Source organism: Chanodichthys erythropterus, chromosome 12, assembly GCF_024489055.1.
Source record: "Chanodichthys erythropterus isolate Z2021 chromosome 12, ASM2448905v1, whole genome shotgun sequence".
Lineage (NCBI taxonomy): Eukaryota > Metazoa > Chordata > Actinopteri > Cypriniformes > Xenocyprididae > Chanodichthys > Chanodichthys erythropterus.
In genome coordinates, this window is record NC_090232.1 from 8,104,174 (window position 1) to 8,248,352 (window position 144,179).

Here is a 144,179-nt window from a genome sequence, read left to right on the forward strand (position 1 = left end):
TTAAGAGAGATAAGAGTACAATACTTAGATGGAAAGGATCTCAAGCTGGCTAGTTGAAGACGTTACTGTAACTATACCCATTAATAAACACGGTACTTCCTTCAGAATTAATTCCAGCACAGTGATAAAACAGTACGGAAGAGGATTAGGGCCAAGCAATAATAAAAAAAAATAAACCATCCTGAGATTAAAGTTGTTAAATTTCGAGAAAAAACTTGTTAAATTTCGAGAAAAAAGTCGAAATAAAATGTTGAGAATAAACTCATTAAATTACAAGAAAAAACTCGTTAAATTTCGAGAAAAAAGTCAAAATAAAATGTTGAGAATAAACTTGTTAAATTATGAGAATTTTGAGAAAAAAGTCAAGATAAAATGTTGATTATAAAGTCATTAAATTACAAGAAAAAAGTCGTTAGATTATGAGAACAAATTCGTTAAATTTCGAGAAAAAAAACGTTAAATTTCGAGAAAAAAGTCTAAATAAAGTGTTGAGAATAAACTCATTAAATTACAAGAAAAAACTCGTTAAATTACGAGAAAAAAGTCTAAATAAAGTGTTGAGAATAAACTCATTAAATTACAAGAAAAAAGTTGTTAGATTATGAGAACAAATTCGTTAAATTATGAGAAAAAAAGTCGAAATAAAATGTTGAGAATAAACTCATTAAATTACAAGAAAAAACTCGTTAAATTTCGAGAAAAAAGTCAAGATAAAATGTTGAGATTAAACTTGTTAAATTATGAGAATTTTGAGAAAAAAGTCAAGATAAAATGTTGATTATAAAGTCATTAAATTACAAGAAAAAAGTCGTTAGATTATGAGAACAAATTCGTTAAATTTCGAGAAAAAAACGTTAAATTTCGAGAAAAAAGTCTAAATAAAGTGTTGAGAATAAACTCATTAAATTACAAGAAAAAACTCGTTAAATTACGAGAAAAAAGTCTAAATAAAGTGTTGAGAATAAACTCATTAAATTACAAGAAAAAAGTTGTTAGATTATGAGAACAAATTCGTTAAATTATGAGAAAAAAAGTCGAAATAAAATGTTGAGAATAAACTCATTAAATTACAAGAAAAAACTCGTTAAATTTCGAGAAAAAAGTCAAGATAAAATGTTGAGATTAAACTTGTTAAATTATGAGAATTTTGAGAAAAAAGTCAAGATAAAATGTTGATTATAAAGTCATTAAATTACAAGAAAAAAGTCGTTAGATTATGAGAACAAATTCGTTAAATTTCGAGAAAAAAACGTTAAATTTCGAGAAAAAAGTCTAAATAAAGTGTTGAGAATAAACTCATTAAATTACAAGAAAAAACTCGTTAAATTACGAGAAAAAAGTCTAAATAAAGTGTTGAGAATAAACTCATTAAATTACAAGAAAAAAGTTTTTAGATTATGAGAACAAATTCGTTAAATTATGAGAAAAAAAGTCGTTAAATTTCAAGAAAAAAGTCGAGATAAAATGTTGAGAATAAACTCATTAAATTATGAGAAAAAAGTTGTTAAATTACGAGAAAAAAGTTGTTAAATTATGAGAACAAATTCGTAATTTAACAAATTTGTTCTCGTAATTTAATGACTTTTTTTCTCGAAATTTAACGTGTTTTTTCTCAAAATTTAACAACTTCAATCTCGAGATGGTTTTATTTTTTTATTATTGCTTGGCCCTAATCCTCTTCCGTACAACAGCCATAATGAAACGACACTTCACAATAGATAATGCTGAATGTTATAATAACGTTATGGGAATGTAAAAATAACTTACCAAACAAACCAAAAACTAACGTTCTGTTTCGACAAGAAAACTTTCCTGGCTAACCAAAAACAAATCTTAAAAAATTAACTTGAATGCAGAGTAATGTTAGAATAACGTTCTACAGACCAAAAACTAATGTTCTGTTTTGTTTAAAAAACTTTTCTAGCTAACCAAAAAGCAAACCATAAAAAAATAATGTTCTGGAAACCAAAAACTAATGTTTTAGGAACCAAAAATTAGCTGGGAAAACGCCATCTCCACATTGCTTTTTACAACATTTCACCTCACTTCTCACCATCTCTGAAAATCTAAGCCAATGCTGATTATTGTTTTATTACGTTCTCTTTTTGCCAGCAGTCTCTCCTCTGTTCAGCGTCAGGAGATTCCCAGAGAGGCTGGAGATTCAGCTGCTCCATGTCAACCTTTTTTGTCTGTTGTGACGATTAACCGATGCCCCTCTACAAGCGTCAAAGCAGCCGGAGCAACTTTTCTCTATACAGATATGACGACATGCAGTTTTCCCACGAAAACCACCCTGCCTTTTCTAAAATATAATCCCTTACAATAGGTTTACCATAGTGATTTATTGTCTCATTATTTAAATTTTGTTAACTTTGAACAAAAAAAAGTTACATAGCGTACCTTTAATAAATCCTATAGTATATAATAGGCCTAATACTAAAATAAAACTGGTGGGCTACTCTTAAAACTAATGATGATACTGCAAGAAGATAACATCTTGCCAGTCCTTGGCTGTAAGAATCTTGTTCTTAAGAGATTTTTTCCTGCTTAAATAAAGGTTAAAAGACGTTTGCTGTGCATCCAGATGAAGCTTGGACTTCAATACATTATTTGCATATGACAGCTATTGACGTGACCCCACATACCTCGTCCAATCTCAGATCATCTCTGCTTTGTATGGCTCAAGTACAGATGATAATTTTCAATCTGTTTGTCTTCTTGAGAGTGGCGCACTTCATTAGTAAAATCAATTAACGTGCCCTCATAACTGCGTATTGATTTACATCTCGCCGTTCATTACTCTAGTTTTCCTTCGGTCTCTATGGAAACATCACGTAGTGTTTTGACATCCTGTCAGCGCGGATTCAACCGGTCTAGGCCTATGTTGTGTTTTGGATGCTGGTGTCCACAGAAAGCTTATTAACTAGTTTAACCGGCAGGTATCCACACTCGAACACAATCCCGATCTCAATCAATTCTGGATCCTGCCATTTCTCATAACAGATCAATCTATTTTTCACAGTCCAACAGTAGCACATTTGCCTCCAAATTAGACGTTTGTTTGTTCAAATCCCATATATGAAGAATAAAGCAGGCAAACGAAGCTCTCCCTTGTGATCTGTATTCTAGCAGAGAAAGACTAATTGCTTTTATAGACAAAAGCGCCCTGTAAATGAGCCCTAATTCTCCATCGTTTTAAGCCAGGCAGTAAAACTAGATTCAGCTCTCTCTGAATCTATTATTCCATCTTTCCTCGGAGAATTGACTGAAATAATGTGCAATCCAACATGCATTAAACATCTTTAGGGCTTGATTGAAGCTTTTTGTGTGTTCGGAGGTGGAGCAGACGAGAGTAACGCTTTTGCTCTTTTAGTAAACAGAATAAAACAAAACCGTGAAAATCAGAGAGATTCAAATATTGCATCTTTTTTTCCATTCATTAGAATACACATGAAAATACATTATCATAAATTTGAACCTTATGAGTTTGTTTGTCAAACTAGGCCGCATAAACTTAAATGTTAAAAAGGTGCAGGATGGCAGTACTAGAGAAGAGGTTGTGAATAAATGAGCGATTATGTGACGGTCCATGTACCTGATGGTATGGCCGTGTCCTTGCTGGTTTGACTCTCAAACATCTGGCTGTGTGTTTGTAATAATGACTTTAACATCACGGCACGGCGAACATCTCACCCCTGATACTCTCTGAATGACGCTTCAGCAGATGGTATGATGAACTGTTTTATATATTATATATATATATATATATGTTATTATTATTATTATTTAACTCCGTTTGTTTTCTCCTCTCAGTGTGTGAGTTAATGTTGGAGATCATGAGCACCTGTAATCATCAAGCACATATTATCATAACAAGTAATTGGGCTTTCCATTTTTCATGCTTTATTGGAAATCTTTATAACAAAGATTTCATGGAGAAATTTCATTGCATGTCAGTTTTCAATGTTATACACATTCTACTTTAAATCTAATAGAAAATAAACTGCTTTGATTTGTAGTCTGACTTAGTTTCATTAATTTAGTATCCAGTGTTGTGTATAATGCATTGCTAAGTAATTAATTCCTAAGTAATTAATAACAAGTAAAGAAAGAGATTAATTGTTCTGTAATACTGTATAGAGTACAGAACAAGTTATTTGAAACAATAGTGGATTTAACATCAAAATTGTACGTCTAATGTTAAAATGTATGTTTTTAATGTAATCTTCTCACTTTAAATACTTTCATCAGTTCAAGGATAATTTATGCAATTTTATATTATTTATTTGATAGAATTAAAAGAGCAGCTTGTCAAATTTGCCTCTATTTGAGTGTGAGCAAAAACACACTGTTTTTGTGTCCCTTTAAATGCAAATGAGCTGCTGCTCCCCGCCCCCTTTCCAGAAGAGGGCGAACTTTAACAGTTCAGGCTTCGGTTGCTCAACAACAACAAAGCTGGAGAATCTCAGGCAGCCAAAATGACGATTGTCAGAACAATGTTCAAACTGGAGTCGGACACTGATGGAGAGACTCAGGAAGAAGTTAACTTTTAGAATCAAACTGGACATTTCTGAATGGCTAGTGGATAAATTGATGTAGTTGCTGTGGAGTTGATTCAACCCATAGACTAGCATGTGCCGTCATGTTAATCTTTTGTGCAAATCCAGCGTTAAATTGTGAAGCAGTCCAACATGACCTCGCCCCCTTTTTGTGTGTTCTCGGGGGCAGGGTTTATGTAAATTTTGGATTTTGTAATGTGACCAACCCGGAAAGAAGCTCGTTGTAGTCCCTCCAGCCGTTTGTTGTAGTCCTTAAAAAGCAATTTCTATAAAAGAAAATATCTCCCTTTGTATTGAACTTTGAGCGTTGTAACTTTGCAGATGTTGTTTATGCTCAAACAGCAACATTACACACTAACTTCACTTAAATCATAATCAACCATCTCTTTAAGTAATCCAATACTTTTTAGAGAGAGTAGCTAAAGTAATCTAATTACACTGTTGAAGAGGAAACAGTAGCTAGTAATTCCTTACTTTTTTACTGTAACTTACACAACACTGTTAGTTTCATAGTATTTATTAATATTTATTAGTTTTTATATTTATTTTTCAATCTCATTTTAATTTGAGTAATTTGTTGGTTATATGAGTTTTTTTATTTATTTATTTATTTAACCTTCTGGTGCTCTTTGGTCATTTTTAACCGATTTTTTTTTTTTCCAGAATGGTACAAAACTTGGAAAGGCTTTGGCACTTGCTATGTGAAAACAAAAAAAAATCATGGACATGATTCGAAAAGGTGAAATGGTCCTGAAAACATCGGAAGAAATTGGAAATGGATAGAAAGTGAATTTCATCTAGTGGAAACCTTTGGTACTGCAGCCAAACAAAATCTTACTGAAAGCTCATTTTTTGAGATATCAACCTCAAATTTGGAACACAGCTTGTTTAGATTTATGGCTTTGATTTTCTCACAGTTTTAGAGTAAAGCATGTTTTAGGAAATATATATTTCACATAAAAATAATATTTTTGTGCATTTTTCATAAAAATAAACTTAAAATAACTTTCTTCATTTCAGCAATAATCTGCCAATCTGCTGTCTCCTTTAAGAAGAGACCAAACTGAAGTCTGTGATCCAAAGCATTCACGATTCATGACAGTTAAAGTTGGAAATTTCATTGCAGGTCTATGCTCAAAAAGTAAATAAATAGATCATAACTACTGCTTAAATATAATTTAGTATCATAAAATATTCCTAAGTAATTAATAAAAAGATATTAATTGTTCTGTAATTTAATTACAGTTACTTATGATGTAATTGCATTAAATACTGTATAGAGTACAGAACAAGTTATTTGAAACAATAGTGGATTTAACATCAAAACTAAATATTAAATATAAAACATTATTCATGATAAAATATACATCATAACATTATAAATTTCATTAAAAAGGGTCATTTTTGACCACCATGCACCAGAGGGTTAAATATGTCTAATTAATTTGTATTAGTTTTGTTAATTTTTTTTTTTAATATTATTTTTATAATTTATTTTATTTCAGTTAAGGTTTATTTTATTCAAATGAATGTAAATGTTTTTGTAATATTTTAGTTAACGAGCATAACACTGATTATTTGTTAAAAAAAACCTTATTTAAGAGTTGATTTCAGGCCTTATTTTATACCCTATCTCCCTCTACAGGAAGTAAACAGTCGTAGTTCATTTTAATTCCTTGCTAAATTAGTTGTGTGGCTGATGCACAGTAATGTCAGAACACAGAAGCGCCAGTGTCTCTGTGATCATGGGACATGTTCCTCGCTCCGGGGACAACAATGCATCTGTCTGTTCTTATTAAGCAGTAAGCTCCACATCTGCTCTTATTGCTTCAACTCGCCCCACGATTCTCATAGAAATGTCACATTCCCACACCGGATTGTCACTGGTCGTGTCCAACAAACCGCAAACTCAAACCAATTTCCTTCACCACACAGAGAGAGAGAGAGAGAGAATACACAAGCTGAAGGGTTAAATCTGCTGCTGCTCTCTTTCTTTTCAAAAACATCGTCTCATGCAATTCATAATGTTTTCATGGCTGTTTTGGAATGTATATGTGGATGTGTATTCAGTCATTCATTCATGAATTATGGTCTGTTGTGACTGGAGTCTGGAATGTTTTTGTGTGGTTTAGTCATAACCTGTTGACATGATTACCGTCAGAATGAATGATTTTTCTGAGCGTCTGTGCTGTCGGGCGTGAAGTGTTAATGTGTTGTCTCTCGCAGTGATGTACAGCGTCTCTAGTGTCTGGCAGACAGCCGAATCTGCTCTGTTTCCTCTTTCTATAGCCTGACTGACACTTCTGTGTTCCTGCTGTCCAGAACCGGCACCATCTCTACACTATGTCGCGTCAAAAAACACGTCTCTTCATCTGCAGTGTGACAGTATACATACACGGCTGTTCAAAAGTGTGGGTCGGTTTTTGAAAGAAGTCTCTGTTGTTGACTAAGGCAGGATTTATTTGATCAAAAATACAGTAAAAATGGTGAAATATTATTACATTTAAAATAGCTGTTTTCTATGTGAATATCTATCTAATTTAAAAAATATATATTTTATTGTCTGCATGCCTCATTATCAGCGTCAAGCTCCGTGAAGATCAACACTGATTGAAAGCAACTTAAACTGAGATTGTGTCACACCTGTGTTAAACACGCTTAAGGAAACCATCGAAGCATCATATATTTGGCTTATACATGTATAAATCACTGGATAGATGTGCAGATATACAATAAACGGCTCATTGAACTCCTGTAATGTTTTGCACAGTCAGCTGTTTTGTCATGTAATGTGCTCTATCCATCTATTTCAAGCTCGATGAGTTTTATTAAAATAAGCAAATCTAAATCTCATCCCCAATGTGCCTGTAAATGTCCTGCGGGCGTCCACAACAATAATGAGTCTGTGAGTTATTTAACAGAAATATTCATCTGGGTTTCTAAAGGGCTTGACCTCTTAAAGGTTGTAAAAATCATTTTCTCTTCACATTTCTTGGATCATTTAATCTTAAAGCACAAAACAACAACAACAAAAACATGTCAATTCATATTCACATGTGTCAAAAATGAAATATTATCTGTTTGACAGTGATCAACCTCTTCGCTTCTGACTAGGCCTCCCAAAAAAAAACAAAAACCTTTGGAGTTAGGAAATCATTTTGTAGGAGAAATGTTTTTATAAAATTAAATATACAATGTTTATATATATATATATATATATATATATATATATATATATATATATATATATATATATATATATATATATATATATATATATATATTTTTTTTTTTTTTTTTTTTTTAAGATAGGGCTGCACAAAAAATAAGTATATATTATTTAACAATAATATTTATTTAATTTATTTAAAGATTTTTTTATATACCACAGTAACACCAAACACTATTTTAAAGTATTTTGAATAATTTCTAGTCCAGTAACTCTTAATTTCAAAGGCTTTTTCTCAGTAATCCAGCAGGTTACAGTGCTGCTGATACACAGACCGAACACTAGATGGCGCTAGTTCACTACTATACCAGTTCACAACATAGAGATCTGATGATTGCAGCAATGATTATGTATTTACTATGTATTTATATGACTATGTATTTATTATGTCAATGTGATTTTGGTTACACTTTATTTTACAGCGTCATTGTTACATAAGTTACATGTAGTAACTGTAGTAATAACTATAAATTATGCATAATTACATGCAACTAACACAAAACCAAACCGAACCCTACTCCAACCCTATAGTAAGTACATTAACATTACTCAGTACTTGTATGTATAATTACAGTGTAACAAAGACACCTTAAAATAAAGTGTATCGTGATTTCTACTGTTTGAAATACAAATGGAAAGTATCTTTAAACCAAACCCCGCCTATCGCTCATGTCACATGATGTCATGCGCCATTTTCTAATTTTCATAATTCAGAAAGGCGGAAGTAGGTACAGGACTGCGATACACTATCAGAAAATGATAAACCTGTTTCTCTGTTGGCTGATCATCAGTCTGTATAAATGAAAGTGTTCGTTTTATTGTCGGTAAGAAAAGCTTTTTTCTTTAGTGGTTTATTTGGTGTTGAAGAAGGTGCAGTATTCAGAATTCAGAGAATTAATGAGATACATTCTGTGTAAACACTAATTTATCTAGCAACTATTTAGAACTGTTTAGTTTTCATCTAAACTGCGGTAATGTCTGATCATCTTCAGTTTTAAATAGAGATATGACAACTTCGCGTGAATAGGTTAAAAATCTAATTTCTTGAAAGTTTTGAGCGTCATCTTATTTAACAGCCATGTGACTTTTGCATGCTTTCATGTGATCAACGATATTTGTTTGACCTGAAAATTTGACCTTACATGCCCTTCAACTCCTCAGATGTTTCAGACATGAAATCATTTATTTGGTATGAGAACAAAATGTAAATGGCTGTAAGTCAAGCTTATACATATTTAGTCGGTAAAGTGATTTAAAATCATAAAAATGTTCATACTTTGTTGTTCAATTGTTGTTTTTTAGACTCATGCGCCAAGTTATAAAAACCAGTGCTTCCCACAGGTTTGAAATAGCCTATACTAAAAATCCTCCTATTACCCACGGCACAAAAATCGTCTACATGTGACAAACAAATAATGTGTGATTTCTAACAGTATTTTTATTTATTGAAATTAATTTTAATTACATAGCATATTACATTTAATTACATACTAGTATTATGCATTATTATGCATCGTAAATTATGCAAAATTACAGCATTTAAATGGTTCACCTTTTCGTATGTTCTCCTTGCTGTCATATAGTGTCTCTCTCAGTGAATGGGGCACAGATTTTACTAGTAAAAATTATAAAATGAATAATATATGTGTCAAATAATGTTCTTAGTCTTTTCTTCCTGTGGGGGAGACTACAATCATTTACTATGAACTAAATGGAAATCAAATTAAATACAATGTATTGTGTAACCAAAATACCAATAATGCCCAAAATAAAAAACTTAGCGTGTGACTTTTAATTATAAACAAGCTCGAAATACACAGGGACTCTTATTTTGAAATGTCTGATCTATTTCAGGCTGATCCTTCAGATTCTTACAATCGTCTAAAACATTTTATATAAAGGCCATGAAGTAGACTTTGTAATAATTCATCAACTTCAGTTCATTAGCAATCGCTTGCCATAAATCTGTGCTTTTCATTGATTGAGAATCACTTTGAAGCAGTCTGAAGCGCTGTCGCGTGAGCTTGTAGAACGCGCAACAGCGCCCCCTTGTGACTTTGCAAAATGCAGCGCCCATGGGAATGCTAGCGAAAGTAAACAGTTCTGACGCACACATAACGAGCAGCTACGAAACGACTTAGTTAATCGATCGCGGATGGTTTCATTATCCTGCGCGGATATAAAATTATAAGAGGATAAAAATAATAAAAGCAAAAATGTGTCTCCAAATATACTTGGGCGGCCGTTATTATACGTGGGCGGCCCGCCCAAGTGTGTGGGAAGCACTGAAAACAGATTTTGGATCATTTGTAAATGACATTAAACAAGAACATTAGCAAGTTATATAATATCATGAAATGTCAAAGTTCAGTTTATTTATCTTACTCCGAAGATGTCTGAAAAACCAACCAAAAGCTAATGCATTTAAATTTGGATTTATCATATGATCTCTGTTGTTTATCAGACTTTTAAGTGGCATATCATTTGAATCATAATGAAGTGTGTCATCTGTTTCACCCACAGGTCATTGTTAGTGTTTTTCCCGCGGTGCACATGACTCTAATCTTCGTGTATGGGACGCTGAAGAGTGACCAGCCCAACTACTTCAGGATGAGGGACGCAGCCAACGGTCAGGCCGAGTTTGTGGCTCACGCTCGCACAGTGAAGCGATACCCGCTCGTGATCGCCACTGAAGAAAACATCCCCTTCCTGCTCAACGTCCCTGGGTCAGGTCAGCGCATCAAGGGTGAGATCTATCGCGTGGACAAGAAGATGCTGGACTTCCTGGATGAGTTTGAAGAATGTCCAAAGTTGTACCAGCGCACAACTGTCCAGCTGGAGGTGCAGGACGGGCTTGGTGAAGCCGGAAACACGCTGAAGTCTGGAAGTATCGTCGAGGCCTCTGTGTACAGCAAGACTACAGATGATCCCGAGTGGCTCCAAAAACCAACATATGAAAGTTATGTAACTTACGGTGATCACGGGCTGCACTATGTGTGTCTTGAAGATATATGCTCCAAGTAACTGTAGTAACATTTACCAGGATTTCACCACACCTGCCAGTGTCACATGAATTTAATTGACCATTCACTCAAACTGGTTTTGGTCATCATGTTTTCACATTTCTCAGGGAATCTACCAGTCACACAACAGAGTTTCACATGGTGACGTTGCAATTTTGGTGCCAAATATTCTAGCAAATTAATGAGAAATAATTGCATACAGCTTTGGAGGGGAAAAATATCTTGAGGCATCTTAGCTGATAATATACCGTCAGAAGTTGATCTATGTAAAATGTTATCAGAAGATGTGTCAGATAATTTCTTTAGACATTGTCATTTAAATCATGTTCTTTACATTTACAGTTAAAACCGTTACTGGTTTTATTTAGTACTGGAAGCCCATTTTTAATTTATTGGCACTTGACTAGTGTTAATTTTGGACCCTGGGTGTTAATGTGGTATCAGATGGCATTATTCATTTGTTGCTGTGTTATATAAATATGATAGTGAGCCAGTACTGTGGTTTGTATGCTACTGCCACACACAAAACATTACCATGTTTATAGGGCACATCTATATATTCATGTATGTTTATACTGTATATACTGCCGTTCAAATGTTTGGGATTGGTAAAATTTTAAAATAAGTCTCTTAGATCACCAAGTCTGCGTTTATTTGATTAAAATGACCTAAAAAATTGTAATATAGTGAATTACAATTTAAAATATATGTGAATATTTTTTTTAAATGTAATTTATTCCTGTGATTTTCAGCATCATTTTGTCAATCTTCAGTGTCACATGATCCTTCAGAAATCATCCTATGCTGATTTGCTGCTCAAGAAACATTTCTGATTATTATCAGTTGAAGCTGCTTCGTATGTTTTTCATTTTTATTTTTCAGGATTCTTTAATGAATAGAAAGTTCAAAAGAACAGCATTTATTTGAAATACAATCTTTTGTAACATATCCTGTAGATGTTTTCTCTAATTGCACTTTACAATAAAATCAATAAATTAATTCAAGATGTTTTTGTTGCTTTATGAATTATGTAAATTACAACAAAAGACACACACACGTATATATGGATTTGTTTATTCTGAACATATTCACGCACTGTCAAACACATTTCTACCAACATACAAATCCATATTGTATCATTTTAATTTTATATATGCATTAAGAAATAAGTGTTAGAAAAAACAAAACAATATTTGTACTGAATAATTACATATTAAAAGTTATTAAGTGTTAATTGAAGTTAATTAAAATATGCTTTAATATTAGTAAGTTTTAATAGCCTATTAAGTTTACAGTTTTTTCCAATTGCTAACACACTAAAATGACATGCACAGCACAATTATTTAAACTGACACACAGAGAGCAAAACTTCTTCTCAAGTCTCCATAAGTCTAAACACCTTTTCTGTTTTACACACATTTTGCATTTTAAAATAGCACTTTTTAAATTCACTAAATACAGTTCTCTGCATAAGACACAACAATCTGACATAAAGTCACATGTTTGCCATTTCAAAACACTGCCATTCAAAATGACACTACATGAGCTAATTGGCCAATTACATGTGCCACCTGGCCAAACACCTCAGTGGTTAATTGTTAACACTTCAATCAGGATGTAAGCACTATGAAAAGACCACAGGTGAGAACCTTTTTTTTTTACAACAACAATGGAAGACATTGCAGAGAGAGGAAGAGGAAGAGGAAGAGGGAGGTTGAGAATAAGAGGGGAGGAAGAGTGAGAGGTAGGGGTAGAGCAGGTAGAGGAGTTCATGGCCAAAGAAGACAAACACTTTCAAATGAAATCAGAGCAACCTTAGTAGATCATGTCATCAACCATGGGTTGACAATGCGTGAGGCTGGACAGAGAGTGCAGCCAAACTTGAGCCGTTTTACTGTCGCCTCTGTCATCCGGACCTTTAGATTGGAGAACAGGTATGTAACCAAAATTTCATGTAGTACACATGTAGTATACCCCATGTCATAGTGTATCAGTTGGGTGACACCTGTTTACTTAGTGTATGACATCAGCCATTCATGAACTGTACAAGTTTCCTGTACAATGTACTCTACTGTGGGGGAAAATATTTAGGCTGCATTGTCCAAGCCCTATATATATTTTTATTTTATTTTTTCTAAAGGACTGAGAGACGACACCATGGTGGAGGAAGGGGCCAAATGTTCACCGGGGTACAGGAAGCTGCCATTGTAAACTTGGTTTTGGAAAATAATGAAATCAGATTACGAGAAATTCAAAGCCACATCATCCAAGACAACACCTTATTCAACAACATTCAACGAGTTAGTCTGTCCACATTGGCTCGCATTCTCAAGCGAAACCAAATCAGAATGAAACAACTTTATAAGGTGCCGTTTGAGAGAAACTCTCAAAGAAACAAAGAGTTCAGACGAGCATATGTGGATGTAAGTACTATATTGACTGCAGTACACTACACACAACATTGTTTCCCAGTGTACTGGATAACACCATATTGAGTGATTTTTGTTCTTTGTTTTCAGGGAGTAGTGGAAATGGATGCTCATGCAATCCCACATGAGTTCATCTTTATAGATGAGGCTGGGTTCAACCTAGCAAAGACCAGAAGAAGAGGGAGAAACCTCATTGGCCACAGAGCCATTATAGATGTTCCTGGCCAACGTGGTGGGAACATCACAATGTGCGCTGCCATCTCCAATATGCATGGTGTCCTCCACCGTCATGCCAAACTTGGACCATACAACACAGCCCATATTCTCACATTTCTGTAGAAGAATAGAAGAATTCTTTTCGGCATGGCGGTGGAAGGTATACGACCGGCAGCCCTTTGTGCGCATGCCTCTTGTGCAGGCCATGGAAGAGGCATGTGATGAGATTGATGTGGGTGCAATTCAGGGATGGATAAGGCACTCAAGGCGCTTCTTCCCTCGATGTCTGGCAAGGGAAGATATTGCCTGTGATGTTGACGAGGCGTTGTGGCCAGACCCGGCTGTGCGGCAAGATGCTGCCTAATTATTTTTCTTGCCTTTTTTTTTTTTTTTTTTTTTTTAACTGTAATATATTTTTTTTCAGAAATTTTCTTTTTCAGTTTACTTTTTTTGTAAGAATATTTTTGTTCAGTCCCATGTAAATATATCTGCTGTGCTTATGTTGTACTGACTTGTTTACTGTAGTGAAGGAAAAAAAATAAAAATGTTGCAACAGCATTTGTGTGTATCTGCAAATATTTCTGTGCATGTGAACAATCTGATACATATTTTAGTATTATGGCAAAGCATACTAAAGATGGGGGTGCTTTTCATTATGCCCAACAGTGTGTAGGTGGTTAGGCAAAAATCTGGTAATATGAATGAAGTGTGTGCCATTTCATGCAAAAGTTTGATTTTGATAATGTTATGTGTAGTTTCGGTTGCAGTGCTTCATTTTGCAGGATATATGAGGTATTTTGCAGTTTGGGTGTGTGGTTTTGTGAATTGTGTTAAGTGTTTTGATAAAACCAGACTAGTTTGAAAAATTGTGTGTTAGCAATTGGAAAAAACTGTAATAAATTAATATTGTAGGCCTACGTTCATATATTTTGAAAAAAATTTAATATTTAAATGTTTTAATTTGTAAAAGTGTACTTTGGTAATGCCTTGTTCCTTTTATCTAATGTTGTGAGATTTCTACTGTTTCTACAATTTTTATTTTTTTTTCCAGACACACGACATTAGCGCACATCATCAAGTTATATAATGCTTAACAGATCATTAGTTAAACATTCATTAGTTGCTAGAAATATCATGAAATGTCAAAGTTCAGTTTATTTATCTTACTCCTAAGACGTCTGAAAAACCAACCAATAATGCATAGATGGAATTATGTTCACTCGCTCTGTTGATTTTTTAAGACTTTTAAAATGGTCTACGTTAATATATTTTAAAAATGTTAATATTTAAGTGTTTTAATTTTTAAAAGTTTATTTAAATGTGTACTTTGGCAATGCCTTGTTTCTTTTATCTAATGTTGTGAGATTTCTACTGTTTGAAAAACCGAAAGTCTCTGTACACCAAACCCCGCCCACCTCTCGTGGCATGTCATGAAAACGTCATTTCCTTATTCCTAATTGGGAAGGCGGAGGAAGTTCGCTACTTTCAAACAAACCTGTTTTTCCCGATTTCTCCGACAGTTTGACCTTCATTAATGAAAGGATTCAGTTTATTGTCGGTAAGCAAGACATTTTTCTTCTCGTTTAGATGTTTATTAGATGGAGAAGAAGGTGCAGTGTTTACATGAGATTCTGTCAACAACTAATTTAATATCATATTTATGCCGCGTTCCAGGCAACCCGTAATCCGTGTTTTTCCATTAGCCAGGTTGTTAGTTTACTTTTATATATAAATAAAATAAAGTATGCTATACAGTACGGTTTGTGTATAGTGTTTATACTCTTGACCTGAATATTTGACCTTTGATACCTGCATATCACATCATATAGACTACACTACTGGTGCACTGATATAAAGAATAACTCCCTTTGGAGGGACTTTAACTTTGCACACCTTTTTCATGCTCAGACCGCAACATTACACACTAAAGACAGATGAACATAACATAATCGGTGTGCTTTCAAGATAATGAATGTGGATGGATTTATCATGAAGACAGGTTACACTGTTGTTTTTCAGACTTTTAAGAGTCAGTGAATTGATTTTGAATCATAATGAAGTGTGTCATGTGTTTCACCCACAGGTCATTGTTAGTGTCTTTCCCGCAGTGCACATGGATCAAGTCTTCGTGTACGGGACGCTAAAGAGAGGCCAGCCCAACTACTTCAGGATGATGGACGCTGACAACGGTCGGGCCGAGTTTGTGGCTCACGCTCGCACAGTGGAGCGATACCCGCTCGTGATCGCAACCAAATACAACATCCCCTTCCTGCTCAACGTCCCTGGGACGGGTCAGCGCATCCAGGGCGAGATCTACAGCGTGGACAAGAAGATGCTGGACTTCCTGGACTGGTTAGAAAATTGTCCAGAGAAGTACCAGCGCACAACTGTCCAGCTGGAGGTGCAGGACGGGCTCGGTGAAGGGGAAAACACGCCGAAGTCTGGAAGTATCGTCGAGGCCTTTATGTACAGCACAACCTCATATGAACCAGAGTGGCTCCAAAAAACAACATATGAGAGTTATGATGCTTACGGTGATCACGGGCTGCACTTTGTGTGTCGTGAAGACAGAAGCCCAGAGTAACTACTGTAGTAACATTTACCAGGGTTTCATTTGGAAAATGAATTAAAATCACTTAAATCTAGTTTGAGTGATTTTGTATTCACATTTCTCTGGGAATCTACCAGCCACAACTGAGCCCAGGTGGGGAAAAAAGTACACTTCCATAACGCACTTAAAGTGCTCTATTTTCTCGCACTTATTTTGTACTTAATATAATAAAAATTCTTCTTTATTAATTCTTAAGATAATCTTAAGAGCATCTATGTGTCGTGTACTCGACTGTGCTATTTTGAGACACCATGAAATATGAACTAAAATGTGCTTTTAATATACTATCTCTGTATTTAAAAAAATGTAATTAGTTACCACTTGTAGTAAACTAGTGTATGAAAGATGGGTTCAAGTGTACTACAAGTGGTAACTAATTACATTTTTAAATACAGAGATAGTATGTTAAAAGTCATTTAACCATGTATTGCTATGCCTTAGAAGGCCTTTTGCTTTCAACTACATTTTTATTTTAAAAATATTTTTTTTTAAAAATTATGATTTAATTATTAGATTTTCATTAAACTCACAAACCTTCAGTTTCAGTATATTGTTGGTAAGAAAGACATTTTTCTTCTCGTTTAGATGTTTATTGGATGGAGAAGGTGCAGTGTTTACATGAGATTCTGTCAACACTAATTTAATATCATCGAGCAACTAATAATGCATCATATAAAGATTGTTCTGTTTTCATCTAAATTGCTGTAATGTCTGATCATCTTCACTTTTACATTGTTTGACATCTTGGTTTGAATAGAATAAAAGCAGTTCCTTCACAAATCCCAGTTTCAGAAACTCTGACATAATGTAATGTTTAACGCAGTTCATGTATATTCAAAGAATGGACTATTTTTTCTTTCTCTTTGTATTTTTATATCAATATTAGGGCTGTCACGATATCAGATTTTTCATACCACGGTTATCATGGCAAAAAGAATTCACAATATTGATATAGCGCGATATCTAGAAGCCTTGAAAAAAACCTAATATCAGTCAAATTTATATTTTTTTTTTAAGCCAATGAATCACATCATTGCATACAACAACTACACTTAAGGGTAATCAGATACTAATAAACAACTGATAAACACAAGGCACAATTATTTTTAATTTTTGCATTCCCTGTCTTTAGCAAATTTTTGTGAAGGTAGACAAGCATTAAAGGTGCTAAAGAGGATGTTTTGTTTTGTACATTTTTGCAATATTACTTGAATCTGTCTTTACTAACGGATAAAAGATTATTTATTAGGTGCACTGAAAGTAATAATATTAATATACATCATCTGTGCACGAGGTAGGGCCTTAAAAACATCAGCCAATCGTTAACGCGATCATCGCGTAAACGATTGGCTCTCTGGCTTGTCAATCACTGCCGTGACGTTCCTTGTGAGAGACGAGTATGGCTGCGCGCTCCAGTAACTTTCCACACTCCACAGGCACCGCATGCAGTGTTTTTGTCAGGAGACAGGAGTAACAACTGCAGATTATGAGTTACGTGCGGTGAGTCCGACATAATGAATCCACTAACACGACACAGCGAATGCCGGTGGTAAACAAACACTCCTGTTCCAATACTCGTGCACTATTTTTGGGAGGCGTTCCCTCGAAAGGAGGGGGTTGTTCTTAGGCATGCGCTCATTTAAAAAACTCAGTAACAGTCTTTGGTTTCTCAGTTGACGAAAAGATCCTCTTTAGCACCTTTAAGTTTATCTGATTTCAAGCTGGAGTAAAAAACACTGCCTGAATGTATCCCGAAGAACTGAAGAGACTTTCTGATGCCCATTTTAAAGACCATGCTGTGTGATTTTATTTAGAGGCAGAAATTATATTATTTTATAGTATTCTATACAGTGATAAAGTTTATGCATAGCATTATAAATATTATCCTTATGAAAATAATGGCTTGAACAGACAAACCATATAAATGCACATTTCATTCGGATTACATAATCAGAGAGTAGGCCCAGTCTATTTCTTTTCGTTTTGAATCGTTTCATTTAAAAGTAGTCATTTCAAGCTTTCTATAGATATGTTTCTAATGTCTGTGTGGCCAGTATAAGTAGTTGTATTTTGATTTATTGGCACTTGAATATTCAAAGGATGATTCAAATGTAAAAATAAATGGGAACAATTATATCAGCAGTATCTGTACATATGCTGTAGATGAGTTTTCCGAAATGCACTTAACATTAATTATTGATTTTATTGTATTCATTTTTGTTTCTTTAGAAAATCAATGTAAATGACACAACATCTATATATATATGGATTTGTTTATTCTGAACATATTCACGCACTGTCAAACATACATTTCTGCCAACATATAATCCATATTGTTTTTTAATATATATATAATATGCATTAAGAAAGAATTAAAATGCTTAAAAAAAGATTTAAAGAATTTTGGCACTCAAGCATTTAGACAAAAGGCAGCTGCTTCCTTCAGAGAAAGACTTTTTTTCTTGCACCATGACAGAAGAATCACTAACTATAAGGGATTGTGTGGTGTTCCCTCACCGAACACAAAACTAGTGTAGAGTGGTTCACAGTTAGTATCAAAACTTGTATAAAAACATCTACAAAAGAAAGGTTGAAGTGCGGTACAAACGCTTGGAAGGCAGCATGTGCCGTAGAGTCTCAGGCCAGCAGAGATGATGCATTTAAACATTACAAATCCAGCTTGTGCATCGACGGCGGTCTACAGGTGTGAGCCGGGACGCCCGGGTCACTTCACCCAAAAATTAAAAAGTACCATTTTATTTTGCATCAAAACAAGCGTATTTTTAGAAGCAATAAGATTTTTCATGACACATTTTTCCTAAATATCTAATGTAATACATTAATGAAAAAGTTTTATTTGAATTAAAATCAGTATAAATTGACCATTAACCATTATGTAATCTAATATTTTAATAAAACATAAAATGGTCCTAAAAATAGGCTTTATTTTCTTCATGCTTACAAAAAACTTTTTTCCCTTTCAATTTTGGGGTGAAATATGACCCGTACATTTTTCACCAGTCTTTTTCTTTTTCACCAAAATGTAGACAGAAGGTGACAAAACTTCATAAACATCAGTTATAAAAGCTGTTACTACAGTTAAAAACTGTCCCGAGATTGAAAATTTAATTGACAATTTCTCAACTTTTTTCTCAACTTTTACAGGCATTAGTTCATGAAACACAAGCAGAGCAATTTCATGTGTAAATTGTTCATAAATAGTTCGCATTCAACTCAACGACACCCGCTTCACGTACACAATAGCACCCAATAACCCATTTATAAAAGCTCTCACACATAAACAGTCACGTACAAATCAGCAAACCATTCGCAAAAACATTCTGAAGAATAAATCATTGCATATAACCATTCAATTAAACCATTCCTGAAAGCATTCTTGCCAATTTTACGAACAATTTACACACATAAGTTGCATTTCATGAACATGGACTGTTGTTTACTTACTATGATATCGTGTCTTTGGGCACATTTAAAACAAACGGCAAAACTGGAAGTGTTTGACTTTTACCTGCTGATCTATCCATCGTGCGATGTTGTGATGATACTGTAGTAGTTCTCTGGACTCTGACCTTGATGTTCTCAAAAAACTTCACATGTGAACCCATTCAAAATCAGATTTTTTTTCTATAAAGTGAAATGACGTTATAGCACATGAAACAATTCCTGCTGAAACCCGCTGCCGTAAGAAATATGTTAACGTGTGTTAGGAGAACCTGATTGAGAACCTGACATAAACGGCCAGTGTGTGTGTGTGTGTGTGTGTGTGGGTGTGTTGGTGTATCGGCAGGCGGTCCGAAGGTCTCTTTGGTCAGTAGGCGTGCGGCTCTTTGCGGCTCAAGGAGCGGATGTGACTGGAAGAGCATGTGGCACTGCGGATCACCTCCATCCACCTATGAGAGAACACGTGTCAGGAAGAAGTTTTAGGATTAGAGTACAATAATGCACAATAATGGAGCACTAAATTCAATGAAGTTGACTTGAAATTTAATTCCCAGTGTTCAGAATGGACCACAAGTAATAGCAACAGTTTTTAAGGTCTCCTTTTCAGCTTAGTTATATTGGACTGTCAAGACATTTTTACACAAAACTGCATTAAAAATACACATTTATTTTATTTCTGAGAAAATAAGAGCATATAGTATATGTATTGTTTTCACTTATATTTTTATAGTAACAAATAAAATACAAAAATAAAAATATATTATTGAATTTTTTTATATAATTATATAGTAAAAAAAATAACTTTTTGTAGCATGTATTTGTGTGTGTGTGTGTATATAAATACATAAAATTACAGAAACATGATAAAAATACATTTTTAAAAAAATATTTTGATTAATGAGTCATAATGTTATATATTTTTTATTGTTTTACTTATCTATTTTATTTTACTTATCCATTTTATTTTTTGTAGCAATTTTCTGTAAATAATATATTTTTGTAACATGTTTTTGTAATAAAGTATTTATTACAGCAACATACAACCCCCCAAAAATGACATACCTCTCAAACGCGTACTCGCTCTCGGATCTGAAATAGTAGACGTGTGATTTGAAATGGAGTTTGAAGACGTAGTCTTTATGGATGTTCTCGGACTCTGAGGGAATGGTGATGGAGTATCCCAGCAGAGGAAGGCTGGCCAGAGGATATTCATCCTGCAAAGAGACTTTCCGATCAAACACGGCCAAAGATTTCTGCAGAAATACTGTCATTCTGGTCAGAGGATCAATTAAAAGTTATGTAGCATGTGAGCTCTTCTCACCTGGTGTGTTTTGTAGAAGAACAGACTGAAGTTGGTGAAGACCACCCATAACTTCTGCCAACCGTTGCTGTTCTTGAACTTTCTCAGCAGATTCCCAGACAGCTGATTCTGAAGAATAAAGACAAAAGACAATGAGAAAACAGAGTAGATGCTTCAGATTCAACCAGGGTCCAAAATCTACTCATTCAAGTCAAGTCACCTTTATTTCTATAGCACTTTATACAACACAGATTGTTGCAAAGCAGCTTTATAGTGTTAAATAGTAGTAAATATAGTGAAAATAATCATCCAAACAGAATTCAATTCTGCTGTAAAGCAGCTCATTGTTCAGCTCAAGTCAGTTCAGTGTTTATTCAGTTCTGTCAAATAACTGTAAAAATCATCAAATATGATCAAATAAGTTCAATTCATCAGAAAACAGTGATTAGGAATTTTAACAATTTATAATTTAAATCACAATATACAGTACGAGAGTTAAATTGTGATTTAAGAGCTAAAATTGTTCACCCAACAATGTTCACCCAACAACCCATTGGTCTCTGGTACCCATCGACTTCCATAAAAAAATAAAAATAAAAATAAAAATATGGAAGTCAATGTGGACCAGTAACTGTTTGGTTGGTGACATTCTTCAAAATATCTTCTTTTGTGTTCAGCACAAGAAAGAAATTAATCCAGGTTTGGAACATCTTGAGTAAATGACAACATTTTTGGATGAACTATCCCTTTAAATAATGTATAATTAGAATTTTAATGTAATGCATGATTTAAATATCTGATATTGTTTTAAATCATGCATAAGGTAAACAAAAATCCTCAATATTATATATATATATATATATACACACACACACACACACACATATTTTGGACTCTGGGCACAAGAAAGGTATCAGACTGACAGCACAAAATGTCACCATGTTCAAAGAAACTTTACTAATTGATAAACTGCAGATCTGAATAGAAAAAGTGTCCATTCATACAGGATTCAAACTCAATTTGATTTTAATTGTTGGTCAATGCAGGTGTCAGACAGACAACTCTGGCCGTGTAGTTGTGTCTTGTAGTTTATTCACTTGACACGAACGCTGTATTTTTAAGATGCTATGTCAAGTTAATTTTATTTTACCTTTATTTTATCATTCTCCATTCTAGTGTCTTTTAAATTTTCTCATTGCAAGAACACATCCTGTATGAATGTCCGCTTCAACCAGAGGTTTGAAACACTGATGTTTCGTCATGTTTGTGCTGTTAGTGAAACACCTGAAGAAGAATCAAACATTCAACACAAGAGAAAGACACTGAAGTGAAACGAACAAACACCATCACAACCCGAAGTACAGTCAGTGTTCAGAGGGACGACAACCGCATTCATACCAGTTATTATATGCGCACAGAAGTAGAATATTCAGTAACCGTCAATAGGTGGTGGTGATATAATCAGAAAACAATCATTCGCATGAACAAATCATTGATTGTGTGACACTGGGAATGTCAAATCCACTATTGTCAAAACTGACTCACTTGAAGCAACGTTATTTTAGTATTTTTAAATACTATTTTAGTATTTATTAACACTTAAAAATTGATTTAAATATATTTTCAGTTTTCTTTTTTTGTAGCTTTGTAATATGCTTTTCTTATATATATATATATATATATTTTTTTTTTTTAAAAATGATGAATAATATAAGAAATTATTAAAAAAAAAAAAAAAAAAAAATTATATATATATACACACCAGTGATGCGCGGGTTGATCCAAAATGAGCGGGTGCCTGCGGTCATCCGCGGTCACCCGCGGTTACGAGTCATCCAAAAATATTTTTGATGATATTCGGGTCGCGGTCGGTCGGGTCGTTTGAAATAAAAATGCCAATTAAACCTTTGAAATTTTCAGTTTTACTTAATAAAGGTATCAGTTTTACTTTCATGGGTATTTGTGAACATTTATTTATGGTTATTGTAGCCTCAGTCTTTGGCTTAGCCTACCTGTTTTTGTTTGTCTAAAATGCGTTAATAAATACTTTATTAACATATTCTATCCCTGCATTTTGTGCTTGTGAGAGCTTCAATTGGGCATTCGCGTGGCGAAATAGCCAAGCCTACTAATACAAGTGAGAAATCCTTATTTACCTTTTGAATGTTGAGCGTTATTAACTTTTGAATAAATGCTGACGCGGGACAAAATGCCCGATTTCCCAACACGTTGAACTGAGCAATGAAATTGTACAATTTTAATAGGCTACGTTACTTTTAAACGCATATAGCTCAGTAATGTCAGTTTTATGTATTTTCTAAGAGGGGGCGGGATTTTTGTTGGGAAAGTCGGGGGAGAGACGCACACTTCGATTAGACTGGATAAACACATGCAGCATCTTAATTGTTAAGAAAATGAAACGAAATAAATGAATAAATCAAGCCTTTATTACATAACACTAAAACATTCAGAAAAAGAACGGTTTGCGCTCCTAAGGGCTTTCACACTTTTCCAAAAGTGGGCCTTCTCTCAGTTGACCTGCTGATTAGGCTAATTCTTTAAGCAGGGTCGAAACATAAACATCGCATTCATCAATAATATGCATCTGACAGCTGAAATGGAAAATGATGGGCCGCCTCAAGAACTGCCTGCTCTCGCCGCTGCACCTCTGAGGGCACCACGTCAGGTCCTGAAATATTTCTCTCCTCCACAGGCCGGATATTATTGGCCAGGGAGGCTGATGGGGGTTCTTACGTCTATGGCCCAATGACGCTACAATGAGCATTTACTGCTTTTAAAAAAATGCGGGTCAGGAAGCGGGTCGGGTACAATATTTTCTTCTTTTTTTTTTGCGGTCCGAGTTGCGGGCGGGTTAGTTGAAAACGTCGGTCGGGTGCGGGTTGTTTATACATTGACCCGCGCATCACTGACACACACACATACATAATGAATTATATATAATAATATATATATATATATATATATATATATATATATATATATATATATATATATATATATATATATATATATATATATATATATATATATATATATAAAATTAATAATTTCTTATATTCATCATTTTTAAAAACTATAATTTTTTTATAATTTAAGAAATTATTTATTTTTGTTAAAAATGATGAATATAAGAAAATAATATGATATACATAAAAAAAAAAGTATATATATATAATTATTCATCATTTTTAAAAACTATAATTTTTTATAATTTAAGAAATAATATATAATATAAGAAATATAATTTCTTCTTATTTCAGTTTTCGTAATTCAAGTACTTTAGTATTTCATTGCCAAGGCAACATTTGTAATTTTCATTCAAGTTTTTGATTGAATATTCTGTATTTTAGTTAATAGTTAACACCAACAACACTGGTTTGATGGATGGCCTGTAATAACAGGACTTATAAGATCATTGAAAGAAATTTAAATGCGACTTTACTGGTTATCAGGTTAAATATGCCATGTAGTGTTTAACAACCAGCTTAACTTCACAAATAACCATCCAAAACAAGCTCCAGTCTCTTCTGGAACAGCTGTTTTTGTCGCACACTTTAACATCTTCTAGCAAATCAGCGCAAGTGAAATGGTACATTACACGGCTCTATGTTTTACCTCTCTATTCCTGCAGGTTTCACTAAAGGAGAGGCTTTGGACACGATACCAACACACCAGAGAGAGAGACACCGGCCCCTGGGCCCTGAGCGGGGCCGCAATGGGAGCCTCTGAGAGACTGACTGGACTAGGGTCCTCTACCACAGCGGAGGACAGAGACAGAAGAGAAGAGAAACACAGAGTCAGAGGAGACACGAGAGACACACTGGGTTTGAACAGGGACACGGAGAGAGTCTGAACGAGGAGGAAAGACACTGCAAAAAGACTTTAGAATTATTCCTTCTAGTAAAAATATATGTAAATCCTTAAAACAGGATGAGAGGCAGCACTCCATGAGATCATTTGTCATTAATTATGAATATACTGTGAGTGTTTTGTGATTTCCACTTACACTAAAAAAGGTTTATATATTAAAACAGATGAGTAAAGTTTGTGAGCAAACTTTGATGTTGGCTTGAGAAAGCTTAACCTGAAAGTTTGAAGTAATTGCAAAAATCTGAAATGTGAAATAGTTTAAAGAGAGAGTTTAAAAAGCTTGAAGTTTTTAAGTTTAAAGCAGTTTCAAAACCTTGAAGATTAAAGGATTTAACTTTGAAGTAGTTGAATCGATTTTAAAAGCTTTAAAAAAGTATGAAGGTTTTATATTGGAATAAGACAAAAAAATAGAAAAGATAAAATCTAAAAACAAGTCTTAGTATCTCATGCAGCGCTGCTTCTCAATTAAATTGATTTTGTATTGATACTTTTACTGGATAAACACACCAAAAAACTCGTTAGGAACAGGATTTCCTGCAGTGAATGAAAATTCTGTCATTTATTCATCCTCATGTGTTTGCACACTTGGTTATTTTTACATTCAAGTTTAGTAAATATGATGATGCTTTCAGCTAAGGGTGCTCCGATCGATCTGCGATTGTTATCGGCCGACAATAGCTTTATATAGTTTTATTGGTGGTCTCTATAAAGGCCAATCAGAAGAGCCCATCAGATAAACGCGCAGCTGAAACTGATTCACTACATTCACAGCTCTGGCAGTTCTACCAGGAGTCTAAAAAGGACAATACATTTGCAACCTCTTTGCGGAGAGCGGAGAAATTGCAACGACAGCAAGAAACTAGGGCTGTGCGATTTTAGTCCATTTCTTACACGGTGCTCTTTCGTTCCTCCATAAAAGCCCAAACTTAATGACCACATCAGCTAGCTCAGTGATTGTCATAAAACACAGTCTACTGTTGCTAAACTGCAGGACGTGCTTGATTATTTATTAATACTGCACTAAGCTGCGAAAGTGATACTGTTTCCCAAGCGGCTTTCTGGACGCGCGCTCCGAGACAGAGTGTTACACGGAGAAGCACAGTATACTTTGGATTCGCAGCTAAAAGGTCAAATACACACAAATATGTAAAAAATGTGGCGAGTATTCACTTAAACACCGTTGGAAATGTTTTAAGTGAACATATGCAGTTGAGAAACAAGTCGCACGTGTAACAGCGTATTAGATCTGTGCATTTGGTCTTAAAGTGACAGCAGCCTAATATTCCTGCTGCCGTCTCTGTCATTAATGTTAATCAAACAACCAAAGACAAAGAGAAAATCACTCACTGCTCTTTAGAAGATTTAGTAGAATTCATTTACATTTAATGTATACAGTGAAGACTGTGAAGTGTTGTTGTTTTTTATTATTTCCTCTTGGTTAAGACTGTTCTGTTTTTTATTATTTATTTCACAGAAATGCTTTCACCTCTATGATTGGGAATGGAATATGTTGCATGCCAATAAATAAAGAGCTGTCAATTCATGATACTTTCCATCTCAATTTTTGTATATTTAAAATTAATTGTTGTCAGGAGGAGTTGGCCTGTTATTTATTTCGGTGATTGGCCCCAAAAATCCTGATCGGAGCACCCTTACTTTCAGCTAACAATAAAACTCTCTGCTTCAATTGTGACGCTTAATTCCAGATATTTATTCATGAAAATGGGAACGGTGCACAAACTCCATGTGGGACCAATTACGAGTGACGCCTTGAAAACAGTTGAAGTTCCCAGAGGAGAAAGAGAGAGAGAGGAAAGTTAAACACAAACAAAGACACACAACGGAGGAAAGGCACACGACACAGAGACTGGAAGCTCAGGAACACGACGGCTGCGCTCCGGTACCTCTAACGCTACGCTAAAATCCACCATGGACACGCTGGTGCTGCGATGCCAGCACACGTGAACCGTGGTATTACCACGGTGAGGCGTCTGCCGCTCGAGAGACGTCCGAGAGGCGCTCAGGTCATCTTCTGATTCCTGGTCGGCGCTAGATTCCTCAGGGGATTCTGAGAAGTGTGGGAAGAACAGCTATTTAAACAGCCATTGCACAAAAAATATAGCAAAAGGTGTTTTTTTTGTACCATATGTACCATGGTAAAATAATTTTTTCCAGAAACTTCAAAGTACCATGTAAATATCAAGGTATTTGTACCATGGTACCAAAACTTCTAATACCAAGGTACCATGTCTGAAAAAAGACATTTTTTTGTTACGTTAATGTGTACCAAGTTTCTTTTGGAAGTACCATCGTACTATCAATTTTACAGTTTTTATTTACAGTTTTTATGTAAAATAATAATAATAATAATAATAATAATAATAATATTGTATGTAATAATTATTTAATAAAACAACTATTATTACATCTAATAAATAAATAATCAATAAACAATGATCAATAAATAAACTACATTAAATAAAAAATAATAAATAACTAAATAAACAAATAACATGTGTACCATGTTTCTTTTGGAAGTACCATGGTTCTATCAAAGTAGTTACTGCAAATTACCATTACACATTTTTATTAAACCATTATACATTTTTGTAAGTTTATTTATCATTTTATTTATAATAATAATAACAAATAAATAAACTACATAAAACAAATAAATATCTAATAAATAAATAAATACATTTTATTGACAATTACAACATTCAGTATAAAGCAGGTGGACGTTGTTCTTTGAAGTCAGAAAGGTTTTCATGATATGAGACAATGACAATGAACCAAAACTGTCAGTATACTGCAATCAGATCTGAGTTCATGCACCAGCTCACATGAGAGAACAGTGAGCACACGGTTACATCACAATGACATCAAAACCAACGTCTAGATGACAGGAACAATACAGAAAAAGAAAAGCAGTAGAGATTTAGTTCAATAAAGCAGAAATAAAAGAGCATATATGTGTGTGTGTGTGTGTGTGTGTGTAACAGATTGACATGGAGGACTGGAAACCTGTGAAACATGATCCATTGGAAACAGTGAGAACTGCTTCAACTGCTCTGTTAAAACAGTGTACAGTGACCACAGACTGTGTTTGAACACTGAAGCCACACACATTAACATATGCATCATCGCATTAGACAGAAAAACATCAAAGCAAGTGTCAGTTATTAATAGAATAAGCACACTATTCAACTGAAACATATTTTTACATGTCATGGACTTCCTTGTAAACATTAGTATCCAAGTGGCCTGTGTCAGATCAGTAAAATCAGTACTGCAGAAGTTAACATGCAGAAAGTGTCTGTGACTTACTGTTGTCAGTGAAACTACTGGACAGGATCTCAGCCGAGGGTCCGTTGCATTTGTCTGCCAGTTCAATGGCCATCTTGATGTCCTCCACCCACTTCTCCATCTCAGACGCTGAACTGTGGAAGCAATGAGGACGTTAGTGAAGCAGCTCCTGTCAATCACAGCGTTAAGACACTAGAGACTCAGTGATACTGACATTTTACCACAGTTAAGGGCTATTATTAGTCTTGGCACAGAACAGACTGTAATGCAATCTATTGAGTCATTTAATAAAATGTTAAAAACAGCAATTTGATCAAAATAAATATTTACACCACATTATTACATAATTATTATTATTATGATTATAAATATTGTTAAATGCATTTATTATTATTATTAAACATATAATAATTTAATATAATAAATAATAATATAAATAATTATTAGTGTTATTATTATAATTAATAATCAATTATTATCATCAATATAATGAAGTAATTAAAACATTATTATATTTATTATTAGTGTTATTACTTATTAAAAATATAATATATAATTCAATAATAATACAACCACCACCAACAACATTATTATTAAATACATAATAATATAATAATTATTAAATACATAAAATAAAAATAAATATAGCATAATAAATTAATATAATAAATCATATAACTATAATAAATAATATTATAACAAATTATTATTAGTGTTATTATTATCATTATTATCAAATGCTGTATATAATAATATATAATGAAATAATAAAAACATTATTATTATTATTATTATTAGTAGTAGTAGTAGTAGTAGTAGTAGTAGTAGTAGTATTTTTTTTGTTTTTATAATTATTATTAAACATATAATAATATATAATGAGATAATAAAACCACCAAAAACATTATTATAATTAATAATCAATTATTATCAATATAATTAAGTAATTAAAACATTATTATATTTATTATTAGTGTTATTACTTATTAAACATATAATATATAATTCAATAATAATACAACCACCACCAACAACATTATTATTAAATACATAATATTATAATAATTATTAAATACATAAAATAAAAATAAATATAGCATAATAAATTAATATAATAAATCATATAACTATAATAAATAATATTATAACAAATTATTATTAGTGTTATTATTATCATTATTATCAAATGCTGTATATAATAATATATAATGAAATAATAAAAACATTATTATTATTATTATTATTAGTAGTAGTAGTAGTAGTAGTAGTAGTATTTTTTTTGTTTTTATAATTATTATTAAACATATAATAATATATAATGAGATAATAAAACCACCAAAAACATTATTATAATTAATAATCAATTATTATCAATATAATTAAGTAATTAAAACATTATTATATTTATTATTAGTGTTATTACTTATTAAACATATAATATATAATTCAATAATAATACAACCACCACCAACAACATTATTATTAAATACATAATAATATAATAATTATTAAATACATAAAATAAAAATAAATATAGCATAATAAATTAATATAATAAATCATATAACTATAATAAATAATATTATAACAAATTATTATTAGTGTTATTATTATCATTATTATCAAATGCTGTATATAATAATATATAATGAAATAATAAAAACATTATTATTATTATTAGTAGTAGTAGTAGTAGTAGTAGTAGTAGTAGTATTTTTTTTGTTTTTATAATTATTATTAAACATATAATAATATATAATGAGATAATAAAACCACCAAAAACATTATTATAATTAATAATCAATTATTATCAATATAATTAAGTAATTAAAACATTATTATATTTATTATTAGTGTTATTACTTATTAAACATATAATATATAATTCAATAATAATACAACCACCACCAACAACATTATTATTAAATACATAATATTATAATAATTATTAAATACATAAAATAAAAATAAATATAGCATAATAAATTAATATAATAAATCATATAACTATAATAAATAATATTATAACAAATTATTATTAGTGTTATTATTATCATTATTATCAAATGCTGTATATAATAATATATAATGAAATAATAAAAACATTATTATTATTATTATTAGTAGTAGTAGTAGTAGTAGTAGTAGTAGTAGTAGAAGTAGCAGTAGTAGTATTTTTTTTGTTTTTATAATTATTATTAAACATATAATAATATATAATGAGATAATAAAACCCCCCAAAACATTATTATTATTATTATTATTATTAAGTAATTTATATTTATTGTAAATATAATATTTATAATAATAAGTTTGTTTTGTAGCTCAAATTGGGGCCTGTCCACTGATAATCCAATGCTGGATCTATTTGTTTAATTAAACTATATAAACTACTTAAACTAAATTTAATCAAATATCCTGTAGTATTTTTCTGTTGTATTAATTCATTTGTTTCAAACTCATTTCCGTAAATGTATATGAAACAGCTTTTATGTGATGCACTAGATCACAGAACACCACTTCATAACTCTTTATAATCGACTGACACCAAACTTGATTTACTTGGAACTGCATTTGACAATTTATAGAGTAATCAGTAACCCTTATCATGATGATGTTCCCATGAATGTCTCGAGCTCGAGCACAACAATCAGTTTACCTGGCGGCCACGACGACAGACTGCCGCTGTCCAAACAGAGTGAATGAATGCGGGACGCCCCACTCGTCCTCACTCTCACGGATCTACACAAACAGATCAAGATGAAAGATTAACCCACCGTTTAGTAACATGCTGTACGAATCTTAAGTCGAAAGAACATCTTGTCAGTGAGGTTATTTTGGCCCCTGATTGCCCTGTACCAGGGTCTGGAAGACAAGTGTTCATTATTCTTCAATTAAAACCTCATCAAGACAGCGACTCAACATCTGAATGCTGCGTGTTTCTGGATAATTACATTTACATGCAATACACAATTTACTGAGGCACGCTGGAGCTGCGGCCTGCAGAACAATGGATCTCTTGTTTGTGTGAATGTGCAATTAGTAACTAGAGATGGAGGCAGTGGGCACACGTCCAAAACAAACACTGAAATAGAAATGTTGTGGGAAACAGGGAATGTTGTGCTTTTCATTCATTATTGCTTCCAGTTGTACTGAAAGTTAAAGTCACAATATATTGAATTGAAAGAAACATGACTGTTTATGCCAGTCAAAAACTAATTAAATATTACCCACCGTCATGCCATAAAGAGGAAGTTGTCCGTGAACTTTGAACTGATTAGAGGCCGTCATCCCTCGACTCGAGTACATCAGAACATCATTGAACTGCAAAACAAGAAGAGAAAGGAAACATGAGTATTCGTTATTTGATCTCTTGTAAAACCATCAAGAAAGACTTCAACTGGTAGTCTAAGACACAAAGGCACTTGAATTTCATTAAATAGTGAAGAATATCATGAAGAAAATCATTGTATTATTATAGTAGAGGTCCAAAAAACATAATGTAAAACGTAATATTATGGTACTTTTTTTTTTACTGTAAATGAAATCAATACTTAGAAAACTGCTCCATATTATTAATAAAAAATAAATAAATCATAATTTAATATAATAAATAATATTATAACAACAAACTATTATTAGGGTTTATGTTATTATCATTATTAAATATATAATATATAATTAAATAATAATAAAAACATCAACAAAATAAAGAACAATAATTATATTTTTATTGTTGTCGTTTATTTGTATTATTATTTTTTTAATATAATATATAATTAAATAATAAAAACAAAAATAATAGTTATTCTTATTTTTTATTATTTAATTATTTATAATAATAATAATAATATAATTATTTTAGTGTTACTATAATTATAAAAATAAATATAAAAATAAAGATAATAATATCATAATTATCTTCATTATTAAACAAATAACATGATATAATTAAATAATAATAACAACAATAATAATATATTTTTATTATTGTTTTATTATTATTAGTAGTATTAAATATATAATAATAATAATAATAATAATATATATAATTAAATAATAAAAATAACAACAATAAAAATACCGTTGTTTTGTTATTATTATTTAATTACACATTTTATAATAATAATAATAATAATAATAATAATAATAATATAATTATTATTGTTAATGTTACTATTATTATAATTATATATTATTAATAAAATAAAAATAAATATAAAACAAAACAAAATTAAATAAAAACAAAAATAAATTAAAAATAATAAAACAAAAATAAAACACAAATGACAGAATTAAAGAAAAAACAATAAGTGATAAAATAAAACAAACAACATTTAAAAAAACTAATAAAAAATTAAAAATGTGAAAAAAAAGAAAACAAACAAAAATACAAATAATAGAAATTACACACAAATAAATGTAATATAATATAATGTATATAATAAAAATAATATAAATTTAAATGAATTACAATTAAAATAATATAACGAAAAATAAACAGTAATATATAAGTACCTTTGTACTATTTACTGTACAAATATAGTCAATATATAATCATATATTCACAATAAAATACCAGCATAGTACTTTTATTAAGGAATGCCACAAAGTCTGAATAGGTTATAAATCTAACCAACCATCTAGATGTCTAGTACTATGTGACTAGTATATGAGAGTGAGCGGCTCTTACCAGGAAGAACATTCTCTGCTGTAGACCTTTTCCAGAGAGTTTGCTGAGACAACCAAGCCTGATAAACTCCTGCCAAAACACACAAAACCAGGTCAATCAGAGAGACTGGAGCAACTCGCTCACATTCAGGAACATGTCTTAGGGAGGTAAATGATTTCAAGAACTAACCCGTCCAGGAATGGCGAGATTGTCGATGCCAATGAGGTCTTTCTTGAGCTCCAGAAGTTTCTGGAAGTTCTCCATCTTAATGAGAGTGCCGTGAAGCTGCACGACCATCTCAGAAATATCAGCAAGCGCAGCTGAAACAGACAAAAGTCACATTCAAGTGATTCAGAAGGAAGTCTCAGACACTTGTCATATGAAAGCAACCGTTCTCGTACCTCGCGAGTCTCTGAAGTCGTCGTGTGTCGGTGGATAGTGTTTGCAGAGGCGCTCCAGGATCTGTTTATAGTGCATGAGGCGGTGCAGCGGCCGCAGGAAGAAGATGTTGAGCGGCAGGTAACAGACCTTCTGAAGCTCAAAGTCTCTGCACAAACCTTCCAGCTTTCGGGAAGAGCGACACGTCCTCTCCAGCTCCAGCAATGCCTCCGAATGCTTCTGCAGATGAGCCGTCAGCAACTGAGGAGCCAGAGAGAAACAGTGAACCATCTGTCATGGTAATAACACTACGGTACTTCAAAGCAGGGATATTATTGTTAAATGAAACAAAAACTATTAAAAACATTTCTGTTCATTGAAATAAACCTGAAATGAAATCAAATATAAATATTAGTTGAAAAACAAACTAAACAAAAATAAACTGAATAAAATTATCAACTGGAAATAAATAAAAACTATAACTAACTAAAAGTGAAACAAAAATAAACCTAAACAGCAATATTAAATAAATAAATAAATAAAATAATAAAATGACATAATAATAATAATACACAAAATAATAATAAAGTGCATAATGAAATTACTAAAAATGTAACTAAAATTAACATGAATACAAATAAAAGCTAATTCAAAATATTGATAAAACTGTAATAAACTAAAATAAAAACTAAAATAACCCTACTGCATGATGATACTCCAAGAATACCATAGTATTTCCATGGTACTACCATGACGATAATACAATAGTATTCTTTGTAAATATCATGGTATCTGAACAGTAATCATACAATCCTATGGTAGAGTATATTGCAAAGTATTTGATAACATATTTGGTCATATTTCTTTTTTTTCTAGAATGATAGATAAATATACACATGTGCATGTAACAAGATTCCCAAAACGAATATCTGACTGATATGAAAGAAAATGCTGCCAGAGAAAGATCTAGATGTCCCGACCTTCAAACCCTGGATATTCTTCAGCATGACGTCCCCAACGCGCTGATAGTCTCCTTTGATGTGTGCGTTTGATCTGCCTTCCCTAAAAACAATGAACAAAATCAATCACATACCCATAATAGTATTATTTTAGTTTTTTTGTCATATATATATATATATATATATATATATATATATATATATATATATATATATATATATATATATATATATATATATATACATATATATATATATATTTTTTTTAAGTATTTCTATTTAGGTTAATTTATTTATTTATTTTTTTGTATTTTAGTTTTAGTTCTTATTTATTTACAGTTAATAATTTTAATGCTTCAACTTAAACTTACTTCAGTTTATTGCCAAGGTAACTAATATTTATATTTATTTATTTATATTTATTTTATATAGAATACTTGGAATATAGTCTTATTGACATATTTATTAGGATTTTTAGGATTTTGCCCTTTTTGGAGCTTGACAATCCGAGTCACGACTCACTTTTAATGAATAAGCATCTTTGCACAGTCTGATAAACATCTCCATTTGAGTTTGATAGAAGAAAGAAAGTCATACAGGTTTGAACAACATGAGGGTGAGTTTTGATTTTGGGTGAACTAGTCCTTTAGACTTGAAACGAATACTCATGTCCTCCAGTAGATGTCTCTGTTGCACATCGTTCCACACAGAACTCGACACTTACTGAACATCAATGGACTCAACATCATCCATCAACGCTGTTGAGCTGTTCCCCTTAACCCTCACTGAGAGCGATCACACCAGCCACCTTACACAAAAACCACGATTTATCATCCTGCCTTTGAATACAAGTCCAAAACTGCTCCCCACGGACCGGTATTAAACATTACAGCTGCGCTGGAAACAGCAGACAGGGAACACGAGAGAAAGGTTCACTCGGCAGAGCTCTATCAGTTACTGACATTATGCTGTCAGATCGGAGAACACATGCATTACAGGTTTGTTCTGTCCTGTGCCTTGATGCACAGAGAATTTTGCTCTAAATGACAATATTAATTTGGCTAATATAGAAAGAGATATTAATATAATATAGAAATAGGATATGATGAGCATTCTAATATTCTGATTTCATACTTAGTTATTATCAATGTTGGAAAAAGTTGTGCTGCTTAATATTGTTTTGGAACCTGTGATACTTTTTTCAGGGTTCATTGATGAATAAAAAGTTAAAAAGAACAGCATTTATTAAAAATAGAAATCTTTTCTAACAATAGAAATATTTACTATCACTTTTTGTCAATTAAACACATCTTTGCTGAATAAAAGTATTAATTTCTTTCAAAAAAAGAAAGAAAAAAATTACTGACCCCAAACGTTTGAACGGTAGTGTAGATTTCTATTTTAAATGTTTTTTATTTTTTTTACTTTTCATTCATCAAATAATCCTGAAAAAAGTATCAAGTTAAAAAAAAAATTAAGCAGCACAAGTTTTTGCAACACAGAAATAAATTATATTATAAAGTATATTAGAATATAAAACTATTATTTTAAATTGTAATAATAATTCACAATATCACTGTTTATTCTGTATGTTTTGATCATATAAATGCAGGCTTGATGAGCAGAAGACTTCTTTCAAAGACAAACAGTAATGTTTCCAAACTTTTGACTGGTACTGTATAGATATGTGGTTTCTAGACAGATATTTTCTATTATACTTTTAATTTTAGTTTTTAATACAATATCAATTAGATTATATCTAATGAAAAAAAAAAAATGTTTATATATATATATATATAAAATGCACAATAATAATTTGACTAATTATAATATATTTAAAAAGAAAAATATTGATGCAGCAGATAATGTGTTTAAAATAATGTCACAACACAACAGGCTTAACTTTCTGCATGCAAAATACTACTGCCCATTTCATTCTTTCAACTTAAAAATGAAATATAGTGTTCTTGACAGATGCATTGTGAAGACAGGTATTTCAGTCATGTGAGGTTAATTTCACAGTCTACATCAATCTACATTTGATGGAGCGTAATAGTTGTTTGACTGGCAGTTGAAAAGGCATCTAACAGTGTAGCAAAATACTCAGTGACACATTGAGGTGTGTGCCTGTTATGGTTGGAGCAGATTGTGCACATTCCTAACACAAATACAACACACTAACACACACACACACACACACACACACACACACACACACACACACACACACACACACACACACACACACACTTATCTGAAATACGCACCACTGAGCCAGTCGCTGCTCCACTTCTTTCAGGAAGGTCTCATGGAATTTGTACACCGGTTCAAAATTGGCAAAAATGAGATTTCTCAAGGAATCCGGCATAGCCTCATCCTTCCCAATGGACTTCTGAAAGGACTGAAATCATATAAAAAGGAAGAGAAACAAAAGAAAAGTGATTATATCAGCAATGCTTTCAGTTATAAAATCTTTTTTCACCTTCTCTTCTATATATAAATAAGCTCTACTTATGTTCATCAGGTCAAGTCACTAAATAGTAGAGCTTCACAATTCTGGATTAATTGACAATTGCAAATTTTGGTTCAAACAGAGATTATGACTCTCCCACGATTCTGAACAGAAAACTAAAATTTGCATACAATTTTCTAGTGGTTCTGAAAAATGATAATTGCTGCAGTCTATTTAAAATGTTTAATTACTCTTTTTTTTTTTTTTTTTTTTTTTTTACATGGTTTGAATAAATGATTCAACGACTCACTCATAAATAATTCACTTATTTCATTACTGTATGAATCACTCTTGAATGAATGATTCAATGACATACATTTTTGACAGTCACTTTTCGCCATTAACTGGTGTAACAATGTAATAGATACACTCGTTATTTGAAGCATCAAGTTACTTTCAAAAGGTGATTTGCTCTATTTTTCCGTAGACATCAGTGTTTATATCTGAACTATAAACTTTTATCCCAGTTCTTCTGTGATAATACGAATATTTGTAACAGAAATAATGATACAGTGTGGTTAAAAAGACAGTTTGTGAAGCTGTTTGATATCTATACTGTACATGATAACTGCTCTCTCTGGCTCAACAGCAGCACAAACGCAGATATGAATGTTCCAGTGTCATTTTTTCAAGGTTTAGTAAACACAGGCGAAACGTTGACATTTAGGACTGAGATTGCATTGGTGTTTGAATCAAGATCACAATATTTGAATGATAGAATCATTAAAATGACTACTAAATGACTACTAAACAGGCGCCGATATGTAAATATGGGCGGTCATATGTTAATGAGCTCACTGTGGCATCCTTTCACAACATAGGCCCTGTTACACCTGGTAAGATGTGTTTTGGTCGTTCTGTCTGATTTATTTGAGGGAGGGTCTATGAGCATGTAAATATATGGAAATAAGTTTTTTCAAATCTTTCAAATCTAATGGACAAAATAATCTTGCACAATTTACATATGAATGTTCCCGGAGACAATGGAAAAACATACGGAGAGCAGCTGTTTTTGTTTCTGCTCTGAGAGTCACAAGACCACGCCGTGCGTGTTAGAAATCAGGAATGGTGAGAGAACATTGTGTTTGGTATGTTTTTCATCCTCAAACTTGGGTCTTCAGCCAACAACATTTAAATCCAGTCTGGTTAGCGCGCTTCCCATTATGTTTACACATTAAGTCAGTAGATGGAGAGTAGGCAGTCTTATGTGGCTGAACACATTCGACCGCACGAGCATTTACATTACGCAAGCAATACAGTCGAATGCATTTTTAACTACCACTGAAAGTGGTTGAAAGTGGACAAGCTCAAAATGTGTTACACCCTATTTACACATGTATTTAGCATCGTCCACTTGTGATCCGACTGACCAAAATGCATCTTTTACCAGGTGTAAACAGGGCCATAACTTCACAACCACAATGTTCTAGATAAGCTGTGAGGGAACGTCTAGTTCATCAAACTCTTAGTCAAAATCAATTTTCCATGAAATGGCCCTTTACAGTGAATGGAGGAACACATCAAACCTTTGAAGCCTTTGTAGACATTTTCCATCATCATCACATCAAACATGAAAACACACACACTAGAAAACCATTTGACTACTTCACACAGATCCAAACATGAACAGATCAGCAGCTGTGGGCATTTCCCCAGACACAGTGTGATGACTATCTCAAACAGACTCTCTGATGTGATGACTGAAGAATCCCAGAATAAAGAGTCTTTGTCTTCTCATTCTCATGTTCTGGATACTGCAAGATGTTCATCAGGACTCCAGCCCTTACAAGAGTGTGTTTTGATTCTAAACCATTTTGAATAACAGGCAACCACCTATCGACATGCTGAACACCTTAGCAACCACCTAGCAATGTTATTTTACGGCTATCCATAAAACCCTATTAACTAATTATTAACAGCTTAGTAATAAACCAAATACATTAGAAACCATCTAGCATAATGCTGGCAACTATCCAGAACATCCTAGGAACTGCTTATTAACACCCTAGCAACCAGCCAAAACCTTAGAAACCATCTAGCAACATGTTGGCAACTATCCACAACATCTTAGGAACGTCTTATTAACCCCTTAGCAACAAACCAAATACCTTAGAAACCATCTAGCAACATGCTGAAAACTATCCACAACATCCAAGAAACTGCTTATTAACACCCTAGCAACCAGCCAAAACCTTAGAAATCACCTAGCAACATGCTGACATCTATCCAGAACATCCTAGGAACTGCTTATCAACACCTTAGCAACAAACCAAATACCTTAGAAACCACTTAGCAACATCCAGAACATCCTAGGAACTGTTTATCAACACATTAGCAACAAACCAAATACCTTAGAAACCACCTAGCAACATTCAAAAAACTATCCAGAACATCCTAGAAACTGCTTATTAACACCCTAGCAAAAAACCAAATACCTTAGAAACCACATAGCAACATTCTAACAACTATCCAGAACACCCTAGAAATTGCTTAACACTCTAGCAACAAACCAAATACCTCAGAAACCACCTAGCAACATGCCTAGCAACCAACCAGAAAACCTTAGCAACCACCTTTCAGCATGCCTAGCAACCAACCAGAAAACCTTAGCAACCTTAGCAACCACCTTTCAGCAGGCTGCTGACTATCCAATACACCCTAGCAACAGCTTATTAACACCGGGTGTACCTCATACGTCCTGAAAAGTGAAGCTGCAGGCTCTTTGATCGCCCCCTGGTGGCTGGATGTAGTACAGGTCATAAACCCTGCCCTCTCAATGCAGACGAATCAAAACATAAAAATAAATTATGCTTCAAATAAAAATTTTCCGAAAGATGGTTTTGGTCATTTGAGGTGGTTGTTATCACGTTCATATATATTCAATTGTTCGTTTTTGTGATAAGTTTGATTTTAGCTAGCAATTTGGTGCTATAGAAATGGGGTGTGTCGTCATTATTCACAGTTGATTGACAGCTTCTCTGAGGACTGTCAGGGCTTCGAGGGGAGATTGAAGATATATAACTAACTTTTAATTTTCGATTTCTGTGTTATTTCACATCAATAAAAGGAGTTGTTCAGCAGTAAACTGTACTAACCGACCTACAGGATCTGACAGATATCTGAGCTTTTCTCGGTAATGTTAATTGTGGGCTTTATAAGCTAATTAATAAACGTTATTAGCTAAGATAACACACTAACGTTAACCATGTCGGGAAGAAGCAGGTGATCTGGCAGTTACTAATTATTTTTATGGGTATAAAATAATAATTAGCAGGATAAAACTAATGATAGCTACTCTAATTACAGCAATTGATCTCCTGTAACGTTAGTTTAACTTTATTTAAAATGGCAGGACTGTTTCTGACATTTTAGAGTTGTTTCTAACGGCATATTATATTGAGTTCATCTACTGAATTTGCTGTTTCAAAAATATTATTGCTCTAGAAACAGAACAGCCTATTATTTTATAGGTAGAATTTTAAATTGTGTATTATTTATATAGCCTATTTAAAATACATCAATGATGACGCGGTCATCTGGGTGGAAGTTTGATACCGCGACTCCGCCTCCGGGCTCCACTTATGATTCCTTCTGCACATGCCCAAGCTCCAAACTTTTTTTTTTTTTTTTTTGACGTTTTTGCGTTTTAGCGCCCATTGTAGTCCGTTTTGGATTCAGTTCAATATAATGGAAGGAATCGGCATCGCATCGTCCATCATTTTTTACAGTATATGATTAACACCCTATCAACCAACCTAATAAGCTTAGCAACCACCTAGCGACAAGCTCGCAATTAACCAAAACAGCCTAGCAACGCAATAATGCATATTGCCATTATTGTACAGAACACCCTAAGAACGGCTTATTATAAAAAAACTTGCTAGCGATTATCCACAACACAATAGTGACCAATCAAAAAACCTTAGCAACCACCTAGCATCACTCAGAACATCCTAGCATCCTAGTAACCACTTAGACCCTAGCAACCATCAGGAAAAGGCATAGCAACCCCCCAGCAATGTCCTACCCACCACCTAGACCAAAGCAGTACTGTGTACTAGAACACCTTAGTTATGCAGCACACTTCAATGGCAGTAAAGACAGTTGTTCGAGATCTAGAGTTGTATAAACCGTTGAACAGAAGCAGCTGTAATAACGCGAGCGGGCGGGTGGGTGTCTGTGGAAGACTGAGATCCAAACAGCAGCATCAGATCCAAAAGCCAAAAGGAAATATTTATGAGATGTGTAAACGTGTCGCCCTGCTGCTTCTTTCCGCTACCTTGTAAGACATCAAAGAGACTCATTACACCACCAACGTACAGACAGGAGGAGGCAAATAGCAGAACAACAATGACTACTGCTTATCTTGAGCTCAGCCTTTCATTTGTAAAGGTCTGCCCCCTAAAGATTCATTCATTTAAGCCATTAGTCGACAAATTTAATTACTATATAATATACAACGTGTTCCGCACTCATGCGCACACAAAACACTTGCCGAAAGCACTGGCAAAAGTAATGATTATGAATGGGTCCGAAAAAACAAGGCGACATTTTAATTATTTATTAATAAACTAATGTTTTCTGAGTCAGTGTCGGCTGCAAAGATGAAGTTGACGATGCTGCATCGTCATCTCCGCAGTATAGTGAATGAGAGAAATGCACCTTTCATATGGATTACATATATTTCTTTTCAATTTGAATTGGCTAGTTTAAAAGTAGACATTTCAAGCATTTACATGATAGATATATTTCTCACGTCTTTGAAGCATGTAGCCTATATGCTGAATTTTGTTTCATTTTTGTGATGTGCTCCATTTCAGGGAGACCAAGACGGCAGAAAGCGTATCCTGTTTGTTTTCTTTATTTTACAGCACAGCGTTTTCTTGTTATTGTGAGTTTACAAAAAATAAAATTCCCTTTACAATTTTGAATGATGTATTACCTATATTTGAGGTCGATGGATGATAGGCGAACGTTTGTATTTCCTGCCCGATATACTGTAATTACCACAAGGACCCGTCGTTAACGATCTGTCCCTCACGGACTGCGTTTTTTCTGTGACTAACTTGGCCGACTAAGCCTCTTTTAGTTGACTAAAGTTTAGCCTAGTCGATTATTAGGGGCAGCGTTAGTAAATGGATAAAGACTAGAGATGCACCGATACTAAATACCTTCACCGATAGCAATTATTCAGAATGTTATCTGCCGATGCCGATATTGCCGATAGCCATTACCCTTCCCAACACCTCAAACATCTTTGCAAATTACCAGAAAACATTAGAAACCGCCTAGCAACATCCCAGATCACCCTATCATTGTCCAAACATTCTCCTAGAAAACATTAGCAACCACTGAGAACACTATAGCAACTCCCTAGCAAAGTTCTAACAACTACTGTACAAAACACCATAGCAACTATCTAACAATACTATTCAACACTCTAAACATCTTTTGCAACTGCATAACAACACCCTAGCAACAATCTAAAAAACCTAACAACAACTTATTAACACCCTAGCAACCAAAAAAAAAAAACTTAGCAACTGCCTTGCAACACTCACAGTACCTTAGCAATTGCCTAGCAACCTCTAGTGTGTGTGTGGGAAAGTCCACGCAAACAGAACATCATAGTAACTGCCTAGCAACACCCTTCCAAACAACTGGTAATGTTGGCAGCATACTCTCCCTTTTTTTCTTTTTCAGAAAAAAAAAAAAAAAAGTTCTCTGTACATGAAACTGCGGTAAGAGAAAGTATTTTGAAACTTATGCAAAAGGTGAATAACAACACATGTCACAGCATGTCCTAGATAATCCATTAGACTTTGAATGAGGTACTTAATGTTGACACAGCAGAAGACCACAAATATCCTAAAAACACACAGACCACATAAAAGTGTATTTACAGTCTTACCACAGTGATGACCTCCAGATCCTTCAGATAAGTTCTTTCTGTAGTCAGGAGCTCTTTGGCGATAAAGTACGCTTTATCAGTCGGGAACCTCTGTGAGCAGGAGAGAGGGACAGAAAAAGCAATTAAATTAAATTAAAATACATTAAATTAAATTAATTAAATTAAATGCTTTTTTTCTGTTAAATTTAATTTAATTTTCACCTAACATTAACATTATTTTTTATATTATTAAATCTTTTTTTTTTAATCTTTTTACTAAGCACTATGAATGAAGGATGACTGATACCAGTACTGATACTGATGTCTCTATTACATGGATTTTCCCCTTAATTTTAACCATTAATTATAGCCATTCAACATTGCTGTATAATTGAAAGCGATTTTAAAAATATAAAAACTTTTAATTTAAGTGAACAAAAAAAAAAAATCATGACATAGACTAATTGTAATAAATAAATCACATTTAGCTGTGCCTTTAATCATGGCTCAACAATTTTTACCTGCCCTGCTAAAATGCACCAAAACGTTATTGTTTTTGTTGTTATTGACCCATGTAACCTTGTAAACAGTGCTTTAAGATGTTCAGGCAGGACTTACAGTTAGGGTGAATATACAGATTAAAGCTACAAAAGTTTTTCAGTCAAGAGCAGTGAGTGATTTTCTCTTTGTCTTTTGTTCTTTGATTAACATTAATGACAGACAGCAGGTTTATTAGGCTGTTGTCACTTTAAAACCTGACACAGATCTGACACACATCCAATATTCTCACAACTCTTTACATTCATTTAACACTTTTTCACTCATTTAAGACTGCACATATGAGAGCACTCAACAAAGCGGGAATTTTGACATAATTTTGTGTGTTTTTGTCCATTCAAGCAAGAAAGAGAATTCAATGCAGCACTGATGCACTGTCTGAAGCGGCATTCTGCATGCACATTTTGGGTGTTTGTTCACAGACAGCGTGCCAGTACAGATTTGAGTTATCTGTTTCATCTTATCGCGTTTGAAAGAGCACTTGAATGAATGATAGCGTGATCATATATTGTAGTCAGCCAAAGGATGAAAAAAAAAAAAAAAAGAGGATGCTCTGTGAATTGCATTAAATAATTTTAACACGTTAAAAAATGAACTGCAAAATTAATACATTCATTTTGACAGCCTTAATTTCTATATAAAGATGCCATGAAATCAAACTGAGTGTTTTGTGGCACTTATGATATTGTTCATTATCTTCAAGGCCATATGATATTGTACTCATAACAAAGAATAAACTTATAGCAAATATAAGCATAAATTAAATATATTTAAATAGAAGCATCTTTCATATCTGATAAAAATAGAGCAGAAATATAAAAATAAGGTGACAGTCATAATAAAATGTTTTACTGAATGAGAAACCATGTGCCAACATTGTGCAATAGCAAGTAGCAAATCACTAGACAAGATGTACGACAAAACTAAATTTGATTCTTGCTCATTTTCATGAACCCACACACACAGTGCGAAGTCTCAAAGTAAAACTCTCACTGTTCACTGAGCCGCTCACGCCGCCGCTACATAATCTGCCCTAAATAGACTGGAATTTAGGTTGAGTTTATCTAGGTCTCCTATTCTGAGACGTCCACAGAGACACTTGACCATAATGCACTGGCACTTCTGATGATAAAACACTTTTAAAGCAGCCTTTCCATCGTAACCTTAATTTGTCTACAGCACTTACAATTCAAGCACAGTGAAATTTAAAGGGAAAATTAGCCGAGGGACCTTGAAATCGACTGCTGAGGAGACAATTGCTGTGCTATTCATGAACTATATAAGGAGGTTGCTTTGGCTGACAAAAACAATAACAGGGTCCAAACTTTATGCCATAGAAGAGAGAAACTAACTTCCCTTAAAAGTACATTTTGCCAAGAAAACAAATGAAAACTAGTGGCAATACATTGCTCAGGCACATTTATGGGCCAATATTTGATCTTTATGAGTGAATTTTGAGTAAATACTAAGTCAAGTAAAGTTCTCAGCAATTTTCTACATGTCATAATTTTTTGCACAGCCACAAACCCAATTATGAAAGGGTGTGCACACTTATGCAGTTAGTTATTCCAAGTTTTTCATTTTTGTTTTCTCTGAAATGTGTCACTTTGGTTTTCAGAGGCATGGGTTGTAATTTTTATATTAAATGTGCAAAAGTACTTGACATGATTTATCTTTGTTTCGTTTTTTTTTTTTTTTTTTTTTTTTTACATCACAAAAACCAGCTGTTTTAACAGGGGAGTGTAGACTTTTTATGACAGTATAATATATAGCAGGGATGTCCAAACTTGGTCCTGGAGGGCCAATGTCCTGCAGAGTTTAGCCTGGAAGTTTCAAGAATGCTTAGTAAGACCTTGATCAGCTGGTTCAAGTGTGTTTAATCAGGGTTGGAGCTAAACTCTGCAGGACAGTGGTCTTCCAGGAGCAGGATCGGACACCCCTGGTATATACTTTATCACTATACTGCTGAAAACCCATCACTATGCTATCATCAGCAAGGATCAGACTATCAAGTGTCAACAATTTGACTTAAACCACATAATGTACAGTAGCAGCAAACATTCAAAGTGACCCACCAACGTCAGTCCTTACTAGCACATGGTGCTCAAACTCTATCCCCTCCCCAAAAGACAAACCTTCCTCCGAACCTCGTCCTCGTCGTCTGTGCGTATGAAGCCGGCGTCGGTCAGCAAGGGGCTGGTGAGAGGAGAAGGCTGCCGTCCATCTGGACTTTGGCCAATGCTGAGACTCTGTTTTTGGCCGTTTACCATCACCCTGCCTGCAGACGGAGACTCGTTGTGCTGAGGGCTCTTGGAAACTGGACCTACAGGACAACAGGCAGGTCATGCTAAAGCCATGAAGCAATACAAACTTGGTAATCAAATAGCAAACGGACTTACTGCACTAAGCAAATACAATCAAATACCAGGGTACAACATGTAAATGTCGTAAAACTAACCTGCTGAAAAAAACGCAAACTGGTCACCAGTAAGCATTAATGCCACCAGAATTCTTCAACAGCAAGACTTCTAGGTCAACAATTTTTCCAAAAAGACTACAGCAAATCTTAATTTTACTAGTAAACTGCATGGCTATAATGGTCCAACCAGCTTGGACTAGCATGGAAATTCATACCAGTGTATGCTGGTCTTTTCTGCAGGGTAGTTTTGACATTTTTATCCTTAACACTACAAGTAAAGATTCTTGATTTATCAAGATCATTGCCAAGGGGTGAAGCTGCACAACACGTGTTTAGAAATGGACATCGGCTGACAGCACCCCATCGGGATCCAGACATGAGTGAGTCACACCATCCCAGTCTGGGATTTCTGCCTGAGGACACTGCCGAGATACATAACACATTCCCTGGGTGATGGGGAGGGGAACATGTTTTATCTTCAGACCACTACATTCACTACACAAGTACATTCACATACTTGCCCAACAACGTTTCGTGTCCCATGCCTTGGCACGAATTGGATGCGACATGCGAACCGGGACATTTCAAATGCACCGAGTGTTCACAGCGCAGCCATTATTGAGGACGATGGAAGAGCCGCAAATCTGGTGACAAAGGCCTCGTGGTGGCACGCACACATGCGTCGTCAAACATGCAAAAAAACAACTAGAACGACTACGGCTACTCTACCACAAGACAAGACACACAAGGGGGGGCGCTAACATCTAAGGGTGACCGCCAGGCATCGGAGTAAACATCTGGAGTCCCGCTTCACAAGTACCAAGTTTTATTGCTACTAATACACATTCATTTACAATGTTAAAGTGTTCCAGAAATTAATAAGACAAGGAAAGAGTAATGAAAAGGTTTTGGAATAGTTAAAAAAAAAAAAAAAAAAAATCAACAGACATCAATCATACAGAACCTGTAAACAGGCATCGAGAAAATGAACAGCCTTGCAACTTTAGAAAGTCCACTTATAAGTTCTACAGGATTTTAACAGGAAGGAATAGTTTAAAGGCTAACTTTCCATTGCTTACCTGATTATTCTAGTACAGTCTACGTCAGATGGTTTGTAAACATACACTTATGGTTAATTGTTTTGCATATGTGCCACAGTGATAGCACTGTTAATTATGAGTGTTTTTTTTTTAAAAAAAGTACAAATACAATATATTACACAAACATATCTGGAACTTTTCGTATACCTCAGCAACGTACATTTCATACTGAAAAAATCTGGAGGAATCACAGGCTGAAAAAGAGTGAATCATTCAATACTGCTACGGTATTCTGATAAAACCTAAAAGAAAGTTAAATCACAAATTAGTGTAACTTACAAAAAGCTAGGAATGCTACTTTGGTCACTGACAAAGATAAATTACAGATCATTGAGAACGCTGGGACAGTAAAGATTATATACATTCATATCAACAGTGGCGTAAACTAGCGCTTTCCAATCAATATCGTCAATGCTTTCTTTTCATGTAACGGGCCCAAAAAACGCAGTGGTCCTGCAAATGGCTTCACAAACACTTTCGAAAACTTTTCACTGACATAATATTGCCATGCAAAAGTAAAGAATACTTCTCAAAAGAACAGGAAAAGTTGGCATTTGGAAAATATGATTATAATATTAAATCAATATAAGATTTTTTTAGACAAGATTGTGAAAATTATACTACGCAATAGGGGTGAAACGGTACATGTATTCGTCCCTGAACCATCACAGTACGGACTTCACGGTTCAGTGCACACAGTCAGATGTCAAATACAGTCAGTCACAGGCGATACACACTCCAATCCGGAAGGCGGCACGTGAGGTAATGCAATGCTGTTTGCTAACCACCACAACAGGAAAAAGTGCAGAAGAAGAACAGATGATCTATGCATAGATGTGTTAACGTGTAATATCTCAACCAGTGTTTAGACCATGGAAAGAAATCAATAAAACAGCTTGAGAATGATCTCTCATGTAGCATTACATTTACCTCAGGCAAGTCATTTAGTGTCCACAGCATGTTAGTTCACTAGAGAAATGAACTCTAGAGCGGAGCGTTTCACTAAATAAATGCACTATGTTACCTTATATATTAATTATATTTACTTTACCTGTTAGTAATGTCTTAATTATTTAATATATGTTAAAATAATTGTATTAGATTTAGAAAAACAAAGCAATTTTACGTTTAGTTTTCTCCTCCCTGCTGTACCGAACCCATACCAAACTGTGACTTTAATACCGAGGTACGTACCGAACCTGTCGTGTTTGTGCACCGTTACACCCCTACTATACAAGTATGTGAATGCAAATGCTTTCCCTAATGCATCAGAAGGCAATAAGCAAAAACCGAGAGAGCAAAAGTGCAAAAAGGTATGGATAAAAGGTCAGATTGTACATTGAAGTTAAAGGACATTTTAGACAGCTCTTGGAAACCTTTCTAATCTTTTCAGACTTCACATGCTGAGCCTCACAAGTTTCTTACTCTGAGTCTGTCCAAATCTCACCTACATCCATCTCCACTTCAAAAGACCACTGCTTTTTAAGGGTCCCGTGTCAATGCCAAGTCTTTTACACATGTGAAAAGGACAGGGCAGCAAAATGCTGGAGACAAGGACAGGTTGACATGCTTCCAGGAGAGAGGGAAAAAAGACAAGGTGAAGCATTCCAGAGATACATGCTGCAAGAACAGTGCTGACATTGGGCAGGAGAAGTCTTAAAAGCAATGCAACCTGAGCACAGGTTAATATACTCAGAAATCGAGTGAACATCAAGCATTGCAAACACACCGCAGACAGATGACATTGATGAGGCGTGCCAGAGACACAGCAGTTGTTTAGGAAAAAAAGAAATTAAGCAGCAAAGCAAAACAAAATAATATGAGATCTTTACAATGTCATATTTTTTAAGGAGTGATGCATGCTGGGAAATGGGCAGGCAAACACAACAGTGCCACCAGATCGGTACAAACGCCAAAGATAAAGACCTTACAACTTCTACCAGTTCCCAAAAAACCCAAAGAAACAATAACAAAGCTAGCATGAAAACATCACTATTTCTTATCTCACATTTTGCTCATCGCTCAATGTATCTAATATACCACACACCCAACCAGTATGATCTATTTATATGAAGATACAAGTTTATACATAAGTTATCCATCAGAATATTGAAGTGCCAACTGTAAACCAGCTAGCCTAGCTGTGACATTCAATTGCTATTGCATAAACACATTAGCTTCTGTAAGCTATGGCTAACAGAAAATTATTTACAGATTAAGTAAAGGTATGGCATCTTTGAGTACTTTTTTGTAATTCTTTCATTCTACAAGACTGTCAAAGAAATATTTCACAATATTAAACTTTTGGCAATATTCAATGACTAATAAACTGGTTAGCAGTAATATGGGTAACGTTTTAGCAGCTCTAATTAGCTTTCGTTCTCTAGGTTTACAAACATGGCACTTTGCAGTAGGACCTTCAATATTCTTTAAAAAGTAATAGTTCTGAAGTCTGCATATTTGAAATATTAAAGTATTTCCTTTAGGTAGAACAGTCTTCTTCCTAAACCCTCCAAGTCTTGCAAAAATCATTGGTAACCTTGTTCATCTTGAAATGTGTATTATTTGCTCAAATAGTGCCACTAAATCTGCCAAACAGATAGCTGTGCCCCAATTGGTTAATGCTACTTCAGGCCATACTATGCCCACTAGCAGCACAAAAACTACACAACACACCTTTAGGTATCCTGACCGGGCCTCCAAGTGGCAAAATGCGTGTAGAGTCAACCAACAACCAGGCACACTTCACCTTCTCTAGCAGTTAAAGGATTGTGCCCTATCCTCATGATTGATGGGATAACCGTAGCCATCTTCTCCTCCTTGGCCCTCGTCCTCCAGTTGGAGACTACCAAAGGAGAACTTGCTTCGGGGCATAGGGGAGGAATTGGCTGCCCCAGGGTTTCCATAGACAAGGGGCTGACTGTAAGAGTTGCTGCCTGCATCTGACTCTGTATCACTAGACTCCGTTCCACTACTAGTGGAACCATCAATCATATGAACTGGGCTGCTGTGGTCATTAGCACTCAGCCGGCTTCCATAGAGTCGCTGGACATTGCTGGACCGAGCTTGGCTAGGTGCTCCAAACCCATTAGCAGCAACACGTCGCTCTAGGGCGGCCATACGTTCAGCCCTTGAGACCATTGATCGCGGTTCATTGGCCGGGGTTGAACTTAATTGGCTCAGAATCATGGGGTCAGTGTCAGAACGGTTGCGCATGCCATTGCGGAGTTTCTGCAAGTGTGGAGATCGATTGACAATTGGGGAGTAGCTCCCATAATGTTGAGCCTCGCTCCCAGATCGGCCATTGGTAAGATAATGGCTACTGTCATCCCAACGGCGACGACTACTGTAGCCGATCTGCTCTGGATGGTTCAGGGTTTTGTGAAAGCTGCTCATCACCGGGCTACAGTTTGCACTCCGGGAACCAACTATGTGACCGGAAGGTGACACCAGACCACGTCTATCCATACCTTGAAACAATTCATCCACCAAGGTACTGCTCAGGGGTAGAGCATTGCGTGGTGATCCGTTACCACAAAATGACCCATTAGACAACTGACTACCACTGAAGGTGTGTGAACTCTTACCCAACTGATGGGTGTTCAAAGGAGACTCCCTAAATATAGACTTGCTTGCCCCTTGTCCATTGTGCTGACCATTTCCGTAACCATTACTCTTGTTCGTTCTACGGCCGGTTGACTCAACCTCATCATTGTCATGTGTGTGGGAGTGGGACCTGGTGACGCGGCCTTTGACCACATCATATTCGCTATCTATGTCACTGCAGTCGATGTAAGGTATCGAGGAGCTGCTACCCTTGGCAGCATGCAATGCTAGACCTGTGCTCAGATGCTCGGCCTGTGTCTTGGATGGGGACGGCTTTAATCGAGCATCTGCCTCATCGTGGGTCCCGTTTCGGCATCCGTTGGTCTGTGAGGTTAGACTTCCAGTGTAACGCTGGAGAGCCGGGTTTTCAACAGTCACTTGGGTGTGCCCGATAGGTGAATCCGCTTGTTGTCCGGAAGCACTGGCATTCCTCTGCAACATGTAGAAGGCAAAGTTTTGACAAAGAAGAGGATAAGAGGCATAAATTTAAAAAAAAAAAAGTAAACAAGAAAATGCAACCTATTTAACTTGGACATTCTACACCAGAATGAAAGCAGACCCAAGTTTGGTCGCAAAAATGCAATGATGAATCGCTCACAATAAGACCAGTAACGTGTTTTAAGAAAGTAATTGGGGTCTATTTTGAAGTTGACTTTAAGCTTGCATAATATGGGGTATTTTAATGTATTCCTACACTTTAGCTAGATTACACTCACCTCTCCTTGACCCTCAGCACACAGCCTGGGTGGAAATGGAGAAAGACCACTGTTGGACTGAATTTTACTGTGTTTTCTGAGGATGGAAAATTGGAAACAATTAGCAAGGAGTTTTTCCAAGGAGATCTCCTCACTAAGTTCAAAACTGTGGCCCAATCTCCACTCAGCTAATTCATGGATGTTGGCTGACTGGATTACTGTACGATAATGAAAAGGCCTTGACTACTGTGCATTGACCACAATGAAACTGTTAGATAGCAACTAGATATTTACATCTAGTGCTTAAGAACCTTGATGCTGCGCGATGTTTTTAGGGTGATGTGGGTGGTTGCTAAGGCATTGCTAAGTGGGTACTAGGGTGTTGCCAGGTGGTTTGTAGGATGTTTAGGGTGATTTTTAGGGTGTGTGACTGTGTAGGTGGTTACTAGGGCATTGCTAGGTGGTTTTTAGGGTATTTTGAGTGATTTCCAAAGGTCGTTCTGGGTGGCTTACTGGTTACTAGTCAAAAGAAGCACCCCACCAAGTCTCTATGACATATTTTTAGAAAAATATTTTAGCCTGACAGTCAATCTGATGAAAATGCTAAATGGAGATACAATAAAGTGGCTTGAATAGAATACAGATAAATCACATGTGGGTGTCATAAAAAAAAAAAAAAATCATTAAGTGGTGTGTAAATGAGGCAATGAATGCATAATTTGATTTATCTCAATAAAGGTTCTTGGGAAACAGATAACTGCAGCAGAAAGGTAGTGACATTTAGACAAAGGTCAACAGAGAAATCTCACCTTTCAAATGGAACCTTTTTGAATTCTGAGTCCTTTACATAATCAATCACCTGCCTTTGTGTGCGGCCACTGATGAGACAAAACATGACACAGGTTCAAAAACAAAGAAAGAAGCAAAAAATGTGTATGTCAAAACATTAACCAAGAACCGAGACCTTCTTGCACTCTGATTATTTAGCAAATAAATACAGGGAAAAAAGTTACAGATTTGAAATGTACCTTAATGGTAAAGTTAATTTCTCATGATGTGCTGAACTACATAATTTAAGTTAATTTATCTGCACAATTTGTTACCTAAACCTGAAGGAGGAACCCCTGGTGAACAAAACTGGTTTGGGCTTGGGTTTGGGTTCTTCGAACAGGCGGAAAAAGGCATGGTACTCCACACAAATCTTCCAAAACACCTTGCAGCAGTCTCTGCTTCCCATCATGAACTCTAGAGTATCCTGACAGTTACTCTGCTATAGAGAACAGAGACATTTTGTCTTATTTTTTCGATTGAAACACCTAAATTAGAGGGCAGTTGGACAGAAAATGATTTATGCAAGTACCAAAAGTTGTTTGTGAATCCAGTACATTCAGATACGGCTATAAAATAACCAAAAAAGTGAGCACTTACATTTAAATCAGGTCGTAGTTTTATGAGGAAACGCTTCCTCTTAAAACTCAATTTGCGGACTTTAGACCAGTTGAAAGCATTTATTTTGGTGTGTCCCTAGAAGTCATATGAAAAAGATATAAAAGTGCATTTAGGGAGAATTTAAGACAATGGGAAAACTTCAATAAAAGCAGAAATGAGTTACTATCTTTGTTCCAGGATAAACTTCATTACTCATATAGCTACAATGGGTGAAACTTTAAATAGTATGCTTCTTTATTTAGACAAAACTCTGCAAACTTACTTGAAAAACCAGCACACCAGAATGAGCCACGGCGAGGCTGAGCTTTGTACCCTCTCGATCTTTTGCTGGATGAAGACGCACTCCGTACATCTCAAGTCTTCGTGCGATCTCCAAAAGCTGGTAGTCCGATTCAGCTGGAGTTTGGCCGCTTTGGAAAGGTTAAATTGTACAAAATTAAGCCTTTTTTCACAAAACATGTTTGTGCAAAGAATCTCTACAAGTTTGTTTGATAGATAAATAAGCTTAATAAGTACGACTTCAACACTCTGTACATCATTTCATAATCAACAGATCTTTTATAATCTTATAATTGCTGATGAAACCTGCTCTCTGATAAATATCACACAGTATACTGCACCTCCTACATTAAAAGCGGGTTGAACTTTAAATGTCAACGCAATCTACAAATTGTACTCAATTACCAACTCCATGAACATTCTGCTTAATCAGAAAAGACAGAGGGAATTTTACTAAATAAGAAGTGGCAATAAACAGCACACACATCATTTAATGCTGATGTTAAATTTGCTTTCAGATGGACCATACTGCATTAATATCCAAGCATACTTAAAATCAAATAACTGGTTTGACTTCACTTTGAGTCAAGACTTCACACTTACACATGTTTCCGATGGTATTCAATGATCTTGTCCATCAATGTGTCCTGCTCTGGAATGTACTTGTTGTTGAGTAGATGTTGTTTACACTGAACCTCATCAAAGTCTCCAATCTCAGCTGTAACCATAGAAACAGAGAATTTTAATATAAACTTTTCTTTTTTTTATATATATGACACACATACAAACATGTTTGTTTGTGAGTGCATTATATAAACACTGTATGTATGTATGCATGCATGTATGTATGTATACACACACACACACACACACACACACACACACACACACACACACACACACACACACACACACACACACACACACACACACACACACACACACACACACACACACACACACACACACAGAATATATACACATGTTGTTTACAATATATAAAATGTTAATGCCAGTCTATATTGAACACAGTGTTTTAACACAGTAAAAACAAAAACAAAAAAAGGTTAATTTCAAATTTAAGATTAATTTAAAATGATTTATTTTAATATATGAAATTCTTTTAAAGGGTTAGATCACCCAAAAATGAAAATAACAATTTATTACTCACCCTCATGCCGTTCTACACCCGTAATACCTTTGTTCATCTTTGGAACACAAATTAAGATACTGTTGATGGCTCAGTCAGGCCTCTATTGAGAGAAATGCCATTCAAACTCTCAAGGTCCATAAAGGTACTAAAAACATATTTGAAAGAGTTCATGTGACTTCAGTGATTCTATCTTAATATTATAAAGCAATAGGAAAACTTGTGTGCCAAAAAAACTAAATAACAAATTTTCGTTTCATTTAATCTATCAGGGGTGCGTTTCTCAAAGCGAACTATGGTCGCAAGTTCTGTCGTTACCAGTAGAGTTCAATGGGACTAACGACAATAGCTGGCTAACGATGCTTTCGGGAAAAGCACCCCAGGGCTGATTTCAAAACACTGCTTCATGAAGCTTCTGAGCTTTATGAATCTTTTGTTTCAAATCAGCGATTCGGATCTTCTATCAAATGGCTAAACTGCTGAAATCACATGACTTTGGTGCTCCGATTCACTGTAAAGCTCCGAAGCAGTGTTTTGAAATCGGCCCATATAGATATTGTTGAAAAGTCTTTTTTATTTTCTAGTATTCTTGTCGCTTTATAATATTAAGATAGAACCACAGAACTCACATGAACCGTTTCAAATATGTTTTGTAGTACCTTAATGGACCTTGAGAGTTTGAATGGCTTTGCTCTCATTGAGCCATCGGATTTCATCAACAATGTCTTAGTTTGTGTTCTGAAGATGAACAAAGGTCCTACGGCTGTGGAACAACATGAGAGTGAGTAATATATGAAATTATCTTCATTTTTGGATCTAATACATTCTAATACATTTCACTGCTATTATATGAGTTTTATTTATGTTTTTTTAATTAAATGGTTTAAATGTTTGTTTGGTTTTGGTCACTGGTCAGCATTGATTCTGATACTACTCTGGTCCTCATTATGCACAACAGTGGTTTCCATAGCAACTACACAGTCTATGATGTGGTGATGTGGAAGCAAATCTTGTTTGACATGATCTGAACATGGTTTTGCTTGAGCGACAACAGAGTATAATCTGATCCATCCACCCAATGACAGCACCGTCATTTAAATAAACCACCAGGAATTCTGCTGAAGCATTAGCTTGACAATGTGAAGTCTATGACAAGATTAATGCACTAAAACATGCTGCTTTGTTGTATATATGATGATAATATGTTGTGTGGCCAATACATCTATTGACCTAAACACAATTATTGACCTATTTTAAGTTCCCTAATGTATTTGTGTGAATGTCTTTGATTGCGTTTGACTGTATGAATTGTGCCAAAATCCTCAAACTGAATCCGATGAAAGTGCAAGACGACCATATCGACCTAACAATGAAACTCCAATGAATCTATTACAGAATTTAGTTAATGATTATAATTAGGCCTACTACAGTAGTATGCAATGTATTATATCTTATCCTATTTTTGAACAAATCTAGCTTTCTAATTCTAGAGGCAGATGCACAAATTGAACCACGCATCGTATTTTGTAAAGAATCAACATTAAATTGAATCTTTGTCAGAGTAAACATTTACACCCTTATTGCTGTTAAAAAGTCTTGTATGTCTTACACTGCACTATATGAGCCACCAGCAGGGCGGCACTGCTTTCGTTACAGGTCAAACGTCCACAAGCGAGGTCATGCTTGATCTGCAAGGCGAAAAGATACCTGTCGACAGAGATAAGGACATAATTAGCAAAGAGACTGAATCAAAATGACAGACAGTAAATCAATTTAAAGGTTTCGATACAGCGACAGACGCTTATTGATTGAATTTCAATCAATTTAATGTGTGCAACAATTACGTAATTGATTTCAATAAAGTTTGATGTCAGCAAGGTAACAAGCTATTTTAGGTAAGAGCATACATTTTAATTCAATTTAACTTTTTAAAATCAATATTCTCTGGAATTTTCAGAAAACAGATCAGAGGGTAGAAAACAAGTCCTTGTGTTTGAAGGTTAGCCTCACTTCAGTCATCTTCTCATGACGCTAAGTGCAGCAGTGAACTATAAAGACACGTTCTAATTGAGTTTGGCAGCATTTCTCTCTCAGTATGTCCATCTGTTATTGTGCTGCTGCCAAACACATTTACTGAACCACAAAAGAATCATTATTCAGTTGACTATATGATCGAACAGGACTCACAGCTCCACGATAACCATATTTTCTGCTGATCCAGTCGGATCAAAAAATATTTTTGCGTTTGTGTACTGTATGTATGTATGTATGTATGTATGTATGTATGTATGTATGTATGTATGTATGTATGTATGTATGTATGTATGTATGTATGTATGTATGTATGTATGTATGTATGTATGCATGCATGCATGTATGTGTATATTATATATTATATTATATTATATTATATTATATTATATTATATTATATTATATTATATACATACATATATACATACATATATACATATATACATACATATATACATACATATATACATATACACTACCGCTCCAAAGTTTGGGATCGATAAGATTTGTAATGTTTTTAAAAGAAGTGTTGTCTGCTCACCAAGGCTTAATATTATATATATCTATATATATATATATCTAAGTCTAAGGTGTCCCCTGAATGTGTCTGTGAAGTTTCAGCTCAAAATACCCCATAGATTTTTTTTTTTTTTTTAACTGCCTATTTTGGGGCATCATTAACTATGCACCGATTTAGGGGCTGCTGGCCCTTTAAATCTCATGCTCCCTGCCCCCCGACTATAATACAGGGCATTTACAAAGTTCACACAGCTAATATAACCCTCAAATGGATCTTTACAAGATGTTCGTCATGCATTCTGCATGTATGCGTCAGATCATGTGAGTATAGTATTTATTTGGATGTTTACATTTGATTCTGAATAAGTTTAATAGTGCTCCATGGCTAAAGCTAACATTACACACTGTTGGAGAGATTTATAAAGAATGAAGTTGTGTTTATGACTTATACAGACTGCAAGTGTTTAAAAATGAAAATGACGGCTCTCATGTCTCCATGAATACAGTAAGAAACGATGGTAACTTTAACCACATTTAACAGTAGCTGCATAGCTGCATAAAATCAGAATTTGTGCTTTAGATTCTGTATGTATAATATATATATATGTATAATATCAGTTTTGTTGTTTTAAATCTTTTGTTTTTAATACAAGCTACATAATGCCAGACATTTGTTATGAACAATCTAATCTGTTGGTTTGTGTCCTTCAAGTTTTTGATACAAAAAGAAAATAATCAAAATTAGATGAAGCGTCGTCATATGTGAAGTATTTAATTCACTGGATTATCAAAAAAACAAAAAAAAAAAAACAAAAAAAAAACAAACAAAAAAAAAAAAACAGGCACATGGTTGTGCAATACCAGCTATTTTTAATTGAGTTTCCATCCAAAATAATTATAAGACAATATATATACTGTGACTGTCTGTGGCATAAAATTACTTATACCGTGAAATACAATTTTTCTGTCATACTGCCCACCCATAAACCCTTCTTCCTTCAAAACAGTGTTGTTTTTGTTAAAGGTTTACTTCACTACTGGCAAAATGGGCTTTAAAACTTGGCTGCCTATACAGTAGAAAGTAGGGGGGGGAGGGGAATGAAATTGGTGCTACCTGACTAGAGGAAAGAAAAGGCTGTTGTCTTTCCTTTTGCCAAATAGGTAGGAAAACTTCAACACCCATAATGCACTGGGCATGTTGCTGTCCAAGTCCACTCCCACCAGTCTGCTATAGATACACTCACCAGAGTCAAATACTGTCTTGCTTTAGTAGGAAATACTTCTTAGCAAACTTTTAGTCATAATGGTATCAATAATGGTAGCGAAGACTTTTATATTGAAAAGACTGAATTGTTGTGAACATGGAACAAACGCAACTGACAAATGCTTTGACTAGTGCCGTCAGTCACAGGAAAACCCCTTAACTGTTAAAAGGACAAGATAGTACATCGGACATTTAAACAGGATTTTATTATTATGAACATAGGACTGACCTGAATGAAAACGCTAAATCTGAATGCAGGTAATAAACTCGCTCAATCGATCTCTTTCTCACAATACTCTTCTACATAATAAAGTAAGCTTCAATTCAGTTTACATTGCTAAGAGTGGTTGCTAAGGGTGTTCGTGAATAAAACACAGCTATTGACCAACCAGAATCAAGGACAGGAACTAACCGTTTTATAACAGTATACAAATAACACTTCTTCAAAAACACCTTAATCTATCGAACACTTCAAATAGAATTAAAAACACAATCTTCAGTTTTCAAATCAACCACCAGTTCTTCCACTGGCATTAACTGATCTCCAAAATGTTCCTGTAAGATACCAGCTATGTTTACGTAATCCATCAAAAAGATTTTTACAGCTTGAAGTGTTTTACAAAAGGCAAAATGTCCTTGGACGAAGGATTCAGGTTTGGCGGAAATATAATACGCAGCCATCTCAGGAAAATAAAAAAAACACTTTCTCTATTGCCAACAGCTACTGAGGGTCCGGCCAGAACAGCGTGTCGCTCTGAGGATCCATAGAGATTCCAGGAAACCTGGGAGACCCAAACACAGTTCTTATTCTGCCTTAGATTTTCTCTCACGGCACAAATTGTTCTCTTGACTGATGCCTGACTTTCTAAAGCCGACAGGGAAATGTGCCACAAGTCATTCTGTCTGTGAAGGCAGCATGAACGTGTTGTAAAATTCATTACGCTTGTCAGGCAAATAGTGTGTCGACACAATCAGCCGCAGAAGATTAAAATGCAGTTTGGCCATAAATAAGCCATCAGTTAGGGACATTCAGGCAGTGCCTGAAAGCAGTTTCTTGATTTAAAATCCATTCACTTTTCAACATGAGATGCATTATATTTCTATACTGAGTGATTGAGGCCACATTACAATCAAACTGAATAAATGTCTCCAACATTTATGTACTGAATATTTATTTATTGAAATGCAAACTGAGAATGATTATCTTTTTTTGTTATAAGTGTGTCAAGGTAAGAGAAATTGTACTCTGAAAATTCACTAAAAACAAATAAATATATATTAATATTATATATATATCATACCTGGTCAGCTCTTCTAATAGCTGTGTGTGGTCAGGAGGGAAGAACTTCACAACAAATCGCAGGATGGTGTTCTTGGGTCCTGCAGACAGAGAAACATGATGCATGTTGACGTGCTGTCAGATCATGTCGTCTGGTAGTCATGTTCACTATTCATATCAGATATACATACGTCTGATTTGCTTTAGAATCGGCTTCAGCAGATCCAACCACACCTGAGAAAAGAGTCAAATGAATCAAACAATAAAACATATAAATATATAATCATAAATATAAATATGTAACCACAGTGAAGCTATAGCCTATACTATTTTTGGCAGCTGTTACAGAAACATTTTTACAATAAATCTTCGGATTTAACCTTGAGATTTGAATTATTAGATTAGATAGCTTTGGTACTTGCACCACAATATACAAATGAAACTAATAATATTTAATTTCTGATAGGAATGCAAAATCAATCGGTAGTTATTGATTTTTTGAATAGAATAACGAGATTGCTCCCATCTATTTTTGATCAAAATGCATACACATACAAAGTTTTAGCCCTAAAGTGCGCACATATGGAGGAATGCACGATTACTGTTGAGCTATAATAAAGTAATTTGCAGCGCGCCGGCGCATTTGCACGAGCAATTCTTGAGTGCACACCGCGAGCACAGTATAACGGGTGATTGGAGTTTTACCGACATAGCTTGACAACATCTCATCTGACCGCAATTCACTGTTGTTCAACTGAAGCTCCCTCGTCGTGACCTGCATCTTTTCCATTTGACTTGCTCATGAAGCGAAGTCAGAATGCGCGTCTGAAAACCGTTTGTTGTGGTCGTAAAGAGACAGTTCTATATTACTTGGCGATGTTTGAAAAAATATTCTTATTTTTGGTATTTTATATGCTCTGTTGGTGATTTGTGGAGTAGCATCACCCGAGGGAGATATTTTTTTTTAATCTGAGGCAGGGCAGGGATACATAGACCAGAAGGCAGGAAATCCCCCCCATGCCACCCTACAAATCGTACCCTGTATAAACTGTTTGATCTCCAGTCAGGAGCATGTTTATGATGCCTACAAATGCCATCTAGATAAGCAGCTCACTAGGGTTTGAAACAGAGCCACTGTGTCTACATTTCTAACAGGGACAAAGAACGCCAGCACCTGAATACTGTTTATAAAGTTAGCTAGTCTTTCACACATTGACATCAGAATTGAAAATGAGTGTTGCTCACAGTCATTTTACGCTGGTCCTGGAACTCCAGACCAAAGTAATCGCCTTCGATGAGGTTCATGTGAGCACAAACCAGGTCAAATAGCACCTTCCCTGGAGCACGTTGCTGTAAAAATAGAGAAGAATATCACTTGAAGCTTGTTAGACATGAACCACATACAGCAATTGGTACAGGCACCTGTGTAAATGGGCAAAAAGCATTTATTTTAATGTGGAATTGTGTTTAAGGAAAGTCCAAATGAATATCTTGTTTAACACTGGTAAAATAGGTTGCAAACGCAATTTCATTCGGACTTCAACATCAACCAACATCAACCTTCTCAGTTTCTATTTACGCTGCATTAGGGATGAAAGACTTCACCGAAATGTATAAATTACAGTAAACGGTGTCGGCAAATGCTAAAGACAACAAGAGTTTGTCATTCAAGCAAGCATTGGCAAACAAACACTCTCCTAATTGGCCATTGGCGATTTCACAACAGTTTTAACAAGACTCTTGCTGCAGGTGACCCATGACCTCACTGTTAAAACTAGGGCAGTCGACACAAACACAGACATGTGCAGCACAGCTGACGTTACAGTCCTGTCTGGCATGAAAACACACACAACACACACCCCACACACTGACCGCCATCACCATTTCCAGTCAAAAAGAATAATAAAGAACAGTGCACAGCATTTCTATTGAAATGTGTGCTTTCATTCGCAACCTAAAGGATCCTATTGGGAATTTTCATACAGGATTCACAGGGGAAAAACTAGGGATGTGTTTAGATTGATAATAGTGATGCAATGAAAACACAGACGGTTATGTGTTGAGTGAACGTAAACAGTTGACAAAGAAAACGCATATGTAACAGTATATTGGATCCGTGCAGCTCTTAAAGGTCCCGTTCCTCGTGATCCCATGTTTCAAACTTTAGTGTGTAATGTTGTTGTTAGAGTATAAATAAAATCTGTAAAATTTTAAAGCTCAAAGTTCAATGCCAAGCGAGATATTTTATTTAACAGAAGTCGCCTACATCGAACAGCCAGTTTGGACTACATCCCTCTACTTCCTTCTTTAATGACGTCACTAAAACAGTTTTGTGACTAACCTCCGCCCACAGGAATACACAAAAAAGGGGGCGTGGTCTTGTTGCGCTCCCACGGAGAAGAGCAAGAGTTGCGTTTGTAGAGTGTGTTTGTCGCCATGTCGTCGAAACGCTGTTATTTTCATCCCGCAGTCCAATCACCTTTGTTTGGCCTTCCCAGGGACGCTGTACTTAGAGATCAATGGTTACAATTTATGTTTAACTCGGTTCCCGAAAATTATAATTGTGGTATCCTTACTGCAATAGTTAATGTTGGACTGCAGTGCACATAATGGCCACAAGAGGGGACTATGTTTATGTATATGGCTGTTTTCCGTATGAGGTACTCTTCTGAGTGAGTGCTAAAGTTGTACATTTTCTGTCGCTGCTTGTTGAGATTAAAGAGTTCAGTCTCTCGGGAATTATTGTCTTTTGTGTTCATTCGGCACAACACCACAATAGTCCACATGTAAAACTGTGTGCAGCACACATTATGGTAAGAGGAGGACCTTTCCGGGCAAGGAGCGCTAAGCTGCTGTCGAATTACAACACAGGAACCGCTGGCACAATCAGAACTCGTTACGTATTTCTGAAGGAGGGACTTCATAGAACAAGGAAGTCATCAGCCCGTTTTTATGACAGTGGAAACAGCGGTATACAGATAAGTAAATTATGTGAAAAATACTGTGTTTTTTTACACGCGAAACATGAACACATGTTATACTGCACACTATAAACACAATCAAAGCTTAAAAAAAAACAAGAAAAATGGGACCTTTAAAGTGACAGCAGCCTAATATTCCTGCTGCCATCTCTATAATAACGTTAATCAAAAAACAAAAGACAAAGAAAATTCACTAGCTGTTTTTGACTGAATAACAACTGTAGCTATACTTGTAATGTATACTTTATTAATAAAGTGCAGTGTTATTTTACATTTGATTACAGTTTCTGTACCGGAATACTTGAAAATCTTAAAACACAGTTTATTTCAATCATATCTTTGTTCAGTTGTATTTATTTGTGTGATTGCTAATTTGTTTCTTTGTTCTTTTTTAATTACTGAGTGTTTACTTCTCTTTAATAATACTAATAATTATTTATAATAATTTATTTTAGTTAGGCTAGTTGTTTTTTACTATGGGATTTTTTTTATTGTAAGTGTTCTTTAGCCTGTTGATTTTTGTTCATCGTATACAGCTAAAATGTTTTGTAATAAGACATAGAACAAATGTGAATGATATCGATATTGGAATCAAAATTTGGAATCAAAAAGAATCGGAATCTATAAGCTGAATCGGAATTGGAACTGCTAAATTTCAAATGATACCCCACCCTAGCCAAAAATGAATGTTCGGTTTCAGCCTAGACCATTTAAGAAGGCTGAATCCATTGACCGGGATGAATTGTAAATTTTGTGCCACAATTTGGATGAACTGTAACGTTTAAGCATGTCATCTGTGTAGACGCTAGTGCTGGGTTGACAATATGTTCACTCTTGTTTTTAACCCAGATCTTTTATTCTATGCTGTTTTCAGTTGATGCATGAACAAAACCTCACCAAACATTATTTGAAGCACAACTTCCATCCAACAAATCGCAATAAGCTTTGAGCTTGTTTAATTTTTATATGCTATTTTATATGATTTTATAAGCTTTCCTGTAGCTCAGTGGTTAGAGCATGGCACTAGCAATGCCATGGGTTCGATCATGGGTTCAATCCCAGGGATTGCATACAAATGTATAGTATAATGCAATGTAAGTCGCTTTGGATAAAAGCGTCTGCCAAATGCATACATGTAAATGTAAATATGAAACAAAGGACTGTAAACAATGCCACATAACTTACCTCAGAAAAGCCATTAAATGGCCGTATATTGTTAGTTTAGTTAGCTTGAAAAATAAAACTTCATTATATTTTAACTTATTAAACTTCATTATTGAATGTGTTTGAATAAATCTGTCCTGAAAACAAGTTATTACAGCCACGTATAAAGGTTTATATTCAAACACTGGATTGGAGTAGAAACAATTACAATCAATGCAAAGTGTGCAATTTAAATGTTTATATACAACTCAGTTGATTATTTAAAAAAAAATATTCATTGATTAATTTAACAAAGTTTCCATCTAAATGAAATCTATAATTTCACTTTCAGAGTTTCTGTAAAAGATTAATTTCGGTGAATCACTATAATGAACTAAAAAGCACTGAAAACGGCACCGTTTTGTATTTAAAACTCAAAAGCACAGATGTTTCCTTAATTTCACGGGACACGTGAAGCACTTCAGATGTGCAGAACTGCTGTAGGTCTGATTCTTCTACAATGAACGCGATGCAGGAAGAGGTTAACCTCACTGAACCTGAGCAAACACGCCACTATCCTCCACACAGCTCTTTAATACTTCTCTGGATTTCATCACCCGACGTCCAGCCAACCAAAACCTCCAGCATCTGCCAGCTCACATCCAGAAACACACATTTTAAATAAGGCACAACGAGGGCGAGCTGAGGTTAATGCGTGCAGTGATTTTGGGAAGCAGGCGTTCATTTAATATATGGAGAATTTCCATTACGGAAGATAAATGAGCCGATATATCTGCGTTCCACATTTCTTCAAGCAGAGCAGAGCTGTGTGCATGTTTACAGTAACGCCAGGCAAACCACTCCCCGTGAATAATGGTCTCTCAGGACGACATAAAAGGGTGTTTAGATGTGATATTTAGTGCATGCTATGATAAAGTTTCCATGTGTGATAACAGATGATCATAGGGGTCAAAAATAGAGGAAACCATGTCAGAATGATCATATTAACAAGATTAGTGCACATGAGCAACACCGCAAATTGCAATTAAAGGGTTAGTTCACCCCAAAAATGAAAATTCTGTCATTGATTACTCACCCTCATGTCATTCCAAACCCATAAGACTTTCGTTCATCTTTGGAACACAAATGGATATCTTTTTATGAAATCTGAGAGCTTTCTGTCCTCCATGGACAGCTATGCGACCACTTCGATGCTTCAAAAAGTCCATAAAGAGATCTTAAAACTAATCCATATGAATTGAGCGGTTTAGTCCAAATTTTCTGATATGACAAACAGATTGAATTTAGATTGAATTGCTATAAGTGAATTTAGACATGACACCATTACAGCCTAATGTTCAGTATTAAAAAATAAAGATATTTTTTAAGATTTGCTAAATATTGCACTACAGACTATTTTATTAAGCAAGGATGTATTAAATTGATCAAAATACTTTTACAATGCTGCAAAATTCTATTTCTTTTCTATTCATAAAATAAAAAAGTTAAAAAAGGCACATAAAATAAAAACAGATTTAAGTGTGAAAGGTTGCAACACAAGCAAATATGCTAGACGAAACATCTAAGAGGTTCGCTGAGGATCTTCACAAGAGCATCTTGTTTTCCTTTTCCTGAAGCAGCCGTGCAGTGGTCTACAAACCCACCGGGCACCAGCTGTTTGAGCAGAAGGGCCCTCAAGCCGCGGGGGGAACCGGGAGAGCTGCCAAATCGAACACTCTCCGGCTGCTGCCAACACCGACCGCTGGCACGGACAACACGGGAGCTGCACGCTCTCCAAACTGCAGCTGGAGGCCGTTGCGACGTGGGACGGCGAGCGGACCAGGTCACGCAGGGGTCGGTGGGAATCTGACCCCCCAGTGTAAACAGCTGATGTCATGCGAGCTGAGAGATCTCTGCCCGGCATGATGTGTTTGCTTTGAAACATAAGCTCAGATAAGGACTTGGGCGGATAAAGAGCTGAAACATCCACTGATTTTAAACACAAACGCCTTTGTGCCAAACACACAGGAAATATTCAGTGCTTTCAGTCAATATGAAACAAAATTACTTTTGATTTATAATACGTTTATGATCTTCTGAATGATTACGATGTTAATCTAAAAGACAAAAGGATCTTCGTAATATTTCTTTATAAAGTAATACATTGCTGCATCTCTAAAATGACATTTCCATTCCATGTATATTGAATAATATTTACAAATGACTATACTATTTTGAAAAAATAAAATATTTTTTATTTAAAATCAATTTCTACAAGTGAATTTAGGCATCACAGCATTATAGTCTAATATTCAGTATAAATTTTTTTATCCTTTAAGACTTGCTAAAGATTACACATTGTTTTGAGAGAAATTAATACTTTTATTCAGCACGGATGCATTAAATTGATTAAAAAAAAATGTATTTCTAATAAATGCTGTTCTTTTGAACTTTCTATTCATTAAAGAATGAAAAAAATATGAAGCAGCACAACTCTTTTCAAAATAATTAGAATATGATAATAATCAGAAATGTTTCTTGAGCAGCAAATCATCATATTAGAATGATTTCTGAAGGATCATGTGACATTGAAGTCTGGAGTAATGATGCTGAAAATTCAGCTTTGATCACAGGAATAAATTACATTTTACAATATATTCACATAGAAAACTGTTCTTTTCTATTGTAATTATATTTCACAATATTACTGTATTTTTGATCAAATAACGTACCACTGTAGGTGATAAATCCTAATTTAGACCCAGACAGCTGTACCTCACTCCCTACCAGTCCGGATGCGTCCTAATTCCTCTCTATTGTAAAATGTGGGAAACAGCAGCCAGCCATAAATAAATCCAGACATGCCTGCAACGTGAGACATTTGCCTGTGGTTAGCAAAAGTATGCTTCAAGACGGTAAAGTTAACAACAAAATCACTAAATCAGAAAGAAAACCTTGGTGCAGATCACTAACACCAATTCTGAGCAATATTGTATGTTATTAACATCTTAGCAAACACCCCTCGCTGCATACAGCACTGGCTCCAGTCCGCTGTTTAACCATATCAGCAAGCAGAGGGCAAAGATGAAAACAAAGGCACTATGGGAAACTACAAAAAAAAAGTATCATCTTTTCAGAGCAAGACTCAACGGGCCCCAGTGGATGTGGTACAGTAGCTGCATCCCTCCCTTTCTGGGCTTCCACGTGTTGCTTTCATTGGATCCAGATGTTTCTATCCCACAGTCCGGCGCTGCATTCAGAGCCTCGCCATTCTTCCGCTGCAATGCAATTAAAACTTAAAACGTTATCAGACTAAGCGAGAGATGGTCGTTTCTCATCCATAGGAAATTCCCCGTCATTTCAACAGCTGGTCATTACTGGTGACCTTCATCCAAAACAGATCTGGCTCTATAAAATACGGTATTTATAGTACAACACAATTGGATGCATTTGGCTGCGCTATTGTTTGGAAGACACATTTTTAGAAAGAAGCACAAGTTAGAACTACTTCTCAGGGCTCAACAATAAGGACGGTTCCCAAATCATTCTTATTTACTACACAATGCACTATTTTGGCCATTTTGTAGTGTTTCAGTAAACAATTTAATTCCACACAGTGCTCATATTAACCATAATGCATTCTGCCTAATGATACACAATTAATGTCAACATTATTACCCATAATGCAATGCAAAGAGGACTTTGTAAAGTATAAAAATGCCCAAATATTGGAAGCTAGTGATAACAGTTTATAAAGTTATAATTATGGATATTTTTCTAACAAAAACCCATCACTTCGCTTCAGAGGGCCTTTATTGAGCGGTATGGATTGATAATATGATGGATGCGCTTTTTGGGGCTTCAAAAAAATGGCACCATTCACTCCCATTACAAAGCTTGGAAGAGGCAGGATATTTTTTAATATAACTCTGATTGTGTTCGTCTGAAAGAAGATAGGACACCTAGGATGGCTTGAGGGTGAGTAAATTACGGGATAATTTTCATTTTGGGGATCATTTTCATAATCCCTTTAAGTCATCAAATGGTTTAAAAGGTGAGATTACTATGGATTATTTCAGATACAGTCTAAGAACAAAAGCAAAAAAATAAAAAATAAAGGTAATGTGGGCTGCCTGTCCAACAAAGAATAATTCACAATGGAAACTCGCAGAAAATGTAAATGACGTCTTCCCCAAGAAACAAAATAAGGCTCTAAATGAACATAAAATGTAATCCAACCATTAATCTTGGCAGGACAGAATTCCAGTCAGCGGGAGTGAGACACTCTCATTGAAATTCCAGTCAGCATGAGCAGGAAAGATCCGACTACAGCAACAGACTGACAATGGATCCAGATTCACGATGAGAACTTGTAGAAAGGGCACGAAGATCCACACAGATTTGCTCATGGAAATACTCATGGTTAAAGACTATAATTGATCACATTTAATTCCGGATTGTGTGAATCATTTCAAAAACAGTCAAAACAATGAAGGAGATTCATAGTTCACTGCATTTGACGTCCATCAGACTGATCTCCGATGTCAAGAGGTCAACAAATACAAAGGTCAAGAGCAACCACATGCCAAATCTTGTCTAAAATAAATAAATATTATTCAATCAATAAATCATATTCACTACACTTTAAATAATCAATGAATGAACTTTCATGTCACGTTAAACGCTTAAAGATCAAAGCACTTAGCAGCACAAAGCGTATTGCATACAGAATTTAATTTCACCCGGGGCGTTTCCTCTGAGGAGGCAAGGAAGGCAGTGTCTCCTCAGAAAAAAACTGGATGAGAAAATAATCGATATTACAAAAAATAAGCAAAAATAAAACAAAAAATAAACAACACAGGTATACAAAAATGTGACATTAAAAAAATGTAAAAGTCACTTGTTTTTATAAAGTAACTAACAACGACACCCGCAGGTACAGTTACAGTGGGAGGCTTGCCTCCCCGGAGCCCACTGACTTTAAACAGACACCCTAAAGTGTGCACTGGGTTTGATGGGGGGTAATTGAGAATGAATAGGGGAAAGCCATGTGAGAGGAAGCAATGCCTCCATCACTCTATGATTGGATGTGATTGGTTATGGTGGGATATGATTGGTTTGTGCAATAAATCCCGCCTCTTGATTTTGTGCGCATTCTCAAATCGGCCTAAATGAAGACACTTCTGGCATTAACAGGAAGACCAATTTAAACAACTCAGTCACTTAGATACCACCGCTTAATGCCATGTCAAAATCAAACTTGAAATGGCATGAAAACATGATGTGACTATGTTTTAGTGAGCAATCAGCTTGGGGAGATTAAAGGTACATCTTATGTCTGGGTCTGTGTGCATGCAAGCTTGATCACTGCTGAAAATAAGTTGAACATTAGTTCACAAATAATATACATTGTTTAAATTGTTACTGTCTTTCACAGTCATCAAATGGTTTAAAAGGTGAAAACATTATTGTGGACTATTTCATATACAGCCTAAGAATAAAAACAGCAAAAAAGGCCAAAACAAAAAAAAAAAAAAAAAAATTAAACAAAGTTTTACCTATGTGCTGTCCAACAAAGAAAAAATGCATACTTAAGTATTGAAGTGAAATATGCAAAGTAAAATTCTTGTGAAAAGATTATAAAGAGTATACATGTAAAACAAATAAGCCGTTTGCATTGGACAGGCAGTGTTACGTCCATCATGAGTTGCTGACAGAGCTGCATTCATTAGCTTTCAGATTTCACCCAAATATCTGCCACCTCTTAAAGTGCTCTATCACACAAATGCAGCCCTGTGGAGGAAGGACAAACTGGCCCTCACTGGAGCCCTTTCTAAAGATCTGATCAGCAGGCACTTGGTCTCTGGCAGCATACGGCACCGGCTGAGCTCGCAGAGACGGCACAACAATGATCCATTCATCCACCGCTGAAAGAGCTTTTCTCCTGCGGGGCTCTTTTATTTCACCATTGCTCAAATCTAACGGGATGCACAAGATCTGACAACTGCTGCTCGCTCACAAGAAGAGAAAAACGTTCAATCTTGTGATTGGTGATGCCAGAAATGAGGAAACTACTGAAAGTGGGAGGTTTGTGAAAAACAAACCTGAAATCGCAACAATGCCATAAAATACATATAAATAATAAGATTTTCAGAAGAAATGTAAAAAGTTTGGCTATGATGTTCTGAGTGGTTGTCAGCCCATTGCTATGCAGTTGCTAGGATGTTATGGATGGTTGCTAAAGTGTCCAAGAGCAGTTATTAATCAGCTATGGGGGTGTTAAACTGTTGTGAGTTGTTGCCAGGTGTCGCTGTACAATTACTAAAGTGTTCAAGGCAGTTGCTAAGGTGTTGCTATGTGGTTGCTGAGGTATTCTGAATGGTTGTTAGTCTGTTGCTATGTGGTTGCTAGGATGTTGTTTTGATGCCTGGTGTTACCATGCTGTCGATAAATTGTTCTAGGGGTTGCTAAGGTTGCTGAGGTGTTCGGAATGGTAGTTAGAACACCCAAGCAACTACATAGCAACAGTCTAATAACCATTCCGAACACCTCAACAACACACATGGCAACACCTTAGCAACCACTCAGTACACCTTTGCAACTGCATAGCAACACCTGGCAACCACTCAAAACACCCAAGCAACTACATAGCAACAGACTGAGTAGTTGCCAGGTGGTGCTATGCAGTTGCAAAGGTGTTATGGGTGATTATGAGTCTTTTGTAATGTAGTTGCTAGGATATTTTTTGGTTTGGTTGCCCGGGTGTTGTTAAGCAACAGCTAATGCAATCAGAGTTGTTGTTAGTCCATGAAGAATGGTTGTTACCAGGCCAGGTTGCAAAGATGTTCTCAGTGGTTGCTAAGGTGTTGCTATGAAGCTGCTGAGGTGTTCAGAACAGTTGTTAGTCTGTTGCTATGTGATCTGAGTGGTTGCTAGGGCATGTGGGTGGTTGCAAGATTGCTAAAAGGGTTTCTGAATTATTGTTACCCAGCCAGGTTGCTAAGATTTTCCAAGTGGTTGCTAAGGTGTTGCTATGAAGCTGCATGTGTTCGGGATGGTTGTTAGTCTGTTGCTATGTGATTTGAGTGGTTGCTAAGGGATGTGGGTGGTTGCAAGATTGCTGAAATGCAGCTGGCAAGGTGTTCTGAATGGCTGTTTCCCAGCCAGGTTGTTAAGATGTTCCAAGTGGTTGCTAAGGGGTTGCTATGAAGCTGTTGAGGTGTTGGGAATGGTTGTTAGTCTGGTGCTATGTGATCTGAATGGTTGCTAAGGCATGTGGGTGGTTGCAAGAATACTGAAATGCAGCTGAAAAGGTGTCCTGAATGGCTGTTACCCAGCCAGGTTGCTAAGACGTTCTGAGTGGTTACTAAGGTGTTGCTGAAGCTGCTGAGGTGTTGGGAATGGTTGTTAGTCTGTTGCTATATGGTTGCTAGGAAATTCTGTTGTATATATTAGCCTGTGTGGAATCAGCTGGAAAATGCACATCAACTGCTTATCTGGTCACTACACTAAACATTATTGTACACGATTGAGCAAATGACTAGACTAGCTCTACGCTACGTCAGCGAAGAAAATTATACTGGTCAATATTTCCTCCACTTTGACTGAGTGAATTGTGTGTAAATGAGGCAGAATGATGGAGCATGAACATTTCACACTGTAGGAGAGAAAATTGACAAAAAAAAGCTGAAAATATCAACATATATTTTCTAAGCTATGATCCAGCTCAAGCAGAATAATTATTAGTCCAACTGTGAAACACAGTTTTGGTACCAGGATAACGAGGAATCCCCTAATACGATCTGACAAACCCTTCACGCGCCCAACAGTCTGTCACTGTGCGTAAAGGGGCGGGTGTGTATATGGATGAGCGGCGTATGATTTGATTTTAAGCCCAGGCCTTATTAAAAGCCATGGTCAGATCATTAAAATGCAGCACACATCATCGAGTCTCTGAGGTTATGTTAATCATGTCGGGCACAAATGAAAACTAATGAAAAACACTGCAAGTCACGCTCTCAACTAAAGTGGAGATAGTGGATTAGACACGGAAAAGCCCCAAGGGTAATACCACATTATCATTATCAAAAAAGGAAGGAGGAACCATTGAAGGAGCGAATCAAAGACAGCAAAATATGTCTTTCAATGGCAACTTTGGTCTTATTTTAGTTTAGTTTAAGGGATACTTTGCCCAAAATGGAACATCCATCCTTTAATTTACATTTAATCATTTAGCAGACTCTTTTATCCAAAGCAACTTACAAATGAGGAGAACAACAGAAGCAATAGAGCCAACAAAAGGGCAACAATATGCAAATGGTGTGACTAGTCCCAGTTGTTCCAGCACAGTTCACATATCTTTTTTTTTTTTGTAATTTTAGATATAGAAAGTGTTAGTTAATGGGGTAAGTGTTGACGAAAGAGATGCATCTTCAATCGTTTCTTGAAAATGTAAAATATAAAAATAATATAAATATCAGGTGGAAACGTAAAGGGAAAAAAAACGTAAAATAAAATTTGAAATGTTGCCATGGCATAAGTTGAAGTACTAAAATTACTAAAATAAAGATATAGAAATAAAACTAATACAAATTATAAAATGCCCACAATAAAATTACTAAAACTTAAACTAAATATACAAAGAAAACAACTGAAAATATAAAAATAAAAGCTAATTCAAAATATCAATAAATACTAGTAATAATAATAGCATTCACGTTAGAATGTTTTCAGATATAATTATCTTCAGCTAAATTATATCACTATGCAGTACAAATACACCAACATTGATTACAGGCCTAGATAAGGTGCTTGCATAGTTCAACATTAAGAAACACCAGTATAAAACTACAACCAATATTATAATGTTGCACTGGAAATACCAGATCTTCCATAAGGCCAATTCACACCGCCCCGACGACGGCCAACAAACACCAACAAACGCCAACGAATAAGTTTGCCGTTGGATTTAGAATTCTATGAGAAAAAAAATGTCATGTTCACACCGCCCCAACAAACACCGACCAACGAGTGACGTCTGACTGGGAAAATTCCACAACTACACAAGTAACCATGTTAACAATATGTCAGGTTAGTTTATTATATTAATAATATAGTATCATATATATTTTCATTGTATTAAAGTATTGAGGCAAAACAAAAATACTAACCTGAAATCCGAAGCGCTGTAGCCATCGATCTGATCGTAACCTATCGCGCTGCGGTTGGTACCGGTTTTTAAACTTTTTTTTTAGCGCGACCCTTTTTATTAACGAGACCCATAAGCATATACAACCATGTAACTAAACAAGTCAAAAAGAATTATTAAAAAACGAAACTGAAGGTAAACCTGCGTTGCTCTCATGGTGGTTATAACGTTACCTCTTTCTTTCGTTGAAGTGGAGCAGTGGAGCATTATATATATATATAATATTTAAACTGTATTTTATTTTTTATAACGAACAAGCTGCGATGTCACGTTTCCAGTGCTTTGTTGTGTGTGCTTGAGGCACGGGCACGATCAAATAGCTGTTGGGGACTTCCCTCATCGTCATGGCAACGGTTCGTTAACAGGTCAGATTACGTCAGAGTTGGTTGCCATCTGTTGGAAAACTGTTCACACCGCGCAGACATTCCACGACCAGACAAACGCCGATTAAACATGTTCAGTCGGGTGAAAACCAACTCCGACCAACGCCAACAACGGCCAACAAACGCCAACAGGGGTATCACACCAAACAAACAAACTACAACAGACGAGTTTGTTGGCGTTTGTTGGCCGTCGTCGGGGCGGTGTGAATTGGCCTATATACAGATATGTTCTACATTTTTCCTTCCTTTCCTTACACAGCAATAGCTGCTCAGATTGCTGCAGCTGCAAGGACGCACATCTGTTCTCGTGGCCTGACGTTTTTGGGGTGAGTTGCAGGTCATTACTGACCCGAGAACGTTTTTGGAGTCCACACCAGTCTATTTCGAAACAAGCATGAAGGTTTAACGAGAACAAACCAATCAAAGGTCAGTTTTTGGTATGTTGATGATGTTGGGGATTACTTACAATGTCTGCAAATCAAGACAACAAATCAGCCTTCTGGTCCAAGCACCATCCCTTTAGAGAAATCTAGAGTAATATGACCTCTCTGTTGACAGCAAAGACCGATAGGGATTAAGTTAAACTTCTTAACCTTCAGCTCCACAAATCCAGTTACTATCCCATCCATTTCTGATGGGAAAACTCCAAGGAACTTGGGCACGTTCTAAAATATCCAAGCACAGATGGGACAAAAATTTGGGTGGAAAATTAGACTGACAGCCTGCAAAACCATGTTAGTGCATCTCTGTGGAGCCTGACATAAGATCTGGAATTGGAAAAGGAGGCGGCAACAAGAGATGTTTAGGAATTCAACAGCAGATTCCTAAAGTAATTGGATATTCAACAGCAGACGGCATCTGAGGAAAAGGAAATTAAAGCTCATTTTATGGTCATATATCCCAGTAACTGATCTTCAATAAATTCAGAGGCTGTATTCAAATCAGGAGATATTAAAATCGTATTTCAACCTCCAGTCACTGGTCAAATATGCACCATATGTTGAATGAGTAAATCTGATGAACATGTTCAGGTCATATTTCACACTATGATCAATAGAAAATTACTTAATGTATTTAGCATAAAAAATAGGCATATTTTAAGATACTCTCTCTTTTTTTTTGCAGTTTTTCATTGCAATTCCCCTCAAATTTTCATTACTATAAACTCACATAAATACCTGCACAGTTTTGTATCCTGAAAATCTTTACTTGAAGGTTTTGCTCATAACATTTTTCCTGTTTTTTCTTTTTTGTGTGGCAAAAACAAGTTGCCATCTAATAAAGGTTTGCAAGCTACAACAATGTATTAGCTTAATATAAAAACCTGACAAAGCAAAGAAAACCACATTCACATGTGCTTTAAATGATCTGGCTTCACCCACTCTTGACATAAAAACATAAACAGATATGCACATATGCAGATATGCTGATTTTCTGAGGAAGACTTTGACTCCATGTTTTCTAGAAGTGTTTAATCTGCCGTGACATGCCATGATCTCTCTGCACCTGCATTAGTCCAGGTCATTACACCACTAAAAACAACAGATTAAGGCTAACGGGTCATTGTGGTAGACAAGACAAGACAAGACAACAGGTCTTTCTAGATTCCTCAATCCCTGTTTATAAATCAAACAGAGGCGATAACACAACCTTGTGTCCAACCTACAACTTAATCTGCTTAGCCGAGGGCATATGTCACTAGAGTCTCACATGACATTGGTGAAACATATATGCTAGCGGCGCTTCCTTAAATCTAATTCGAATTCTTTGAAATCAGAAATATAATACCTGACTGGAGTAATCTGAATAGCACTAAGTATGGTAAATACATAGCATGGTACTGAATAACTGCCATATTCAATGGTATTACAAGGTACCATGTCCAAAACAGTATATATACACATTTTATTTCTACGTATTCAAAACAAAGAATATATTGTTATATAACATTTTAATATATATATAAAAATATATAATTATATAATCTATAAATTATATAATATAAAATATAATAAAAAATAATTTTTATGTCTCATCTGCTACTATTTCTTTAAAGTGTAATATTAATTTTATATTTCCATATTTTAAAAAAATAAAACATTACAAGTATAGTTTGTTTCTGAAGCTATTGTATATGTTTTTACATTACACATACACACATATACATATACACACCATAGACTGTAAAAAAAGATGGACGATGCGACGCCGCTTCCTTCCATTGTATTGAACTGAAGCCAAAATGGGCTGATGAATGGGCGCTGACACGTTACGCAATACGTCAAAAAAAAAAGTTTGGAGCCTGGGCATGCGCAGAAGGAATCGTCAGTTGAGCCGGAGGCGGAGGCGCGATATCAAACTTCCGCCCAGACGACTGCGTCATCATTCATGTATTTTAAATAGACTATAAAAATTATACACAATTTAAAAGTCAACCTATAAATAATAGGCTATTCTGTTTCTAGAGCAATAATATTTTTGAAACTGCAAATTCAGTAGATAAAATCAATATAATATGCCACTAGAAACAATTCTAAATCGTCAGAAACGGTCCTGCCATTTTAAATCAAGTTCAACTAATGTTACAGGAGATTGATTGCTGTAATTAGAGTAGCTATCATTAGTTTTGTCCTGCTAATTATTATTTTATACCCATAAAAATAATAAGTAACTGCCAGATAACGATCACCTGCTTTTTCCCTGAAATGGTTAACATTAGGTGTGTTATCTTAACTTATAACATTTATTAATTAGCTTATAACGCCCACATTTGATGTTACAGAAAAAAAGTTCAGTGATCCGTCAGATCCTGTAGGTTAGTACAGTTTACTGCTGAACAACTCATTTTGTTGGTGTTAAATAACAAAGAAATCGAAAATTAACAGTTAGTTAATACATCTTAAATCTCCCCTCAAAGCTCCGACAGTCCTCAGACAAGCTGTCAATCAACTTCGAATCATGACGACACGCCCCGTTTTTATAGCATTAAATTGCTAGCTAAAATCTAAATCATCACAAAAACGAACAATTGAATATATATCAGCGTGATAACAACTACCTTAAATGACCAAAACCATCTTTCAGAAAGTTTTATTTGAAGCAGAATTTATTTTTAAGTTTTCACTGAAGTCTCATTCGACTGCATTGAGAGGGCGGGGTTTATGACCTGTACTGCATCCAGCCTCCAGGGGGCGATCAAATAGCCCGTGGCTTCACTTTTCAGAACGTATGGGACACACCCGATACACACACATTTTTAATATATAAATAAAATTATAATTATTATATAATTTATAAATAATATAAAATATAATTTACTCACTCACTCATAAAATATAATTTAATCAATTTTTACTCACATGCTAATATTTTTTTCAAGTGTAACTTGGTCAGATTTCAACCTGTTTTGTATTGTTACAATGTCAGTAGCATATGTATTAAAAAAAACAAAACAATAAAAAACATTATCTACCCATTCTCCTGGACAGAGAAATTCAAGTCGACACCATTATGACTAAAAGTTTGCTGAGAAGTATTTCCTACTAAAGCAAGGTGGTATTTGACTCTCTGTAGCAGACTGGTGGGAGTGGACTTGGACAGCAACACGCCCAGTGCATTATTTATGGCCTGAGCACCGGTGGTGTGAGGACCCTATTGTAATTGCTCAGTCTATTATTCTTCTCCGAAACGAATCACATTTTTGAGGGCCTACTCGTGCTCGAAAACTCATGAAACTTTGCACACTTGTCAGAGGTGGTGAAAATTTACGTCTGATATGGGTTTCAGAATTTGTGGCAAAATGGCTCGATAGCGCCACCTACAAAATTTCAATTAAGCGCCTTTCATGCTGCATTTCATGTACAGGTATGAAATTCAGTAGACACATGTAACAGCCCAATACCTACAAAAAAGTCCCTGGGTGCAAAATCTGAAAACCCAGCAGGAAGTGATTTTTTGCAGTTTTTGCTCTTTTCCAGATGTTGTACTTTAACACACTCCTCCTAGAGCTTTAATCAGAAAAAAAAAGTCATATTTCGGTCAGTCTAATCTAAAGGCCTTTGAGACGTTAAATTGCGAAGATCTACAATTTTCGCTGAAGGCCTGACAAAGTTCAATGTTTTGCCATGAAACAGGAAGTTGATGTAACTCGGGCATACAATGTCCGATCTGCCTCAAACTTCACATGTTTTATTAGAGTCCTGACCTTAAGACATCTATATGACAATATTCAGTTACAGTCATAGCGCCACCTGCAGTCAACAGGAAATGACGTTTTACACTGTCATTAACTCCTCAGAGATTAAACCAGATCAAAATCATATTTGGTCAGTCTAATCTTAAGGCCTTAGCAATGTTAAATTGTGAAGATCTTGAGTTTTCGCTGAAGGGCGTGTCCTTGGCAGCCTGACAAAGTCTGATGTTTCGCCATGAAAGAGGAAGCTGTTGTAACTCAGGCAGACAGTGTCCAATCTGCCCCAAACTTCACATGTGTGATAAGAGTTCTGGCCTGAAGACATCTATATGCCAATTTAGTTAGTCATAGCGCCACCTGCTGGCAACAGAAAATGGCATGCTTCACAATGTAGTTCACTCGCAGAAACACATTTAACTATGACATGAAGTACCAAACATGCTAGAAACACGATAAATCATGCAACACTTGGCTAAGTTCTAAAGTAGGCGATTAATGCCACGAAACAGGAAGTTGTTGTAACTCAGACATACAATGTCCGATCTGCTCAAAACTTCACATGTTGTAATAGTCCTGACCTGAAGACATCTACATGGCAATATGCAGTAATAGTCAAAGTGCCACCTGTTGGCAGCAGGAAGTGTGGCACGTCGAAATGATTTTGCCATATTTCAGTTGTATTTACTCGCTTACATGCATCTCACCCACTAATCACTGTTTTCCTAAGGCCACCGGGTGGTGGTGGCCCAGGGTGCGAGGGCCCTTTCATCGCTGCTTGCAGCTTTAATGGGTGTTGAAATTTTCATACTTATTTTGCAAAAGGGAGGACAACAGCCTTTTTCTCCATTTTCTCTAGTCAGGTAGCACTGATTTCAAAAAATGTTTGACCATTCTACTGTATAGACAGCCAAGTTTAATTGACAGTACCCTTTTTCTTTAACTTCATTCACATTCTTTAACCCATATGCACAATTTATCTAACAAAAAAGCAATATTTTTGCTAATAAGGTCAATAAAACACTGTTTACACAATAAAAGCATGGTTGATGGAGCAGAATAGTAATGACTCTGAAGGCTGTGTGGGGGTCTTTGAGCTTGGCACTCAATAATTACAGCCCTTGACTGGCATGCTAACCAGCTAAACACAGCTAATTTGACTGCTGCCTGCTGAAAGACCAGCAAAGCATCACTAACATCAAAAAAACTAAAAATATTCTTTGCATTGTTCTCATTCCCATTTATCTCAGTCCTATAAAAACAGGAATGCAAAGATACAGGAGCTCAGCAGGGAGCAGCCGTCCCCTGGTTCATCCCCTGCTCTGAATCTGTGCCAAACTACACAGAAGAAACAGGGCTCATATCCCATTCTGGCCTTGATATTCATGTATATTTCATATGGTTTGAAATACTTGAGGACTCAAATTAGGAACAGTGACTGAGGATCAAACAGAAAAACAATCTGTTTACAGCTGAAGATGGTGTTAAACGTGACTCACAGCACTGATAAAAACAGAAGCCTGTCAGATACAAGTGGAACTGAAGGCCAGATATGATATCAGCAACTTCCTACTCAAACAACAGCAGGAAATACACTTTAGACACAGACTCATTTATAGATGAGCAGCTCTGAGTGAAATGCCAACATTTTATCACAATTATTTATTAAAGACTCATGGATAAAATCAACCAACTCTGAAATTAATCACAATATATAAATTATAAACTCATTATAAACTTTGATTTGCATAGTTTAGTAACTGAAAATCTGAAAAATAGAAAAAGTACAAGACAGTTTAGTTGATGTATTTTAATGGACAACTCATCCCACAATCTATTAAAATGTGTACATTAAATGAAGTGAATGGATCAGAAACGATGTTAGTACTGATTAAAAGTTTAAAAACCTGCAGAATAATATTTATTATATTATTTATTATTATTCATATAATATTATAGTTTAATTAATATTTTGAATTAGCTTTTATTTTCTTATATTTTTATTAGTTTTCATTTTAATTGTAGTTTATATTTCTTTTTATAATTGTAGTCTGTGCTTTTTCATCTTTATACATTTCTAAATATAAAAAAATCTATAGTTTTACTTAACTTTATTTCAGTTTTAGTTTTATTTAAGCTTAGACAAACTTATCTTTAAAAATGTTCTTTATCCAATTTTTATATCTAATATTTGTATTTTATTTCAGCTTTATTTCAATTAAGAAATGTTAATACTTTTTTTTTTTTACTTTTAGTCGATGAAAATAACATTATTTATTGTCTTATTTATATTCATATACATTAGAAATTTAAAAGTTTTTTATAAACTTATATATATATATATATATATATATATATATATATATAAAAATGGGAATAAACCTTCCAGAAGCAATGCCGCTGAAAATGATTCACTCTGTTAAGTGGTATAGAAATATAAACACACACCCTCCCACACAAATGTCTTTTGATAAAGGCCAACCTTCACTTAGACTTGAGGTGAATTTCTGCCTTGTAAAAAAAAAAAAAAAAAAAATTAAATTACTTTTGCATAAGGAATGAGGCTGGGTTCACATGCCAGCCGAGCCGAGAGATCTGTTAAGTGTCTGTGTCGGGCGGCCGTGTGAAGGGTCTATTGCCCATTACCATCAGGCCAAATACTTCCCAAGCTAAACATTGGAGCGTGAAAGCCGAGCTGAGAGCTGCACAAATGCTCTATTCACAAACAAGAGGATCTGGTGGCCAAACGTCTCACACACCTCAGTGTGAACTCACACGGGACGCAGAGCGCTTCTATTGTTGTTATTCTAGATGATCCATGAATTATTAAAGCACAATATTGAAAGTATTGAAGGAAAACAAAAATTTAATGTGGTTATGCCTAAGCTAGTTAATACAAGAGGGAATGAATTGCATACTACTCTTATTATTTTTTTGCAGTATGCATGCTGTGCACGGGCATGGGAATTTTCAGTATGTACCCGCCAGAATCAGAATGGAAGACTGCTGTATTGCTTAATGCATACTGTATACTGACAACTATTTTAAGTACTATGTGAATTAGCACACATTATACAATGATAAACAACAATGTTGTCAAATGATTGCATGTATAATCAAGCAAATGGAATCCAGTTATCTGGACAAATGTAGTGACATTTTTTTAGCTTTTGTAATGAGATGCTAAAATGTGCCGTTATTTGTCACACAGGAAATGGAAGGTCAAATGGAGTGCATTACATGTGGAAATTTCATGCATACATAAATGTGCATATTGCACACATTATTCTGAGCATTTGCAACCAAAAATGAAATGTACTCAACTTGCACTCAATCCATTATGATGAATGAACCGAAAGAAATATCAGCCACAATTTGATCAGAATTTTTCAAATCTAACCAATAGGATAATGGATAGCACTTGCTGAATGAATGCATGAACACAAAATGCACAACTTTTATTTTTACATACTGCATATGGTTTAAAATTATATTCTTTTAAAAATAGTATAGTGCAGCATACAGTATATTAGTGCTGTCAAACGTACCAGCCGCAATACCAAGTCGGTACTGAAATTTAAAAAATCGGACACATTGAGTGCTGTTGAGCGGATTCGTAAACACCTCTGATTGGCCATTGTGTTCACACGCTCATCAGATATGTTTGTGATTGGCTACAATGATCAATGCTTCAAAAACATGTTATAAATAGACATCAATGACAATCTTCACCGAGTGCTTGCACAGATACACACGGGAGCGTTTGAAAGGACCGGTCCACTAATAGATGCCTGCTTTCAAATGTTCCCATTCCCACTTTCAAAAAGCTTTCAAATGCTCCGTGAGATGATCATTGCAGTCAATCACAGACATATATGTTGAGCGGGTGAACACAATGGCCAATCAGAGGTGTTTACGAATCCACTCAACAGCACTCAAAGTGTCACATTTTTAACATTTCAGTACCGACTTGGTATCGAAGTCGGTACTTTTGACAACATAGTATATATACTGAGCAATATGCAGTATAAACAACTATTTGTATATACAGTATAGAGAAAGAGAAAGAGAGAGAGAGAGAGAGAGAGAGAGAGAGAGAGAGAGAGAGAGAGAGAGAGAGAGAGAGAGAGAGAGAGAGAGAGAGAGAGAGAGAGAGAGAGAGAGAGAGAGAGAGAGAGAGAGAGAGAGAGAGAGAGAGAGAGAGAGATATGCAGTACAGTATGAACTGGTCTCTCGCCCATTTTAAAGCAGACAGGAAACAGCAGTTACATAAGATAAATTGCTAATTGTATGAAGCCAGTGAAGAATCTCATTTGGCATCTTGCTCCAGCCATCCTGCCAAATCCTTTGCATTTTTCTCAATGAATCGCCCTGTGATGGAAACTTGTGTTTGGGGTGAAGGGAACGAGCCTTCCGGTTGCCTACATGGACACACATCAGGCCTGCTGTGTTCCCTTAAAGACGGATCTCAACCTCAACTCTTGAACTGACATATCAGCTCTTGTTTTTGGGAATAAATGCAAATGTAAACAAATTAAACTAATAACCCTAATGAGGGACAGACAGTCAGTCAATAGTAACACATGACAGAGATGGTAATCTTATGTCAGTGCTGCAGAAACTCCAGTACATGAAATGTACCCTATTCCAGATTCATCACTGACCTCAGGCAGATATTCATAATTTATAGAGGTTCAGGGATCTAGGGTTCAAGGAAACTGTACTATACTAGCTAAGTTTCCATTCCAAAGTTTTCCTACATCATAAATGCCTCTCAAAGCAGGCAGACAACACGCAATAAACGCGGTCATGTTCTCTTGTGTTCAGATGCTGGCGTTTGGGAATGCAATCATGTGAGACGCAATACATTAGTTTGGCTTTTCAGAATGATCAAACCAACATTTGAGATGCTGTGATGTGATTGGTCCGCTGGTTAGTCCAGTTATCCAGTCACATCCACTGTTGAGGCAAAATCAAGAGAGTTTTTGTTACACGTCGAGGGATTTGTTCAGTAAATGTGTTTCCATCATAGTTTATGCGCATGTTTTCTTAATAGATAAAAAAAATGTATCCACCTCAATTGAGCACATACATATTTTAAGAATATTTTTAGAATATATATGCGCATCTTGGTGTTTCCATACAGCGTTTTTTTATGAGATATCCCCAAAAATGCATATAAAAGTAGGTGGATGGAAACATATATATATATATATTACCATTTATTTATGCATTGTTTGTTTATTATAATCATAATAAATATATATATTTGTTTTTTTTTATTTGTCTGCCTTGTTTTTTTTTTTACAAGGCAGAAATTCACCTCAAGTCTAAGTGAAGGTTGGCCTTTATCAAAAGACATTTGTGTGGGAGGGTGTGTGTTTATATTTCTATACCACTTAACAGAGTGAATCATTTTCAGCGGCATTGCTTCTGGAAGGTTTATTCCCATTTATATATATATTATGATTATAACAAACAAACAATGCATAAATAAATGGTAACAAAAAAAAGCAGTGGTTGACAGGTAGAAAAGACATTACATTACATACATACATACATACATACATACATACATACATACATACATACATACATACATACATACATACATACATACATACATACATACATACATACATACATACATACATACATACATACATACATACATACATACATACATACATACATACATACATACATACATACATAAATACATACATACATACATACATACATACATACATACATACATACATATATATATAGATTTAACTATTTTTATTGTTTACAGAAAACAGAGTAAAATCAAATTTTAATTTATATATACCCACACAATATACATATATAATAAAAAATAAAATGTTAATAAAATATTTAAATAAAATTGAAATATTATAATACTTTTTTTTTACATAAAATAATAAAACCACAAAATAATGTTAAAATAAAACATAAAATATTAACCTAAAATAATAGAAAAACTAAATATCAAGACATATATTAAAATAAAATAAAACAAACAAACAATGCATAAATAAATGGTAACAAAAAAAGCAGTGGTTGACAGGTAGAAAAGATTTATTCCTTAAATGTCAAAAGAAGCGGTGAAGAGGGCAGCATGCCAGCACACTGCTTAACACCAAGCAGCTTTGCGATTTCTCTCGCCGTCTGACATATGGCAATGATTTTTGCTCATTAGCGTACCTTACTTCAAAGCCACGAACAGGTCCACCTGAGAGAACGAGAACCCTCCGGGAACAACGCTCACTAAAACCACCCAGACACTGTCTCCTAGACATGTGCCCTAAACGTGAATATTAATAACCCTCCCTGCTGGGCCGAACGCACACAGGTAGTCTAGCACACTGCATAAATTTGTGCTTCCTCCAATAGCAACAATTGTGGGACACTCGCTCATCAGAAGACAGGAAAAATCTCTTCAGTTTCCATAGGAACAGTCAAGTTGTGCATCTGCGCAGCTGGTGAGCGGTGCTGTACCACTGAGTTGATGCAGTAAAACTGGCAAACGTGAATATCTTTTGTCTTAATAACATGAAATTAATATGCAACATGTTTTTTTTTTTTTTTTCAGTTCATTCATGAAAACCTTTGCAAAGGTTTGTGTGATTTTCCATAATACGGAAATAAAATGAGTTGCAAACCTCATTTCATGTTGATTGGTGTTGAGTTATCTAGTTTAAAAACTATATAGCTATGTATATCTGAAAAAAAAACAAAAAAAAAACATGAAATTCAATTTTGCACAAGATTGCATTGTGACCTCTAAGGTGTTTTCAACCAACTTAATGATATGCATTTCACTGAAGGCCTCTGTGTGATTATGGACCTTTATGTGGCCCTGGTGAGTCCTCATAACACACTGTCAGTGGAGTTTTACAGCCGCTCGGTGTCCCACAGGTCAGGTTTAAGGGTGTACAGCATCTTTACAGACGCAAAGGAATGAACTGCAATTAATCTACCGCTGCATGTACAACACAGAAATGGTCTAAATAAACCTTTTAACTCAATGATGTGTGACTACAGCTCGGAAAATAACAGCGAAAAGAAAGTGCAATTTGTTCACTTCAGGAACACAATGCCAAGCCTGAAGATATGGAAATATATCACCCATTAAAGAGGACTGCTCTGGAAGAAGCATATGCAAAAATTAATCCAGGAAAATGGATATTCAGTTTCAAAATGAGGTATTTAAAAGTTCATTAAAGTACAAAAACAGGGAAAACAGAACTTTTGTGGCATTTTGAGCTAATATAAAAGCTGTTGTACTGCTAAAAGATGCAAATGTACACAAACATTTTGAAATAATGTGCACTTATGAAACGTTCACAGTAAGACCAGTAACACGTTTTAAGGCGAGACACCCCAGGGGAATAGGGTAAAAAAATTAACTAATAAATATCACCATACTTCCCCAGCTGATTAATTACATTAAAAATTGCAAACATTTTTTGTATTACAAGTTTTCTAAAATCTTATGTTTAAATCTGCAAATGAGTTATTATCTAATTAAATAAGCGCTAATTTGCATACGTTTCTGGAACAAAAATCTGAATATTGGATGACGTCAGGTTCAAAATTCTCATTTAAGTTTATATATATATATATTAAATTCAAAGGTTTTTACAGAGGGAATCTCTTTTTAATCACTCCATAATTCAGAAAATACTATCAAAAGCCAGAAAAAAAAACAATTTACACCATTTTTTTGGTAATACAATGTTATATAAAATCCGGCAAATTATATATAAACAAATCCCTCTGTAAAAACATTCAGAATATAGATAGGAATAAAACTGTAAAGTTTGGTGTAAATAAGTTCTGCTGAAGTGAAGATTTCTGACTCAGAGCAGGAGAAAAAAATAATTTTGAGAAAACAGCCTATAAAGATTTTACTGTAACTGAAATTTATAGATGCAAATAGATAAAGTGCTATAAAATATACACTTAAAAGTGTATTTTGGATATTTTCTTTCCACCAGTCTGAAAAAACACTTAGTAGCGGTTGTTTTTGCCTGTAGTGTCTCCCCTTAAGAAAGTTAAAAAAAAAAAAAAAAACATTTAATGTTTACTTAAACGTAATTTCAAAAGGCAGCTATCACGTTTCCTTAAAATTATACATCTTTATCCGAAAGCTTCAGCTCTCTTTTCTAAGAGGAAAGAATGGCAAGACAATAAAGTCAAAGCACCACCTTTATGGCAAGACATAAAGTCAAAGCACCACCCAAACACATTCATGCATACTAACGACAGATAACATGAATCCAGAAGGGAAGCAATTTCCTGCTCACAAATAAGAGCAGAAAACATGCCGGCGAGGGACTGAATGAACCCAATGTATCCAGAGGCATGAGATGACCAACCCTGACCAGTTAAAGACACGTTTCATTGGGTGGGAACAGATTTTTGCGGGCAAAAATTTTCCTTGAGGTCACATTTTCCAAAATGAAATAACATGAAGTTCCTCTCCTATATGGAGGACACTTTCAGACCTACATCTAGAGAAGTTGGATTATCCCACAGACTTACAGTGAAGGACGGACTCGAGCCATATATACAGACCGGGGCTGGATTCTTTCTTAAAGAGCACCTATTCTGCTGTTTTCCATGTTCATCTTTCTTTAGTGTGTAATGTTGCTGTTTGAGCATGAAAAAGATCTGTAAATTTCCAAAGCAAAAGGTCACTTCAAATTGAGTTATTCTCTATATCCGTGTGCACTGTTTCTGAACTCCCTGAAACGCCTCCATTGTAGTCTTGAGTTTTCTTCCTGGAACAAACAAACAACATTCCTCATTTAAATAATTCCCGCCCAAGGCATACGCAAAATAAAGGGGTGGGGTTGTGTGGTGGAACTCGCGGATATGGTAAGGGTGTGGCCTTTACAAACACGCTCAAAGCGCTTGACCAATCACAACACACTGGTCCAGCTGACCAATCAGAGCACATTGTGCTTTTCAGAAGGAGGAGCTTCATAGAGACAAAAACTACATGGAGCCTTACAGACAGACTGGGAACAGAGGAGCTGCAACAATGTCAAATTTAGTAAATAAAGTGTTTTTTGAATATTCAAGCTTGAAAACCTGTTCTAGTAGAGCCCCAAAAACAAATCAAGACTTTGAAAAAGGGCATAATAGGTCTCCTTTAAATTCTTTAAGATTTTCATGAATCCGGCCCTAGAAACATCCTATCAAAGCACATGTTCCGAAAAAAAAGGGGTTCAGGAACTGGGCTGGTCTGGTAGCAGCATTTAATAGGTCGGCTGATGTTTCCTGTGGCGCTAAATCAAAGATAAAAGAACCGAAGAGGAGTGGGAGCGAGTGCCAGCCTCTGTGGTCAGTCTGTGATGATTACTGCAGGAAAACAGCAATTACCAGCATGTACCGATCAACAGCATGAGGTGGGCATGTCAGAATCACCACAGGCTCACTGTGTGCTGTACATGGTTATGTTTACTATACAAGAATGAAACAGTCAGGAAATACAGATATGCTATGAGTGAAGCTGTGAGATGAGAGCTAATATTAAATATAAACAAAAGGAAATTGTTAAGAAGGGCCACATAAACACTGGCTTCATTGTTCGACTGCAAAACTGATGTTTTGCACACATAAAAAACATTTGCTTATGCTAACTATATGCGTTATAAAAGTAGTTATGCTTATTATATGTATTATCTTTGAAATTCAGCATGCAAACAATTCCTTGACAATTTACTAAGGTAACCATAATCCAAAATAGTATAGCTCATGCTGAAATAACATCTTAAACCAGCCTAAACTGGTTAACAGCTGGGTAATATTTTGTGACAAACAATTAAGCCGCTGAGATTTGCTATATTGTATATATTGCTTACGTGAGTATTATGTGTGTCAATAAAGTTGGAAAAGTGTATTTCACTTTACATGAGTATTATGTGTGCCAAAAAAGTTGGATATATTTATATTTTGTGAGCCTGTGGCGATTCTGACATTAATTATGTGTGTCAACAAAATTGGATATACTTATATTTCGCTTTACATGAGTATTATGTGTGTCAATAAAGTTGGTTAAGTTTATATTTCGCTTTATGTGAGTATTGTGCGTGTCAAAGTTGGATATACTTATATTTCGCTTTAAGAGAGTCTTGTGCGTTTCAATTAAGTTGGATATACTTATATTCGCTTTACGTGAGTATTGTGCGTGTCATAGTTGGTTAAGTTTATATTTCGCTTTATGTGAGTATTGTGCGTGTCATAGTTGGTTAAGTTTATATTTCGCTTTATGTGAGTATTGTGCGTGTCATAGTTGGATATACTTATATTTCGCTTTACGTGAGTATTGTGCGTTAATTACGTTGGATATACTTAAATTTCGCTTTATGTGAGTATTGTGCGTGTCATAGTTGGATATACTTATATTCGCTTTACGTGAGTATTGTGCGTGTCATAGTTGGTTAAGTTTATATTTCGCTTTATGTGAGTATTGTGCGTGTCATAGTTGGATATACTTATATTTCGCTTTACCTGAGTATTGTGCGTTAATTTAGTTGGATATACTTATATTTCGCTTTACCTGAGTATTGTGCGTGTCATAGTTGGTTAAGTTTGTATTTTGCTTTACGTGAGTATTGTGCGTGTCATAGTTGGTTAAGTTTATATTTCGCTTTATGTGAGTATTGTGCGTGTCAAAGTTGGATATAATTATATTTCGCTTTACGTGAGTATTGTGCGTGTCAATTAAGTTGGATATACTTATATTCGCTTTACGTGAGTATTGTGCGTGTCAATTAAGTTGGATATACTTATATTCGCTTTACGTGAGTATTGTGCGTGTCATAGTTGGATATACTTATATTTCGCTTTACGTGAGTATTGTGCGTTAATTAAGTTGGATATACTTATATTTTTCTTTATGTGAGTATTGTGCGTCTCAGTTGGATATACTTATATTTAATTTTACGTGAGTATTGTGCGTGTCAATTAAGTTGGATATACTTATATATTTAACTTTATATAGAGAGCTGTGATTTGGAAAGCATCATCTTTGAGTAAAAACATCAGGTAAGCATATGTTATGTGAATGCAGAAGATTCTAGCTACGCAATTTCACACAACATTGCGTCAAAAATTGTCAAAACAATTCATAACACAACACAAACGCTTTGCATTCTCAGTATTGCTTTAAGCTGCACAACTAATGTCAAGTTCAACTGTTGATGTTCATATCAAGCTACCTGAACAATAACACAACAAGTTCGCTGTGCAATTCAAAACACTGAAACAATCCCGACCCTTCATGAGGTTTACGTGTAATCATAAATACATGAGCAGGATTTAAGCACATTCCATCTAGTGTCAACACTGGCCCATTCCGCCATGATCCCGTTAGCTGGAATACTGGTGGACTGGAGGGGCAGGAAGCAGACGGGATTGTGGGATTGTTGAGAGGATTATCCTGTGACGGCTGAGGCCTCGGGCTTCCCTTCGCTTCCAGAGATGATTAGTGCATTCATGAGACCGCGCTGCTGCATTATTCATCAAAGATTCACCCAAAAACAAGCTTTTCCATCATTAGCCACATGCATTATGCTAGCTTTAGCATAATGAGGTAGCAGGGTTTGGCATTGCTAAGCTTTTGTCAGTGGGAAAGGGAAGATATTACAGTTAAGCTGGGAATGTGTGCCATAATAGCTGTACCTGGCTATTACGATGATCCATGAGAGGCAAAAAGTACTTAAACAAAAGCGTTTCATATTATTTAAACAAACAGATGTGGCCTAGTGGTTAGCACATACGCACCACCACTGATCCCATTCATTACTCGTCAATCCTCTAGATAAAAGTGACAGCTTTGGATTAGCATAATACTTGCACTATTTTCAGTAGTATATAGGTTACAATGCACAATATGGACATTTTCTGTACGTATTGAAAAACAATACTACATTACATTTGCCAAAATGTGCGGTATACAAATCAGAACACACTAGGAAACCATTTCCCACAATATAAATCCCTATTAAGTCATCCATTTCCAGTTAAACCAGAAGTAATATCAACCTTATGACTCAATATTTGACCTATTCAAAGTAGTGTGAACATCCAAAGTTGGGCAAGTGCACTAAGTCAATATTTGACCTAACAGAAAGAGTGAAGAAAAAAAAAAAAAAGAAAAAAAAAAAAGAAAAATAGATAACACTTGCTTGATCAAAAATATGTATACATAATGAGATAATGTGATCTTTGAAGCATTATCACTGCATTTTGCATATCACATACTATCTTTACAATATAGAAGTCAGTATACCGACAATAAAGATTGTAGAAATACATGCGAAACAAATTTATGTGCAAAAGTTTTATTTAAAAAAAGCTAATTGTTGCATTCATTTGTAAAACTATTCTTTACAAAAATTGTATTTATTTTTGAAAGAAATAAATACTTTTAATCAGCAATGATGCATTAAAATTGATCAAAAGTGACAGTAAAAACATTTATAAAGTTACAAAAGATTTCTATTTCAAATAAATGCTGTTTTTTTTTTTACTTTCTACTCAAAGAATCATATCAAAATTTCCACAAAAATACTGATAATATTATCAACATTGACAATCCTAAATTTTAATATTCACAATATAATACAAGTTTTAATATAGGCAGACACTTTTGATGAATTAATAACAACTATTCAGCACCCGTTCTGCTAGATACATCCTTCAAAATGCCAGCTAAGGTCAGGAATAAAGGATAAAGGATGAACTGGTGACACACAGATGAGAGATTATCCATCTGCCGAGAGCCATCTTTACCTTGTCACAACTAGCCGGCTTAACAGACACTAGCAACCCTACAGCTGAGGATCTATTTCAAGATATCTTCAGGAGAGGATTTAGGAGGAGGTAGTGGCCATGTCACACATCTCATTTGGTCATGTCAATGAAGGGGACGCCAAACACGGTCTGCTCGCTCCTGAGGGAGTCTCAGCAGGGGGCTAAGAAGGCTAATTCATGCTGAACTCCATTCAGAGAGGTAAACTGGAACTAACAGACTGGGTAGCAACTGATCACATGTAATCAAGTTCCAAAAATTATATACTTGTTGTAATTAGGTTATATATTAGGTTAAAATACTTATACTCAGACTACAGTTACATTTTTATTGATTACATGATTACATAACATTCACAGAATGGCAGGCAATTAAATGGATAAAATCAAGTCCCATTAAATTTTTCTTGTCAAATTTCCTGTTTCACTTGGAAATTTTCCACATTACACAGGTAAAATAGTTTGTTTCATGTTGAATTTAAAATGAAGGGACCAGTGAAATAGTTCGAGGTCAGCAAGTTTTCTCTTTTTAAAGAAATTAATACTTTAATTCAGCAAGGATGCATTAAGCTGATCACAAGTGACAGTAAAGACATTTATAATGTAACAAAAGATTTCTATTTCAAATAAATGCTGTTCTTTTGAACTTTCTATTAATCAAAGAATCCTGAAAAAATGTATCACAGCTTCAAATCAGCATATTATATGATTTCTGAAGGATCATGTGACTGAAGACTGGAGTAATGGTGCTGAAATTTTAGCTTTGATCACAGAAATAAATTACACTTTACAATATATTCACATAGAAGACAGCTATTTTTAATTGTAATAATATTTCACTATTTTTACTGTATTTTTTTAATCAATAAATGCAGTCTTCACTCAAAAAAAAAAGACTTTCACTATTGTTAGTTTCACTCAAACCATCCTTGTTCACACTGAATTTATTAAATTGAGTTTGTTCAATGAGTTATTTTTGAGTGCATTTTGTAGAGCATATTATTAATTTAATAAGGTAAATTAAGCCAATAAATGTGTTCACCTTACATAATAAACTTTTATAAATTTAACCTAACATTATTAAGTAAACTGCACATATAAATATTATGTAACCGTGACAAATTCAAAAGATTTGTATTTAATCAAACAAACTTTGTCAGCTTTACTTTAATTTCTTTTGTTCATACAACTAAATTATTATTTGTACAAATTACTCAATATAATTGCGTGGAACCCACTTGACACTGCTTTTTTAAGTAAATTCAACAATTCATTTTTTTGACTGTTGGTGAGCAAGAGACTTCTTTCAAAAACATCTTAAAAATCCGACCCCAAACTTTGTGTAAATCTGATTCAGTTACTATGCAACAGACTTGAGTTAGCTAGAACACCATCAAATCTAGTGCAACTTTAGATTCTCTGTTGCTATGGTATCACAGATATTTTGAACATGTTTGTGTGTTTACTGACACACACCTCTGCGATTCAGTGTAGCCAGTAAATGTCCCTGTCCGACAGGATGTGAGCCTCACTGTGACCGTGTAACATCAGATGCACCTTTGCCCGTGTGAATTATTCAGACTGTGAGATGCTGCTACTACAGTGGTTTTCTGTCTCAGAGGACTTGTCTACAAAACCACATCCACACACACACACACACACACACACACACACACACACACACACACACACACAGATGATCAGGTAACGCCACTGACAGATGCCATTACTAGAAGCACAATCGATTTGGTGCTGTTGAGGGAATTTTGACAATACAAGCACATCATCTGGAAAACACTTGCAATCATAAATTGTGCTTATTTTTTACCAGTACTATTATAAATGCCACAAAAACATCTGCTAAACGACGTTCAAAAACATTCAATGGGACATTTCAGAAAATCATTTTAGGTGAACAAAAACTATAAACATTGTTAGATGAAAATGCACAAATCGAACATAGACTTCATGCCTTACGTGAGTAATAAATAAACTAATAATTAGACAATAAGATTAAGCAGGAGTTATTCCATGTTATGAAATAGATGTTGAAACATGCCAAGCTGGTTAATAAACCAGATTTTGGCAAATTTGAGTTAATTGTGCTGGCCATCAACTCCAAGTATTACTTTTAGTTAGTTGATGCAATATATCTAACTTGGATGATCAAGGTATAATTAATACATTAATATTAATATATATTTATTTCACTTAAGTACAGTACATTTTCATGGGTTAGCACTATTTATTTATTTATTTATTTTTAATAAAGTTCAGCTCAAGTTACTTTATTTTGACTGTTTTCGTTCTGTATCCATTTTTTGCAGTCCAAGTAATCGGTATTGATAAAATCCATTATCGGTTGGCCTCTATATACACTAGTAAAAAAAAAAAAAATCAGACATTTTTTATATTTTTGATATATTTTAACTAGTGGGTGCAGGACACTATAGTTCATTTATGTAAGTGAGGATAGCAAAATAAAGTAAACTGTGACATATTATACCCAAAAATTCTTCATACAGTGGACTACCAGTAAAATTGATAAAAATTTGGAACCAAAAATTATTCAGACACTTTGACCTAGGGCTGTGTATCACAAACAATGTCACGATACGATACGCATCACGATACTAAAGCCACGATACAATACGTATCACGATATGGTTCAATTTAGAATTTAAATTTCTTTTGAGCAGAGTTTAGTAACAATAATATGTGTTTATTGAAAAACCAGTGTTATAACAGTCACGATAACTGAAAAAACTATTTTGTTTTTGTCATTAAAAAAAAAAAAGATTTAAATTTATAAAAAAATGTCACAAAAAGCTTCTTTTAAAAGCTTGCTTTTAAAGTCACTCCCTCAGTAACTGAATTGACAATTATAGTGACACTGAAGCATATCAACAAAGCTCAATGACTAATTTCACTTGCAACAGTAAGTTGACTTGTAAGAAAACTAAGTTAGTTAATTATATCGGCTATAATATTATAATAATGTCTATACTGCCTGTTTTTTTTGTTTGTTTTTTTCATCTGTAAAAATGATTTTTTTGGATATCAACTAAAAATATGTTCTAGAACAACATACGTTTTTATTAACGTGGTCTACAAAATATGCGCTACATGAGTTTACAATACACACTTAACAATAAGGTTCATTTATTAAACATCAGATAATTTATTAACATGAACCAACCATGAGCAATACATTTGTTACTGTATTAGTATACACATGCGCAGGTCTCCTCTCGTGCGTCCTGCCCACTGGACGAGGCCAATATCACTTTCGTTTCGCTTTCAGATATCTCTATTATATATGCCATCACTGCTTTTAACTTTCTAGATGTAATTACCGAAATCAAAACAGTCCATAAACTATATCCTCACGAAAACGTCAGTCAAGCCAGCTCGCGCCTCAACCTGAGAGATTGGCCTTCAAATTTCTCGGTTTCTGAATGGACGGTTTGACTTGATTGACAAACGCTAACGTTCAGCCATGATTTATATGCCATCGACCTGTCCTAAAACGTGAGCACGCTTTGATCGATGATTTGGAGATCGCGTGTTTCTCCGTTCGAGAGCGTCACGTGACGTCATGTGATTGGCTAGATTTAAAAGCAAGACAGACACGATACGGCAGCTGCTGTATCGATACGCGCATCGTCAGGAGTTCATGACGATGTATCGTTGTATCGATATTCTGAGCACAGCCCGTTTGACCTGACCATGTTTTTCTTAATTATCTGACATAATTAAGATTATTTTTTTCTAACACAGTTTAACTCTGAGATCTTGTCATATTTTATTACCACTTTTTTTTAAACAATAATGAATAAACTGTAATAATGAATGAAATGTTCAAGGTGTCAAACCAAAATTTATTCGAACTGTATATAGACCATTTTGAATTGTGTTACTGAAAATATTCATATCATATATATTATATTATATTATATTATATATTATATTATATATTATATTATATTATATATTATTATATACACACACACACACACAAAAAAAGTAAATTTAAGGGAATTAAATAACTGCGAGATAATTCTTTGAATAAGAAATAAACCATGACAAAAGAGCCAAACTAAAGTGAAGCTTCAGAGCTTCTGAATGGCCGTTCGCTCCAAAAATTCAAATTGAAAGGCAGTGAAGTAAAACATCAGCTACGCTCAGTGGATGTAAATAATGTCAGCGCTGCAACATGTTCAGATAGCAAGACAATCTGGATATGCAAATAGCAAAGAACTAATTTGGTTCACACAATGTGAGCCCAAGCCCGTGTCCGTGTTGTGAGTCGGCTTTCCTGTAAGGGCCGTGTCTCTTCCTGTTGGACAATCTGGGAGAGCAGAGAGGCAGTTTTCACTGTGAATCTTCATGGAACACTGCTGCTTATAGAAGCACCAAGCAGAAATCCTTCTTTACTTTGTTAAAATACTTGGAATGTTGAATCTTGGAATCTAGATTTTTATCCTTAACATGGGAGAATCTCTCTATGAAAGGTAGTTATTTGTCATCCTAAATAAAAATATTAAAAATATATTTTAAAAATATATGGGAGAATCTCAACAAAATTTAATTATTTGTCATCCTAAATAACAATTAAACGTATTTTTAAAAAAATTCTAAAAATATATGGAAGAATATCTTTATGAAATTTAGTTCTCATCCTAAATAAAAAAAAAAAAATATATATATATATATATATATATAAAAAATATATGGGATATATATATTTATCATTTGTCATCCCTAAAAAAAATAATTTTAAAACTAAGAATAATTTTTAAAAATTCAAAACAATATTCATTTTTATGACAATTTATTTCTATGAAAATTAAGCACATTTCAATTAAATTCTTATTACTGTAATACAGTAATACAAATCTTCCTGTTTTTTTCCCCCCAATAAAATCATAATATCAAAAGCATAAATCAAACATAATATATACTAAACACTACCAAATTACAATTGCACTTTGCAATAATAATATCATTAATGTTTCTAGATAATAGCATCATAAGAACGATGACTATAATAATGAGAATTTAGGGATTCAAAAGTTCATAATCCTCAAGTCACAATAAAAAAAACGTACTTTGCTGCCTTTATGCAACATATAATTTCTTATTTTTGATTTCATATTTTGGGGTTAAATATGATGTGGACGTGTTCATGAGAGTCATTCATGTATGTAAAAATATCTGAGGCCAATGTGTTTGTCTTAAAAATACAGTCTGTATACCATACCTCTTTTTTCTCAATTCTAAATGACAGTGTTGCATGAAGAAGGAAACCACAGACTCCAAGCATCCAATAACATCCCCAAACATTGCGACACACCCTCCATTATAGGAATACTTTACATGTTCTCTCTTTTTCAACAAACCAGAGCATTAGCTAGAAAGCATAACTACACACAACCCATGTGTAACCATCTTGGTTAGACTTCATTACTGTGCCCTTCACCAAAGCCTAATATGGTTAACTCAAAACGAGCTGTGCAAGCAGACTGAATGTTTATATCTCAGAATCAGCTATTGCTGGAAAAGCTGCAGTTTTTGTCAAACACCCTCATTAAGCCAATTTAGACAATGAGCCGTTGCTGTACTGTAGGCTTGTAATTGCCAACTAACACAAAAATAGAGAGTTAAATGAGAGTAATTCCATAACCGGATAGCTTAAAATATTACACAAGCAGAATAATTATAAATGATTATGAGATGAAAACAGCCTGGGGACACTTTTTAACACTTTTATCCTGTGCTGATTTGGCATTTTATATACAATGTTCAAAGACACTGAATAAAAAACAAGGTTTACTAATCTGTCCAAAAATACCCATGTATGGTCTTAAAAAAAAGCAAAAATTCTATTGGATTGTGAAAAGGTTTAATACAATTCTAATATATGTCATCCTATGATCAAAACCTTGTTAATTCTGTGATCTGTATGTGAACTTAGAAACAGGAACTGTGCCAAGACTATTGGGATTTCCTTATTGAGATCCCATCAAACAGGATATCCTAAATGCTGCAGCAGGGCAATATGATGATGACAACCCTCGCCATGAGGACCACCGGCAGTAAATTAGGCTTTTGGCTCGAATATAAAACTTTTATTTAGCAAGGACACATTAAATTGAAAAATGTATAATGTTACAAGAGATTATATTTCAAATAAATGGTGTTCTATGAACTTTCTATTAATGAAAGAATTCTGAAACAAAAATATGAGAAACAAATAAACAAAAATAGGAAGCAGCAGCACAAGTGATTTCAACATTGATAATAATCAGAAATGTTTCTTGAGCAGCAAATCATCATATTAGAATGATTTCTGAAGGATCATGTTTCAAATAATGATGCAGAAAATTCAGCTTTGATCACAGGAATAAATTACATTTTAAAATATATTCTAATAGAAAATAGTTATTTTAAATTGCAAAAATATTTCATATTTTTTAATGTATTTTTGATCAACTAAATGCAGCCTTGGTGAGTAGAAACAAAAACATTTTTAAAAAGCCTACCGACTTCAAACTCTTGAACGCTAGTGTATTATTATGTCGATCGCAAAGATGTAACTTTAGTGAAACAAACGTGTTCATCTAAACACGCCAGCACTAGCAACTCTAGTCGAGAAATCATTCTCAGCACAAACCCTCAGAGAAGCTCTGGGTCCCCACAGGAAATCATCCCTTTCCAATCCCAGCATGCTCTTGTCAGTGAGACTAAAGAAGTTCAGCCAACAACATCCTTCCAACACAGATCAAAATTCAGAACCATCAGGTCGCCTTATCTAAATGATTCCGGGAGCTTCCTTTGCTCCTATTTTGCTCAACAGTGCAAATATACAGTGAACTTTCAGATTAACAACAGAAATAACAAATTTACAGAGTCAGCATGAAATCAAACATTTGGTCTTATTGTAGATGATTCATATGTGCATCTTATTCCAAGTGTTATATATATTATATATGCACACCACATACATACACAGCTCTGCTGCGATGCGATGCGCCACATAGTACGTAATCACGTTTGAAAGGTCCCGCGTGACGTAGGCGGAAGTACCGAGCAAGTATTTGAAAAGCGAACGTCCAAAGACTAAAGGGGATTCTGCACCGGAGGAACCTTTTCATAGTTCCTAGAACTATTGGCTGAAGTACCCGGATTTAACTGTGTTCGCACCACAGGAACTAGGAATGATTTTAGTCCTTTTGGGGGAACTAAATTAGCTCCTACTTCAGAGTAGGGTCTAAACCAGCACTTTAGCACTTAGAACTAGTACTTAAAAATACTTTAATTTATTCTCCATAAAAAGGAACCTCAAAATGTATAAAATACAAAACCTTCCATCACAAACACACACACATAGAGAGAGAGTCTGATTCCATAAAGTCAAAAGCATATACATATTTATGATTTTATACCTCTGGCCTTTGGGGGACAGATAAAGTCTTTCATCCATTTTTTATCCATTTCATTATTAATTCTTGCCCAAAGAGTGTGTGCAGTGTAGCAGGTGTGTGAGGTGACGTGCGGCTCAGACTGTCAGATTCACTTTAGAGATCTGGAGAAGAGTGCAGTGGCTTTTCTATGGCTCAGTCGGAAAGCAGCTGTTCAAGGATTTTTCTTGGAAAAAGAAGAAAAGAGCCACATTTTTCCCTCACATCAGCTATGAATACACACGACTAGTGAGTGGCTAATGACAGCCGTAAAAAATCAAATGGGTTTTCAATGGCTGATGCCAATATATCTATCAAGCACGGTGGCTGTTATAATAATAGACACATACTGAACTATGTTTACCTTTAGCTAGATGTTTGGGGAGGATTTTTAGCATATAACAGAAATTTATTTAAATTATTTGAAAGCAGAAAAACATCATTATTTATTCATAAGACTGTTGGTAGATTTTATAACTGACAAAAATGTTAGTTATAACACTTCTATGGACATGGTTAGGAGGTTTATTGACTGATGCATATCTCAAAATCACAGAATCAGCTTTCAAGTATAATATAATCAAATGCTACATACAGTTGTAAGTTTAGTTTACAATTGGCAATTAATGGAAACAAATTAAGCTTTCAACTGATTCAAACACCGAGCTGAAGCATCAAGCCAGGTAAACCAAACTAAAAGCCCTTATGGTCGACAACAAATCAAATGAAACTGCAGGTGATCCATTCTCTACAAGTCAGGTGTCAAGTCTGGATGGAGACTGATCACCTCAGGAAACCAAAAATCAATTTAAGCGAGACTGGCAGTGTTTACTGAACCACCTCCAGGCATTTCTCAACACAGGCGGCCACAAAACAGAGCACAACGCTTTTATAGGCCTTATCTCACTATTAAAACTGTCAGGTGGTGTATGATCGTCAACAACCAGCCCACAGGGCATCACCAGAGGGCAGGGCGCGTCTCCAACGGCCCGTATACATATCACAAACCAGAGGAACAAAGAGTCAGGTATAACAGAATGAGCAGCTGTCCATTTCTTCGCTGCTTTTACTTCAGTACGGGTTAATACTTTCCTGTCGAGCTCTCAGTCATGAATTCTGACGGACTTCTTCTTCTTTTCACGTACCCAACATGCCTGAGGAGCTTATGGCTCCCTTGGTGACAATCAATGAGGGCATTTTCTCATTAGTGAACAAGACTGAGCTTTTTAACATCATTACCATTCCCCACGGAGCTTAAATGACGAAACGAGAGGGCAAGTGAACACAAAAGAGTCTAAACTTGAGGGGAAAAGCAGCAGACGCTTTAGCATCTATGCAGGGTTTTTACCACACAATTAAACCTGAGCTATGTTCGAAATGGAAAATTAGCTTAATGCCTACTTTTTTTTTTTTTTTTTTTAAATTACACAAATTAGTATGCTTTATGCAACAAGCAATTCAAACAATAGTATGCTACACTGTTGTCACATGACCTGATTACGTTGTCCACTGCCAACCATTGTCTTGGAATCAAATATAAAAATATATTTATTTTTTTTATAAAATGCAATAAAATAAGAATGAAATGCAATATAAAAATAAAATGGAATAAAATAAAATGCAATAAAATTAAAATAAAATACAAAAAGGCAAAGAGGTAAAAATGAGTAAGTGCAGTAAAAGAAAATAAAGTGCAATAAAATGCAATGCAATAAAATAAAGCAAAATGCAATGAAAAATTATATGCAATAAAGTAGAAAAATAAATAAAGTGCAATAAATAAAGAAATAAGGTAAAATAAATAAGTGCAATAAAATAAAATAAAGAGCAATAAAACACAACAAAATACAATGCAATGCAATAGAATGAGAAAAATGCAATAAAATTTAAATTCAATGAAATCAAATGCAATAAAATACAAATATGAAAAATTAAATAAAGTAGAAAGCAAACGGTGCCTTACCGAGACCTCAAAGACTTCCTGAGTGTCGTCCAGCATCTGGACCCGGATGGAGATCTGTCTGCCGGGTGGCATGGTGGGGGGCCGCTGGCCGGGCTCCAGTGTGCTGATGCCCATGCTCTCAGGGGCCCCGAGCCTCTGACCCGCCACCGAGGGCCGCTCCTCTGGCTCCACCATACTGCTGCAAGCCCACCTGACAACAGAAAACAGAACATTTATATGAGAGCCAAAATACTTCATCCATACTGAATAATACAACCCTAAACACAGATTCTGCATCATGGTATCTCCACAGCACTTTTTGTAAGGCTGGTTTGGTGATCATCACACAGGCCTCTGACATAGTTTTCCTTTTTTGCAGCTGGAATTCCAACCTTGTGCTGCCCTGGAAAATGCCAAGGATGATTTATGATTCCTGAAATGTATATTTCTGCAGTAAACTACTTGTGCTGCTATGGCAATTTCTCACACAAAGCTTGATGTTAACTATCTTTCTGCCTGGTTGCCAGTTATCCAAATAAACACAGCTGTTAGTTATAACCAGCTAAAAACAACAACAACAACCACTGGTAAAGAAGAGAACCATACACATGAACCTGACAGCAACAAGTCTGGCAAATTTGTAAATGCAAAGGTAAATGCAATGCAATAAAATGCAACTAAAACAAAATGCAATGCAACAGAATGCAAAAAAAAATAAAATGCAATAAAATAAATAAATAAAATAGGGTTAGAACAAACATTTAATAAAACATTTTGTTTCACAGACATACTTTGTTTTAAGCCCATCAGACAGATGGACAGACTTTATATAAAAATTGGATGGATGGATGGATGGATGGATGGATGGATGGATGGATGGATGGATGGATGGATGGATGGATGGATGGATGGATGGATGGATGGATGGATGGATGGATGGATGGATGGATGGATGGATGGATGGATGGATGGATGGATGGATGGACGGACGGACTATTTAAAAATGACGATGGATGGATTTTATTTAAAAATGAGAATGGATGGATGTATGGATAGATGGATGAACTAAAAACGACAATCGATGGATGGATGGACTATTTAAAAATGATGATGGATGGATGGATGGATGGATGGACTATTTAAAAATGATGATGGATGGATGGATGGATGGATGGATGGACTATTTAAAAATGACGATGGATGGATGGATGGATGGATGGATGGATGATTTAAAAAATGACGATGGATGGATGGATGGATGGATGGATGGACTATTTAAAAATGACGATGGATGGATGGATGGATGGATGGATGGATGGATGGATGGATGGATAGATGGATGAACTAAAAACGACAATCGATGGATGGATGGACTATTTAAAAATGATGATGGATGGATGGATGGATGGATGGACGGATGGACTATTTAAAAATGACAATGGATGGATGGATGGATGGACTATTTAAAAATGACGATGGATGGATGGATGGATGGATGGATGGATGGACTATTTAAAAATGACGATGGATGGATGGATGGATGGGCTATTTAAAAATGACGATGGATGGATGGATGGATGGATGGATGGACTATTTAAAAATGACGATGGATGGATGGATGGATGGATGGATGGATGGATGGATGGATGGATGGATGGACTATTTAAAAATGACGATGGATGGATGGATGGATGGATGGATGGACGGACGGACGGATGGACTATTTAAAAATGACGATGGATGGATGGATGGATGGATGGACTATTTAAAAATGATGATGGATGGATGGATGGACTATTTAAAAATGACGATGGATGGATGGATGGATGGATGGATGGATGGATGGATGGATGGATGGATGGATGGATGGATGGATGGATGGATGGATGGATGGATGGATGGATGGACTATTTAAAAATGACGATGGATGGATGGATGGACGGATGGACTATTTAAAAATGACGATGGATGGATGGATGGATGGATGGATGGATGGATGGATGGATGGATGGACTATTTACTGCTTTTCAGCTCTGAAAAAATGTAATTCTGTCCGGATATAATTATACTTTCTCAAATGTTAATTCACTTCTTATATATTTGCTACACATGAAGAATGCAATAATGAAGAATTTCTTTCTTGCACCAGAATGCAACTGCAGGTGAAATATTTTTCATTATGGCCATAAATACAATAAAAAGGACACAACGATTCCAGTGGGAACATCCCATAGGAAACATGTGGATTCATCCAAACTCATCAAATCCTTATTACTGTAGTGACGGCTTAAAGTCAAACAATAGGCCCGCCATCTCTCACCATTGAAATACGCCGAGTTCAAGGATTAGGAAATCATTAGGAAGGGTTTAGAAGCATTAAATCCAGGGATTTCGAACCCTAAAGAACCTGATCGCACACTGCACCTCCAACATGATGACTGGATTATAAGCTTGTGTACTTGAAAAGACCTCCACTTCAAATAACTAAATGGGGAGATAAGATTTGAAGCAAATTATAAAGCAGAAATATTCATTAAAGATGAAAACTAAGGTACAGCTTTTTACTAGTTCTTTCCTCATGCTAACCCATCTTTCTGAGGAACTGAGAACTTAATGAAATGCAAATTTGTCCACTTACATCTAAACCCTCTTACGGACGTCCTCCAAAATACTCCAAGCCTTTTAAGATGAATTCAGTGAAGGAGAAATGCATAATGGCTGTAAATGACTACATTTGAAGGGTCTAAATTATAAGGAAATCTGCAGAATTATATTTGTCTCTAAAGTAAACACCACAAAGTCAGACTTCTGTGCGTAGTACTCAGAGTGCTGCCTCCTCGGTTAGGAACCGGCCCGGAGCCTCATTTACCTTCATTAAAAGGGTTATTCAACAAAATTTTAATAGAGCATTTATGTGGACATCAATCTGGTAACAGCAATCATAAACTGAAGATTTATTGCTCTGACGCTGATGTTGTTGAGTTTTTTTCTGAATAAATGACAGGTATCTACCAGTCTGCTCTCAGATATCAACCAATGAAAAACACATATAGCTCAAACACAGAATGAGTTACTATGGGAATCACAAATGGAAAATGGGCCAAACTGCACCACTTAGGCTGATGATAGCCGTAAAACACTTCCCCTCGCAATCTAAGGAAACACATCCGCCACACTGGATAATCAAACGTAAAAACTGTGCTTCTGTAGCAAAGAGAGATGAGAGACCAATTATGCGCTCAGCTCGTGGCACTAAAGAGCTTCTCCTATGACAACATAAAGTGGTTGCCACGGATACAACACTTTCAATCTTTCAAAAAAGACCTCTCAGAAGTACAGCACAAACGAACAGGTACAGTAGCGTTTTCCCGTGTCTACTCAACACAGGGGATTTACATAGGCTACGGTAAACAAACATGACAAGTGAAAAACGGCACTGCTGCATGACAAAGCAAAGGATCATCATTCAATTCTGCATACAGAGCATGCAAATGACACAAACATTAGTTCATCTAAAAATACCAGACACTAGAGCTGCATTATTAATATTTAAAAGATAGAGATCTCGATTCAAACACCCAAATGACAACGATTTGTCTGTCTATTATTTCTTTGACAAGTACGATTACAGCAAATATTCAGAGCCAGAGAGAGCAGTTGTCATGTATAGATATGAGAACATATTGCCATGTATAGAAACAGCTTCACAAACAGTCTTTTAAGCAACACAGTATTATTATAATGTTTTACATTATAGTTTTACAATAATTCAAATTATCACAGAAGTACTGGGATAAATGGTTATAGTTCAGATATAAACACTGATGTCTATGGTAGCGATCTAAATAGAATGAAACTTACTTGACGCTTCAAATAAAGATTGTATCAGTTACATCGTTACACCACTAGGTGGCGACAAGTGACTGTTAAAAAATGTGTTTGTCATTGAATCATTCATTCAAGAGATTTGTTCAAAACACTGATTCATCCAGCAATGAAAGGAGTCTTTATGAGTGAGTCATTGAATCATTCATTCAAGAGATTTGTTCAAAACGCGGATTCATCCAGCAATGAAACAAGTGAAGTCTTTAGGCTTGTTCGAGACGCATCGGTGCTGCGCAGACCGATCGGCGTATGACATCAAATACCGTGAGAGCATTTGGAGACAATACTATACCTCTGCTTTTGAATCGCTCTCGCTGTACTTTGATGTCATATGACGATCGGTCTGCACAGCACCGATGCATCTCGAACAAGCCTTTTATGAGTGAGTCATTGAATCATTCATTTAAGAGTTTTGTTCAAAATGCTGATTCCTCTCCTGTGGCATCATGGGATAGTAAAGTGTCTCTCATATGCACACTTCAGAATCTCACTGGAAGAAGTAGGTCATCCAGGTACGTTTTGCCTACTCTTTTATGAGTGCTGTGAATTCAGACATAGTTCTTTTTTCACATACTGTTTTTTGCCTGTTTTTTTTTTTTTTTTTCCATTTAAGAGATTTGTTCAAAAATGCTGATTCATTCAGTAATGAAGTAGCAAAATTTAAAAAATAATTCTTTTAAATTAACTAAATATTTTTAAATAGACTGCAGCAATTAACATTTTGTTAGAACCTCCAGTAAATTAAGTTATTTGGTTTCGTTTTCTATTCAGAATCAAATTTGATTCTCAATTTATCCACAATTGTGCATCTGTTACACTGAAACAAATGGTGTAGGATTTACAAATAATTGCAAAGAAACAGCAAGTAACACATTAATTAATTAGAAAAGATATATATGTTTACAAAATTGTAAAAAAAAAAAAATGGACAAATACTGCAGGACGACGCAAAGAAGACTAAACTAAAGACTAAAAGTGTTTTGATTACTTCACTAACACTAACTAGAGCAATAATAAACAAACACATTCTAGCACTGATTGAATTTCTGATCCAGATGCTGAAGAATTCCATTCTTCACCGGCACTCAGATGTTTGCTAGAGACGAGTCACAACAGGTTAACAAGCATGAGGGGGTTTTTGCATTTACACAGTCAGAACCACCCCCCACCCCAGCACTGGAATCTCCTCAACCATACATCACTGATCCCACTGTGTTTGGGAGTCTATCCTGTGGTATTATGTCAACAACTACAGTAGAGCCAGTGGATGTGATGTTAATGAGGTTAAGGGCTGATCAATAGAGCTTATCAGACATTTACAAGGCTTTGTTCACCAAGGGAATGAGGAAGCGTGAGATGTTCACTGTAACAAACACATGACTTGGGCTTAACTGTGATGGAAGATGATGATGAAAATGTAATTTTTTGTTTTCCATCTGCAGTTTGACAAAGGACGGCGATATAGATGATGAAAGGAGATACAAAAAATGATGGTGTATAATATTTGGAAGTAGTTTTTTTAGGGCTAGCATGATAACTAGTATAGCATAACAACATAAAATTGAATTCAATACAAAAATAATTAAAAATAACTTATTTTACACAATTTACTTGATAAAAAAGTAAACATGTTTTTATTAATCTAAATAATAAATAAATATAAAAATAAACAAAAGTAATAATAAAAACAATCTCTATTTTCAACAATTATAAAAAATAAACAATAATAATAATAATAATAATAAACGTATTTTACACAATTACTTTAATAAAAAATGAACTAATTCTATTATTTAATAATAAATATGTATTTATTAATCTAAATAAGTAAATATAATATAATAAAATCCAATTATGTTACACAATTTTCTTTAAAAGCATGTTTATTTATTATTTAGATTATTAAATATATTATTGTTTTTATTTTTATTTTATTTCTAACTTATTTTACAAAATTTACTTAAAATATGATTTTTTAAAATAAATGAAATAATAATAAAAACTTATTTTACATAATTTACTTAAAGCATGTTTAATTATGTATTTATTATTTAGATTAATAAATATAAATAACAAAAATAACTTATTTTACACAATTTACTCAAATTAATAAAATATGTATTTATTAATAATAAATAAATAAATAAATAAATAAATAAATAATAATCTTATTTTACACAATTTACTTTTACAACTTTGAACTTTCTAAACAAAGAGTTGATTTTAGACAAAGTGTATTATTTTTGAACTCACACATGGGTTACTTATACAAATAGGCTACTGTTAATTGGCCAAATATTGGCTGATTAATCTGCCTGACTGATATATCAGTACATCACTAACAACTATACTCAACCAAACAAGGGTAGTTAGCAAAATATCAAAACTTGCCATATGTATAGCACATTTATCCCTAACACAGACCAATTGTGCAAGGTTATCAACAAACAATACAGCCAGGTATTGGTTAATAATGACTGGCAAAAGCAAAAAAAGGAAAAAAAGGACTGACTTAAAAGAAAGGAATAAAAGAAATGGAGCAAGAATAATAGACACTAAAAAGACCAACAGGCTCCCATGAAGTCTTCAGGGGCCGTCCACAATCACAAACACCGTAATAAAGGGGCCCATTCTTTCCTGTCCAGGGCCGAAGTTACTGGTTACACGCATTTAAACTGAATGAGTAATTGAGAAGCGGCTCCTCTGGGACCTTTAATCCCCCTCGGCTAGCAGTTTCATTACCCGCCCAAAACCCACTCGCTCAGGACAGAGTCTTCAGCATCTAATTTATGAGTTAACCACTGAACGTCTGCAGCTCTATTAGCAAACCCTCACTTTACAGGAGCGGCCCGTTAATTACGCAGAGACGGAACACGAGAACAATGAAAAACACACAGTAGAGCCGAATATACTGACAAACTCCTATAAAAAAAACTGGATTCCCATTCAAACAGAGCTATTAAAACCCACTTAAAGAAACATAATGACAAATGCATGGTCATTATATTTAATCTTCCTTGTGCTATATTTAGTTCACCCATTTTTTAACAGCTCCTCTTGGAAATTTGCAGGAATTATAAAAGGAAAAAAGCAAAGAAGCTTGGGTAAAGCTTGCATTTTAACTAATCTGGTTTATAGTTTGAAAGGCACATGACAAGAACTGCACTGTTACTGGTTCAACAGGTTGACCTTCTTTTGCTGGAAGATTCAACACAACTTTCTCACAATCCAGCTTCTGGTAATGTCATCTCAGAGGAGCTTCATTTATGTTCTCTCATGTCTCAGAACACATAATGTTTCCCAAAGGAAATCGTACTAACATAAAGACAAGGGATCATGTTCCCTTAACTGTGTGTAGATCAGATCAGCCGTACTATGAGCTGTACAATGTCAGTGAAACACAATCTATTCTAGTGTATCAAGGAACAATATTACAAATTACAATGAAATTTTCAGAGGTTTGCTATGAGGTTGCATCTGAATGGCATTAAGGATTGTTGCTAGGTGGTTTGGATGGCTGCCAGGACATTCTGGTGGTCACCAGGGCGTTGCTACGCAGCTGCTATGGTGTTCTATGTGGTCGCTACGGTTTTGTGCTATTAAGCACATTGCTATGTGGGTGCCAGGGTGTTGCTCTGTGGTTGCTAAGGCACTCCAAGTGGTTTTTAAGCATGCCACTATGTAGTTGCTAGGGTGTTCTGAGATATTGCTAGGATGTTGCCAAGGCATTTAGAGTGGTTTGAGCACATTGCTATGTTGTTGCTATGATGTTCTGGGATGTTATGTGGTTGCTAAGGCATTGTGAGTGGTTTAAGCACATTGTTATGTAGTTGCTAGAGTGTTATGGGATGCTAGGATGTTGCTATGTGGTTGCTAAAGCATTATGAGTGATTTAAACTCCTTGCAATGTAGTTGCTAGGGTGTTCTGGGATTTTGTGTTTGCTAAGGCATTCTGAGAGGTTTTAAGCATGTCACTATGTAGTTGCTAGGGTGTTCTGAGATATTGTTAGCATGTTGCCAAGGCATTTAGAGTGGTTTGAGCACATTGCTACATTGTTGCTATGGTGTTCTGGGATGTTATGTGGTTGCTAAGGCATTCTGAGTGGTTTAAACACATTGCTATGTAGTTGCTAGAGTGTTCTGGGATGCTAGGGTGTTGCTATGTGGTTGCTAAGGCATTATGAGTGATTCAAGCTCATTGCTATGTAGTTGCTAGGGTGTTCTGGGATGTTACTATGTGTTTGCTAAGGCATTCTGAGTGGTTAAGCACATTGCTATGTTGTTGCTAGGGTGTTCTGCATTCTGGGATGTTATGTGGTTGCTAAGGCATTCTGAGTGGTTTTAAGCAATTTGCTATGTAGTTGCTAGGGTGTTCTGAGATATTGATAGGATGTTGCCAAGGCATTTAGAGTGGTTTAAGCACATTGCTTTGTTGTTGCTAAAGGTGTTCTGGGATGTTATATGGTTGCTAACTGCATTCTGAGTGGTTTAAGCATATTGCTATATAGTTGCTAGGGTGTGCTGGGATGTTGCTAGGGTGTTTCTGTGACATTCTGAATGGTTTTAAGCATGTTTTATATCCTGTCCTGATGCAGTGCTGTGATTTGTGACAGCTCGTCTTTCTATAATTGGCCATTAGCAGTTCCTCAAGCACACCTCTCACACTGAATGCTGATAAACAAGTGAAAGGGAAACCTCTACAAAAAGGCCACAGTCTGGAAACTTTTACTCTAAAGGAAGCACAAAGTAGGAAGCAAGCAATGCACAGAATGAAGGTTAGTCACACATTCAAATATAAACAAGAAGAAACAGGAAGTACTTCTGGAGCAATTTAAGTCTCATTAAAACCAAAGTGCAAACCAACTCAGTCAAATTTCATTGCTTCACTAGAAACTCAACCTGACAGAAAAACAGTTTTGAAAATCAACGATCAAGGAGAGGCCCCATTTCAAAGGACATGAAAGGTAAAAAAAAAAAAAAAAAAAAAAAAGTATTTTATGGCTTCCCAAACAGTTACTTTATTTGAACACCCTCATACAAACATCTTTCTTTTTCCATCCTATACAAACACACACACACCCTTCACAGAAAACAGAGACAGAAAAGTGAATGAGGAACACAATACATGCAGCGACTCGAGGGTTCGTTCCCAGACTCATGCTCGCTGAGCTAGTTAACCTGCCTTTCAACATGTTTGCCTGAAAGTCCCAGAGATGTGTTCAGCGAGGCGAACACCGTGAAACAGAGGATTTGCCGAGACAGATTCAACAGACACATCTGAACGCACGAATCAACATTACTGGCCCAGGACCAGACTCCACAAAACACATTTTGAGGATACTGCTTCACTATCATATTGTCTAAATACTAGGGCTGTACAATACATCAGAATTATTGAAATATCGCAAACGCACATATTGCGATATGCATATCGCAATGGCTTGTGATAACAATGATTTTAATACTTCAAAAAGTTACAATTTTAGGTTGACGCAGATAGCAGAGAATAGACTGAACACATGACTGTTATGCACATGTGATATGCATAATGTTAAAAAGAGTGCAATAAGCCACAGAAAAGAACTCAATGCTGGACTCGCACACACCTCTCAGACAGCGTGTGATCTCGAATTCAGTTCTCTTCTGCAGCTTGCACACAAAATTATGTCAAAATGCTTGTCGTGGTGAGTTTTCACATAAGCAGTCAGTTATGTCTTAAAGGGATAGTTCACCCAAAAATGAAAATTTGATGTTTATCTGCCTTACCCCCGGTGCATCCAAGATGTAGATTACTTTTATTCTTCAGTAGAACACAAATGATGATTTTTAACTCCAACCGTTGCATTCTGTCAGTCAAATAATGGGAGTGAATGGGAACTCGAACAATAAGAGTCAAAAAAACGTGCATAGACAAATCCAGATTAAACTATCTGGCTTGTGACGACACATTGATGTCCTAGACATCACTGCCGCTGTCAGAGCGCGATCAGACCTCACTAAGCGAGTGCTGAACGCAATTGGACATTGTGGTGTTTTAGAGGTAAATAATTATATAAATACTGTTCAGTTTCTCGCACAAACTGATCGGTTCGTGTCTTAGGACATCAATGTGTCGTCACAAGCCACATAGTTTAATCTGGATTTGTCTATGCAAGTTTTCGACTCGTATTGGTCGAGTTCCCATTCACTCCCATTATTTGACTGACAGAATGCAACGGTTGGAGTTAAAAATCATCATTTGTGTTCTACTGAAGAATAAAAGTAACCTACATCTTGGATGTGCTGGGGGTAAGCAGATAAACATCAAATTTTCATTTTTGGGTGAACTATCTCTTTAAAGGGACAGTTCTTCCCAAAAAGAGAATTATCCCATGATTTACTCACCCTCAAGCCATCCTGGGTGTATATGACTTTCTTCTTTCAACCAAACAATTGGAGTAATATTATAAAATATCCTGGTTTTTCCAAGCTTTATAATAGGAGAGAATGGTATCCTAGATTTCGAAGCCCAAAAAAAAATGCATCCATCCATCATAAAAGTAATCCATACAGCATCAAGGAGTTAATAAATGCCTTCTGAAGGGAAGTGATGCGTTTTGGTAAGAAAAATATCCATACTTATAAATATAAACTATGATCACTGGCTTACGTATACTTTTACCGAAGCATACATCGGGTCAAAGGTCACTCTTCTGCCAGGACTCGACTTGTGTACAGCCATTACCGGAAGCTAGTGATTACAGTTTATAAAGTTATAAATATTGATATCTTCTTACAAAAATGCATTGCTTCGCTTCAGAAGGCCTTTATTAACCCCCTGCAGCTGTATGGATTACTTTTATGATGGATGGATGCACTTTTTTGGGCTTCAAAATTTAAAACACCATTCACTCCCATTATAAAGCATGGAAGAGCCAGGATATTTTTCAATACAACTCTGATTGTGTTCGTCAGAAAGAAGATCATATATACCTAGGATGGCTTGAGGGTAGGGCAATTAATCGTTTGCAAAATAAAAGTCTGTGTTTATGTAATATATATGTGTGTTCTGTGTATAATAATTATGTATATAAATACACACACATACATGTATAAATTTAAAAAAATATGCGTGTTTAAATAAATATATATATTTTATATTACATATAAATATTTAAATCTAACATTTTTCTTAAATATATACATGTATGTGTCTGTATTTATATATACATAATTATTATACACAGAACACACACATATATTACGTAAACACAGACTTTTATTTTGCAAATGATTAATCGCCATTAATCGTTGCACATCCCTACTTGAGGGTGAGTAAATTATGGGATAATTTTCATTTTGGGGGGGAACTAACCCTTTAAGTGACCGTAAACATTTGAGAAGGAAAACACCCGTGCATCAGTGTATTGGATCTGTGCATTAGCTCTTAAAGTGACAGCAGCCTAATGAACCTGCTGCTGTCTGCCTCTTTAATGTTAATCAAACAACAATAAACAAAGAGAAATTCACTCACTGAATAACTTTTATAGATTTCATAAAAATCAAAGTTTATTTAATTCATACAGTGAAGACTAAGCAGTTTTAATTTTACATTTGAGTATTCAATTTCTGTTTTGTACATCAATATTGTGCAGCCCTACTAAATACTAGTATTTACAAACAATACTGAGAATTAGTGATGTGACCAACCAAAACTAAGTGTGCGTCTCAATCAGCTCCCTAGTTCAGCAGTCAGGCCACTGATCAGGAAGTCGCCCATTTTAAGGGCTGTCTCAATCAAAAAATCCTTCTAGTGCAGTGAAACATTCGCTCCCTAAAAAGTCCCACAATGCACCATGTAAACCAGGGAGCATCAATGCTGACTGCGAACCAACTCAATACACATCATGACACGATAGATGTTTTGAAAAAACAAACTTATTTCAGAATAAACACGTCGCTAAATAGGCAGAGAACATAATCTAGCGAACCTTTATAATTAATTTACACCTAAAATGATGCAGGTATATGTAACAATCAAAGTATGCATCATAATGTATTAAATAACATTTAAAAAAGCATTAGAAAAATATCAGTTCTGTTGTTGGTAGTGGCGTGTACAATAAGGACATTGTCTGATTGTCACATCACCATCAGTGTCTCAATGTGTAGTGATCAAGGGTCTTTAACAATGTCCAAAATTTGTGTACACGATTTGTGACTGATTCACCACCTAGGGAGCTGATTGAGACGCACCCTACATTGTGTATGCCGTTGAATGATTCCTCAAATGAGAACGTGTGTCATTACTCTACTAAGTGGTTCTTTTTACTAACCATCTATTGACCTCCCACAACCCTGGGAAACATGCTAAAAACATTCAATAATATTTAATATATTAATATAATATAAAAGGCTTTCAAAATCTATGCTGAGGCGAGTGCTTCCAGTCGGCCGGCGGATGTAGGTTAGTCGAGTAATCCCTGAGGTTCAGATGTTAGTAGGTTAAGCTGCATTGACTGTGTGTGTGTGTTACATCAAGAATTCATGTGACAAGGAAAGCCCATAATGTCCAAATGACTACCTGCACACTCACTTAAAATACATCACTGCAGCTCTTATGAATTTATAGTGAAAAATTAATGCAATTAAGAAAAAAAGGTCAATACTGAGGTTTCACCTGGTTTGGGGGCATTTATGATAATTCCATACATCAGTTATCCCATAACTGTGTTGCATTAGTTAAAAAACAGGCTGAGGGAAAAGCAATGTGACCCTTACAAAACTGTATTGTGGTAATACCATAGTATAGTGATGCAATCAAATAATACCACGATATTTGCTATAAAACAAGTCCAAAAACCATAGTATTACCATAGTATCACCATTACAAAAAGGTACTACTGTGTTTTTGGACATGGACCAATGCATTCTTGGAGTGATATTTAAATAAACTACATTGGTGATACTATCACTATACCATGGTACTGCCACAGCACTTTCTGAGAGATCCAACAAAACATGGTATTCCCATAGTATTTGTGTTAAACGTAAAAGTACAGTAGAGCACTATGGTAAATCACTACAGTAAATCTTTGATGTGGAAACGTACGATATGACGCGTGGCAGCAGCGGCTGCTCGTGAGATTTAATCGTGTAACCATGGAAACCGCTACAATATATCAGCGTGTCCAGCGATCTTAAGATTAATAGTTACTCTTATTTGCTGCCGGTTTATTGCGAGCCAATAAAATAACACAGAATCTTACCTTTACTGCTGAATTAATACTCCTTGTGACTGGATATATGCGTAACTATGTTGTCAAATGATATTCCGCGAAAATATCACGCAGAGCAGCGGCTGAAGTCGCGATGAATCAGTTTATCGGCGGTTATTCGCGGGAAGCGCTGCAATCCACCGTCTTCCCGGACGCCATGACTGAACTGATCCCGAACTGAATTCATACAATAAAACACCGCCTCCAGCCTCCAACACCCGCACTACAGCCTCATGGGGCGCTGTGATGGGAACAGCGACACCTGGCGGCGAACTCAAACTTTACCTGATCAACCGCGGGTTTGTTCAGTTATCCGGTCTTTAGTAATATTCTCAAAACTATTAGCACAAAAACTTTGTATATCGTTAATTTCTTTACTGAGGGATTTAGTTGGACGTTCATCAGCTAACGTACTTGTTTCAGAACGTTCATAAGTAACGTTCCCATAATGTCTGCAAAATGATATCATTAAATGTTCCCTTAACGTTCGTATAACCATGAGAAAACGTTTTTAAAACAGCTTTAAAAAACTGTAGCACATCAAAAAGAATTCAGATCTTTCAGGAACATAAAATCCTGTTTATAGTCTTATAAAGAACTATGATGAGTAACAGCGCCACCAAGCTGTGGAAGCAACACTTCCAGTCCAAAAAATACCAAGTATTACTACAGTAATTTTAAGTAATACGCCGAGATCTTTTAATAAGAAATTATTAGAGAGATTAGGGGTCACACTTTATATTAGGTGTATTTAAGTACTATGTACTTGCACCAAAAAAAATATATATATATATATGTACTTAATGTATTCATGTTGTATTGCAAAAGGGGTACAAGTAAGGTTAGGGTCAGGATTAGTAATATAGGTTGGTTTAAGGATGGGTTAAAAGGGAAGATGAGGGTTAATAGTGTAACTATGGATGTAATTACAACAATTACAGATGATAACATGCAGGTAATTGTAATAAGTACAATGTAAAACATACCTGAGTGCATTGTATCAAATCATTAATTTAAATGTTAGTACATAGTAGTTAAAGCCGTCCAATATAAAGTGGGTCCGGATTAGGATTATTAGGACATTTACTGAAATGTATAAATTCAACATTGCACCCAGACAGGACTATTTTTTTTCCCCAAATTGCTGTCAAAATACTATAGACACTACTGTAATTATAAAGTGATCAGTTAAAACTAGCTATGAAATACTATCAGGATACAATAAACTTGTAGGACAACAAAAGATCTTTAAAGGACTTTACAACTTCTGCAAAACATTCCAAAACCGGTTTATATACACCTGGTGTCAAAAGTTAACAGGATTCATCTTATTTGATCCCATTAATATTCCAAATAGAATCCTGTGCACAATCCTTTTGGATATAACTTTATCTGTTAAGAGTTAAGGCATCAAATCCCAGTATTGGACAAAAGTTGCACAAGTAGGCAACAAGTTTTATATTGAGTTATGCACTTTTGAAAACTACATACACACCGATATAGACTGCTGGTGATAACTAATCTTTTTTAAGACGCTCCTATTTATCTCTAGTTCCTGCTGTAAAAGCATAAAAGACAATGTAAACAGCTTCTAGTTTCTGCTTTAAAGAATTGTACCTTTAATGGTTAAAAACATGCATTCAGCGAGAAAACCTACTGCACCAAACATCTACAGTGATTAACAGATTTCCAGATCAGAGTATTGTAAGATTTAAATGAATTGAATGTGAATAAGCAAACTGGATTCCTTTACATATTGACAGACAGCAAATGAAACACTGACGCAGAGTTCATCATGTCTTGCAGCTTTAATACTGAAAGTGTTGTAAAATGATGAACCAGGATAGATTGCATATCATACAAATGTTCCATGTGACCATCAATAAGCCAACCAGCTTCAGACCTGTGCATTTCCTTCATATCAGAAGCCCTGAACCCAGAGTCCCGGTTTTCCTATGTTGTTTATTTCAATGCATGGATTAAGAGAGCCGATGACACACTGTTAGCTGTAACAGACATCATCAGCAAAACGTGGAGCAAACCGATGCCCATCTCTCCCAAACATCATCTCCGGTCCGCGGGACCGGCGTAGAAAGAGAAAACAAAAACCTGAAAGAGAAAACAAAAAAGTCGACGACATGACCGCTGAATCATCGCTCTATTGCATTCGAGCTCAACCAACACGAGTCCATTTCAGTCCGATCCGTCTCGGAGAAAAGAGCCGGACTGACCCTTAAATCAGCTTCGGCTAGGATCGACAGACACACGAGTTGTGACAAAACAACTATAACTGATCTCTTAAGGGAGAAAAGCACAATTTCTACACCAGAAATTCTTAAAGAACTACTATGGATGACAGTTAGTTTCATTTCATACCCCTAATCCCCCCCACATCCACTCAAGATGAGGGTTTCTGAAGCGAGACAAACGCACTCGCTGGACCCTAGGCCCGTTTGTTGTTGTTGAAGACTTTGAGATAGCAGGTCCATACGGCTCAGAGGCCCAACACAGACTCAAGTCACATGACGATTCTTTGCTCGAAATAGGGAAAGGGCCAAAAATCTAGATGCGGAATTCCAGGTGCAAAGTTTTTTTTTTTTTAATCCTCAGTAGATGGGCTGTTTTACAGGGTTAAGGCTTCGCTCGTTCACTCAGGCCGAGTTCAGGAGATCCTGGATGGCCTTCTGCTGTGTCTCATTGAGTGCTGATACACACTGCGTCCAGAGGCCTCCAGAAACCTGAAAACATGAAGCACAGTCACACATATGACTCTGGAAAACCATGCAAATTCTACTTGGGTCAAAAAAAAGTAAAGCTTGACTAAGATATTCATGTATATTTGCGATAGCTCACCAAAATGTGAAAATCAATCCACGATTTACTCACCCTCAAGCCATCGTAGATGTGTATGACTATCTTCTTTCAGACGAACATAAGAGTTATTAAAAATAACCTGGCTCTTCCAAGTTTTATAATTTGAGTGAATGGGGCTCAAGATTTTGAAGCCCAGAGGCACATCCATTCATCCATCATAAAAGTAATCCATACTACTCCAGGGGGTTAATAAAAGCCTTCTGTGAAGTGAAGCGATGCATTTTTGTAGGAAAAATTATATTTGTAATTTGTCATCGCTAGCTTCCGGTGGAAGAGTGACCTCTGACCCGACGTAAGCGTTTTGTTTTGCTCCATTCTGTGAGCTTCCACATTCGTCAATTCTCACCTGAGCTTATGCTATACCAATGACATGCGTCGGGTCAGAGGTCACCCTTCTGCCGGAACTCGACTTTCTCATGAACGTGGAGATGGACGTTAAACTGAAGCCAGTGATTATGGTTTATAAAAGTTATAAATATGGATATCTTTCTTACAAAAACCCATCACTTCAGAAGGCATTTATTAACCCCTGGAGTTATATGGATTACTTTTATGATGGATGCGCTTTTTTGGGCTTCAAAATCTAGGGTACCATTCACTCCCATTATAAAACTTGGAAAAGCCCAAATATTTTGAATAACTTTTTTTTTTTTTTTTTTTTTTAAACCAAAGTCATATACACCTGGGATGTCCTGAGGGTGAGTCTAAATGTGAACAAATTGTATTATAATTCAGAATATGGTAGATTATATTTTACTATATCTTTAAAGAACGAACAATTCGGAATGGAGGAAACCATGATTTTGAACCATCTCTGCTTCCATTTCTCTCAAATATTTAATCCATGAAAAAAAAAAAAAAAAAAAAAAAAAAAAAAAAACACCATACTGCTTATCCTGAGCTGAATTTTAGCAAAAAAATAATTTTGCAATTCTGCATCAAAGATTTCTACTAGTGCAAATCTTTAATAAAGCAGTTTGTTCATATTAAATGACATGAAACTCACTTGTACTTGACGAATAACATTGGCCAATCGTTTGCTGCAGCCGTCTTCACCTTTAATCGATTCATTGGCAACACCGTCAGCAATTATGGAGAAAATCTTGGGAAGGTTTGCATTATCAGGTCCAAGAACAATGGGATTGTTACTGTGGAAGAACAAAGACATTAAACTCAAACCCGCATCCAAAGCTCAGTTCACATCAGGCAACAGACACTCACCTTTCAATAAGGTCACAGAGATAGTTAAATGTGTGAACAGCTTCCTCTTTATCCTCGTTGAGCGGCAGCCAGGACAGCCAATGAGGGAGGATTTCATTGACGTTGACGCACTCTGGGCGGTACTTCATGACTTTGGCCACAGCAGAGATGCAGTTCTCTGTGGCGTTGACATTTTCTTTAGCTCTGGAGTCTGCAGACTGGATCACACCCACAAGCAGCGGGACAGCCTCTGAAAGGTGACAATATGTATAATGCCCTATGATGTCCATGAAACAGAAGGAATTCGGGGAGGGGGCTGCTTCATACAGCCCTAAAAGTGTAATCTGCTCAAATTAAACTGGAAACCTTTGGAAAGAAATGGGGATGGGCGGGGTACTTTGAGGAAAAAATAAACTGACTTAATATGGCGCTAAAATGTATAATTTATCATCAACTAAAAGCAACAAAGGACACCCCACCTGTGAAGGCAGGCCTGTAGTTTTCTCCTCCAAACTGAGCCATGACGCCAACACCATAAGCAGCCGCCTGTCTCACCTCCGGGCTGGTGTCACAGAGTGATTGCATCATGGGCCGCAGGAAGTACTCGGCATATTTGAAGGATGATGGGCTGCAGTGTTCAACAATGTCATCGAATATGCAAAGACCCCACTGTCTGTCTGCCCAGGGTCTATGCGGACACTGTGAGAAACAACACGAGGAGAACGTTTATAACAAGCAGAGTTCAACTGGAGCTCTGAATGCTGCTGAACAAGTTCACTTACGATCAGATTGACAATGAGCTGCAGCAGTTGCTCGAACCACGGAAGAACCTTCTCTCTGTAACTGCTGAAGATTGAGTGCAGGATGTCCGACACCTTGGTCAGGATGTAAACATCATTCTCATCCTGAAACACACAAGAGCTTTAATACGAGTGCAAACATTCAGAACCTCAGTGAAACACGTGTTAGATGAGCAGCTCACCTCATCTTGTAAAGTCTCCTCAACCTGCTCGTCATAGTCTTCATCTTGTCGTTTGGCTGCAGAGAAGAGATACAATTGGCAAATGTATACAGAATCGCTATCTTCCGCTAAATTCAGCAATCAAACTGAAAAATCTTGATAGCAGTTTTGATGAAAATATGAAGCAATGTATAGGGAGCAGCGGTTTTGAGCATGCATTCTACAATATAAGACATCTATCTGACGCTTAGGCTCTGTTGCACAACAAAATCTCTGCCATGGTCTTGTCAGTCATCTTGTCACATGATTAGTGAACTGTTATTCCTGCTGCACTGTGCAACTCTGCAGCTCGTACTGGATAGAGCAGACGTTTACAACAGTTTGCAATAGAAGCAACCTTTATACAACTGGTTTTTTATTTCCATTTATTAAAAAAAAAAAAAAAGCAAACAGACAGTGGAGGTGTTGCTGCTTGGGTACCGTAATGTAAACATTGTGGTGGCATATTCCATGCTAATTTCACCCTCACACAGTCATGGCAATGTCGGAAAACAGCTTTTCACTTAAAGAGAAATCTCACCACATTTTTAATATCGCGAGATCTCATGGCACGAGATCTCATCACGCCTTAAGTAATATTTCAATTTTTACTGTATTTTTGATCAAACAAACAGCCTTGGTGAGCAGAAGAGTAATTCCTGTGCGACTCACCTTGTCTGACCTCCTGGTTTTTAAAGTGCTCTTCTAGTTTGCCTTTCAAAATGCCACCCAGCTCCTCAAAGTGTTCATTGTTCAGGCACCCATCTCCCATCAGCTCGATGCACTAAGAATGATGACATTCAATTAGAATAGCAGAACAGTTAGCATTTTCAATTCATACAGTACTCCACTGAACAGTTCTGGTGGATGCAGACTGCAGAATGAACACTGACCTAGTTTACAAATATGAATTACCTTAGCAAATGAGTGCATGATTTCTGACAGCACGTCCGAGTCGGGTTCGGTGCCGATGGATTTGATGAGGGCATCACACATGAAGTGCCACATCTGGGTGAGGTATTCTGGGCCTCTGACGCGAGCACACTCCAGCAGCAGAGGCATGGACTCAGCGGCAGCCACTCGCACACGTCAAGACAGAGTTAAGGATGCTAACAGTCTCAGGTGCATGAATAAAACACTTCTGAAAAAGTACAGCATAGTACAGCATAGTACAGCAAAGATCATAATTTACGTAAACCAGGAGGAGTGGATAAAAGAACTGCTTATGTACAATGCTAAAGTGATCAAACGCTAGTCAGCATAAATAAAATGTAAAGCTAGAATAAATTTGTTGTTTAAAAGCAGATGCTCTTCATTCTTTTGATATAGACCACTTAAATAGGCTGATATTTGACATTATCAGTTATAAAACTCAAATACACATTTTTAATTTAGATTTTTGGAAGTGAATCAGTGTAAATCAGGTGTAAAATTGTGCATTTCTTATTTGCGAATGCTAAACTGCATTTCAAACACTCTAAAAGCATTGTAAACCTCTAGATATCAGCATGGCCTGACCATTAAACTGCAAAATATACTTAAGACAAGTTATTAGTCTCATGAAGGATATCATCATGAAAGTAGAACTTGAGCAGAGGGACCATCAGCTTGACGACTTGCTCCGTATATTCAACAAAACCTTCCTTCAGCTCTTTAGCATAACACACCTGAGGAAAAACGGCAACAGACAAAATTTTAAAAGAGTAATTCAAAGGAACATTGGCACATAGTGAAAATAACTTGGTTAGGCGTAAAATTGTAGGGCTGGGAATGAAGGCTTTGGGAATTCAGTGGTTCTGTGTTGAACTTGTCCACTATAGACTACTCCAATATTTGTCAGTAGCCTACATTTTGGACAAGTTTCCTACATTATAGTTTTGCACTCAAAGCACACAATACAAACACTGATGAACAAATGCGGATGTTCTCCATGTCTAAAATATCTTTGAAAAAAAAGTAATTAAGTCTTATAACCATCATTTACATGGTGTAAATAGCTTGTACACAATGGAAACATTTTAGCGCTGCTAAGACTACATGAGGCAATGTGCATGATGAGAGTGTTTCTCACTTTCATTTTAAATAAAATGCTGAAGTTTTTAAACTTTCTACAAGCCATTTTTGATGATTCTAAAAGAAAATGCAGAGAGCCTACTGTTGCCATCTTCCATGAGCATCTGATTGACAAACTGCATGCTTTTAATTCAGTGTTAATGTTGTGGTTATTTCAGCGTATAGTTTGCTTCGTACATTATGGGCAATGGCATAAAGTTAAAGTTAAAGTTAACTTCATTAAACTGAACAGTGCACATGCATTTTAGACTATGTTCTTGCTCCATCCATGCGATAAATGCATGTCCTTTAATGAGCATTTTTAGGGTATTTACTGCTGGGCTAGGGGCTATTTCAAGCACTGCCAAAATTACAATTTAAAGTAACAATTTACAATTTAAAGAACTATAGAAAATTTTACAAATAAAGCTTCATATTACTACCAAAAAAGGAGTCGGTCACAGTTGGCATTCTGACGTAAAACACTGAAGCAATGCATTGTCTATACACAAACAGCTTAGACAAAATTGAATAAAGCAGTTATTTTTGTTTTGTTTTGCGCAAAAAGTATTCTTGTCGCTTCATACCATTAAGGTTGAACCAGTGTAGTCTTTACTACTTTTCTGGACCTTGAATGTGGTAATTATGTTGCCTTCAATGGGGGATAAAAATAAAAACCTCTCGAATTTCATCAAATTTCTTAATTTGTGTTCCGAAGATGAACAAACGATCTGTGTGGAACGACATGAGGGCGAGTAGTGACAAATTACATTTTTGGGTGAATTAACCCTTTAAATTTGACAACAAGAGTTCATTTAAATTGCATGTCTGGGTGATTTGCCATCTCACCAGCATCTGGCATGCCGTGGCTTTCTCCTCCAGTCCTGCGGTCTTGATGCCAAAACTCTGCTGGTCTCCAAGATTTACAAACTCCCAACCATCATCTTCAGACATGTTCTCCATGTCCTGAGCTGAGAGAGCCAGATGAAAAAGGCGTTACTAACACCCATATGAATCCATAAGTGTCAATGTTAAATTACTAAGCTAACACTATTATAATATTATAATATTAAGGGAAAGTCCGAATACGCAGCCAGTGCAGACAGCTTGAACTAGGATCAGAACTCTTACTATCAAGGAGAGCCACTTCAGGTTTGATGGATGCAGTCTTCATCAGCGGACCCATCACCACAGGCAGGTACTGCTGAAACTCCTTCCCCAGGATCTTACACATGCGTGCCCATGCAGAGATCATGTAGGAGATCTGGAAGCACAAGAGAAGAGTTGAAAAACTCAATAAGAGAAACTAGTTTTGGAATCAGTCTCCATGATTTGCTTAGTTCGTTTTTACTGACCTGTGGGTCATCATCCTCTAGGTCATTGAAATCAGTTTGTGTCTTCAGAAGGAGCTGCATCACAGCTGAAGCATCCGGCATGAACTACAGGAGCAAGCAAACATAAAAGGGTTGGACGGACACAAATCAGGTGTTTGTGGCATAAGCAATAGGATTAAATGAGATTTGTCAAAGTTGAAGTAAAAGTAAAATAAAATTTAAAAAAAAAAAAAAAAAATAGTTTGATCAATTTAAATTTTAAAATTAAAAGTAAACATTTAGTTTATACATTAAAAGATCAAAAGTATAATAAGTGAAAAGAATAAAAGATCAAAATAAGGAAAAAAAATTGATTTTAATCTATTAACGCAAGGGTTAATAGTTTAAAAATCAAACTAAAATAAAATACTGATAACTAGATATCAAGAGATCAAAAAGATTAATAAAATTAAAATCAAATATTTGAATCTTTCCCCCCTTTAACGCTATGCCAGCTGCTATAGGGCTTTTCTAAAACCCTTAAGACAACATTGGGATTTACTTTGTTAAAAACCTTTTTTAAAGTATGAACAAAATAAACCAAATTCCTCAAAGGGGCTAAAGTATTACAGTCCCCAAATATTTAAATAAATAGATCAAAAAAAGATAACTGTAAAAGAAAATGGTTTAAAATCAAAATCATTTAGTTGTTTATTTTTAATTTAATTAAATTAAAACAAAAAAAAAGACCTTTAGGAAGTTTACAATAAAAATTGTTTTCCATGATCTGTCCCTCTAAAGACACACCTTCTCTTTGCCCACAGCCAGGCCGATCAGGCTGATGCACTCGATGGTCTTTCCTCTGAGCAGGCGGAGCTCCTTCTGAACAGCATTCTCTACGATGTGTTTGAGTGAGGGCATGAACAGGTCATAGTAGGGCACAAACTTCTCCTCTGCGGTATCAGCCACTGATGCGATGGAAGTCACAACCTGCTCCAGAACCAGTTTGGTGCCTTTCTGAATCAGCTGGGGAAAAAAAAAAAAAAAAAATCCAACATTAAGGAATGAAGTCACCACAAACCTGATTCACTGTGAACCAATGGCGTCAAACACTGCACGCAGGAGAAGTATTCACACTATCAAACCATTTGTGATCACACAACTCAACACCTCTTAACATCTGAATTGAGGGTCAACTGAATTTCAATTTAGCAAACTTACTGAAATGAAATGGCATTCATTTCTGAATTGAAATTTAACTGACCCCAACCCAGATCAAACTAAATCTCACCACGTTAGCTTTGTGCACCTAACAGAAGAGAAAACAGATGAAGAAACTGCAGTTTCCACAAGACAATAGGAGAATTAAACTCATTAAAGGAGCAGCTTGGGATGCAAACTCCCTTTAACTAATCCAATAAATGAAATTAAACGGATAAGAGAGGGCTGCACCTCCTGGAGTTTGGCGACCATGATGACGTGCAGGTGCTGGACGAGGCTGTCCAAATAGGGGATGAGCAGGGTTTTGGGACAGTCCTCAGTGAAGTTAATGAGGGCGGCAGCTGCGTGGGCCTGGACGCGAGGGTTCGTCTGATCCTCCATGGTCTGCAAGAGTGCCGAGATCACCTACACGAGGCAGCAATGATAAATGTGACTGGAGAGGTACACAATGACGAACCCAAATTCTTTAAAAAAAAAAAAGGGACAGGTCTCTCAAACAGGGCTGTTAAAATAAATTCAATACAGTCACTGAAAGGAGCAGGAGTTCAATACTGCCATTCATAAAATGTTTAAAATACAAATTTAAAATGATAAAAGTAGTTCTAATTTTAAAATCAATATATTTTATAACCAATAATAAAAACTATTTTTAAATTATTAGTAATAATAATAATAATAATAATAATAATAATAATATTATTATTATTATTAAAACAATTAGTGGTTATAGTAGTAAAAATGTTTATTGCAACATCGTTTTATTAATATTATAAAAACAATAAAAAAAAATAAAAAAAATGTTATAAATAAAATAATTAGTGGTTATAGTAGTCTTTTTTATTGCAACATCTGTTTTATTACTTTTAATATAAAAAATGTTTTACAATATTAAAATGAAAGTTTCATTATTAGCTAATAGTAACTGATTTAAAATACAATTGTTGATAACAGTAGTTCCAATTTAAAATTACTATACAAATAAGTCAAATTTAAATTAACCAATTAACAAAAAAAAAAAAAAAAAGCCAATACCTTGTCATGGAATTTCTTCTGGAAGGTGGGGGCGAAGTCTGTGGCCATCTGTCCAATAGCGTTGCAGGCAGCGTAACGAACCCTGGGGTGCTGAGGGGTTTGGAATGAGGCGTTTAGCGTCTGTACTTGCTTGTTCAATCTCAAATGAAGTGGTGTGATTTATGGGCCATAAAAGAGTTCTCTTACAGGATCCTGACAGAAGAGCAAAACGAAGCTGACGATCTCACTCAGAATGGCCTCCATCTGTTGGTGACAGCCCTCGCCGATAGCAGACAGCGCCATCAGACCAGCGTGCCTGTACTTCCAATCAGCTGCATGAAAACAAGCCAGTTCACATGATGCATTTATAGAAATATTACGATTTTTGTTCATAGATAATGCATCTACTCACGGTTCTGCAACATCTGCATGATGTGCTGTTTGATCATGGGAAGGACGATCTTTCCTCCGAGGCCACAGGCAATCCTGTCCAAAGCACTCTCACCCGCCACCGCATTACTGAAAACGAGAAAATTACATTTATAAAGACCTATAAATAAGCATTGACAGGTATTTCCAAGCAATAACACTACACACCATTATAGAGATCAAACGAGCAATAAACTATTTTCAGTAATGGGAAATTACTAATATGCAAATCACCCAGTGCTCCACTGTGGTCAATTGTTGTGTATGGGGTTAAATATTTTGTATGAGCATAAAACTGACTGCTGCTTATGATGCAAACACTAATCTCACCTGTCAAAATCATCATCTTCTAGTTCATCGGCCATTGCCCACTCCTCATCCTCCTCCAGATCAACCATCATACTCAACATCTGTGGTACTGAAACATTCACAAGAAATGCCGTTGAACTTCACAGCAGAAAACCTGCTATTTGGCACTCAGTGGTAAAGCATTACACAACTGCAAGCAATTAGCAGTGTTAGAAGGTAACTAATTAGCAAACTGACTTTCATCTGAAGTGTGACAATAACAATAGTTCTGCCATTTTTGAAATGCAGTATTTTACTATATTTTAACATTAATAGTCATTTTATTTTTATATTATTATTATTAAAACCAGTAATAATTCATAATTTTAAGTTGTAATTTAGATTTTACACTATAAATCAACTAATTTAAATTTATATAAACATTTTACTACAAGCCTTTATTATTGTTATATAAATTATGAATAATAATAATAATATTATAGTAGTAAAAATCAAATCTATATTTATAACCATAATAATACAGGTCATTAAAACGTATATTCATTTGATTTACAACTATAAAATATATTAATATTAGTCTTTTTTTAATGATTATAACTGTAAAAATCGTTTATAGAAATACGTTGATTTTAATTTACAACTATAGTATTTAATGATAGTAGTTAGAATATATTTATATATTATAACTATAATTATCAATATCATTATAATTTATTAATTTAATTTGCAAGCTATAAAAAGATTTTACCTTGACAAGTTGCAGTAGATTCAACTATGGCAATTAGCATTGTAATATACAACGTGTTAAACGTCTCTTACCACTCTGAGCAACGATGTTGGTGTGTTTTCTCAGCATGGCAGCAGCGGTTTCAGACAGTGTAACGATGACTTCCAGAGCCAGCTGACGCTGCATGTTTGTGAGGTTGGTGTCTGCACACAGCTGGAGTTAAGAAGAAGAGGAAAAATGCTATTTAACTGGACAATAATGAACATTATTGGTTTCAATTATCTACATTAAGGAAAGAGTTCTAAAAGTGCAGTGGGAAAGTTTTAGCCTTAAGATCAACATGCTTTGCACATCCATGAAAAAAAAAAATAATGTTCCTGCAACCGGGCTGTGGAAGATGCATGAAATTGGCAACTTCCAAGCATTAAATCGCAGAGATAAATATGTGCCTGTCAAATAAACCCTCAAGGATCAGCACAGACGAGCTGTCTTAAGGAACCACCAGGCACATCTGAAGAGGTTATAAACATTGTTCATTTATTTTTTGTTAATGCATGAAAAAAAAAAAAAAAAAAAGCTACTGGTCAAGATAAAATATAAAATATAGATAAAATATAACTGGTTTACATATTGGCTGACCTTTAGGCTCAGTTGGAGAGTGGCTTCCAGGTTTGGTCTTAAATATTTGGGGGCTGTGTCTGCAATTTCTACCAACGACTTCAGCACAGAGTCATCACCACGGTAACAGGATTCATTCACCGCCTGATTAGGGAAAGAAAATTATTTTAGTACACTTTTTTGCAAGGATCAACACTAAGGATATTTTTCCTAATGGTTCAGATTGGTACTTGTCCTGACAATTTTTACTGGCCCCACTATAAAATAAAAAAATTAAAAAGTTGTTTTGACTTATATAACCTTGTACTCTAGATCTTAAGTGTCGTAAGAACCGCATTTAAATAATGCACGGATCCAATATATTGATATCGGATTTTCTCCCAAATGTTTACGTTCACTAAAGACATAACCGTCTGCATTCACAAGCATACTTACTAAAATTGCATTGACAACTTTGTGTAATTGTGGAAGATGCGAAAGATCTCAATTCAGGAATTTCAAATTCTTTCACGTCTCGCACTTGAATGGTTTAAATTGGCAAGTCTTGATCATTTGAAAATGATAAACTTCATCGAATGTCCTGAGCATCTTTTCATACATCAAGCAGTCCTTACTGTTAGTCAGAACAGTTCAACAACTTTGATTTTATGCTCCAATTTACCACAAAGCATCAACAAAAACAATGATCAATACAAGGCTGCATTAAATTAAGTAATGGTGACTAGACAAGTGTTAATATGCATGTCGCCCTCCAGTTTAAACTTGGCAAAAGGACCCAATCAAAAGCATATAGAAGTGGGAACTAACAAGCCAGCCTTTAGAGCCATAAAACATCAAAAGTGACTGAAAGCCCATATTCCATAGCATTTGGCACAGAGCAGAAGTGCGAGTGGTTAGGAGCTCTTCACCTGTAGGATGCCAGGAAGAAGGTCTGAGAAGTGTTTCAACAAGGCTGTGTTTCCCTCATTGGACAGGATGAAGGACGCAGCTGCACGGGCAGCCAGGGTTCGAATCTGAAAGAAAATAAGGTTTAAGATTACAAGGTTTCTGCTAAGTTCTTAAAATCAAATTTAAGACTCAAGACCCACACATACAAAACAGTATGTTCATTCAGGACAAACTCAAGTCACATTTGTCAGATTTTATTTCGGCTGATGCACGCATTCAACTGCAAATCAGCGTAACTACAAGTTTAATAAAAGCAAAACATGTTTTATTCAGTACAAACTGAAATATATACACATTTTAGGTTGATTATTATACACAAATTAACCTACAGACATTTGTTGAATTAAATGCCAAAGAAAAAAGAAATTGACGCATAATGCAAGACTTAATTGTAAACAAGCCAAAACACAGAGGGACTCTTAATTTGAAATGTCTTGGCTTTACTATTGCTGGCTGCACATTCAAAAGGATGGAGATAAAATGATCTTACACTCATCTAAAACATTACAATATAAACACCATAAAATAAAGTCCTAATTTATCTACAGTAGATGAAAAGCAATCGCTAGCCTGTAGAGAGCACAACACTTTTGAATTTGAATGTGCAGTGCTCCTTTAATTCAATCATCAGCTTTTGAAGTTTAATGATCAGATTTGTTATAAAATTTAAGATAATACTTTATGACCTTAAAAATCAACCTCAATTTAAGATTTAAGGGCCAGTGGGAATCCTGAATTAGTCACTCTGTGCTACTTATGGATGTGTGCAAAAAGGAAGCTACTAAGCAAGAAACTGACCTGTGGGTTGTCCTGATCCTGCATGCACTGAACCAACATGCGCTTGATGACTTCCATGTAATGCTGCTGCTGATTGCCAAAGATACCTGGGAAGTTCCTGTACGAGGAGGAAACAAAGGGTTCAAAAAGAGAAATTCAACTGTACTTTTACAGCATAAACTGAATTTACTCAACTATAGTTGCTTATAGCAACTAAACTGATTCAAAATAAAGGTTTACTCACCAGAAAATGTGCAGCGCTGCTTCTCTGAGGCCGACATCCTGAGAGTTGACCGAATCGAACAGGAACTTGAGGATCTCTGGCCACTGATTGTTGCCATCATCATCTAGGGATAAAAACAGAAGGCATCAGTTCATCTCTACTCCACTCGGTGTGGCTAAGCTAAGGGTCAATCAAAAGCCAACTAACCAATGAGATTGCGAGCGAGCTCCGCGGCAATATCGCAGACTTTCTTGCGAATGTTGGAGGAACTGTCGGACTGGATTCCAGTGAGCAGCTCTGTCTTGATAGCCGTCTGCATGTCAATGGTCAGGCTGGGATAGACCTCCTCGAAAGACGACGACAGTAGGCGCCGCAGCAGCACGGCTGCCATTTGCTTAACCTGTGGAGACGCATTTGAGAGCTTTAGAAACCATTTCTGTAATTAAATCAACCTGCACTGAGAGGGACTTGCTTTGTAAGTAAAGCCAGTTTCCCCATCCAGGCGGAGATTCGGTCTACAATAAGCCTCTAAAGAGCATCTTGGGACATAATTTCATGTAAAAACTAGGGCTGCCCCCTAATAGTCAACTAAACGTTAGTCGACTAGAGGCTTAGTCGACATTTTATTAGTTGGTTAGTAACAAAAAAAAAAAACCTTTTGCCAAAGTTAACGGCAGTTAACAGTACGTTAACAGCAGCTCCTTGTGATAATTATAGTGTGTCGGGTAGGGAAATCCAAACGTTCGCCTAACATCCATTGACCTCAAATATGGCTTATTTGAAACATTAGTAGCAACTTTACATGGCCACTCCCTCTAATGTTAACAGATAAATGTGTGCCATTATTAGGCGCGTATCCAAGTGAAGAGTGGATACTTGTCTTACAGCAAGACATGGAGGTGCCGGCGCGATCACTAGCGGAAACAACTTACTCATTTTTGGTCATATAGATAAGAGTAACATTCAAAACTGTAAACTACTTTTATTTGTGTAAATCACAAAACATTGTGGCTTTATAAAAAAAAGAAAACAAGATGTGTCACATTAATGTGGAAGTAATTGAAAGTATCCTTAATAGGTACAGGTTATTTTGTTGTATGTGTATAAATTATATGCATTAGCTAATGGCTTTATTTTAGGATTAGATTGTGTGTTTTTTTTTTTTTTTTTTTTTTTTTTTTAAAGAAAAGCCTTTCTAGAGACCCGAGATGCAAATTAGCTCATGCTATATGCTCGATGTGGAACATTTTCCAACTGTCGACTAGAATGTTTTTTGTATGGCCCCTATTCAAATAAACTCAAAATAAATGTGCTCTGTTGTCTCAATCTCCGTGAACTGGAAAAATGAACTGAACATCAGCATATAAGCTACTTGTCTCTAAGATATGAAAAGTTGACTCAGAAAACATCAGTTTATTAATAAATAACTTGATTGTCTCCTTGCCATGTGCACTTGAGTTCGGAATAGGCTATATTAAGCATATATTAAATGCTCATTATGGTTTAGTATTCTCCTCAGTATGTAGCCTACTTAATATAAACGTGCAATTAGTCTACTAATGGCTTAAATGAACACTACTAGTCAACTAGAAAAATTGTTAGTCGGGGGCAGCCCAAGTAAAAACTATGCAATAAGGTGCATGATGCTGTGCCATGTTAAGTATTAGGAATTTAGCATTATGGGAACACTGTTGAGCAATTTGCATTCAGGATCAGAACGGTTTCACAAAGTGGCCATAGAAAGTCACATTAAATGCTTAAGTTACCTACTTAGATCAAGAAAACTCAGAACAAAAAGGTGCATGAAGACTTCAAGTAGACCGTCGCACTCTAGTTTCACAGATCTATAAATATCGGAGGTCAGAAGAGCGAAATGAGACAGTAGGTGAAGAGGACATACAGAGAACAATTAAACACAGGCAAGAAATGGGGAAGGATCTTCTGAGTAAGAGCATGAGTGTCATCTTGACATTTGGGTGGTTAAAAATAGTTAAAGATGTTCAACTGGTGAGCTTTACACAATTGAAATGTCACTTAACTCAGGGTTCTCTTGTTCTGCGCCTCACTGTTTGTGCTTACCGAGTTAAACATTAACATAAAATTTGTAATTCATTGTCTATAAATGATGATTCAGCCCTAGTGTGCACCTCTGAGATGACTACTAATTTGTTGCAATTTTTGTTTATCGTTTAAAAAAATGTCATTAATGTATCATCCCATATTGAGTTGATACATTAATGACATTGTTACCACCATTGTGGTCATCATTACCAAATAGAAAAAAAAAGAAAAAAAAAAATAGTAATTTAAAAAAAACATCCGTAAATTACAATACTAATATTTATGTTTATTATTAATGTTTTATCTTAATGTTTTTAGTGATGTGTTTCACTCTGAAACACAGTGAATATTTTAATTAAATCTCAGTCTTTAAACGATTAATCATGCAGCACTACCACAACTCGACCACAAATTGTGAAAAAATGCTGGGTTAAAAAGGGGTTTATCCAGGCTTAAGTGTGCTGTGAAAGCCTATCTGCTCTTGTAAGGCCAAAACCCCTATAACACAAGCTTTGGACTGGTGCAGGTTAGTCTGAATAAGTTGAGTGTATCATCTTGAGCAATCAGTTGTTCCAGGAATTGAATTCTACACTGATGTAAACAAGGTCTAGTCTGAACAACACCAGAGTCTCCATTTAACCTCGCCCACTCACGGTCAGCACAATGCCGTTACTTGACTACTTACAATGCCTCTAAAATACAAGACAACGGCACACCATCTGAACCTGAGAGAGGAGGTATGAGGCATAATGGACAGTGTAAACAAAGCACTTTCTGCCATTTATACACTTTAAAGTTGCTGAATATTCTAAAAGGATGCCTGGAGAGAAAATAAATAAATAAAATACAGCACTGATGACAGTAAACAGACTCTCATGTACCTCCTCGGCAGCGGATGCATCACGGATGGCCTGCAGTAAAAATGTGATCTTCGTCTGACCGGGGATGGTATCATACGCTTCCTACAAGGGCAAAAGGGAACAGTTACTGGATGGTTGCAGAGCTGAGCGCCATGACAGTATATAGAAATTGTAATTTACAAGACTTCAAAAAGGTTTATTTTACTCAAAAAAGGTTTGCAGCTTTAATAAGACCACAAGTTTGTTCCAGAAAGAGGAAAAAGAACTTGGTGAGCCTCTTAAGATGTGTTAATTTTGCATGAGTCAAACAGATTCTTGGAGTCGGTTCACAAGTGACAAATGGACGTGGTTATGCGCAGCATGTCTGGAATGAACAGTGCAATAGGAATTTGCACACAGATGTAATCAAAAGGAAATCACACACACACACCTTTATACCTGCTGCAAACACTAAAGCTTTTAGTTTGCAAACCTTTCCAATCTCATATGAGGGTCAGAAACATAAGAGTGACATCACAGCTGATTTATGGGGGCCACTTGGCCCTTGTCATGCAGTGAGCTTCTGAGTCAGTTTCCGCTCAGCATTAGAGGCATGCTGGTCATGTATTGTCTGTGCTAAAGGAAAGTGCTGACCGATGGCAGAGATGAGCGATAAGACCCAATGACCCATCCTGATCCATATGAGCTCGGTTTGAACTCTCCACGCGGCGGCTTTAGCACAGATAAAGAAGCTCATAACAAAAGACTAGTCCAGCATGTGCCAATGGGGGCCGAGCTGTGGGGAGAAATTCGAATTTGCCGCGAAATCTGGAACGCTGGTCAACTTTCACTCGAAAATAGATTTGTAAGTCGTTAGAAGTGTGCATTTAAAAATAACGAAAAACGTTACATCAACACGGTTAAGTACGCATCCATGACCCAAATCCAAGGTGTTTCCATTACATGAGAGTATGAATGGGCATCTTTTGTGATAAGCTCACCTCATCGCGTGAAGATGGGTGTAAAGTTACGGTTTAATGAGTGAAATACAAGCCCATCCACAATAGCGACGATAAAGAGTTTTTAAATATTCATTATTCTTCTTAGAAAGGTAGTTTGATTATCGCGTTGCTTGTCGAGGGTGGAGATAAAAATCAAGTAGAACGTATGTAAAGATTGTTTGTTTGTCCGGTCACCTACTTTGACTGACAGCTTTCGAAATGTAGACGTAAATGTGACTCGTTTAGCTCTAAAACCCTCGCAGAACTGACATTTAACGACCAGTTTGAGCAACTCAAGCTGATCTGAACGACACCTGCGCTCGGTTAGCAGCGTCACAGCAACAGCAGCTCGAATAATGACGCAAAAACAGTGAAGCGGATGTTTGAAAGATTAGCTAAGGAAGAAACATTCATCAATAAGGCGTTTTTAAACCGATACTGAACACAAAATGGTATAAAACAATGTTTGTAACGTTTTGAATGTTAGTTAGGCCACGTTGATACGCAACGCGCGACAGTGCTATCCGATTCACAAACGAATCGTCTAGTTGAGCCGATTCCCTTAAACGATTCGATCGAACAGATTCGCCAAGGGTTTGGCTGATTTCGAAATATACTTTTTGTATTACGTCTGCAATGTCTTTATATGACAATTAGTAAAATTTATGCCGTTTCTTCTTCAGCCTTTATATAAAAAAATAAAAAACACGAGTGAAACCTAAGTAAAAATAATCTTAAACAAATTATTAAACATTACTAATGAAAAACAATAACAATTGGATCAATATATTTGCAACCCTCCAGTCAAATCAAATTGAAGTTACCAACTACATTTCCAACCATAATAAAAGGGAATAAATAAAAAGTAATTTAATCAAAATAAGAAAAAATAAATACCGCAAATATACTCAATCGAAAAGATATTCATATACACCCGGATATAAAGTTATATAGCCAAAAAACAAAGAGCTAACGTTACACGTCGAACAATCCAGTGTGATGACTCAAAAGAATTGATTAGTTTGTCTCTCGTTGAAGCGAATCGACTCGCTGAAGTGAATCGGAGCCGCATAGCAGCAGCGCGCGCTTCACACATGTGCTGGGCCAGAGCGAGGCTGAGGGGCCCGCGCTAAAACTGCGAACCGAGCTCGAGACAAATACGTTACATTTCCCTTCATACGTCCACAAGAAATGGTCCCGAAACGACTTTCATACCTCTGATTGCTTCCTGACGGTGTTGTCAGGGCTCATCAGGTTGCTCAGTAAGACGTAGAACTGCTGCTGCTCCGCCATCGCTGCTGGATTCAGAAAGAGAGACGAGCGAATGAAAGCCGGCAGGGGAAGCGACCTCTGACACCGGACGGTATGAATGGATGGACGCGATTGGCTGGTAATGCGCTGTCTCGTCGCCGCTGATTGGCTGACGCTGTTGAATGAGATTAAATGATTGGTGTGTTTGGTGCGTTGGGAAGTCAGTCATCGTGACGCACATGTAATTCAGCTGCTGATCATCCAGTTGGCTGTGAAACGCGGGTAAAGTCGAAGTGGGTGGAGTCTAGATGAACGCAATGATGTCATTGCAAAATAGGTGACCGTAAACGCGGGAATTTATCAGTCGTTATTCAAATGTACGGTAAATAATAACAAAATGATTTGGTTTGTCCTTCGTGATTTCTTAACGTTGGATTATGTTTTGGGATTGGTGAGATTTTTAATGTTTTTAAAAAAGTCTCTTGTGCTCAGCCAGGCTGCATTTATTTAATTAAAAATACAGTATAAACAGTAATATTGTGAAATATTATTACAATTTAAAATAACTGTTTTTTCTATATTGTAAAAAATAATTTATTCCTGTGATCAAAGCTGAATTTTCAGCATCATTACTCCAGTCTTCAGTGTCACATGATCTTTCAGAAATCATTCTAATATGATGATTTGATGCTCAGGAAACATTTGAACAAAATATATTTTTGTACATTTTTTTTTTTTTTTTTTTCATGAATCTTTGATGAATAGAAAGTCCAAAAGAACAGCATTTATTTGAAATCTAATCTTTTGCAACATTATAAATGTCTGTACTGACTCTTTTGATTAATTTAATGCATCCTTGCTGAATAAATGTATTAATTTCTTTAATTTCTTTAAATAAATAAATAAAAACTTACTGACCCCAAACTTTTCAAAGGTAGTGTATAATGTTACAAAAGCTTTGTATTTCAGATAAATGCTGTTCTTTTGAACTTTCTATTCCTCAAGCAACATTGATGATGATAATACGAAATGTCTCTTCAGCAGCAAATCATCATATTAGAATGATTTCTGAAGGATCATGTGACACTGAAGACTGGAGCAATGATTATATATATATATATATATATATATATATATATATATATATATATATATATATATATATATATATATAAATTACAGTGAGTTGAACAGTTGAATTTATCATAAATAACAGTATTTTATTATAAATAGTAAGTCTGTTTTCTTGTCCTTTAAAAATGATTCAGTGTTTATTTTACAAATCATTAAGATATATGTGTAACACAAAATAGCACACACTTTATTTTTACTTTTTTTACTTATTATTATTATTAGTGGTGGTGGTATCAGTATTTTCTGCTGCTAAACTCCTGAGGCCTATATTGTTCGAAGGAAAGGACACATTTTATTGTACTGAAAGATGCAGGACGTTTACATATGGCCATTTTAAAAATGTGAAATGTCAGTACATGATTGTTGAAATCTATTCATTTAAGATGTAAGTAATATGTGTCATTCTGCATAAGAATATCAGTTATGGCATATTGATGATGCAATGTTAATGTTATGGATCTTTAGGTTGTGCTTTAGAGGTTGATGGCAGACAAATATTGGTAAAATCATAAATGCATGTGTTATATAGCTTTACCAGGTGGTACTAAAAATGGAAATGTTTATAACATCTTTTATTTAGAGTAAAGTTAGCATCTTGCTGAAAATATGTTATAATTACTGGCAGAATGAGGTTATGGATGCATGTGATATTTTATCATACCTTTTAACAAATAAACATACGTCTTATGCATCCTTGTGCAATGCGATTGCAGTAGCCTACAGAAATTTGAATTTTGAAGTTGCCAAGCTGAGAATGACAATACGATGAAGAAATAAAAGCATTACCTGTATTTGGCCACAAGAGGGCGCGAGAGAAACTCTTTGACAATCTCCAGACGCATGCAGTTATTTCAGCCACACGTTAACATTTCTGAATGCGTTACATTAGAGAAAAGTCAAATAAAGTATCATCTGTTCTCAAATGCTGTGCTTTTCTTCATGGTTTTTGAAGTCTCAAAATTAGAAACTGCAAAGTGACTCACACTGGCTGCCTCAACACTCGTTTTAGCAATTTTTGTCATATGTTTTGCTCAAAAAAGTCAATATATTTGAACATATTCAGGGTTCATCAATCAACACTAACTCACAAGGACATCACTAACGTTCCAGCTCAGAAATGTGTTTGACATGTCAAAATGTTTGTTTACCCTTGAGCACAAGTAAATTAGACATACACCATAAATGTTTATATTGTTTATTCATACTTTAATGGCTTCATTATGTTTTCGACAGCTTTTATTTTCAAGCTCACAGCCTGTGCAGGGATGCATTAGACTGACTTCTGGAAAGTGTCCAGTGTCTGCGTGCTTCCAAAGGGTCACTTTGAGCCGTTAGACACACACTAGAACTGACAACAAGCTACAACTAGATTTCATTTGCTGAAGAGAGTATGAGTGGTGCTTTGCTGATGCCAAAATCACCATCATGCGTTGCCATCTTTCCCAGTACTTTCTTTCTATGCGGTTAGTGATTGTTACAAGCATGTTCTATGTAATTGCTTGGCAGTTTCTAGAGTGTTCAAAGTGGTTGCTAGGGTGTTGTTAGGCAGAGGTTAGGTCTTTGCTACATGGAACAGTGTTGTGGGTTACATTTGAAAACATATGGTTGGTTAAAAGAGTGTTCACTCTAGTGCATTCCATATTTATTCTCATTGAACAACCTACAATTTTAATCAAATTCACAGATCATTTGCCATGGATCTGAGTGTGATTGATAGAAAATAGATACACTCTCTGGAGGTTGCAGCTAAATGTGTGTAATGGCGAGTGAGATGTTTCTGAGCCAGGCCACTTCAACTGACAGACTGGGGAAAGTGGGGTCTCCCACGACCCTTTGCGGTGTGGGATGGAGATGTGGAAATAGCACTCTGCATTTTGGCAGCAGTCGAGTCCCTCTGGGGAAGTTTGGAGAGCGACCAAAGCGGAGTGGAAATAGAAGCGCTGGAAAAGAAAGAGACATGCGTTCTTAAAACTAGTAAAACTACCCGTCATGAATCTGCAGCTGAATATAGGTTAGTGAAAAAAGATCTCTGTAGATGATTTTAAATTTACACTATATATATGTAAACCACCTTGGCAACTTGACAAAATACCCAGCAACTATTCAGAATACTCAAGCCACATGCTCTACAAACACTAAGAGCACATTTTGCATCTACATAGCAACACCTTAGCAACCACTAAAGAATGTAGGACTTCAGAGTATTTTGGCAACCACATAGCAACATGCTAACAACCACTCAGAACACCCAAGCAACTGCATAGTAACACTCTGGTAACTTTCCAAAACAGCCAAGTAACTGCATAGCAACACCCTGGCAACCACATAGAAACATGCTAACAACCACTCAGAACACCTAAGCAACTGCATAGTAACACCATGGCAAATATCCATAATATCCTGATAACTGCATCCAAATACCCTGGCAACAACCTGTAGCACCCTAGCAACCACATAGCAACATGCTATCAACCACTCAGGACACCTATGCAACCACTTAGCAACACAATGGCAACAATCCAACACATCCTTTAAAAATGTATGGAAACATCTCAAAACATCTTAGAAATGCAATATGAACCACTCAGTACATTTTAGCAACCCCCTAGCAAACAAAGACAGCACCCTGGCAACAACCGACAACATCCTAGTTACCGTATAGTAACACCCTGGTAAGCAACGCCCCAAAACATCCTCGCAACAACATAGCAACATGCTAACAACCACATTGAAACAACCTGGCAAACATTCCAAAACATCCTAATAACTGCATAGCAACACCCTGACAACCATCCAAAATATCCAAGTAACTGCATAGAAACACCCTGGCAACCATATAAAACATCCTAGTAATTACAAAGCATCACCCTGGCAACCATCTGAAACATCCAAGTAACTGCAAAGCATCACCCTGGCAACCACCCAAAACACTGTAGCAACCATGCAGCAACATGCTAACAACTACTCAGACCACCCAAGCAACCACATAGCAACAATCTGGCAACCATCCAACACATCCTAATAAATGCATAGCAACAGCCTGGCAACCGCTCAAAAGATCCTACAGCATAGAAATACAATATGAACCACTCAGAACATATTAGCAACCAAAGATAAAACACTCGCAATCATCCAAAACATCCTAACAACCACATAGCAACACCCTAGCAACAGCATAGAAATGCACTAATAACCACTAGGTACATTTTTAACACCGAACAACCATTGAAAACACCTTAGCAAGTTTTGCACGAATACCACTGACATTTTGTTCATAAATTGTCAAAATCTAGTTAATAATTTCCTATTTGTGATGTAGTCTAATGGTATGTGTGTCAGAGACGTCTTCTTCAGCCCCCGTCCTCCACAGCTGCTCAGAACAGAGGGGCTCGTGGGTATTATGTAAAGCGCGTGTGTAACGTACGTGGGTGCATTTGGGAGAACAGGACTAACAGGAGGGGAAGTATTTGTGGATGTATGCAGCGGTTATAATAAAAAAATATTTTGTTGCATCATGTTCAGTGATTTATGTCCAAAGGGTGCTGCATATTTACTGTTACTCTCATATATATTCAGGTGTTTTCAGACTATTATACTAGTAAACATTATACTAAGACAGTGTCATTGTGTACAATTCAGAAGATGTAGATGGCCATTCTATGCATACTGAAAATTTCTATACTATGCACAATACATACTATGTACTGCAGAAATAGCATGAGTGTACTATTATGGTAGTATAATTTTCTGAATATAGGGAATAATATATATATATATATATATATATATATATATATATATATATATATATACAGCTATGGAAAAAATTAAGAGACCACTCCAAGTTCAGAAATCAATGTTATGTGGTCTCTTAATTTTTTCCATAGCTGTATATTTATTTAAAAAAAAAAACAACAACAACATAGCTGCTTGGTTCTTTATGAAATAGCACAACTTCAATAGTCTGATATGCATGAGGACTTTGAGGTTTGAAGAAACACAAGCATGGCAAAATCTCATTGTATCTCCAGATGGTGCACACCTCTGGATGCTTGTTAGATGTGACAGATCAAAGTGTGTGTGTGATGGAAGAGAACATCCAGAGGAGAATGAGGTGTGTAAACATGATGCGGATTTCATCAAGGGTGGTATAGTGGCATTTTATTTTCACTATAATATTAGTCAAGGTTTCTGGCACCATAAAAGTCATAATTTAGTTTAACAACCATTTTCCACCTCCTTTCCCCAAACACTCTAACAACAGAGGAAAAATGCAAAAGGCAGCCTCTCATGACATTTTAACAGCCCCCAAACATAACACCCTGGCAACCACCCGTAACATCCTAGTAACTGTATAGCAACACCCTGGCAACAACTTAGAACACCACAAAGAAGCACTCTGGCAACAATCCAAAACATCTTAGTAACTGCATAGAAACACCCTGGCAACAACCCAGAACACCACACAGCAACACTCTGGAAACAATCCAAAACATTTTAGTAATTGCATAGCAACACCCAAGCAACAACCCAGAACACCTCACAGCAACAATCTGACAACAACCCAGAGCACCACAGCAACACTATGGCAACAATCCAAAACATCTTAGTAACAGCATAGAAACACCCTGGCAACAACTAAGAATACCTAGCAATCACATAACAACATCCTGTCTACCACCCAAACCATCCTGATGACTGCATAGCAACACCCTGGCAACAACTCAGAACACCTCACAGCAACACTCTGGCAACAGTCCAAAACATCTTAGTAACTGCATAGCAACACCCTGGCAACAACCCAGAACACCACACAGCAACACTCTGACAACAATCCAAAACATCCTAGTAACTGCATAGCAACATCCTGGCAACCATCCAAGACATCCTCTTTCTGACCCTTACTGAAGGCTGTTTTTTCTGATGCACATTTAAGAGAAATAAATAACCTGTTATGATTGGTTAACCTCTGTTTACTGGCACAGTTTAAATGTTCTGAATAGATGTTGATATTTAATTGTGGGCGGTCATGTGATAATGAGCTCATATCTGCGACTTTCTACCAACCAATAATTTTGCAGATGTTCGACTCTCAACAGCTTTTTTGAGCCAGTAACCTGAGTATACCATTATTGCAACAGAAAAATACCCAGTTCATTTCACCAAGAACCATCCATGCAGAATGTACAACTTTTGATGTAGTTACAACATCTTCCAGCAGGGGACCACACTAATCTTAATCCATTGATTATTTTGCATTTTTCTAAAGAATTCAATTTCCTGTCAAATACCACTGAACCAGTTCACCAATGTCTTTGAGCTCACTTAAAAATTATAGACAGGTGTGTTTAGAACAGGACTGGAGATAAACTCTGCAGGAAAACTGATTTCCAGGAGCAGGACTGAAAGCTCTCATCCAAGAGCCTCCCGACAGAGTGACTCTCAGCATGGAGATCCTTTGAAAGCCTTGACTTCACAGCTTTCTTCATCCCCCACCCACCACCAGCTTCAGATGACTTTGCCCAAATTATGATCCTAAATCAGCATTCCCCACATGCTAAATCTCAACATTTGTACTTTATAAGGATTTGCTGTTATCAGAGGCTATTCTTTCACAGCTTTGAAGAAATAATTGAGTTATCAGTTTGAAATGTTGAAATTTGTCTCAGATATTTCTCATAAAATTCCTCATAAGCATTTAATGAGGCATTTTCCTCAGGAGAAACATCCGAGAAGCAGGAAAAACGTCTCCAATTGCTGTCATAAACAACTGAGGTGCCATTTCTTATCTTTTCTTTTCTTCTTTTTTTTTATGGCCCTGCATAGTGATATTTACATTGCACAAACCATTCACATTATCCTATTTGTTTATTTGCACATAAAAAGTAAAACCCCATTTTGTGATATATGCATGAACAATGTTCTTTTCATAGCAGTTACGGGCTTTAAAATACATTGATGGAAACTTTAAACTCCTCCAGCAACTTTAAAACCTCCAGTTTTGGAGGTAATGGCCATAATTAGCTTGACAACGTCCCAATAACACTCAGCCTCTAATGAAGCATTAGAAAGTGATGGATATGTTACCTCCACAAGCAGAATCAGCAGGATATTTTGGCCCTCTTTAATGCAAATAATGTCTTTTAAAGAGAACTGCAGAGAATTCACTGGGGCTGAAATGATGAATCATGGGAAGGTGTTTCCAGATGTGACCAGCTGCTTGTTTTCTTGTTTTGGAAGAAAAATTCCAAAGAGCTTTTTGAACATCTCAAATAACAACTTGAGGTCAGCTGTGTTTTGTTACAAATCTGGTTCAAAACTTCTGTCAAGATCTTCTAAATGTAACTGTTGTTGTCATGTTTTTAAAAAACTTTTTGACCTATACGCCTATCAAAATGTCAAGTGGTTTAACCATCAAGTAAAAAGTAATATAATATAATTTTTTTTTAGAATCATTAGTATTTTGGAAAAACAAAACTCTGTCATATTCATGACAGCTGCACTCTGTTATTATTATTTTTTAAATGTATTTTTATATAAGTATAAAAATAGCCCTAAACCAAAATAGACATTATGAAATTCATGCAATTTTAATATTGTTATTATGTTGCATGGAACGCTGTGCAACTGTAACCCTCACAATACCACGGTGCCACAGTAATTTGCAAACGGTTGTTCAAAAGATGCAGGGTAAAGAAAACAAAAAAACACAAGCTCTAGAGATGTGTTTTTAAAAGCTAAACTCATCATAACTTGAGTACTATGTTTTTATAATAGCTATGCGGGTAACACATTACAAGTAACTTGAGTCATGTAATCAGATTACTTTGTAAAGTAACGAGTAACAAAATATCTGAGTTACATTATCAAATAAGTAACGCAAGTTACTTTGTTTTCCCATACTGTAGGCGTGAATCTGCATTTCATTTAGCCTGAGGCTTGTTTCACTTTTGGTGTGATAAAGGACCTTCACATTGGCCAACAAAATATAGCATATAAAAAAAGCAAAAAAAAACAAGCAAGCACAGCCCAGCTGAGAAAAAGTAACACAAAAGTAACTTATAGCTCATTACTTTCCATAAAAAGTAACTAACGCAATTAGTTACTTTTTTACGGAGTAACGCGATATTGTAATGCATTACTTTTAAAAGTAACTTTAAAATTTAAAAGTAACCTACCGTGTCAGGAATGAGACACTGCAAAAGACGCCAGATGCGAGTGTAACATCAAACAGGTTCGTCTATCGCATTTGCATAGAAAAACTATGGAAAAACAAAAATGCATGTGTTGTGCGTGAACAAAGGTGAAACGGAGAACAAAAGAATAAAACAAAAAGCGGAAACCCTGAGACACATTTGTCAAACATCCATTCCTTTTAATCTTTCTTGATATGCATTTGTTAGTGAAGACAATTGGACGTTGTGGCAGTGCAAAGTCACTGAAAATAGACTTTATTTAAAGATTCTGAATCAAATAGGCTGTTCCCTTTCGATACTTCACTCGTACTGCGTATGGGGAAAGGTCTCCTTTTTCCCCGTTACTGAAGCCTTTTTCAATAACGCAGTGTAACTGCATTGTCATTGGTTCACTCATAGACAAGTTGTTGAACCAATGACGGCGCGGCATAGCTGCGCGACCTATGGCGACAGAGCGTGCGGATATTCCCGCCGAAATGGGCGGGGTTTAGGGCTATATAAGCGGGCGTTTCGCCATAGGATTTCAGTTCTCTCTCCTTCAGCGACGACTTCACATCGCTCCTCGCTGATCTCCGGCTGAAGCCTTCGCCGCCTGGAAGAAGCTCGCCTGGAAAGAAGCTCTCGCCGCTGTCGAAGAGGCTCCCGCAGCGGACTGCTGAGCTCGCCGAGGAAGAAGCGTGGGCGCCCTCGTCGATTGCCGCCTCGAGCGCCGTCTCGACCCGCCTGCTTCCCGCTTCCGGCCGCTTGCCAGCCCGTCTCCTGCCGCCATCCGGCGCGCCTAAAAGAGCGATTTTCCCGTAGTTTATTGCCGCTCTAAAAGAGCTTTCCAACAGCGGTTTTCACGGTGGCGGCGTTGTTACAAATGCCGCGCCACTCGTGTGGCACATGCAGAGTCCCTCTGCATGACGACGACGGACACGGTGAGTGCGTCGGCTGCCTGGGCAGACCCCATGCAGAGGCCGCGCTCACCGGGACCTCGTGTTCTCGTGTGAGAACATGAGTCTCGCCTCTCTGCGCTTCTTCAGTGAAGGCGATCTCGCAGCTCACGCCCTCCCGTCATCTTCCTCACGTGAGCCGGCTAGGAAGAGACGGCGGGGCAGAGCGGCCCAGCGCACGGAGTTGGATGACGTCACGCCGGCTTCCCCGCGTGCCTCACCCTCTCCCCCGAGAGAGCAGTCCCCCGTCCTGTTCTCCCGCCCTGAGCTGCGTCCCTCGGCAGATGCGAGCGACCTCATCTCTCTTGGCGGTTCTGAGGACGAGCCGCTTGATGACGTCATGTCTCCCGCGGCCTCTGAATCCGAAGGTTGGGCCGGTGATTCTGACCCTGCCCGCCCTCCCTTGCTGGAGCCCATTGACTGCAAGCCGGGTATGGATGCCGAGCTCTTCCGCATCCTTTCGAAAGCAGTAGAGGTTTTGGACCTCGAACGGGCTCCACCAGAGGAGCCATCACGGAGCAGGCTCGATGAGTGGTTCCTGCTGGGTTCCCGCCAGGCCCCTCGTCAACACGCCGCGCCGTTTTTCCCAGAGGTTCACTACAAGCTGACGAAGTCGTGGCGCGCCCCGTATTCTGCCCGCCTATGTACTACGAATTATTCAGCTCTCACCTCTGTGGATGGCTCTGAAGAGAAGGGTTACGAGCATCTACCGCCCCTGGACGAAGCGGTGGCGGCTCACCTCTGTGCCCCCACGGCTGTGGGTTGGAACACTAAGAGGGCCCTTCCATCCAAGCCCTGCGGGACCACTTCTGCCCTGGCTGGCAGAGCATATACGTCCGCGGGCCAGGCTGCCTCAGCGCTGCACGCCATGGCTATTCTCCAGGTGTTTCAAGCGAAGCTCCTCCGTTCTCTGGATGAGTCCGGCGTCGATGCACCTGCCTTCCGTGACCTCCGCAGCGCCACTGACTTAGCCCTGCGTGCCACAAAAGCCACAGCTCAGGCTATTGGACGATCCATGGCCAGCCAGGTCGTGCTTGAGCGCCATTTGTGGCTCAACCTGACCGAGATTAAGGAGATGGACAAGACGGCCTTTTTGGATGCCCCAGTCTCTCCTTCTGGTCTCTTCGGGCCAGCAGTAGAGGGCTTTACAGAGCATTTTACTGCAGCACAAGAGTCGTCTCAGGCTATGCGACACTTCCTGCCTAAACGCCCTAGCTCCACGTCTGCTTCCAGCCGCCCCAAGTCTGCGCCGGCTCAGCAGAACAAACCTGCCCCCTCTACCTCTCAGGCAGCACCACTCAAGGAACAGCGCCATTGTAAGCGCTCCTCCTTCCCGAGGCAATGTCAGGGACCCCGGCCTAAGATCACGCTGGACCCGACGCCTTCTAAGCCCTCCTGATATTTCAGGAAGGAAGAGGATGGTGCAAAGTCTCGCCACAGCCACCCCAAAAGCTCTTTCGTTCCACCCCCCTCCGCCTCGTTCAGCTCCGGGCGTAGGAGATATGTTCAGTGTTGTGCTAACTGGGCCCAGTGCTGCGTCCATGCAAAACGCTATTCTTATGGCGAACACTATGAATATTCTACCTTCTCTAAGAAAGAGCGAAGTTCCTCTTCCACTCTCTCTGGTGCACGGGCCCCCGATTGGCGGCCCGTCACCCAATACCATTCAGCCCCTTGTCACGCGGGCCGAGGCCTGGCGGGCCATCCCCGGAGTGTCAAGCTGGGTTCTGGGAACCATAAGTCGAGGTTACTCGCTTCAGTTCGCCCGAAGGCCCCCGCACTTCAGCGGGGTGCTTCAGACTTCAGTCAACACGGACGACGTTCATGTCCTCCGAGCCGAAGTCATGTCTCTTCTGAGGAAAGGAGCTATAGAAATAGTCTCCCCCTCAGAGAGCAATTCGGGGTTCTACAGCCGTTATTTTCTAGTTCCCAAAAAAGATGGCGGTCTCAGACCCATCTTAGGTCTCAGGCTCTTGAACCTCTCCCTCATGAGACGGAAGTTCAAGATGCTAACGCTGAAGCAGATCCTCGCGCAGGTTTGCCCCGGGGACTGGTTCTGCTCGCTGGACCTGAAAGATGCATACTTTCACATCCAGATAGCCCCCCATCACAGGCGATTCTTGAGATTCGCGTTCGAGGGTGTGGCTTACCAATATACAGTCCTTCCCTTCGGACTGTCCCTAGCTCCTCGCACTTTTACCAAGTGCATGAACGCGGCGCTTTCCCCACTGAGACAGATGGGAATCCGGGTTCTCAATTACCTTGACGACTGGCTCATCCTAGCCCAGTCACGAGCCGAGCTGGAGCATCACAGATCCGTGTTACTCAGCCACTTGGAGTGCCTGGGTCTCAGGGTCAACTTTGCCAAGAGCTCACTGCTCCCCAGCCAGCGTGTAACGTTCCTGGGTGCAGCCATTCAGCAGCTCGCGGCATCGGTCAGGAACAGAGCCTATTTCCCTCTGAAGTTTTTCCAGAGGATGCTAGGGCTGATGGCTTCCGCCTCCCCGGTTCTGCAGCTCGGCCTTCTTCGGATGCGGCCTCTGCAGTACTGGTTGAAGTTCCGGGCCCCTCCTCACGCCTGGAGGCACGGCCGCCTGCGTCTAAGGGTCAATCAAGCCTGTTTGGCAGCTCTGAAACCCTGGATGAACCCTGTATGGTTCAGCCAAGGAGTACCCCTACAGGCGGTGTCCAGAAGGACGGTGCTCTCAAAGTATGCGTCCAACACAGGTTGGGGCGCTTTTTGTGAGGGCAGACCGGCCTTCGGCTCGTGGTCTCACGAGGAATGCCATCTGCACATCAACTGCCTCAAGATGTTGGCAGTGATTCGAGCCCTTCATGCGTTCCAGGCACACCTGATAGGGTGCCACGTCTTAGTCCAGTCGGACAGCATAACAGTGGTGTCATACATAAATCACCAGGGCGGTCTTTCGTCCAGCCGCTTATGCGCTCTGGCGAAGCGTCTTCTGGAATGGGCATCACCAAGGTTTCAG

General features: G+C 36.2%; 5 protein-coding genes and 1 non-coding gene across 8 annotated transcripts; 2 read left to right on the top strand and 4 right to left on the bottom strand.

Moving 5' to 3' along the window:
* Positions 1 to 8,497: 8,497 nt before the first annotated feature.
* Positions 8,498 to 11,807, top strand: LOC137032217 (gamma-glutamylaminecyclotransferase C-like). Its single transcript, XM_067403878.1, has 2 exons — positions 8,498 to 8,612; positions 10,312 to 11,807. The coding sequence occupies exons 1-2, from the start codon at positions 8,589 to 8,591 to the stop codon at positions 10,810 to 10,812; spliced, it is 525 nt and encodes a 174-aa protein (XP_067259979.1). The 5' UTR covers positions 8,498 to 8,588; the 3' UTR covers positions 10,813 to 11,807.
* Positions 11,808 to 14,887: 3,080 nt separating this feature from the next.
* Positions 14,888 to 17,181, top strand: LOC137032220 (gamma-glutamylaminecyclotransferase C-like). 2 transcript variants are annotated; one of them, XM_067403883.1, is made up of 2 exons: positions 14,888 to 15,014; positions 15,540 to 17,176. In XM_067403883.1, the coding sequence occupies exons 1-2, from the start codon at positions 14,991 to 14,993 to the stop codon at positions 16,038 to 16,040; spliced, it is 525 nt and encodes a 174-aa protein (XP_067259984.1). In that variant the 5' UTR covers positions 14,888 to 14,990; the 3' UTR covers positions 16,041 to 17,176. The 2 variants fall into 2 exon arrangements, with proteins under 2 accessions (XP_067259984.1, XP_067259983.1); XM_067403882.1 differs by lacking the exon at positions 14,888 to 15,014 and adding an exon at positions 15,431 to 15,455 and having other exon boundaries at positions 15,517 to 17,181.
* Positions 17,182 to 18,311: 1,130 nt separating this feature from the next.
* Positions 18,312 to 112,230, bottom strand: farp1 (FERM, RhoGEF (ARHGEF) and pleckstrin domain protein 1 (chondrocyte-derived)). 2 transcript variants are annotated; one of them, XM_067403223.1, is made up of 27 exons: positions 112,062 to 112,230; positions 98,950 to 99,139; positions 60,034 to 60,138; positions 58,980 to 59,022; positions 58,811 to 58,889; positions 55,303 to 55,400; positions 53,147 to 53,261; positions 52,527 to 52,674; positions 52,244 to 52,339; positions 51,919 to 52,082; positions 51,625 to 51,693; positions 50,837 to 50,912; positions 50,354 to 50,552; positions 45,131 to 45,318; positions 42,459 to 42,548; positions 36,303 to 36,436; positions 34,057 to 34,138; positions 33,100 to 33,337; positions 32,888 to 33,018; positions 32,720 to 32,788; positions 31,261 to 31,350; positions 30,686 to 30,768; positions 28,048 to 28,160; positions 26,625 to 26,788; positions 20,851 to 20,958; positions 20,592 to 20,743; positions 18,312 to 19,978 (listed from the first exon to the last, which is right to left on the bottom strand). In XM_067403223.1, exons 2-27 carry the CDS (start codon positions 99,121 to 99,123, stop codon positions 19,897 to 19,899), a joined length of 3,090 nt encoding a protein of 1,029 aa, XP_067259324.1. In that variant the 5' UTR covers positions 99,124 to 99,139; positions 112,062 to 112,230; the 3' UTR covers positions 18,312 to 19,896. The 2 variants fall into 2 exon arrangements, with proteins under 2 accessions (XP_067259324.1, XP_067259323.1); XM_067403222.1 differs by having other exon boundaries at positions 51,919 to 52,085.
* On the bottom strand, positions 48,886 to 50,348 carry LOC137031512 (uncharacterized; the record flags this gene model as incomplete). The annotated part of the gene is made up of 1 exon (XM_067402519.1): positions 48,886 to 50,348. A coding segment is annotated over one exon (1,080 nt), but the record flags the coding sequence as incomplete, so codon positions are not given.
* Positions 112,231 to 113,684: 1,454 nt separating the features above from the next.
* Positions 113,685 to 132,022, bottom strand: kpnb3 (karyopherin (importin) beta 3). Its single transcript, XM_067404277.1, has 26 exons — positions 131,889 to 132,022; positions 129,715 to 129,795; positions 126,980 to 127,172; positions 126,794 to 126,896; positions 126,571 to 126,667; positions 125,733 to 125,837; positions 124,846 to 124,968; positions 124,299 to 124,419; positions 123,501 to 123,588; positions 123,154 to 123,260; positions 122,949 to 123,073; positions 122,763 to 122,852; positions 121,962 to 122,135; positions 121,317 to 121,535; positions 120,552 to 120,635; positions 120,328 to 120,460; positions 120,046 to 120,167; positions 118,715 to 118,811; positions 118,060 to 118,232; positions 117,817 to 117,928; positions 117,127 to 117,182; positions 116,927 to 117,049; positions 116,624 to 116,843; positions 116,166 to 116,394; positions 115,951 to 116,092; positions 113,685 to 114,808 (listed from the first exon to the last, which is right to left on the bottom strand). The coding sequence occupies exons 1-26, from the start codon at positions 131,964 to 131,966 to the stop codon at positions 114,722 to 114,724; spliced, it is 3,282 nt and encodes a 1,093-aa protein (XP_067260378.1). The 5' UTR covers positions 131,967 to 132,022; the 3' UTR covers positions 113,685 to 114,721.
* Positions 124,576 to 124,713, bottom strand: LOC137033224 (small nucleolar RNA SNORA84). The gene has a single exon (XR_010896846.1). It is a non-coding gene; the product is annotated as a small nucleolar RNA SNORA84 (small nucleolar RNA).
* Positions 132,023 to 144,179: the final 12,157 nt, after the last annotated feature.

Excerpts from the sequence above, each read along its gene's own strand:
- LOC137032217 (XM_067403878.1), top strand. The coding sequence starts at position 8,589 with ATGAAAGTGTTCGTTTTATTGTCG. Across the intron at positions 8,613-10,311 it reads AAGTGTTCGTTTTATTGTCG|GTCATTGTTAGTGTTTTTCC; the intron begins GTAAGAAAAGCT and ends TTTCACCCACAG.
- farp1 (XM_067403222.1), bottom strand. The coding sequence starts at position 99,123 with ATGGTGGAGCCAGAGGAGCGGCCCTCGGTGGCGGGTCAGAGGCTCGGG. Across the intron at positions 55,401-58,810 it reads CTATTAGAAGAGCTGACCAG|GTATCTTTTCGCCTTGCAGA; the intron begins GTATGATATATA and ends CTCTGTCGACAG. Across the intron at positions 26,789-28,047 it reads CAGTAGTTTCACTGACAACA|AATCCCCTGAGGAATCTAGC; the intron begins GTAAGTCACAGA and ends CACACTTCTCAG.
- kpnb3 (XM_067404277.1), bottom strand. The coding sequence starts at position 131,966 with ATGGCGGAGCAGCAGCAGTTCTACGTCTTACTGAGCAACCTGATGAGC. Across the intron at positions 116,844-116,926 it reads AGCTCATTGTCAATCTGATC|TGTCCGCATAGACCCTGGGC; the intron begins GTAAGTGAACTT and ends TGTTTCTCACAG. Across the intron at positions 116,395-116,623 it reads CTACAGGCCTGCCTTCACAG|AGGCTGTCCCGCTGCTTGTG; the intron begins GTGGGGTGTCCT and ends GTCACCTTTCAG.